This window comes from Somniosus microcephalus, chromosome 1 (assembly GCF_052327205.1).
Source record: "Somniosus microcephalus isolate GS21.2 chromosome 1, FLI_Smic_1.0, whole genome shotgun sequence".
In the NCBI taxonomy this organism is placed as follows: Eukaryota; Metazoa; Chordata; class Chondrichthyes; order Squaliformes; family Somniosidae; genus Somniosus; species Somniosus microcephalus.
Genome location: NC_140987.1, coordinates 69405115 through 69549293, shown reverse-complemented (window position 1 = coordinate 69549293; position 144179 = coordinate 69405115). Strand labels below are relative to the sequence as shown.

General features: G+C 48.0%; 1 protein-coding gene across 1 annotated transcript; it reads right to left on the bottom strand.

Moving 5' to 3' along the window:
- Positions 1–27527: 27527 nt before the first annotated feature.
- Positions 27528–99629, bottom strand: LOC147124149 (neuropeptide FF receptor 2-like). Its single transcript, XM_085998116.1, has 3 exons — positions 99301–99629; positions 34417–34516; positions 27528–28466 (listed from the first exon to the last, which is right to left on the bottom strand). The coding sequence occupies exons 1-3, from the start codon at positions 99626–99628 to the stop codon at positions 27608–27610; spliced, it is 1287 nt and encodes a 428-aa protein (XP_085854242.1). The 5' UTR covers position 99629; the 3' UTR covers positions 27528–27607.
- Positions 99630–144179: the final 44550 nt, after the last annotated feature.

The window sequence follows — 144179 nt, the reverse complement described above, 5'->3', positions numbered from 1 at the left end:
CCGTGCCCCCCCTATGCCACCGTGTTTTTTTCTCCAAATCGGAAATGTGGAAATTTACAAGTTGGTACTGCTGACTCAGAGCCTTGCATGACAGGACAGTATATCAGGGATGGATGATAAATCCCGTGGCCCATGTTGACCTCCGCATCCAAATTCTCATCCTGTACTTCTGTCATATAAAGCTAGGAGTGCTAACTTGTAACATCTACCTCAGTATTTACTTTACATAAAAAAGTAGAATCTGACATTTTGCAAACCAATTATTAAATAACAGAAGTTATTAATCACAGAACAAGATAACTGAGTGCGGCCATGGATTGGAACTCTGACATTGCATCTCTGAGGCCAGGGGCAGGATTTTCATTCAGGAGTCGGGTAGGAGGCGGGACTACAACTTTCGGGGTTGTAGTCCCACCTCCATCGAGATGCGGCCAATCCACGCGATTTTAACTTGATTGACCTTGTTGAGCCCGCCCAGCAGGCTCAGCAGGCCAATTAAGGGCCACACGGCAACAGGTGACGTCACAGACTGAAATTTCATCTGTCAAGAGGTTTTGACAGATGAAATATCAGTGTTTGAAAGCTCTTTGAAGCTGTCAAACACTGACAGTCTTACTTCTAACATGAGTCCTTCTCCACAGACTCAGTTAGAAATCTCTCCTGCACAGAAAGCTGCAGGCTGTCACTTTTGACAGTTCGCAGCCATTCTGCATTCTGTGCCGATGAGATGAGGGACTCCCGGGACCTAAAGGAAGGAAGGCTGAAAAGGTAAGAGAAGGTAATTTAAACTTCTTTAATCTCGACCACTCCAAGTCCTTCAACCTGATGGCCCGACTCCTCTAACTTGGCGTGGTTTGGAGCCATCGGGAATCCCACACTTCAACATTGAAAATAGAGATAAGGCTAAAAACTGCCTGTTAACTACCTGTTAACAGGCAGTTAATTGGCACTAATCCCTTCCCGCCTTGGGTAGGCGGGTCCCAATGTGGGGCTGGTACCCGCCTCCTTTGAAACTGGCATGGAGGCGGGTTTGGGTGCGGGATGGGGTCGGGACCCCTGATTTCGGGATTTTAACACCCCCCCCACACCTCCAATCCCGACTTCACAGCCCAATGAAAATCCTCCCCAAATATCCATCCCAAGGACACACATGATGGTCTGTTTCATATTACTTTGTAAATGCTCTAACGTGAACTTGCCTTGAGTAGGCTTCAATCCAGGCCCCAAAGAATACTAATTCCTTCACAAAACCAGTACACAGTTTGACCACAGGAAGGAATATTGTAAATATATTAGAGCCAATACCACAATCTGTAGTCCCAGCAGGGAGCCATTCTCACACAGTGTGTTGGTCAGAGAATTTGGACTGTAATGTTGTAGTCCTATCTTTGACTCATGTGCCTTTGATTATACCTTCTATGCTGGTATGATAATGGAAATATAGCTGTGATTTTAACTTTAATTTTGGTAGCACAGGAAATATGAGAGCATTTGGGATGAGGTTAAGAATAAGTACAAAGGGAGAGCAATCTATAACAGTAAGCTTAAGGAGGAGGGAATATGGAAAGATGTATCTTAAGGCAGATAGAAAAAAGGTTAAGATGAAGGATTGTGAGAGAAAATTATAAAGAAAAGCAAATTGAGGGGTAGGATTGTGTCAGGGTTCAGTGATTATAGTGTTAATGCTGTGATCATGATAAACTGAGATAATCAGTGATACTGTGGCAGAACCACAGAATGACTCTGGCTAACTGTATATAATTCTCTTTAACGATGTTCTAACACCAGCCTAAACCTGTACCATTGTGTTAGGCATTACTGTATTTTGTATATAGAGTTTGCATGTACGGGGCATGGCCCCTTTAAGAGCGCGGGAAAACGCAGGCAAACACGACGCCCAGGCAGTCCTCATGGCATCTCCATTGAGTAAAGACCTGTTTGATTGTTCTCTTGTGTCGATCTCCGTTATTCGTAGGAATTCGTTAATTCCTACATTGGTGACCCCGTTTTTGTGAACGTTTTCACAAAAGAAGAGCACAGCATGGAAGCAAATGCCGTTTTGCTGAAGCTACCGCAGTTCTGGGAGCAGCAAGCGCCCTCATGGTTTATTCAGGTCGAGGCCCAGTTCGCCCTGAGGAACATCGGTGCGGATCAGACCAAGTATCTTTATGTGGTCTCTGCAATCGACAGCTCTACCACCTCTCGGATCGTCAGCCTCCTCGAAAACCCCCCAACGGAGCGCAAGTATGAAACCCTCAAAGCGTGGTTACTGCAGGTTTTCGGGCTCACGAAATCGGAGTGCGCCCGTCGATTACTCGCTATGCCCGGGCTCGGGGACTCCAAGCCTTCAGAGTTGATGAGCCAAATGCTCACACTCCTGGGCTCAGACCGGGAATGTTTCCTATTCCGCAAGATTTTCCTCAGCCAACTGCCTGAACAGGTACAAGCTGCCCTGGCCAGATCTGAAGTTGAAGACTGCGCAACACTCGCTGCGGAGGCTGACAAAATTTTCGCTGTAACTCGGCAGCCCTGCGCCGCCACGAGGCACCCATCCCCCGTAGATGCCACCCCAGCTCGTCAGCCTGCTGGACTGTGTTTCTACCACGCGCAGTTCGGCGCGAAGGCGAAGAATTGCCACCCACCCTGCAGTTTTCCCCCCAAAAAACAACAACTGACACTGCGACCACCGAGGAACGGGTCTAACGGGCACCCCGCGGCCGCGATGGCGATCGGCAATGCGGGAAAATTGCTGTTCATCACCGATACTCTCTCCGGTTGTCGTTTTCTGTGCGACACCAGAGCGCAGTGCAGCATTTTACCCGCGTCCGCCCTCGATGTGCAGATGGGGAATCACGACCCCACCCTTGAAGCGGCCAATGGCGGAGCAATTCGGACCTTCGGCAGATGGCGAGTGGAGGTGTGCCTCGGGGGCCAACGTTTTCACTGGATTTTGTTACGGCCACAGTTTCCCAGTCCCTCCTCGGCGCGGATTTCCTGTGCGCCAACAGCCTCCTGGTCAACGTCAGGAACCAGCGGCTGATCAACGCAGCAACTTTTAATTATCTTCCATGTTACTGCAGTAACACTACATCATGCACCGTCTCCTGTGCGTTCCCGACTCCTGATGAGTTTGCTCGCCTGCTCAGCGAATTCCCCGACCTGACAAGACCCACGTTCTCCTCCACAGCCACGAAACATGGTGTGGAACACCACATCACCACCAACGGCCCCCCGGTCTATGCGTGGGCCCGGCGCCTCGAACCTGGCAAGCTGGCGGTCGCAAAGGCGGAGTTCGCAACCATGGAACGGTTAGGGATTATTCGCCGGTCGAATAGTCCCTGGTCTTCACCCCTCCATATCGTCCCGAAGCCTGGCAGCGGATGGTGGCCATGCAGTGACTATCGACGCCTAAATGACGCCACCACTCCCGATCAGTACCCTATCCCCCATATCCAGGATTTCTCTGCCCATTTGGCAGGGAACACCGTGTTCTCTAAAGTCGACCTCGTCCGGGGCTACCACCAGGTCCCAGTTCATCCACAAGACATCCAGAAGACCGCAGTCATCACCCCATTCGGCCTCTTCGAGTTTTTACGAATGCCGTTTGGGTTAAAGAACGCCGCCCAGGCTTTCCAACGCCTAATGGACTCTGTGCTGCGGGACCTCAAGTTCCTCTTCATCTACCTGGATGACATTCTAATTGCCAGTCCTACTAAGGAAGAACATACCTGTCACCTACGCACCCTTTTTTGACGCCTCAGCCAACACGGCCTGATTATCAACCCGGCCAAGTGTCAGTTTGGCCCGCACCAAATTGACTTCCTGGGGCATCGCATCACCTCAGAGGGAGCGGTTCCTTTACCTTCGAAGGTAGAGGCAGTGACATCCTTTCCATGCCCGCAGAACATAAAGGCCCTGCAGGAATTCCTAGGCATGGTAAACTTTTACCACCGTTTCCTGCCTAAGACGGCACTACTCATGCAGCCCCTGTACGAGGCCCTCAAGGGCAAGACTGGCAAGAACCCGGTAGACTGGACAGATGACATGGCCCAAGTGTTCGCCGACACCAAAAGCGCCTTAGCCAATGCGACTATGCTGGCGCACCCGCTGCCAGGAGCCACCATCGCCCTCACCACCAATGCGTCGGACTACGCAGTCGGTGCCGTGCAACAGCAATGGGTGAAAGGGACGTGGCAGCCATTGGCATTCTTCAGCTGTCAACTATGGCAGAACAAGAGAGCATACAGCACGTTTGACCGGGAGTTGCTCGCCCTTTTTCTGGCCATCCGCCATTTTCGGTTCCTTCTGGAAGGACGTCCTTTCACCGCCTTTGTGGACCATAAGCCGCTGACCTTTGCAATGTCCAAGACCGCCGAACCGTGGTCAGCCCGACAGCAGTGTCAACTGACCTACATATCCGAATTCACCACAGATATACGGCACGTGGTCGGTAAGGACAACCTGGTGGCAGACTGCCTCTCCCGCGCGTTCGTCAATACGGTTCATTTGGGCATCGACTACGCCCTCATGGCAGCGGACCAAGCCTCAGACCCGGAAGTCGAAGCTTACAGAAAGGCCATCACTGGCCTCCAGTTGGCTGACATCAAGTTCCATTCGGCAGGTACCACGCCGTTGTGTGACGTCTCCGTATAGGATCCTCGCCCTGTCGTGCCGGTCGTCTGGCGCCGCAAAGTGTTCGACGCCATACATGGGTTGTCACACCCTGGAAAGAAGGCCTCTCAGAAACTGATGTCAGCGAAATTTGTATGGCATGGCATGCATAAAGATGTCCGCGACTGGGCCAACACCTGCGTGGTCTGCCAAAAGGCCAAGGTACAGCGCCACATCAAAGCTCCGTTGGCCACCTTCACAGTTCCGGAGCGACGTTTTGACCATGTCAATGTGGACCTGGTAGGATCACTCCCACCCTCCCATGGTTTTTCATACATCCTGACCATGGTTGACCGCACCACCAGATGGCCAGAGGCGGTCCCCCTGTCATCCACTACTTTGGCGGACGTTGCCAGGGCATTCATTTCCTCCTGGATCGCCCGTTTCGGAGTGCCCGCAGATATTTCATCGGACAGGGGACCGCAGTTTTCCTCCGAACTCTGGAATGCAGTGGCCCAAGGACTCGGTGTCAAATTACACCGCACCACAGCCTACCACCCACAGACGAATGGTCTCTGCGAATGCTTCCACCGCTCAATGAAAGCCGCCCTGAGGGCCAGCCTCCAGGACGCTGGATGGGCAGACAAGCTACCGTGGGTCCTGTTGGGCCTTCGCACGGCCCCCAAAGAAGACCTTCACGCTTCATCAGCGGAACTCGTGTATGGTCAGCTGCTGCAAGTCCCAGGGGACTTCCTACCAACATCGACGGAGCCCTGGTCCGCGTCTGCCCAGCTTGCTAGTCACCAAGAGGCGGCCAGATGTTTCGCACCGGTGCCCACTTCGCACCACGGGCTGCAGAGGTCAGACGTTCCCACGGAGCTTCACAAGGCTGAATACGTTTTTATTCACCATGACGCACATAGGGATCCACTCAAGGCCCCATATACCGGTCCCTTCCATGTGTTGGAAGCAGGGGACAAAAGCTTCATGGTAGATGTCGGTGGTAAACCGGACCACATTTCGGTCGACCGCTTAAAGCCAGCACATTTGGACCTCGACCGCCCCGTCGAGACAGCACAACCACCGAGACAGGGTCGGCCACCCATCGTCGTTACGGCAGACCAAGTGCGACCGCCCGCCAGACCATCAGACCGCCAGCCACCCTGCAACCTCCGCCTCGAGAGTACAGGAGTCGTTCTGACAGGCTCGTCAGACCCCCTCACCGTTTGATTTTGTCTGTTAAAGCGAATTCTGGGGGGGCGCATGTGGCAGAACCACTGAATGACTCTGGCTAACTGTATATAATTCTCTTTAACAATGTTCTAACACCAGCCTAAACCTGTACCATTGTGTTAGGCATTACTGTGTTTTGTATATAGAGTTTGCATGTACGGGGCGTGACCCCTTTAAGAGCGCGGGAAAACGCGGGCAAACGCGATGACGTCACGTCGCAAACCATGGGACTGCCCAGGCAGTCCTCATGGCATCTCCGTTGAGTAAAGACCTGTTTGATTGTTCTCTTGTGTCGATCTCCGTTATTCGTAGGAATTCGTTAATTCCTACAATACATTGTTATAGTCCTATCTGTAATCTGCACTCCAAGTGAGTACAGCTTCCCTGCTGGGAGTACAAGAATTTTTTTTATTATTCATTGATGGGATGTGGGCGTCGCTGGCTAGGCCTGCATTTAGTGCCCATCCCTAATTGCCCTTGAGAAGATGGTGGTGAGCCGCCTTCTTGAACCGCTGCAGTCCATATGGTGTAGGTACACCCACAATGCTGTTAGGAAGGGAGTTCCAGGATTTTGGCCCAGCGACAGTGAAGGAACGGCGATACAGGTCCAAGTCAGGATGGTGTGTGGCTTGGAGAGGAACTTGTAGGTGGTGATGTTCCCATGCGTCTGCTGCCCTTGTCCTTCTAAGTGGTAGAGGTCGCGGGTTTGGAAGGTGCTGTTGAAGGAGCTTTGGCGAGTTGCTGCAGTGCATCTTGTAGATGGTACACACTGCAGCCACAGTACGCCGGTGGTGGAGGGAGTGAATGTTGAAGGTGGTGGATGGAGTGCCAATCAAGCAGGCTGCTTTATCCTGAATGGTGTCAAGCTTCTTGAGTGTTGTTGGAGCTGCACTCATCCAGGCAAGTGGAGAGTATTCCATCACACTCCAGACTTGTGCCTTGTAGATGGTGGAAAGGCTTTGGGGAGTCAGGAGGTGAGACACTCGCCGCAGAATTCCCAGCCTCTGGCCTGCTCTTGTAGCCACAGTATTTATATGGCTGGTCCAGTTCAGTTTCTGATCAATGGTAACCCCCAGGATGTTGCTAGTGGGGGATTCAGCGATGGTAATGCCATTGAATGTCAAGGGGAGATGGTTAGAGTCTTGCTTGTTGGAGATGGTCATTGCCTGGCACTTGTGTGGTGCGAATGTTACTTGCCACTTGTCAGCCCAAGTCTGAATGTTGTCCAGGTCTTGCTGCATATGGACACGGACTGCGTCAGTATCTGACGAGTCTCGAATGGTGCTGAACAGTGTGCAATCATCAGCGAACATCCCCACTTCTGACCTTATGATGGAGGGAAGGTCATTGATGAAACAGCTGAAGATGGTTGGGCCTAGGACACTGCCCTGAGGGACTCCTGCAGTGATGTCATGTGATTGAGATGAATGACCTCCAACAACCACAGCCAACTTCCTTTGTGTTAGGTATGATTCCAACCAATGGAGAGTTTTCCCCTCGATTCCCATTGACTTCAGTTTTGCTAGGGCTCCTTGATGCCACACTCGATCAAATGCTGCCTTGATGTCAGAATTAACCTTTTTTATGCAAAGGTGGAAAACATTAAAAATAAGTTTGAGGAACTAGAGGCACTAACTGGAATGGAGGGACATGGGTCTGGAGTTTCCGCTATGTTGTGCTTTTTTTTTCAGCGCAATTTGCCCAAAATCGGCCAAACCAGAGCAAAAGATTGGGAATTTCAAGTGCAAAATACGTCCAGCGCAAATTAAGTTTCCACGATCGTTTGTGCTAAAAAACATTACTCTGGAAGCTGGCCCTGCCCATAAAACTGGCCCACCTCGAGAATTAATCATCAAGGCAAGTTTCTGCTGATTGCATCTGTTTGTGGGCTTTCAAGGAGGCTCTTAACATTAAGTTTTATTTTTGGGCGCAAGGGCACTAATAGGCACATTTTAAAAGCTTTTAAATATTAAAACATATTTAATTTACTAAGAAACTGACTAGTGTACATCAATGAAACTAGTAAATTTTTCTGTATACTGTAGTTTTTTTAAAGTCATTTTCAATTATTTAGAATTTTGTTACTCACAGGTGGTGGACTAGGCACACTTATTAAAAATGCTTATTTTTTGTTATAAATCCATTTTCAGCTAATAAAACTGCACCAGGTTATCACTCTTAAATATATCAACAACAACAACTTGTATTTATATAGCGCCTTTAACATAGTAAAATGTCCCAAGGCGCTGCACAGGAGTATTTTAAGACAAAAAATTTGACACCGAGCCACATAAGGAGAAATTAGGGCAGGTGACCAAAAGCTTGGTCAAAGAGGTAGGTTTAAGGAGCATCTTAAAGGAGGAAAGAGAGGTAGCGAGGCGGAGAGTTTTAAGCAGGGAATTCCAGAGCTTAGGGCCTAGGCAACAGAAGGCACGGCCACCAATGGTTGAGCAATTATAGTCAGGGATGCTCAAGAAGGCAGAATTAGAGGAGCGCAGATATCTTGGGGGGTTGTGGGGCTGAAGGAGATTACAGAGATAGGGAGGGGCGAGGCCACGGAGGGATTTGAAAACAGGGATGAGAATTTTGAAATCAAGGTGCTGCTTAACCGGGAGCCAATGTAGGTCAGCGAGCACAGGGGTGATGGGTGAACGGGATTTGGTGAGAGTTAGGAAACTGGCAGCCGAGTTTTGGATGACCTCAAGTTTACGTAGGGTAGAATGTAGGAGTCTAGCCATGAGTACGTTGGAATAGTCAAGTCTAGAGGTAACAAAGGCATGGATGAGGGTTTCAGCAGTGGATGAGCTGAGGCAAGGGCGGAGACGGGTGATATTATGGAGGTGGAAATAGGCGGTCTTTGTTATGCTGTGGATATGTGGTCGGAAGCTCATTTCAGGGTCAAATATGACACCAAGGTTGCAAACAGTGTGGTTCAGCCTCAGACAGATGTTAGGGAGAGGGCTGAAGTCACTGGCTAGAGAACGGAGTTTGTGGCGGGGACCGAAAACAATGACTTCGGTCTTCCCAAAATTTAATTGGAGAAAATTTCTGCTCATCCAGAACTGTATGTCGGACAAGCAGTCTGACAACTTAGAGACCGTTGAGGGGTTGAGAGATGAGGTAGTGAGGTAGAGCTGGCTGTCGTCAGTGTACATGTGGAAACTGACACTGTGTTTTCGGATGATGTCGCCAAGGGGCAACGTGTAGATAAGAAATAAGAGGGGGCCAAGGATAGATCCATGGGGGACACCAGAGGTAACGATGCGGGAGCGGGAAGAGAAGCCATTGCAGGTGATTCTCTGACTACGATTAGATAGATAAGAACATCAAGGAATATTTTTTAACGCAAGAAAAAACATAATTATGTTCTAAAACACTGCCTGATTGCGCTAGTTCATTGAAGATTTTACGTTCGGCGATGTGCAAATGAGTTTAAGCAGAAACCTGAGCAAAAAATGCAATTCGGAAAGCTAACGCAATTTTTAACACAATTTGCGCCTGGATTGTCGATTGTGCCCAATGCGGAAATTCTACCCCAATATGTTGTAACCTTTTAGCGCAGAATGATACCGGGACTTAAAGGGCTAAATTATGAGGATAGGTTACATATACTTGTCTTGTATTCCTTTGTGTTTAGAGTATTGAAATGTGATCTGATCGTGATGTTTAAAGTGATAAAAGGATTCGATAAGGTAGATAAAGAGAAACAATTTCCTCTGGTGGGGAAATCCACAGCAAGGGGGCATCATTTTAAAATTAGAGCTGGACCTTTCATGAGTGAAATCAGAAAACATTTTTTTCACATAAAGAGCAGTGGAAATCTGGCATTCTCTCATCCAATGCCAGTGGATGATAAATAAATTAAAATCTTCAAGATTGAGATTGATAGATTTTTGTTAAGTAAAGGGTTCAAGGGATATGGAGAAAAGGTGGGTAAATGGAATTGAGGTACAGATCAGCTACCATCTAACAGAATGGCAGAACAGGCTCGAGGGGCTGAAAGGTCCATTCATGTTCCTATGTTGACAGAAACTTTGGGGGTGATTTTGCCAATGGGGGCGCGTTGGAGGCGAGACTGCTGCTTGTCAGGTTTTAGTCCCACCTCCAACGACTTGTGGCCAACCCACACTATTTTCCTTTGCTTGACCTTGTTAAGCCCGCCCTGCAGGCTTAGCAGGCCAATTAAGGGGAAGCCGGTTACAGAGAACGTCAGCGTATGACATTTCATCTGTCAAAAATGTTTGACAGACAGCTTTGAGAAGCTGTCAAACACTGACATTCTCTGTTGTTTGGTGAGTTCTTGTACTCAAGGCTCACCAAACCTGTTTTGTGAGCAGAAAGCAGATGGCTGTTGCATCGGAGAATGCAGCGGGCATTCTGTCATCTCTGCCATGGAGATGCTGGAGCCTCCGCATCCCCAATGATTGAAGCCTGCAGGAAGAAACAAAGGTAAGGAAACTTTTTCTGTCACTTTTCATTCACCTCACATGCTTACTGCTCCACACTTGCACCCATCACTCACCTACACAGCGCACTTTTGGACCCATCCGACCCCCGCAAACCCACTGCTCGCCTCGCTGACCCTGGCAGGATTTCCCAATGTCGGAAAGCCCGCAACTCTGCGTGAAAAATGAAGATAATCCTTTTAACTGCCTGTTAACTACCTGTTTACAGGCAGTTAAAGCGGCTGTAATCCTCTTCCCGGCTCCAGGAGATGTGACCCGGCGCGGGTTGGGTACCCGTCTCCTGGGAAGATGACACGGAGGCGGGTTTTTTTTTTTTTTTTAGAAACCCCACAGTGCAGATAGAGGCCATTTCGGCCCATCGAGCCTGCACCGACACATATCCCACCCAATCCCCGTAATCCCTACACCAACACATATCCCACCCTATCCCCGTAACCCCACGTATTTAATCCCCCTAGCACTAAGGGTCAATATTATCATAGCCAATCAACCTAACCCGCACATCTTTGGACTGTGGGAGGAAACCGGAGCACCCGGAGGAAACCCACGCAAACACGGGGAGAATGTGCAAACTCCACACAGACAGTCACCCGAGGCCGGATTCGAACGCGGGTCCCTAGTGCTGTGAGGCAACAGTGCTAACCACTATGCCACCGTGCCACCCGCCCCAGATTCTGCCATTTTCCCGGCAGACCCACCTCCCCAGGGCTGGCAAAATCGCCTCCTTTGCTTCAGTTCGGGCAAGATTGTGAACAAAATATTCCCAGCTCTAAAATTTTCAGGAGAGATAGACAAAAAAAAAGGAGAAAGGTTGGCCTCATTAATTAAAGATACAATTACAGCCACATAAGGAAGGGTTTCATTGATGGTGATGCTCAGATGGAGTCTGTCTAGGTTAAGAAATAATAAAGGATTTGTTACCATTTTGAGACTCTTTTATAGACCAAACAGTAGGAAAAACAAAGCCGGGAGTGAGGCAATTTAGAGAGGTCTATATTAGTAATTATGTGAGATTTTAATTACCTTATGGTAGACTGGAATAAAAAAAATGTCTGCGGCAGAGATTCTTAGAATACATCTGGGACTTAAATTTGCATTTCTAACAGGAATCATGCAGTGCCAGATCTGATAAAGAAGCAGGATGAGAACAAACCCAATAAACATGGATAATGATGATCATAAACTAATTAAAATCACATTGAAAATAGATAATGAAAAATGAGCCCAAGATAACTGTGTTGGACTGGAAATTAGCGAATTTCAGTCAGATAAAAAGGGGCCTAGCCCAGATGAATTGGTTGGAATAAATGGCAGATCATCCATGGGAGATTTTAGATATGAGACAGATAAAGTACAGGTTAAATACATTCCCACTAGAAGTAAAATGGAGCGGTGGGGCAATTAAAGGTCGTGATTCCATGAATAGTAAGAAAATGTTGAGGCCTTAAGAAAAGAGGCGCAGGATGAATATAAAAAAATCAAAAAATAAACTGAAACATGTAAAAAGTATAAAAGGGAAGCGAAAGAGATTGAGAAAGCCAAGAGTGAGCATGGAAATGAGTATGAAAGTGTGGCAGTCAACTTAAAGGAGAGAAGCAAAGGTTTTTATATACACATAAGCAGCAGAAAATAGTCAAAGAAGGGGTGGAACCACTTAGAGATGAAGGAGGCGACCTTGTACTTGAGAATGGCAGAGAGGCTTGATTAGTATTTTGGCTCAATTGTTTAACAGATTAAGGTGAAAGTGAAACTGTAAGAGTACCTGAGGAGGATATAGAAGAGCCTCGACTGGAGATAAATATTCAAAGGAAACTGAATTAAAATAAAGTTAAGAGGATTCAAAGTTTAGAAAGGTCATCAGGCCCAGATGGCATGTATAACAAAATATTGAAGGACATGTTGGGGTTAGATGTCCAATAGTGGAGGCACTAACTGTAATGTATGTACCTTTAAGGGGAAGAACTACTTTTAACAGCTCCTGTATCCTGTAGTACCGGCAGTGACCACACCTGTATATAAACCCTGAGTAGTGCTCTGTACAGTTAGTTGCAGTTTGAACCCTCATTCAGTAAACACCTGTTGATCGTTCCCTGCAGTCTTTTGTCTGATTATTGAAGGACACAACATTAAAATACCCGGATCTAACATTGGCGACGACAAAGATTCGAACTTACCTGCAACTCTGCATCACCTCCCAGGGATTCGCTCCTGGAGAACAGTGGAAGGAGGCCGAGTCCAGAGCACGGGCATCGCAGGGGAGGCTGTCGACAGCCAGGCTTGGCTTTCCAGTCATGGTGGTCCAGAGAAACGGGCTGGCAACAGGTACTGCGCAGTCCTTTCCCGGACAACGGTGGCTAGAGCCGACCGAGCGGCACAGAAAAAGGCCGAGCAGCGTCGACGGGGAGAGAGAGAGGGCAGAGCGCACAGGGCGCAGCCGGTGTTCAAGGGCCGAGCAGCGTCAATGGGGGAGAGAGGTGAGAGAGAGCAGAGCGCAGCCGGTGTTCAAGGGACGAGCAGCGTCAATGGGGGAGAGAGGCGCGCAGGAAAACGCGAGGTGCTGTCATTGCCACGAGGACCGCAGAGAGCGGCATTGGCAGCAGCGCAGGAGCAGTGCACGAAACCCACAGGGCGTCGCCATTTGCCACGAGGGCCGCAGAGAGCGGCGTTGGCAGCAGCGCGGGAGACGCCATTTTAAGCCGCAGCGGGGAAGAAAGGAAAGCGCGGGAGACGCCGTTTTAAGCCGCAGCGGGGAAGAAAGGAAAGCGCAGGAGGCGCCATTTTAAGCCAGTCTAACCACACCCAAAAATGCCGAAGAGTGGCCGTATCACAGCGTTCGACAATGAAGTTGAAGATTGGACGACATATGTCGAACGCATAGAAGTATACTGCAAGGCGAATGAAGTGCCAGATGACAAGAAAGCGCTGGTATTGTTGAATTCAATGGGTGCAAAAACATATGGCCTAGTAACCCCAGAGAAGCCAGTACAAAAGGATTTTGAAAACATAGTGTCAATCCTACAGGACCACTTAAACCCCACACCGCTGCTGATAGCAGAAAGATTTAAGTTTCACAAAAGGAACCAGTATAAAGATGAAAGTAATGCTGAGTATTTAACGGAACTGCGCAAGCTATCGAAACACTGCCAGTTTGGAACGGGACTAGCAGATACTTTAAGGGACAAGTTTGTGTGTGGGCTTCAAAGTGAAGGAACCCAGAAACGGCTTCTATCAGAAAAGGATCTTACGCTGGACAAGGCTTTCAGAATTGCAGTATCACACGAAGCAGCCGCACGGGGCGCTGCAGAGATACAACGGAGACCGCAAGAATATGGCACAAATGAAATGTCATACGGAACAGTGAAGTGCTATCGCTGCGGCAGAACAACACACGACCATAATGATTGCTGGTTCAAGGACAAAGTGTGCAGACAGTGTGGAAAAGTAGGACACATAGCAAGAGTCTGCAAGTCGGGAAAGAAAACCAGCAGCAAGAAATCTCCACAGGAGAAGTACAAGAAGGTACATAAGGTGATGGAGAGTAGTTCAGATGAACAGAAGAGTGATACAGACTCCGGAAGCAAGGAGCTGGGTTGTCTGAAACTACATAATGTGATCAAAACGGAGGATCACCAAACTATCTGGGTCACGCTCAAGATAGCAGGAGTCCAACTGAAAATGGAATTGGACACAGGATCAGCCCTAACAGTCATAAACCGAAGGGACTACAAGCGGCTATTCTCACATATATCCTTGAGAGATACAAAGATTGTCTTGAAGACGTACACGGGGCAAAAAGTCTACCCCAAAGGAAAAATAAGGGTGAACGTTATATATAATGGCAAGGAAGCACCAAAAATGGACCTATATGTATTGCCAGATGGAGGACCACCACTACTAGGACGTGAATGGATCCGGAAGATACAGCTAGATTGGCATTCCATACAAGCACTGACTGTAGATGCCAAAAAGGATGACGACGTCACACCTGGACGACTGTCAAAAATGCTAACTGATGCACAAGAAGTGTTCCAGCAGGGACTCGGAACACTAAAAGGCATAACAGCGATGATCAAAATCGAGGAAAATGCAAGCCCAAAGTTTTTAAGGCCAGACCGGTACCTTATGCGATCCGCCCAGCCGTCGAAGCAGAGCTGGAAGGTTTGGAACATTCAGGAGTACTGTCCAAAGTGGACTGGAGCGAGTGGGCTACACCCATCGTTCCTGGAATGAAGAGGTCGTTGAGTAATACGCCTGGGGAACCAAAGAAGGTTCGCATCTGTGGGGACTTTAAGGTGATAGTGAACCCAGTCCTTCACACTGTACAATATCCGCTTCCGCGGATTGAAGATATTTTCGCCTCGCTATCTGGAGGGAAACGCTTCACTAAGATACCTGCAAATGGAGGTAGAAGAAGCCTCGAAACAGTACCTCACGATCAACACTCATAAAGGTCTCTACCAATACAACCGGCTGGTGTTCGGGGTAGCATCAGCTCCGGCTATTTGGCAAAGGGCAATGGAACAAGTCCTGCAAGGGATTCCAGGGACCCAGTGTTATTTGGACGACATCCTGGTCATGGGCGAAAATGACAGTGATCACCTCGCCAACCTGGAGCAGGTGCTCACTAGATTGAAGGAATAATGGGTTCCGAGCTAATCGCCACAAATGCGAGTTTTTCCAGGAGCAGATCTCGTATTGTGGCCACGTTATTGATAAAGAGGGGTTACATAAGTCCCCTGAAAAGATTGAGGCAGTAGTCAAGGCTCCAGCACCGGAAAATGTGTCACAACTGAGGTTGTTCCTCGGGCTGGTGAACTACTACCATAAGTTCTTGCCGAATTTGTCTACCGTACTACACCCACTGAACACCTTACTGCAAATGGGGGTGCCATGGAAGTGGAGTGACGAATGTAAACGAGCTTTCCAGAAGAGCAAAGCATTGATCACATCAAAAGAGGTGTTGGCTCATTTCAACCCAGCACTACCAATTCGGTTCGCGTGTGATGCATCAACCTATGGCATTGGAGCGGTGCTGTCACACAAATTCCCGGACGGCTCGGAGAGGCCAGTAGCCTTTGCGTCTCGGTCACTAACCTCAGCCGAGCGTAACTACGCCCAGATTGACAGGGAGGCCCTCAGCCTAGTGTGGGGAATGAAAAAGTTCAATCACTATCTGCATGGGCAGAAGTTCACCTTCCTGACTGACCACCAACCACTTGTCTCCATCTTTAATCCAAAGAAGGGCGTTCCGGTGATGAATGCGCAACGGCTACAAAGATGGTCCCTTTTTCTAGGGGCGCACCAATATGATATCGAGTATAAGGGCACGAAACAGCATGGAAATGCTGATGGGCTATCACGCCTGCCACTGCCTACTGCGGAGGAAGCACCAGCAGTGGATCCTGTCGAAATATTTCATTCGACTATAATTGAATGCTTGCCAGTAACTAACGCTGGTATAGAGAAGGAGACCCAAAATGACCCGACACTGTCTCGGGTATATGATTTGACGGTGAAGGGATGGCCAGCACATGGCGACTCACTGTTGCCAGCATTCTCATCCAGAAGAGAACAGCTGTCAGTATGCCAGGGTACCTTGATGTGTGGATCCCGAGTGGTAATTCCACCCAAGTTAAGGGAGAGAGTGCTCAATGAGCTTCATGAAGGTCACCTGGGAGGGGTGAAAATGAAAAGCCTTGCTAGGGCTTATGTGTGGTGGCCGGGGATCGATCAGCAAATCGAGGACCTGACAAAGAGCTGCTCAGGATGCCAGAAGGTCCAAAATGCACCACCACATGCCCCTCTACACCCATGGGAGTGGCCCTCATCTCCATGGCAACGGGTGCATATTGATTTTGCTGGTCCATTCATGGACTCAATGTTCTTAATAGCAGTGGATGCGCACTCGAAATGGCCTGAGGTGATCAAAATGTCCTCCACCACCACGGAGAAAACGATTGCAGTCCTACGGACCATTTTTGCCAGGAACGGCTTGCCAGAGCAGATTTGCTCTGATAACGGACCACAGTTTGTGTCCGAAGAGTTTCGAAGATTTATGAAAAGCAATGGGGTAAGGCATTACACATCCGCCCTGTATCATCCAGCCACAAATGGATTGGCTGAGAGGTTCATACAAACCTTTAAAAAAACAGTAAAGGCCATGTGTGATGACGACATTCCACTGCAGCATAAGGTGGACAATTTCCTATTAGCCTACAGAAATGCGACACATGCAGTCACCAACCAGGCCCCGGCCATGATGTTCTTTAACCGAAGGTTGAGATCTCGTCTGGATTTGCTCAGACCAAATGTACGAAGAGATGTTGAGAATAAGCAATTCCAGCACATCAATGAGAAGCCGACAAGGAGCTTCAATGTCGGGCAACCAGTCTTGGCCCGCGACTACCGAACAGAGAAATGGCAACCAGGAACGATATGCACACGGCAGGGGCCACTAATGTACACAGTGGATGTTGGGGAGAACATTGTGAGATGCCATGCTGACCAGATCCTAGAGTCACAGGAACGAGTCAACCCCATGTCTTGGCCACACGTACCTGGTGAGGAACCCGACGTACAGGTCGCATCTACCTCAGAAACAATAGCATTGGAAGCTGATGAATCAACTGATGACAGGGTGTTAGAATCGCCTCCGCACCAAGAGCAAGACACTCGGGAAAGGCGTTATCCAGAAAGAATCAGGAAGCCTCCCCAAAGACTGAATTTATAAATGGACTATTTCCAGTTAATGTTGCATGTTAAAAGTGTTAATTGTAATTAGTTTGATATTTAATTGTTAAATGAGTGTTATGGTACTGTTAATCTAAAAGGGGAGGAATTGTAATGTATGTACCTTTAAGGGGGAGAACTACTTTTTACAGCTCCTGTATCCTGTAGTACCGGCAGTGACCACACCTGTATATAAACCCTGAGTAGTGCTCTGTACAGTTAGTTGCAGTTTGAACCCTCATTCAGTAAACACCTGTTCATCGTTCCCTGCAGTCTTTTGTCTGATTATTGAAGGACACAACATTAAGATACACGGATCTAACACTAACCGTGGAATGGAAGCTGGCAAATATTCTGCCATTGTTCAAGAAAGGAGAAAGATAATCCAGGAAATATTTGGTCAGCTAGTCTTAATTATTTAGCATTTGGTTGGAAAGCATCACCTCAGTAGAGCATAAAGAGGAAAATCAGGGAGGGAGGATCACACACTTATGACGCAGCTCACACAAATTTCCACTGGGGGCGTGCGCATTCCACCCTCCCAATTTTTTCTTTGCATTCCACTCATGCATTGCATTATGCCCAACTGATATAGAGGAGAATCTGCCCCTAGACGCCATTATACAGGATGGAATTAGTGAACATTTGGAAAGACAGGAGGTAATCAAGGACAGTCAGCTTTGTAAAACGCAGGTTGTGCATGAAGCATTTAATTGATTTTTCTGAGGAAATTCTGTGTATAATACAATGCATATCTAAAGGGAATGTGGCAGATGTTGCACATGTGTTTTTTCAGAAAGTGTTTGATGAGATACTACTTAAGAGTTTTATTATGAACATTAAGGTGCATGGTTTTCAGGGGATGTAGACACGAGTGTTGGGGACTATTATGTCCATGTGTAATTGAGACACGGACTGCAGGAGTTGGTTACAACAGGTCTTTACTGAGTGGAGACAAACTGGAACTAACTATGCAAAGTTACTACACAGGCTTATATACAGGGGTGGTCACTACTAGTACTGCAGTATACAGGGGCTGCAGAATATAGTTCCTTCTGCAAAGTACATACACTACAATTCCTCTCCTTTTAGCTAAACAGTACATAACATTCGATTAATAATTAAATAACATATTTACAATTACAGATGCTAGATACATTAGCTGAAGTTAAGCAATTATAAGTTCAGTCTTTGAGGAGGCTTCCTGATTCTGTCTGGATAACGCCTCTTTGGGGTATCAGGTTCTTCTGGCAAAGTTGATTCGGGATCAACGTCGTTGTTTGGTTCGTCTGCTTCCAATATCACCGATTCTGAGGTAGATGCAATTGGTACTTCGGTTTCATCACCAGGTGTATCGGATCGTGGTGTGGAATTGACATTTTCCAGTGACTCTAGAATCTGGTCAGCATGGCATCTTACAAAGCTCTCTCCAACATCCACGGTATACATTAGGGGTCCTTGCCGTGTGCAGATCGTTCCTGGCTGCCATTTCTCTGTGCGGTAGTCCCGGGCCAAAACTGGTTGACCTATCTTAAAACTCCTGGTCGGCCTTTCATTCATATTCTGAAACTGGCTGTTCTCCACATCTCTTCTGATGTTTGGCTTAACCAAATCCAAGCGGCATCGTAGTCTTCGATTGAAGAACATCATGGCTGGAGTTTGGTTGGTAACCACATGTGTCGCATTCCGGTAGGCAAACAAGGAGTTATCCACCTTGTGTTGTAGGGGTATGTCTTCATTACACATTGCCTTGATAGCCTTCTTGAATGTTTGAATGACCCTCTCAGCCAATCCATTGGTGGCTGGATGATATGGGGCGGATGTGTAATGCTTAACACCATTGTTCTTTAAGAACCTCCGGAACTCTTCAGACACAAACTGTGGTCCATTGTCGGAGCAAATCTGTTCAGGCAGCCCATTTCTGGCGAATATGGTTCATAAGACTGTGATAGTTTTTTCTGTGGTGGTTGAGGACATTTTTATTACCTCTGGCCACTTTGAATGTGCATCCACCGCAATTAAAAACATCGAGTCCATAAATGGACCAGCAAAATCAATGTGCGCCCTTTGCCATGGAGATGAGGGCCACTCCCATGGATGTAGAGGGGCTTGTGGTGGGGTGTTTTGGACCATCTGTCATCCTGTACAGCTCTTGGTCGTCTCTTCGATTTCTCTATCGATTCCCGGCCACCACACAAACGCTCTGGCTAAGTTCTTCATTTTTACCCCTCCCAGATGACCCTCATGAAGCTCATTGAGCACTCTATCCTTCAATTTGGGTGGAATTACTACTCTGGATCCACACATCAAGGTTCATCTGCACACTGACAGCTGTTCTCTTCTCAGCAAGAATGCTGGCAACAGTGGTTCGCCATGTGCTGGCCATCCCTTCACTGTTAAATCATAGACCCAGGAGAGTGTCGGGTCATTTCGTGTTTCCTTTTCTATGTTTGCATTCGTCACAGGTAGACATTCGACTATGGTCGAGTGGAATATCTCCACAGGATCCACTGCAGGTGCTTCTTCCACCGTCGGCAACAGTAGGCGCGACAATCCATCAGCATTCCCATGCTGTTTAGTTCCTTTGTACTCGATGTCATATTGGTGTGCCCCTAGGAAAAGGGGCCACCTCTGTAGCCGTTGTGCTGTCATTATTGGGACGCCCTTCTGAGGGTTGAAAATGGAGACAAGAGGTTGATGATCAGTTAGTAGAGTAAATTTCTGACCGTGCAGGTAGTGATTGAACTTCTTCACCCCCCACACCAGGCTGAGGGCCTCTCTGTCAATCTGGGCGTAGTTACGCTTGGCTGAAGTTAACGAGCGTGACGCAAAAGCTATCGGCCTCTCTGAACCATCAAGGAATTTATGTGACAGTACCGCTCCAATGCTGTAGGGAGACGCATCACACGCCAGTCTTATCGGTAGTGATGGGTTGTAGTGAGACAATACCTCTCTTGAAGTGATTAGGTCTTTACTCTTCTGAAAGGCCCACTTACATTCATCGCTCCATTTCCATGCTACTCCAGTTTGTAGTAGGGCGTTCAGTGGGTGCAGAATTGTGGACAAATTCGGCAAAAACTTATGGTAGTAATTCACCAATCCGAGGAATGACCTCAGTTGCGAGACATTTTCAGGCGCTGGAGCCTTAACCACCGCTTCAATTTTGTCAGGGGACTTATGTAACCCCTCTTCATCAATCACGTGGCCACAATACGATATCTGTTTCTTAAAAAACTCACACTTGGGGCGACTGGCTCATAGCCCATGTTCTCTTAGTTTAGTGAGCACCTGCTCTAGGTTGGCAAGGTGTCCACTGTCATCTTCACCTGTCACTAGGATATCGTCCAAGTAACACTGAGTCCCCGGAATCCCTTGCAGGACTTGTTCCATCGTTCTTTGCCATATCGCCAGAGCTGATGCAACTCCGAATACCAGTCGATTATACTGGTAAAGACCTTTGTGAGTGTTTATCGTGAGATACTTCCTCGAGGATTCTTCAACCTCCATCTGCAAATATGCTTGTGCTAGGTCAATTTTTGTAAAACGCTTCCCTCCAGATAGTGAGGTGAAAATATCTTCTGTCCTCGGGAGAGGATATTGTACTGTGTGAAGGACTGGGTTCACCGTCACCTTGAAGTCCCCACAGATGCGAACCTTCCTTGGCTCCTCAGACTTATTGTTTAACGTTTTCTTCATGACAGGAATGATGGGTGTCGCCCACTCGCTCCAGTCTACCTTAGATAACACGCCTGCATTCTCCAGATTCTCCAGCTCTCCCTCGACGGCTGGGCGAATTGCATACGGTACCGGTCTTGCTTTGAAAAACTTGGGAATTGCATTCTCTTCTATTTTTATTGAGGTGGTTACGCCTTTAAGAGTTCCCAGTTCTTGTTGAAATACCTCTTTGGCGTTAGCTAAGATTTTTGACAATCGTCCAGGTGTGACGTCGTCATCCTTTTTACCAGGCACCGTCAGTGCCTGAATGGAATGCCAGTCTAAACTTATCTTTCTGCTCCATTCACGTCCCAATAACAGTGGTCCACCATGTTGCAGTATGTACAGATACAATTTCGGTATTTCCTTGCAGTTGTATTCGACAGGCACCCTTATTTTCCCTCTGTGGTATACTTTCTGCCCCGTATACGTCTTCAAGACAATGGATGTCTCTTTCAAGGGTATGTGTGAGAATAGCCACTCGTAGTCTCGTTGATTCATGACGGTCAGGGCTGATCCTGTATCCAATTCCATTTTGACTTGGGACCCTGCTATCGTGAGGGTGACCCAAATGGTTCGGTGATCCTCTTTTTCGATTACGTTGTGAAGTTTGAGACAGCTTAGTCTCTTGTTCCCGGATTCACTATCGCTCTTCTGGTCTTCAGAACTACTGTCCGTCATCTTTTGTACTTTCCTGTACTGTTCCTTAGTAGCCTTTTTGTTGTCATTAGTCTTCTTCCCAGACCTGCAAACTCATGCAATGTGTCCCATCTTTCCGCATTGCCTACATATTTTGTCCTTGGACCAGCAGTCCTTCTGGTCATGGGTTGTTCTGCCGCAGCGATAACATTTTTCAAATCCCCGTGTCATTTCGTGGGTGCCGTATTCCTGTGGCTTTTGCTGTATTTCCACAGCTCCCCTTGCTGCTGCTTCATACAATACTGCCACGCTGAAAGCCTTATCTAGCGCCAGCTCTTTCTCTGAGAGTAACCTCTTCTGGGTTCCTTCACTCAGGAGTCCACAGACAAATTTGTCCCGTAGAGTATCTGTCAGTCCTGCTCCGAACTGGCAGTGCTTTGATAGCTTGCGTAGTTCCGTAAGGTAATCAGCATTGCTCTCATCTTTATGCTGATTTCTCCTGTGGAATTTAAATCTTTCTGCTATCAGCAGCGGTGTAGGATTTAGGTGTTCCTGTAGGATATCAACAATTTCGTTAAAACTCTTCGCCATCGGTTTGGCTGGAGTGATCAGGTTCCGTAATAGGCCGTACGTTCTTGCGCCCATTAAGTTTAGTAGTACCGATGCCATTTTCTCATCGGCTACTTCGTTTGCCTTGCAATATACTTCGACTCTTTCCACATACGTGATCCAGTCTTCTATTGCATTATCGAAGGCAGTGATATTGCCAGTCTTCGGCATCTTTGAAATCTTTGCCTTCTTCCCCGATTTACCAAAATGGCGCCTCCCGCGCTTTGCCTTCTTCCCCGCTGGATTAAGATGGCGCCTCCCACGCTTTCCTTCTTCTCCGCTGCTGCTAGCGCTGTTGCTGGCGTTTTATGCCTTGATGGCGACGCCCTATGGTCTTTGCGCACTTCCCCCCCGCGCTGCTGCTAACACTGCTCTCCGCGGTTCCCGTGGCAAACTGCAGCTCCTCGCGGCTTTCTGCGCTTCTAATTTCTTTTATTTTCCAGTCGTCAGAGCAACCCTACAGGACACTTTCCTCCCTCTTCTCGGGTCTGTACACTGCCCGGCTTCGTAGCACCGGCCGCGCCCTGTGTGCTCCACCCTCTCTCTCTCTCTCCTCTTCCCGACAACGCTGCTCGGCCCCGTTGAAAAGCCACCCGATCGAGCTCTAGCCCGCCGCAGCCCAGGAAGAATCAATGTACTACCTGCCACCAGCCCGATTAGCTGGAACACCATAGACAGGATAACCAAGCCCCGCTCTCGACAGCCTCTCCTGCAAATCTTCAACTCCAGTGAATCAGGGGCGGTTGCCCACGGTCGACGCCCGTTTCTTCTGTTTGTTTGGTTTTTTTTCTCCTTCTGGCCTCGACCTCTAACAACTTCGCTTCAGGGATGGATCCCCATGAGGTGGTGCAGAACTGTAGGTAAGTTCGGATCCGCTCGTCGCCAGTATTATGTCCGTGTGTAATTGAGACACGGACTGCAGGAGTTGGTTACAACAGGTCTTTACTGAGTGGAGACAAACTGGAACTAACTATGCAAAGTTACTACACAGGCTTATATACAGGGGTGGTCACTACTGGTACTGCAGTATACAGGGGCTGCAGAATATAGTTCCTTCTGCAAAGTACATACACTACAGGGACAGAAAACAAAATGCAGGTGTAAAGGGATGAATTTTTGGATTGTTGCAATGTTCATCGCAAGACTGCGCTGAAACTGCTTTTGTTTTCTATTTATATAAATAATTTGGGCATCAGCACAAGTCAATGAGACTGAAGTTTGTCAAAGATGCAAATGAGGGCATGGCCAACGTGTGGAAGAATGCAAGAGGAGCAGATGGATGTAGACAGCTTGGTGGCGATGGCAGATGCAGTTTAATGTGGAGAAATCTGAAGTAGTACATTGTCAGAATAGGACTAAGTAAACAATGTTCTGCCTAACTTTTTTGGGGGTGCTTTAACGGGCTGCACGGCCCATTCAAAATTTCTCCCATTGAGAAGCCGGCAAGTGGCCTGCGTGGGACCTTCAGACAGCTGTGCGGCCGCGCAGCTCAGCGGGAGTGTTGCGAGTAAATGGTAGGATTCTTAACAGAGTGGAGGAACTTGAGATCTAAGGATGCAAACACATTGGGAGTCAATCTGACTTTGGGCATTATTGTAATGGGCAATATTGTAAAACAGGTGATATTGGGTCAACTGCCCGTTATACATCTCTCCAATGTTCCCTGTAATTTTGTTTTGGTGCGCGGGCCCTTTAGCTGGCTGCACGGCCCATTCGATTCTTCCCGGTTATTTACATTGAAAAGCCCATGAGTGGCCTGCGTGAGACCGCTGTGCAGCCGCGCAGCTTAGTGGGAACACTGCATCTCTCCTGACTTTCATTTCCATTGAACATAAGAGCATAGGAACAGCTAGACAAAAAACAGATCACCTTCGGCCATCCTGGTAGTCACATGATACGATAATGGAGTTGTTGACTCATCACATCAATCAATCTCTATCAATTAGTTTACAACAGAGCCAGACACGAGGAAAGGAAAACCCCAGTGGTTTGGGAGCTTTGGGAACCAAAGTCAATGAAAATGAAAATTGAGAGAGATGTATAACGGGCGGCTGATCCAATATCATCCATTTTGCACTCTCGCCCAAAGTCAAAATTACCCCCATAGATCTTTAAATAGAGGAGTATGGGTAGAAAAGACCACAGGAGCATTGAATATAAAATAAATTAGTCATATTGAATTTGTACAAGGCATGGATTTGGCCGCAGCTGACATACTATGGCAGTTCTGGGCACCCCATTATAACACAGATATTAGAACCATGGAAAGGTATAGCAAAGATTTTCTGAAATTTTACCAGGGATGAAAGGTTCTAATCAGGAAGAAAGACTTGATAAAGGTGGAGCTTTTTTCTCTGGAACATAGAGGTTAACAACAACAACAACAACAACTTGTATTTATATAGCACCTTTAACGTAGTAAAACGTCCCAAGGCGCTGCACAGGAGTATTTTAAGACAAAAAATTTGACACCGATCCACATAAGGATAAATTAGGGCAGGTGACCAAAAGCTTGGTCAAAGAAGTAGGTTTTAAGGAGTGTCTTAAAGGAGGAAAGAGAGGTAGCGAGGCGGAGAGGTTTAGGCAGGGAATTCCAGAGTTTAGGGCCTAGGCAATAGAAGGCACAGCCACCAATGGGTGATTAATAGAGGTTATCAAAATAGGAAAGGTTTCAAGGCAGCAAATAGTGAAAGATGTTTATGCTGATTAGCAAATTGGTAATATTGGGAAAAAACTGAGGTTAATAACTCAAAAATGAAAGGGGAAGTTGAAAGATTTTTTTTCATACAGAAGCTTATTAGAACATGAATTACTTTACCACAAGTGCGTACTGAGGCAAAGAGTACAACATAATTTAAAAGGCAATTGAATAAGTATTTGAAAAAGAATAATTGAAAAGAATATGGGACATGTGGAGAGAAACAGGATTAGGTAAAAAGCTCCAGCTGGAGAACTGACACTAGCAGAAGTGAGATGAGCTGAACGGTCTCCTTCTGTGCTATAATTTCTATGACTTGATAAATAAGTTTGAGTGTAAATTGAGTAGAAAAATACATTCAGGACTGAACCATAGAGTGAGAGACATACAGAAAGGGAGAACGAGATACAGAGAAAATGTGTGTAAGAGAAAGGCAGATGCAATGTGCCATGTGGTAAGTGTAGCATGCTTGGGAGGAACAGGTGACTTTGGCCGATAGTTCTCATAGCTTTCCACCACTGGGGTTTTCCTCACACGTCAGGTTTAGGTCTGTTGTAGAATAATTGATAGAGATTGATTGCTATGATTAGTCAATAACTCATGTGATTACCTGGATGGTAGAAGGTGAACTAGATGGATCTTGGTCTTATTTCATCTAGCAATTCCTGTACTCCTGGATGTACAGAAGAGACAAAGGAAAGGAAAAACGTACAAAAAGGAATGAAAAAAAGTTTGAGACTGACACAGAAAGGACAATAGAAAGTGTATGAGAGTTATACTGAAAAACGGAGAATAAAAGAGGGAGACAGGAAGACAAAGAGATAAAAAGAAAGAGGCTGGAATTTTTTGGGGGGTCAGTGGCGGGTCGGCTGGGAAAATGTTTTTTTTTGACAGCAGGTAGGGAACCCGCTGTCATCCCGCCGCCACGCTAGTCTCCCAGATGTCGGGTCTGTCATCGCTGAACAGACCCGACAACAAGCGGCAGGGGAGGCAATTTACGTCATTAGAGAGATTGTTAAGAGGCAATTAAATAGTATTTTAAGCTCACCTTTAGATTTTTGGAGTTCGCCAATGGCTTCCCCGCTGCTCGGGGATCACGTTAGGTAAGGAGGTCAGGTGTTGTGTCAGCATGTGATGATTTCTTTACTTGACAGCTGCAAATGGTCTATAAAAGCTCCCATTTCATAGGTGTTCACTTTCCAAGGTTAGAAACTGTTACTGCATTTGGAAGACAGATTGAGCTTTATGCAGCTTGCAAGTGTTTGGAGCTAACTTTGTATCCAGTGTCACCTCATTGGAACAACCTCTCTCACCCTTGACACATCGCTTCTGTCATCTCAACCTCACCTGCCATCTATTCCATCAGCATCGATATCCTTGAAAAAATCTCACCTTGGTCCTCAGAATCCCACCACGATCAGCCCCAATGCCAGCAGCACCAGGCACACCAGCAGCACCAACAACAACACCAAACTTCTCCGCAATCAGCTGGTGCTACACAGGGCATCAGCACCTGACCACATTGCTGCCCGGGAGGCTGTATACCCTGGCTGCCACATGATGCGCCAGGTTGGCACCACCCCACACCAATACCATAAAGCACCCCTACAATGCCCAAGCCATTCCTTTCACACTCATGACCATTGCAGAAGGTACCATTATGTCTCATTATTCACTGCAACTCACTAAGCCACTTCCAAAGGTGCACACAAATCTGACCAAGAATGCAAAGTGTTGAAAATAATGATTTCAATGTTTGACAGCACATTAACAGAATCTTCACATGGACATTGGCTAAAACACCCAAGTGCCCACCCTTATGTGCTGTTAATTGGTATGATTGGACTAGGATGAGGGTGAGTGTGAGGGGTGGCAAGTGAGATGGGGATGTGATAACATAGATAGATAGGGATGGGTGGAGATGCAAGGTAAGTTGGTGTGAGTAAGGATGTGCAGGAGTAGGGTAGGGAAGGCAGAGTGATGGGGATGTGATGAGTGGCACAGCAGGATGAGGTTGAGTGTGGCTTTGCAATAACGTTTCGTGATCTACTGAGATCATTGAAAGGTTTGCGCCGCTGCAGCCTGGTCCTCCAGATGACATCCCTGCTTGTGCCCTCCTCTGCAATATGGAACCAGGCTGTGCTGATCTCTGGGGAGGTCTCTTCCGCCCATGGGTAGGGAAGTGAACCTCCCTGCGTGCTGTGACTCCCTCCATAAGCATATGGCGGGATGGAGCCAGCAACGGGGTCGCACCCCGCCACCGACCCCGGCCACCCCGGATCCGCCTCGGAAGGCAAAATTGCGGCTAGAGAGTAGGAGGCAAGTATAGGAAAAGAGAAGTATTTTGTTAACGCCTATGTGCAACGTTGGAAGAGATCAACTATCAGTTTCTAAATCATTGTCCAAATATTCTTCACAATCTCTGAATGTACTTTTCCTCACAAAAGGCACTACAAAGACAATTAATAAAAACATTATAGTGGCACTTTATCCATATTCAGTTCTATCTTCTCTCAATTTACTCCCTCACGATTAAAACTGTTTAGCTTTGTTGCACTGCTGGGGTGGGAGAGGAGGTCAAGAGGATGGCGAACAACAAGGGCGGTCAGGCAGGCGTGAACGGGGAAGACAAATGACTGCAGTCTTACTACGTAAGTGAATGACAGCATCTAGATCAGCAAAGCCTCAAACTGATGAATTTCTAATGATTAACCTTTTATCAGCAAATTGGAATAAACAAATCCCCATGAATCCAATAATGAAATAAATTAAAGTATGGCTATTTACTTATGCTTAATTCATTTACATATTTACAAGTTGTGCTTTTTTGCCTAGTAGGGCTTTGTTGAAAATGGTGCAAAAAGCATTATCTACTCTTAGTAATGATTCTCAACTTTGAACAATTGCTTCAGAGCGAAACTTTATGAACACCGTTGTTTATGCTTTTGTCCAGCTCTTCAAGAACAAGGTTTTCACTCTGCTTACAGGCATTTTTGTCTGCTCGACTTGTGCTGCAATCGTCTATAGCCTCCGAATTGCTAGTTACAGGCTCTTGTCCAATTTTGTTCTGTGCTGTTAAAATGAATTTGTTCGACATCCGCTGAGAATAGGTCTCTCTGTGCTTGACTTCAGAAGAGCAGAGCTGAAACTTGAAGGCAGCCTGAAACCCTCGCCGAAAATTCTCATTGAAATAGCCATAGATGATGGGGTTGACACTGCTGTTGCAGAAGGCTAACCAATGGGCAAAGGGGTAGATGTAGAAATTGATTATTCTCAACTGATTGTGCGAGAGGCTTGCGTAGTCAGACAGCATCATCAGAGTCCAGAGCGGGAGCCACGACAAGGTGAACAGCAGCGCTACAATGGCCAACATCTTGATCACGCGTCGCTTCTTTTTAGACACGGTATTGCGATTTTGCTGGCGAGACATTTCGTCAACAGGCATGCTGGTTTTAAACAGCGTAATTCCTATCCTCGCATACATGATGACTATGAGTGACAGAGGGGCCAAGTAAATGTTGGAAAATAAAACTGTGGTGTAAATCTTTTTCATTTTCGGGGTTGGCCACGCCTCGTAACACTGACAGTAAGGATACGTTTTCATATTACTTCGGACAATCCTTACATTGTCAGGCAGCTCGGTCACTTGCAGCATGATTGCAGAAGGACACATTATGAAGACAGCAAGAAGCCATATGACAGCGATGATGATGGTTGCAGCAGTCATGTTAAGCTTTTGTTTCAAAGGGTAGACGATGCATCTGAACCTGCAGAATAAATAATAAAAAGGAGACATTTGTTTAATGTCCAAATAATTTCCACAATTTGTATATTCGGGGTATACATTTACATCTAGATCTAAGTTAGATGTCAGGAGGTGGATCTTTTCCCAGAGAATAGTGGATCTCTGGAACAGGCTGCCCTCCCGTGTGGTGGACGCGGACTTGCTGAATTTCTTCAAGCGACAGTTGGACCTGTTTCTGGCTGGGGCGGAGATCACCTCTTACGGAAGAAAGGTACTGCAGGGAATTCAGGACCAGAGTGATCTCCTGGACTAGTTTTCCCAGATTTTTTTTCCCAAATTGGCCTGGGTTTTTTATCTGTTTTTTTTGCCTCTCCCAGGAGACCACTTGGTTTTGGGCGGGGTGGAGAGTATATATTGTGCTACTCTGCTCGATGGACCAGATGGTCTTCACCTGTCTGTCATTTTTCGTATGTTCATATAGGAATTTATAGGACTGGCAAGGAAATCCATCTGGCTGATCCCAGGGGTGGACTGGGAAGAGTGAGGGATTCTCACACGATAATACAGTGCTATGGAACCATTCACTTGCATATGGCCAGTCCACCCCTGGCTGATCGCAAAAACTAACATCTTGGCCAGCTCCCTGATACAAAGGATCTGTAGGCTTTGCTGCCCCACAAGTGGCTTCTTAACCTAGAGATGTTGCTGGAATTCTTACTCTCGGTATTTTTCAGGAGTAGGGTCCATTTTTTGAACAACTTTCTAACTCATTATTTAAAAAGAAATACTGTGGTAAAAATGAAATGCATGATCTGATTCCAAAATAATTTCAGAGAGCAGGCAGGACAATGAGCTCGATTAAAAATTAAACTGAAAGCAAAACTTTCCCAAGTTTTCAGAATTCATGCTCCAGTTTCGAATGCCTGGAGTGCTTATCGGGAGTCTGAGCATGGCGGTCATCCAACTTATAACATAGATAACCCCACAGGAGGGGGTCGCTTGATCCGACTGCCTGCCTCTGTTCCATGGCTACGTTTGCGCCCGGGTGTCCCTGGAGATGGAGTACACGTTGTCTACTGGGGCGCTTGAGGCCTTCCGCCACCGAGGGATTGGACTGCTTCATCACCCACCAGAACCAAATTTTAATTTGATTTTGTTAAATTTCCTTTAAAAGTTTTTTTTTGGGATTAATTTACAGGTTATGGGTTGTGCCCCTTTAAGAAGGGGAGGGGGCACTTGCTACCTCCTAATTTGTGATGACATGTTATCAATTAAAGTAATTAACATTCAACATAGAAGATAGGAGCAGGAGTAGGCCATTCAGTCCCTCGAGCCTGCTCCGCCATTCAATGAGATCATGGCTGATCATCCAAATTCAGTACCCTGTCCCTGCAGCACCTCCCAAACCCGCGACCTCTTCCACCTAGAAGAGGTAGATATGCCCACAGGACCCTGCTGACCACTGCGCCTGAATTCCCCACACACGCCTATGTGAAGCACAGCACCAAGAGCACAGATTGGGAGAATCTGACTATCTCCAACAAGTGAGAGTCTAACCACCTCCCCTTGACATTCAATGGCATTACCATCGCCGAATCCCCCACTTTCAAAATCCTGGGGGTCACCATTAGCCACAAACTTAACTGGACCAGCCACATAAATACTGTGGCAACAAGAGCAGGTCAGAGGCTAGGTATTCTGTGGCGAGTCTCTCACCTCCTGACTCCCCAAAGCCTTTCCACCATCTACAAGGCACAAGTAAGGAGTGTGATGGAATATTCTAAACTTGCCTGGATGAGTGCAGCTCCAATAATACTTAAGAAGCTCGACACCATCCAGGACAAAGCAGCCCACTTGATTGGCACCCCATCCACCACTTTAAACATTCACTCCCTCCACCACTGGCGTACCGTGGCTGCAGTGTGCACCAACTACAAGATGCACTGCAGCAACTCACCAAGGCTCCTTCGGCAGCACCTCCAAAACCCGCGACCTCTTCCACCTAGAAGGACAAGAGCAGCAGGTGCATGGGAACACCACCATCTCCAAGTTCCCCTCCAAGTCACACACCATCCTGACTTAGAAGTATATCGCTGATCCTTCATCGTCGCTGGGTCAAAATCCTGGAACTCCCTACCTAACAGCACTGTGGGAGTATATTCACCACACGGACAGCAGCGGTTCAAGAAGGCAGCTCACCACCACCTTCTCAAGGGCAACTAGGGATGGGCAATAAATGCTGGCCTTGCCAGCCCTGATCCCATAAATGATTTTTTTTTAAAAATCTGCCCTTCACTGCCCTGAACCTGAAATGATCAAGACTAGAATGGTTCGACTCCATTTTTGCTATCAATTAGGATGATTAAATCATCAATCTGAATTACTTAAACCAGAAGCCCCCTTTTTAAAAGGGCAGAAACAATAAATTTCAAATTTTAATAAAAACTATCATAAAAATTTATCAAATGATAATGTTGCTTCCTGTATTCACTATGCACTCCAGTCCCTCTGGCACCACTGGAATGATGGTTGCCATGGAGACAACTCTTAAAAAGAATTGTATAAGCTGTGGTGCAAAAATGCTATATTTCTGTAAAGCTGTACAGACCAGCAATCACAGGGCACTTTGAGCTAGCTGAAAGAATTGGAATAGACATAGCGTGTAATGAAGTCTTAAATAGAGTTGTATGGAAGAACGATAATAGATTAGCATTGGAAGCACAGCTCTGTTATTCTGCTTTTCACGGTTGAAGGCTAACCTACCCAATTTAAAAACCTGATTATTGAGAGATAAAAGACACTGGGGGAAAAATTCAGTATCGCCCCGTTTGGGGCGCGATTATGGGCCGTGCGCAAAGTTTAGCGCCTGGCGTTAATTACCACCTCCAACTGCAAACTTGGCTTTTATCGCCGCTGGAGTTGATTGGAGCGCTAAATCAGGCGCTATACACCTCTCTTAAGGTGCAAAGGTCGAGGAGCGAGTCGCTACCTCAGAGCGCTGGCGAAGCTCATGTGATGTCAGTCAGCAATGGAACACAGACACAATGGCGCCGGCCAGTTCTTAAAGGGGAGGGTTGATCTTGCTCTCCATCCACATCCTACTCATTGCAGCCTTGAATCTTGGCCTGGAGAGACCTGTACATCAAATCTGCTGGAAAGAACAATGGAGAGGCCCAGGGAAAGAGCTCAGAGTGCAGCCGCCACAGTCTCTTTTAAATCGATACAAGGAAGGGCAAATCAAAATGAACCTGCAAAGTGCTGCTCAGTACCCAAAACTCCTTCACACAGCGTTGAATCTCTCCAGAAGTCTCTCTCTCTCTCTCAGAATGCGTGGTGCAAAAATGTCACCAACAAAAAAAGGCAGGAAGCAGTCACCTTTAAATAGCACTCCCCCAGTCCCTTCCTGACTGCAAAACGCTCCCCTCAACCTGTCGTTGCTAGCGGCAGGCGGTAAGGCAGGGGGCGCCACTCAATATCCGGTCCGGGGCGCTACCGGGGCATTGCACACTCGACTGATGTCCCCAACAAGCTGGCCACCAAACTCCACACTCTTGGCCTGAACACTTCCCTCTGCAACTGGACCCTGGACTTCCTAACAAACAGACCCCAGTCTGTCAAATTAGGTAACCACACCTCCCCCCCCGCTGACCCTGAACACGGGGGCCCCACAAGGATGTGTGCTAAGCCCCCTCCTCTACTCCCTCTTCACCCACGACTGTGTGGCTGTTCATGGTTCCAACACCATCATCAAGTTTGCGGATGATACCACGGTAGTAGGCCAGATCACCAACAACGATGAGTCAGCCTACAGGGAGGAGGTCCAGCATCTCGTGAAGTGGTGCGCCGATAACAACCTGGCCCTTAACATCAAGAAAACCAAAGAAATCATTGTGGGCTTCAGGAAGTCTAAAGGCGGAAGTCACACCCCCATCCACATCCATGGGGCTATGGTGGAAAGGGTGGACAGCTTTAAGTTCCTCGGAGTCCACATCACGGAAGACCTCTCCTGGTCCCTCAATAACTCCTCTCTGGTGAAGAAGGCCCAGCAGCACCTATATTTCCTAAGGAGGCTGAAGGGATGTAACTTGTCACCCCTGATCCTCTCTAACTTTTACCGCTGCACAATAGAGAGCATCCTGACGAACTGTATCACAGTATGGTATGGCAGCTGTAGCTACTATGACCGGAAAGCCCTGCAGCGGGTAGTCAAAACTGCCCAACGCATTACCGGCACCCGGCTACCGACCATAGAGCACATATACCAGAAACGCTGTTTACGGAGGTCACGGACCATCATCAAAGACCCTACCCACCCCAGCCACAGTCTGTTCACCCTCCTGCCATCTGGGAGACGCTACAGATGCATTCGCACCCGAACGACCAGATTTAGGAACAGCTTCTTTCCCAGGGCTGTCATCCTACTGAACTCCACAAATAAACTCTAAAGCCTGCACATCTGCCAATGCACTTTATTATGGTTATGTTTATGTTAATGTATTACAAGCCAAATGAATGTTGAATGTTTAAATGTCTTAATCTAAATGTACACTCTCGGGAGCCGCAAGCCTACATTTCGTTGTACTGCACTTGTGCACTAACAATGACAATAAAAGTTGATTATGATTATGATTATGATTATGATTATGATCTGCCAGCGCAGGAGATCATGGCAGTAGTGTTTAGCGCCACCGCAAAATGTCTAGTTAATTTTGCGAGCGGCGCAAACATCGCCGTGCACAGGCGCTAGTTGCTTAGTGCCCCATTAGCACCCTCTTAAGGCGCTAATGGGAGGCGCAAACCAACTGAATTTTTCCCCTACTGTGTTATGCTCCATTTATCTTACAGAACTGCCATTAACAGTGGGCCCGACTACAGCGGTAGGTCGATGAGGCGGTGCTGTTTTTTCTGAAGCTGCTTTTGTATTGCGCTAGCGCCTTGCAGGTGCTGCTGTGCCGGACAGTGGCCAGCAAGGCTCATTAGAAAAAGAGAAACCGGAGTCTTTGGGTGAATCTTTGGCTCGAAATCTTTCCTAGCACGGACCCATGTTGGGGCCAGTTTCTAGGATGTTTTACTAGAGTTGATTCTGCAATGCTGGTTTAAGAGCTCCTATGACTGCCTCATATCTTATGAATATTATTTACATTAGCTCCCTGTGCAATTGGTGCTTTCCACATGGAGTGTGAACTCATGCGAGTTTACAGGCGCTAATCAAAATTAAAAGGATGCATTCACTGAAAGGAGCATGGATATAAAGGGGCATATAAAGGGGCATATGGGGAGAAAAATGGTGGCGCATTCTAGGCATGTCAGAGCACGGGGGGAATAAGGGAACGTGTACTCTCCCCCCGAAACTCACACCTATTACCATCCTGCTCTTATGTTTTGTTTCTTAACTCGTCCCATTACCATCTCCTTTTGACTTGCACCATCTCTTAATCTCTCTTAATGTCTCTTAATCTCTCCTGCCTTCCATCCTATCACAGACCTTCCCTTTTGTTCTTTCCTCCCCTCCCCCCTATCCCTGCCCCTACACTTGCTTAAAAACCTGTTCCATCTCCAGCTTTTTCCAGTTCTGACAAAGGGTCATCGACCTGAAATGTTAACTCTGTTTCTCTCTCCACAGATGCTGCCTGACCCGCTGAGTATTTCTAGCATTTTCTGTTTTTATTAAAACAGATGATCTGGTCATTATCACATTACTGTGTGTGGAACCTTGCTGTGTGCAAATTGTCTGCCACATTTCCTACATTACAACAGTGACTACACTTCATAAGTACTTAATTGGGTGTAAAACACATTGGGACATCCTGAGGTTGTGAAAAGTGCTAAATTAATGCAAGTCTTTCTTTCTTCTTTAGGATCCAGTCCTACATTGTGCATTCTATTCTCAATGACACCACAATACTAATACTGGTGATGGGTCATGGAAGTCAAGTGAGCTGTGCGCACCAAATTCTCCCAGTTCACCTTACCTGTCCACTGCAATTGCAACTAGGGTAAAAACTGAGGCTGAAACAGAGATTCCTTGAACCAAGCCACTCATCTTGCAAACAAAGTTTCCGAAGGGCCAGCCTGTAAAACAGAGTACACTTCCTGTCATTCAGTCCAGGGAGGAAAAAATAGCAGAAATATTTGATGTGGGATTGATTTTGTACAGAAATAATAACAGCTGCAAATGTATTTTTCACCCCCAACCTTATCACATTTTGGAGACATACATTGCACTAGTTCATTAAAATACTAGATTCTAATTTGAGACGGGTAACTCCCAGACGGTCCAGCCCAGTACAGGTAAGTGATCCCAGTTAAGGAGATGACACCCAGTGTTCCAGATGGGCATGGGATACAAAGCCTTTAAATTGTTCTTCTGAGGTGAACAATATGCACAATCTCTTCCTAAGTGACATTTTTCATGTCCCCTCCATCCCAATATTTCAGTTGCATTTGCTCATGTATTTCCAATGCCCTCCTTCTCTCAATTCCATGAATAGTATCAATCAAGCTGCACCGTAACTACCTGTTAAACTAATATTGAGGCGATTTAATTGGCATTTATGTTGGACATTTCAGCTGAGAACTAAGAAATATTGCTTCCCAATGGCAGGCACTACAAAAATTACAAGAGATACTAATTGGAGGAAACCTTCCAGCCACTTGTAACAGCTGTATGGATCCCAGAATTAATATATAAGGGGCTCTTCACTTGCACCAAACATTGCAAACTGCTCTGGATAGTGCAGAAGAATCTGCCTCTTAGAACTGGGCAACCATAAACAATGCAAGTGGCGCCGAGAAATATCGATTTTCTGCCCTGAACACCATCATTGATCATCTCAGTTATTTGGCATTACAGGAGATACCTTTTGAACAGCATCTCCCATTAATGCTGCATCTGCTGCTTACGGTGCGCTGGAGGACACTCCAAGACATGTAGTGGCCGGTTTAGTGAGCTTGGAAAAAAAATTGTAGGCAACTATTATCCAGGAATACAGAAACCTCGTGCAAGTGCTTGTATAGAACATGGGGGACTTGGGATTGGGCAGTGCCAAGTGTGCAGCAGCACAAGAACCAATATCTATCTCCCTTGTCAATGTGAGGCCTATATTACGCTTTAAATAAGTGAGCAAAGTGCTCCTGGGCTAACAGAAAAATTCTGGCATATTTTCTGGGACTTTAATGGCAGAAGATAGAGCTTCAATGCCAGAAGAATCCTAATGCCATACACAGGTCAGGTTCCAATCAACCTCTATACTTACTCCTCAGAAGGGTATATTGAAAAGTAGCCCATTACCCAGAACAGTTGATAGACCATCACATCACAAATGGCAATCACAGTACTGCATCACAGTTATACACACTGGAGACACTCACCATTAATGCCAGTAAACACTCATGACTTTACCAAATCCTTTTAGTAGTATCTTTATTTAAGACTTTCATGTACATTGTGAGTGTCTGCACAGGTGGCTATGCTATGGTGGAAATAGAAAGGCCAATAGAAGATTATTTACAGACTCTGAAGCTGGACCACTGGTGCAGCCCTGTGATGGTCTACAGCGAAAAAGTGAATGAGTTCATGACAAACACGTCTCCCACATGGCAGTAGATGCTGAGCTGCTGCTTTATTGAATGAACATTTCTTCTCTTGCTCCTGCTGCTCTTCATTCAAGTCCATGTGTAAGGCCTAGAGTATCATTAGGTGAAACATGCAGCAGACCCCATTGATTTTGCTAACTTCTACTGTCAGCCCCTAAGCTGAGTGGACTAAACATTAATATCCCACAGTTCTGCTCGATGATACTCCAGTCCTCGAGTGTGCCTTATTTGTAGCTGGTCACTGCTGAGTTCTAGGGATTGTACTGAGGTGTCACCACTACTGACCGAGCTGGCCGAGTCCTGAAGGACATAGCTGCCAGTCTGGGCCTGCGACAGGTGGTGAGAGAACCAACATGAGGGAAAAACCTACTTGACCTCGTCCTCACCAATCTACCTGTCGCAGATGCATCTGTCCATGACAGCATTGGCAGCAGTGACCACCGCACAGTCATTGTGGAGATGAAGTCCCGTCTTCACACTGAGAACGTGCTGTGTGGCACTACCACCGTGCTAAATGGGATAGATTCAGAACAGATCAAGCAACTCAAAACTGGGCATCCATGAGGCACTGTGGGCGATCAGCAGCAGCAGAATTGTATTCCACCACAATCTGTAACCTCACGGCCCAGCACATCCCTCACTCTACCATCACCACCAAGCCAGGGGACCAACCCTGGTTCAACAACGAGTGTAGAAGAGCATGCCAGGAGCAGCACCAGGCATACAGGAAACTTTGAGTTATCCGGAGGCGAACCATCCGGCAAGCTCGAGCCACCGGCAAAAATCAGGAGCCGTTTTTTATTCTTTTCGTTTCTTTTCTTTTCTTTTTTTTTCCCAGTCAAGCACTGCAAGGTCTGTAGCTATAGCAACAGCTTCAGCTATAGATGCTTGCAGCTGCAGCCGACTGTTTAGAAGCTGTTGCTAAGCAACAGTGTTTGTTGTCAGATACGGAGATGAAAATCTCCGTATCTTTCAACATTAACTCTGGAGTGTCCGGCAGTTTTGAGGGAACGGCAGCAGCTCGGTCCCGTCGGTGCCGGATAGCACAAAGTTTCCTGTACTTAAAAATGAGGTGCCAACCTGGGGAAGCTGCAACACAGGACTACATGCATGCTAAAAAGCGGAAGCAGCATGCTATAGACAGAGCTAAGCGATCCCACAATCAACGGATCAGATCAAAGCTCTGCAGTCCTGCCACATCCAGTCGTGAATGGTGGTAGACCATTGAACAACTAACAGGAGGAGGAGGCTCCAAAAATATACCCATTCTCAATGATGGTGGAGCCCAGCATGTGAGTGCAAAAGACAAGGCTGAAGCATTTGCAACAAACTTCAGCCAGAAGTGCCGAGTGGATGATCCATAGCGACCTACTCCCGAGGTTCCCACCATCGCAGAAGCCAGTCTTCAGCCAATTCGATTCACTCCACGTGATATCAAGAAATGTCTGAGCGCACTGGATACAGCAAAGCCTATGGGCCCTGACAACATCCCGGCTATCGTGCTGAAGACTTGTGCTCCAGAACTAGCCGCGCCTCTAGCCAAGCTGTTCCAGTACAGCTACAACACTGGCATCTATCCGACAATGTGGAAAACTGCCCAGGTATGTCCTGTCCCCAAAAAGCAGGACAAATCCAACCCAGCCAATTACCGCCCCATCAATCTACTCTCAATCATCAGCAAAGTGATGAAAGGTGTCATCAACAGTGCTATCAAGTGGCACTTACTCACCAATAACCTGCTCACTGGTGCCCAGTTTGGGTTCCGCCAAGACCACTTGGCTCCTGACCTCATTACAGCCTTGGTCCAAACATGGACAAAGGATCTGAATTCCAGAGGTGAGGTGAGAGTGACTGCACTTGACATCAAGGCAGCATTTGACCAAGCCTGGCATCAAGGAGCCCTAGTAAAACTGAAGTCAATGGGAATCAGGGGGAAAACTCTCCACTGGCTGGAGTTCTACCGAGCACAAAGGATTATAGTTGTGGTGGTTGAAGGTCAATCGTCACAGCCCCAGGACATTGCTGCAGGTGTAACTTGGGGCAGTGTCCTAGGTCCAACCATCTTCAGCTGCTTCATCAATGACCTTCCCTCCAACATAAGGTCAGAAATGGGGATGTTCGCTGATGACGGCACAATATTCAGCGTCATTCACAACTCCACAGATAATGAAGCAATCCATGCCCGCATGCAACAAGACCTGGACGACGTTCAGGCTTGGGCTGATAAGTGGCAGGTAACATGGTAACATTCGCGCCACAGAAGTGCCAGGCAATGACTATCTCCAACAAGCGAGAGCCTAACCACCTCCCCTTGACATTCAATGGCATTACTATCGCCGAATTCCCCACTATCAACATACTGGGTGTCACCATTAACCAGAAACTTAACTGGACCAGCCACATAAATACTGTGACAACAAGAGCAGGTCAGAGGCTAGGTATTCTGCAGCGAGTGTCTCACCTCCTGACTCCCATCTACAAGGCACAAGTAAGGATTGCGATGGAATACTCTCCACTTGCCTGGATGAGTGCAGCTCCAACAACACTCAAGAAGCTCGACACCACCCAGGACAAAGCAGCCCGCTTGATTGGCACCCCATTCACCACTTTAAACATTCACTCCCTCCACCACCGGCGTACCGTGGCTGCAGTGTGTACCATCTACAAGATGCACTGCAGCAACTCGCCAAGGCTTCTTCGGCAGCACCTCCCAAACCTGCGACCTCTTCCACCTAGAAGGACAAGGGCAGCAGGCGCATGGGAACACCACCACCTCCAAGTTCCCCTCCAAGTCACACACCATCCTGACTTAGAAGTATATCGCCGATCCTTCATCGTCGCTGGGTCAAAATCCTGGAACTCCCTACCTAACAGCATTGTGGGAGTGCCATCACCACACGGACTGCAGCGGTTCAAGAAGGTGGCTCCACCACCTTCTCAAGGGCAACTAGAGATAGGCAATAAATGCTGGCATTGCCAGCGATGCCTTGATCCCATAAACGAATAAGTAATCATGTTGCAGCAGGTAAACCAGCCAGCCCACTGCTCTCAGAGTCCTATCATACATAGTAATTAGAAGGATAAATACATCATGTTCCTATTCATGCACATGATTTTCACATGAACATTGCAAACAATTTGATCGTTTAACGAAAAGTATCCCCTTCTCTTCATGTATCCCATTACTACATGGGCGGGCACATGAGTCATAGAGTAATAGAGTTTTACAGCACAGAAAGAGGCCCTTCGGCCCATCGTGTCTGCGCCATCCATCAATCCCTGTCCAGTCTAATCCCATTTTCCAGCATTTGGTCCATAGCCTTGTATGCAATGGCATTTCAAGTGCTCATCCAAATGCTTCTTGAATGTTGTGAGGGTTCCTGCCTCTACCACCCTTTCAGGCAGTGAGTTCCAGATTCCAACCACCCTCTGGGTGAAAAAGTTCCTCCTCAAATCCCCTCTAAATCACCTGCCCCTTACCCTGAATCTATGCCCCCTTGTTATTGACCCCCCTACTAAGGGGAAAAGATCCTCTTTATCCACCCTATCGATGCCCCTCAACATTTTGTACACCTCAATCAGGTCCCCCCTCAGCCTTCTTTGCTCCAAGGAAAACAACCCCAGCCTGTTTAGCCTTTCTTCATAGCTGAAGCGCTCCATCCCAGGTAACATCCTGGTGAATCTTCTCTGCACCCTCTCCAAAGCAATCACATCCTTTCTATAGTGAGGCGACCAGAATTGCACACAGTACTCCAGCTGTGGCCTCACCAGCGTTTTGTACAGCTCCATCATAACCTCCCTGCTCTTATATTCTATGCCTCGGCTAATGAAGGCAAGTATCCCATATGCCTTTTTAACCACCTTATCTACCTGTTCCGCTGCCTTCAGGGATCTATGTACATGTACACCAAGGTCCCTCTGACCCTCTGTACTTCCTAGGGTCCTACCACTCATTGTGTATTCCCTTGCCTTATTTGTCCGTCCAAAATGCATCACCTCACACTTTTCAGGGTTAAATTCCATTTGCCACTTTTCCGCCCATCTGACCAACCCGTTTATATCGTCCTGTAGCCTGAGGCTTTCCTCCTCGCAATTTACCACCCCACCAATTTTCGTGTCATCTGCGAACTTACTGATCATACCTTTTACATTCTCATCCAAATAATTTATGTAGATCACAAACAGCAAGGGACCCAGCACCGATCCCTGAGGTACCCCACTGGACACAGGCTTCCAGTCACAAAAGCAACCTTCGACCATCACCGTCTGCCTCCTGCCACTCAGCCAGTTTAGGATCCAACGCGCCAAGGCACCCTGGATCCCGTGGGCTCTTACCTTCTTGACCAGTCTCTTATGCGGGATTTTGTCAAAAGCTTTACTGAAATCCATGTAAACCACATCCACAGCATTTCCCTCATCCACACACCTAGTCACCCCCTCGAAAAATTCAATCAGATTGGTCAGACATGATTTACCCTTGACAAAGCCATGCTGACTATCCCCGATTAATCCTTGCCTCTCCAAGTGGTGACTAATTTTGTCCCTCAGAATTTTTTCCAATAATTTCCCTACCACAGATGTTAGGCTCACTGGCCTGTAATTCCCTAGTTTATCCCTGCTACCCTTCTTGAATAATGGTACTACGTTAGCTGTTCTCCAGTCCTCTGGTACATCCCCTGTGGCCAGAGAGGTTCTGAAAATTTGTGTCAGAGCCCCTGCAATCTCCTCCTTTGCCTCACACAACAGCCTGGGATACATCTCTTCCGGGCCTGGGGATTTATCCACTTTTTGGCCTGCTAAAACCACTAGTACCTCCTCCCTCTCGATGCTAATATGTTCAAGTATGTCACAGTCCCCTTGCCCGATTTCTATGTCTACATTGTCTTTCTCCATAGTGAACACAGATGCAAAAAATTCATTTAAAACCCCGCCTACATCATCTGGCTCTACACACAGATTGCCACTTTGGTCCCTAATGGGCCCAACCCTTTCCCTGGTTATCCTCTTGCCCTTAATATACTTATAAAACATCTTAGGATTTTCCTTTGTTTTGCTCGCCAGTGTTATTTCATGGCCCCTCCTTGCCCTCCTAATTTCTCTTTTAAGTATGCCCCTGCACTTTTTATACTCCTCTAGGGCTTCCTCCGTCTTTAGTCTTTTGTAATTGCCAAAAGCCCCCCTTTTTTTCCTAATGCATTTTTGTATATCCCTTGTCATCCAAGGTTCCCTTTGCTTGTTGGTCCCACCCTTGACCTTTACAGGAACATGTTGGCGCTGTACTCTCTCTATTTCCCTTCTGAAAGTCTCCCACTGTTTTGATGTGGATTTTCCTATAAGTAGCTGCTCCCAGTCCACTTTGGCCAGATCCTGCCTTATCATATTAAAATCGGCCTTCCCCCAATTTAGAACCCTTATTTCCGGGCCGTCTTTGTCTTTTTCCATGACCACCTTAAATCTCACCGAATTATGGTCACTGTCGCCAAAATGCTCTCCTATTGACACTTCCACCACTTGCCCGGCTACATTCCCTAGAATTAGGTCCAGTACCGCCCCCTCTCTTGTAGGACTTTCTACATGTTGGCTCAAAAAGCTCTCTTGGATGCACTTTAAGAATTCTGCACCCTCTAAGCCTTTCACACTCTGACTATCCCAATTAATATTGGGGAAGTTGAAATCCCCCACTATTATTACCCTATTATTTTCGCACTTCTCTGAGATTTGCCTACATATCTGTTCCTCTATCTCCCCCTGACTGTTTGGGGGCCTATAGTACACTCCCAGCAAAGTGCTTGCCCCCTTTTTGTTTTTAAGTTCTACCCATATGGCCTCATTAGAGGAACCCGCTAATATATCGTCCCTCCTTACAGCAGTAATTGACTCCTTAATTAATATTGCAACACCCCCTCCCCTTTTACACCCCCCTCTGTCTCATCTGAAGATTCTATACCCTGGAATATTGAGCTGCCAGTCCTGACCCTCCCTCAACCATGTCTCCGTGATAGCAACAATATCGTACTCCCATGTGTTCAACAACAACTTCAGTTCATCCACCTTATTTGCAAGACTCCTTGCATTAAAATAAATGCCTTCCAGCCCTGCCATATTCCCTTTTGCCTTCACATATTTGCTCTGCCTTCCCAGCTGACTTGCTTTTTCCTCCGTATTTGGCTGTAAATCACCCCCTACTATAGCTCCACTCTGTATCCCATCCCCCTGCCAAGTTAGTTTAAACCCCCCCCAACAGTGCTAGCAAACCTCCCCGCAAGGATATTGGTCCCCCTCTGGTTCAGGTGTAAACCGTCCAACTTGTACAAGTCCCACCTTTCCCAGAAGCAGACCCAGTGATCCAGGAAACTAAAGCCCTCCCCCCTGCACCATCCCTTTAGCCACGCATTCATCTGTTCTATCTTCCTATTCCTATACTCACTAGCACGTGGCACTGGGAGTAATCCAGAGATTACAACCTTTGAGGTCCTGCTCTTTAATCCTTCACCTAGCTCCCTAAATTCTTGCTGCAGGACCTCATCCCTCTTTTTACCTATGTCGTTGGTACCAATGTGGACCACGACCTCTGGCTGTTCACCCTCCCCCTCCAGAATGCCCTGCAGCCGCTCAGTGACATCCTTGACCCTGGCACCAGGGAGGCAACAAACCATCCTGGATTCACGTCTACGGCCACAGAAACGCCTATCTGTTCCCCTTACTATAGAATCCCCTACCACTATTGCTCTCCCACTCTTTTTCCTCCCTTCCTGGGCAGCAGGAGCACCCCCAGTGCCAGGAAGTTGGCTGCTGCTGCCTTCCCCTGGTGAGTCATCCCCCTCAACAGTATCCAAAGCGATATACCTGTTTGAGAGGGGAATGGTCACAGGGGTCTCCTGCACTACCTGCCTGCTTCTATTGCTCCGCCTGGTGGTCACCCATTTCCTTTCTTCCTGTGCAGCCCTACCCTGCGGTGTGACCAACTCACTAAACGTGTTATCCACGACCCTCTCAGCATCGTGAATGCTCAAGAACCCATCCACCCGCAGCTCCAGCACCTCAACGCCGTCTGCTAGTAGCTGCAGATGGATGCATCTCCGGCACACGTGGTCATCAGGGTCATCGGCAGTGTCCCTGAATTCCCACATAGAGCAAGAGGAGCATATCACGGGGCTGGGCTCTCCTGGCATGACCTTCCCTTTAATTAATTTAAATTAATTTACTATCACCAATTAAAGATATCACTAAGGCGCTTGTATAGTCTACCAGCAGTCCCTGCTATATCAGAAAAGACCCTAGTAACAATAAACTACAGAGTTAAAGTTTAAAAAAAGAGAAATACTCACCAACCAATCACTTACTTGCTCCCTGGTGACGTCACACTCTGATTACTTTTTACCTCTCTCCTCTGCTGTTGATTTGGTGTGCCTCGCTGCTCCCTCTGGTCGGGCCTCGTTGGTGGAGCCGGTTTTTATACCGGGCTCCGCCTCACCTCGCCTCGCTGCTCCCTCTGGTCGGGCCTCGTTGGTGGAGCCGGTTTTTATGCCGGGCTCCGCCTCACCTCGCCTCGCTGCTCCCTCTGGTCGGGCCTCGTTGGTGGAGCTGGTTTTTAAGCCGGGCTCCGCCTCACCTCGCCTCGCTGCTCCCTCTGGTCGGGCCTCGTTGGTGGAGCCGGTTTTTAAGCCGGGCTCCGCCTCACCTCGCCTCGCTGCTCCCTCTGGTCGGGCCTCGTTGGTGGAGCCGGTTTTTAAGCCGGGCTCCGCCTCACCTCGCCTCGCTGCTCCCTCTGGAGCATGGAGGGCAACACGGGTGCAGTTGGTCACATATTGTACCCTGGGGAAGCTGCCAAAGGGAAGACTGACTTTACTGCTATCACCTCTGCTGCTGCTGCCACTGTTGTAGTAATAGTAAAGGAAATTGGGTGTAGGTGACTGCATGTTTAAAAAAGAGCATCTGTTACATTCTCAATGGCACAGTGCACTGCAAATTGGCACAAGACAGATCGATCATGAAAGAAAGGACTTGCAATTATATAGTGTCTTCCATGACCTTAAGATGTCTCAAAGCACTGATACACTATCAATTCCTCATAAAAGACAGAGAGGTTGAAACAGAAATGCATTTCCTCCTAAAATGCGAAAAATTCAACACATCAAGAAACATATTATTCAACAAGCTAAGCCAAACAACCCCAGATTTCAAGGAATTGGATGACCTGTCAAAATTGAGATTAGTCCTGGGAGAAGGAGACAGACCATACCTTGGGGCCAAATATGTAACAACATGTCACAACCTGAGGACTGTTTAAAATTAAGACTGTTTAAAATTAATATTGAACGTACCAAATGAAGTACAAAGACTGTTTAAAATTAATATTGTTTAAAAGTAATATTGTATGTACCCAACAAATGTCAAATCGATTGACACCTACAGAATGTTTGAAAATGTACCTTTTTGCTATGTAAGCTTTGGCAATATGGTTCTCTGTAAACTTTCATGCCAATAAAGCATTTGAATTTGAATTTGAATTTGAGTTAATTAATAGGCTTTTATTAGCAAAGAACAGAGCATGCCTCTCGTGGTAGCCTGGTATCCAAAAGGGCAGGGGACTGCAGAGCAGTCACCTTTATACCCGGGCATGTGGGCGGAGTCAGCTGAGGCATGCAAAGACACAACAGTGTGCAACAAGAGCAACTACAACAACAACAATAACAACAGTGTTTTACCACATTCACCCCTTGTTTAAAATTGAGTCCGGCGGGGTGAAGTGTACTAAAAGTTCGTGTAAACTAAAAGTTCGTGTAATTAAGTCTATCAGGTGGCCTTGTATGCTGTCCTGATCGTCGTAGCAGCGGCGGTAATGGTGCAGCATCCAACGCCGAACCTGGCGTCTCGTTGAGAGGTTGTGTAGTCAATGGCGGGTCCTGGGGCTGCGGCATGCCGTCTACAGGGGTCGGGGTGTGGGTAGTGGTGGGTGGCGATGGTGGTGTCTCAGGGGCACCCGAAGGTGCGAGGTCTCGTGTGGAGACTGTGTCCTCCCGCCCGTCCGGGTACGCTACATAAGCAACCTGGGGGTAGGCGTGGGTAGTGGTGGGTGGCGAAGGAAGTGTTTCGGGAGCACCCAAAGGTGCGAGGTCTCGTTTGGAGACTGTGTCCTCCCGCCCGTCCGGGTACACCACGTAAGCGTACTGAGGGTTGGCGTGGAGGAGGCTCACCCTCTCGAACAGGGGGTCCGTCTTATGGGACCTCACGTGCTTCCGCAGTAGGACGGGTCCTGGAGAAGTCAGCCATGTCGGTAACGAGATCCCCGGTGTGGACTTCCTGGGGAAGGGGAACATTCTCTCGTGAGGGGTGGCATTGGTGGCTGTACAAAGCAGTGACCGAATGGAATGGGGCGCCGCAGGGAGGACCTCCTGCCAGCGAGAGGTCGGAAGGCCCTTAGATTTCAAGTTTAGAAGGACTGCCTTCCAGACCGTCGCATTCTCTCGTTCCACCTGGCCATTCCCCCGGGGGTTGTAGCTGGTGGTCCTGCTTGTAGCAATACCTCTCGCGAGCAGGTACTGATGAAGTTCGTCGCTCATAAAGGATAAGCCCCTGTCGCTATGAATATAGCTAGGGAAACCGAACAAGGCGAAGAGGTCATTCAGACATTTAATGACCGTGGTACTGGTCATGTCTGAGCAAGGGATGGCAAACGGGAAACGGGAGTACTCGTCAATTATATTGAGGAAGTACACATTGCGGTCGGAGGAGGGGAGGGGCCCTTTAAAATCGCCACTCAGCCGCTCAAAGGGGCGCGTGGCTTTGATCAGGCTTGCCCTGTCTGGCCTATAAAAATGCGGTTTGCATTCGGCACAGATTTGGCAGTTCCTGGTCAAGGTCCTGACCTCCTCGATGGAGTAGGGCAGGTTACGGGATTTGATGAAGTGAAAAAACCTGGTGACCCCCGGGTGGCAGAGGTCATTGTGGAGGGTCTTCAGTCTATCAACCTGCGCGTTGGCTCATGTACCACGTGATAGGGCATCTGGGGGCTCATTGAGTTTCCCGGGCCGGTACAAGATATCGTAATTGTAGGTGGAGAGTTCGATTCTCCACCTCAAGATCTTGTCATTCTTGATTTTGCCCCTCTGCTTATTATTAAACATACAAGCTACTGAACGCTGGTCAGTGAGCAGGGTAAATCGTTTTCCGGCCAGGTCATGCCTCCAATGTCGCACCGCTTCCACAATGGCCTGGGCCTCCTTTTCGACAGAGGAGTGTCGAATCTCGGGGCCCTGGAGGGTCCTTGAGAAAAAGGCCACGGGTCTCCCCGCCTGGTTAAGGGTTGCAGCTAGGGCGAAGTCGGATGCGTCGCTCTCCACTTGGAAAGGGATGGACTCATCCACTGCGTGCATTGTGGCCTTCGCAATATCTCTTTTTATGAGAGTGAAGGCTGCACATGCCTCTGCTGTCAGAGGGAAGGAGGCGGACTTGATGAGGGGTCTGGCTTTGTCCGCATAGTTGGGCACCCACTGAACATAGTACGAGAAAAACCCTAGGCATCTCTTCAGTGCTTTTTGGCAGTGGGGGAGGGGGAGCTCCATAAGGGGGCGCATCCTGTCGGGGTCGGGGCCGATGACTCCGTTCTCCACTACACAGCCAAGAATGGCAAGGCGCGTGGTACGAAACATACATTTGTCCTGTTGTATGTTAGATTCAGCCACTGGGCCGTATGGAGGAATTTCTCTAGATTAACATCATGGTCCTGCTGGTCGTGGCCGCAGATGGTGACGTTGTCTAGATAGGGGAAAGTGGCCTGGAGCGCGTTCTGGTCAACCATCCGGTCCATCTCCCGTTGGAAGACTGAAACCCCATTGGTGACGCCGAAGGGAACTCTGAGGAAGTGGTAGAGACGACCGTCAGCTTCAAAAGCCGTGTACTGGCGGTCCTCAGCCCTGATGGGGAGCTGGTGGTATGCCGACTTCAGATCAATCGTCGAGAACACCCGATATTGTGCTATCTGATTGACCATGTCAGATGTGCGGGGGAGTGGGTATGCATCCAACTGGGTGTAGCGATTGATCGTCTGGCTGTAGTCAATAACTAGGCGCTGTTTTCCGCCAGTCTTCACTACCACCACTTGTGTTCGCCATGGGCTGGTGCTACTCTCAATAATCCCTTCCTTCAGGAGTCTCGCTACCTCGGATTTAATGAAGCTCCTATCCCCGGCACTGTAACGCCTGCTTTTGGTAGCGATGGGCTTACAGTCGTGGGTGAGGTTAGCGAACAAGGAGGGGGGGGGGGCTTTAAGGGTGGAGAGGCTGCAAATGGTGCGCGGCGGGCGATTTAAAAACTGCTGGCTGCAGACTGTGAGTGGGGGGAGGGGTCCGTCGTACGCCAATGTGACACTCTTAAGGTGGCACTGGAAATCCAACCCCAGTAGAACGGCAGCGCAGAGATGGGGCAGGACCAGAAGTTTAAAATTTTTGTATTCTGTGCCCCGTACTGAAAGGGTCACTACACAGTAGCCACCGACGTCCGCTGACTGGGCTTTGGAAGCCATAGAGATCCGATGGCGCGTCGGCAGGACCGGGAGAGAGTAACTGCGCACCGTGTCGGGGTGGATAAAGCTCTCCGTGCTCCCGCTGTCAAAAAGGCAGGTAGTGGCGTGGCCGTTTACCGTAATGTCCATCATGGACCTGGACAGTTGATGAGGGAGAGATTGGTCCAGCGTCACGGAGGCCAGCGTATGGTCAAGCGAGTCGACGTGATCGTCAGATGAGGCGGTGGTTGAGTCCGGGTCCCCCGCGATTGAGGTTGGCGACGTCCAAGATGGCGGACAAAATGGCGGCGCCCATGATCCCGATCCCCACGCGGCTGGGGGAGCCCAAGATGGCGGACAAGATGGCTGCCCCCACGGTTCGCACGTGGCGCTGCTGGCGTTAGCGGTTTTACCTTTGCAGGCGCTGACATAGTGTCCTTTCTTCCCGCAGCCGGAGCAGGTAGCGTTTCTCGCCGGGCAGCGTGCTCTGGGGTGTTTTGCCTGGCCACAAAAATAACATTTCTGTGCCTTGGACATCGCAGCAGCAGTTGGAGGTGGCGGTCCCATGACCCAAAGTTGCGGCGTCCACGGTGCGGAGCGGTTAGGGGAGAAGGCGTCCATATTCCTGTGGGCCGCGTCGAGCGAGAGCGCGAGGGACACTGCCTTTCTCAGGTCCATTTCTCCCTTTTCCAACAGTCTCTGCCGGGAGTAGTCGGACCTTAGACCCGCAACGAAAGCATCTCGGATCAGTCCCTCCGTGTGTGCTGCGGCTGATACTTCTTTGCAATCGCAGCCTCGGCCGAGTATCCGTAGTGCCCGTAGGAAGGCCTCCACCGATTCCCCGGGCTGCTGTCTGCGGGATCTTAAGAGGTGCCTGGCATAGACCGTATTTACCGGGCGTGCGTATTGCCCTTTAAGCAGATCGATAGCCGCCGCGTAGGTCGTCGCATCCTGGATTATTGTATAAACTTGGTGGCTCACCTTTGAGGCCAGGATTTCCAGCTTGTTTTCATCCAGGGTCACAGTTGAGGCTTGCAGGTAAGCCTCGAAGCAACGCAGCCAATGTGCGAATTTGATAGCTGAACCCACTTCTTGGGGGTCTAGGTCCAGGCATGTTGGTCTGAGGGCTCGCAGCAGCTCCTGCTGCTCAGCGTTTGGCGCCGTGTGATGCAGCTCCTGCTGTTCAGTATTCGGACCGAGATTCGACATTTTGTTTTGCTAATAAAATTGATACACTATCAATTCCTCATAAAAGACAGAGAGTTAATTAATAGGCTTTTATTAGCAAAGAACAGAGCATGCCTCTCGTGGTAGCCTGGTATCCAAAAGGGCAGGGGACTGCAGAGCAGTCACCTTTATATCCGGGCATGTGGGCGGAGTCAGCTGAGGCATGCAAAGACACAACAGTGTGCAACAAGAGCAACTACAACAACAACAATAACAACAGTGGTTTACCACAAGCACTCCACAGCCTATAAAGTACTGTTGTAATGAAGGGAAACATGGTGGCCATTTTACATACAGCAAGGTCCTGCAAATACAATGAAATGAATAGTAAATCATCTCTTTTTAGTGATGTTGGTTGAGGTATAGATTCTGATCAGGACATTAGGGGAGCTCCCCTGCTCTTCTTGAAATAGTGTCATGGGATCTATTATGACCACAAGATTTTCTGTAACTTTTAAGAATACAGATTAATTAAATTATTTTTTTGAGGGTGTGGGGGGGGGGGGCAGCAATTTTTATTTACTTTATTTGATGTGAGTTTGGTTTCCAATGTTCAAAAAAAAGTACTACATTATTTCTCACAAAATAGCCAGAGAATAGACTGTAAGTGCATTAGTTTACAGGACTTCACAACAGAAACAGATGAAAGAAAGAAGGGACACAATTATCATGGGAGCTCAAAGAGGCACATAGCATTAAGGTAGTGAGTTGGTTTAGATGGAGCTCAAATACATTATAAAATTGTTGAAATAAAACAAGAAGAAAAAAGTGTTTCTCTCTCCATGGATGCTGCCCTGGCCTGCTGAGTTTTTCCAGCGTTTTCTGTTGTTATTTTGGATTTCCAGCATCCGCAGTATTTTGCTATCGTCATGAAAGAAGGCATGCTTGAGAGGTCAGCAAGTACCTAAAATGCACAGATTGTGCCTGTCTTTATCCCACCAACAATATCCACAGTCCTTGTGGCAGGTCTTACCAGTGACCTCGGGCAACTGCCTCCACAGACTTTAGGTCAGTAGGGAGCCAACTGCAGATCTTTGCCATCACAAGCAAGGACAAATTAAGTTATCACTAGTGTCAACGTTAATGCCTCCAACTTATTTAAGGCTAGCATTATTGCATCAGCTTACACGTGGGTCATACAAATATCAATCAGGTGCCTGATGCATAGATCAGCATGGTCAGAGCCTTCATTTCCTTTCCAATTGAGCTGCCTGATGTCCCCCCAGTGCTCGGTTTGAGGAAGTACAGGGGTTATTGATGGAAGCTACTTGGCCATCTGGCCAGCAGTTTTCTGCTCCTCTGCCACCACTACTTGCTTCTCCTGATCTATGTACTGTGGCCCACTCAATGCTACCTCCTCAAACTCACTCACTACAACCTCCATGTTGTGTATAGTCCTGCTGGTACTGGCAAAGGTACTCAGGATGTTAGGAGCTCCTTCCTCGTCCTGGACCACAGGCCCACCATGACATAAAAGTAACCAAAGTTACAGTGGTGGCTCCAAAGGGCACCTACTAACAGAGTTCACATTACAAGACACTAAGGCCTAGAAATTCAGTATCGCCACGTTTGGGGCGCTACAGTCGAGCGTACGCTAAATTTAGCGTCCGGTGCAACTTAGCGCCACCTTCACCGAAATTGAGTTGCATCGTCCCAAGAGGTTGCTGCTGCGCTAAAGCAGGCGGTGCACGACTATCCTAAGGCGCTAAGCCGGCGAGCCGAGGCGCTACCACCGAGGGCGGGCGCAGCACAGGTGCGGCAAGTTAGCGATTGCAGGCAGACATGCTGGCGCCGGTCACCTCTTAAAGGGGGAGGGTCGATTTGGCTTGCAGCCACGCCCTGCACATTGGAGCCCTGATTCTAGGCCTGGACAGACCTGCTGCGACATCGTTACGCCTACGACCATGGAGAAGGCCAGGGAGCGAGCGCAACGCTTCAGTGAGGGGGCCCTGAAGGTTCTGGTTGGCGCAGTGGAGCGCAGGCAACATATCCTCTTTCCTGACAGTGGCAGGAGGCCGCTGCCCAGCGAATATAGAAAAGCTTGGAGGGAGGTGGCACACAGAGTGACCTCCAGCAGCATGGTCCCTAGGACCCCAACGCAATGCAGGAAGAAGTTCAACGACCTCACTCGGGTTGTCAGGGTGAGTACCCTTTCCAGTATCCTCTTCATCCCTGCATGTGCACCTCACTTTATGGCCAAAGGGTCCTGAAAGCCCCAATGCCCAGCCCTCATCCAACACCTGTGGGAATCTCATGAAAATCACATGCACATTCGCCACTTTACACACTGTCAGGGCTATTCGACCATGGGAGGCAGTGCAGGCAAGATCGGGGCTTCACACTGTCAGGGCTATTCCACCATGGGAGGCAGTGCAGGCAAGATCAGGGCTTCACACTGTCAGGGCTATTCCACCATGGGAGGCAGTGCAGGCAAGGTCAGGGCTTCAAACTGCACTCAGAGCCCGTCCTTTCTCTTGCAGGGCAAGCTGGCCCACAATAGGAGACAGCAGCAATGGACCGGGGGAGGCCGTCCTGAACTTAAAGACCTCAGCGATCTGGAGCAGCGAGTGGAACGGATTATGGCAGGCCGGCTGATTGGCCCCGTCACCACTGGAGATGCCGACCCCGTTCTGGACAGCAATGGTAAGGTCATCACCTTTTTGACCTCGCTCTTTCCACTTGTGCCTCACACCAGCATCCTTTGCCACTCTCGAACCAATGCAGTGCATTGCAGCAGTCATGCCTCCCTCGCTGCCGCCCTGTCCTCACACTAAAGTAACTCTTGTACCTCCCTGCTTTCAGATGCTGATTCGCCAGGTGAGGAGGCGGGCCATCAAGCTGGCACTGTGACGGAAGGCGAGGAGGAGGAAGAGGAAGCCGGAACATCAGTGCCACCCTCAGCCGAGGCAGCCCATGGCCATGATGGGGACACGTCTTCCCTGGAGGGGAGCAGGGGGGAAGGGTCTGAGGAGGGTGACACTCCGGGCCCAGCGGGCTGCAGCAACGCGGGGGGGGGTAGGGAAGTTCGGCGGCCTTCTCTCCGGAGGGTGAGTGTGGCCTCCAGTCCTGCTACAGTGAGCGCAGAGGAGGTGCGGCTCCTTGGTGAAATGGGCGTCCAGGCGAAGCGCAGGCGCACTGAGCTCATGGCTGCAGTGGCGAGGATGCCTGACTCCATAGAGTCACTGGCAAGGAGTGTACAGGAATTTGGGGCAGCACAGGCAAGGAGTCTGCAGGACTTTGGGGCAGCACAGGCAAGCAGTCAGCAGGACGTCGGTGCAGCACAGGCAAGGAGTCTGCAGGACTTCGGTGCAGCACACGCGGCTTCCAGCCAAGTGCTTAGTCATGCCATGCAGTCACTGGCTGGTCTGATGCAGACACAAATCAGGGCCACACGAGCACTAACTGCTGCCACCCTCGCTAGATCGGCCAGGATTCGCCGGGGCCTTCGCCGCGCTGCAGCAGGCCAGCAGTCTGTGCTTCAGCAGATTGCTGCACATGCTTCAGTGCTGCTCCGTGCGAGTGCCAGTGTCTCGTCCGACCAGGGAGTGCCTGTGCTCTGTCAGTTTGGCAGCATTCCTGCTGCCAACACTGTCACTCCTCCACTGCAGCCGCCACCACCCATAGGACAGACTGCTGCCGCCCAAGCAGAGTTGGAACAGTCAGCAGCCGGGTGTAGTGTCCGTGTGTAGAGAAAGACACTGAAGACAGGAGTTGGTTCATAGGTATTTACTAAGCAAGTCTGGGGGGGGGGTTTCTAAAGGATATACACAATACACAGGCTTATATAGCCCAAGTGGCAATTACTGGCATTACGCACACCTGGGGCTCTTAAAGGCACATACACCACAATTCCTCCCCTTCTAGCTAACTAGTACATCATATTTTAAGTAATTATTAATTACATGTTATATGCAAAATAATATACATTGCTGTATTAATTAGTTATAAGTTAGTCTCTCAGGAGGCTTCCTGACTCGGTCCGGATAACGCCTCGGGGTGTAGTAGTTTCTGGTGGTGTAGTAGGTTCTTCTGGCAAGGCTGATTCGGCTTGAAGGCCAGTGTCGGGTTCATCGGGCTCCAGTATCACCGGATCGGAGGTAGATATGGGTATCTCTACTTCATCGTTAGATGTATAGAGTGGTGGTGTAGGTTGTCCCTTTTCGGATGACTTGATGATTTGGTCAGCATGGCGCGTTATTATGCTGTCTCCGATGTCCACGGTATACATCAGTGGTCCTAATCGTGTGCAGATAGTTCCAGGCTGCCATTTCTCGGTACGATAGTCCCGGGTCAAAACCGGTTGGCCTATCTGGAAGGCCCTAGTTGGCCTTTCATTCATGCCCTGAAACTGCCGGTTCTCCACGTCCCTTCGGATGTTGGGCTTGACCAAATCCAGCCGGCATCTTAGGTTTCTATTGTAGAACATCATGGCGGGAGTTTGGTTAGCAACCATATGCGTTGCATTCCTATATGCAAATAAGAAGTTATCCACCTTGTGCTGAAGTTTTATGTCTTCATTGCCCATGGCCTTGATGGCCTTCTTGAAGGTCTGGACAAACCTTTCAGCCAATCCATTGGTGGCGGGATGGTATGGGGCGGACGTGCAGTGCTTTACCCCATTGTTCTTTAAGAACTTTCTGAATTCTTCGGACACAAATTGCGGTCCATTATCAGAACATATCTGTTCCGGCAGCCCATTCCTGGCAAATATGGTCCTTAATACTGTGATGGTTTTTTCCGTGGTGGTGGAGGACATCTTTATTACCTCCGGCCACTTGGAGTGTGCATCAACTGCGATTAAGAACATTGAGTCCATAAATGGACCAGCAAAGTCGATGTGCACCCTTTGCCAGGGAGATGAGGGCCACTCCCATGGATGTAGAGGGGCCTGTGGCGGAGCATTTTGGACCTTCTGGCATCCTAGGCAGCTCTTTGTCATGTCTTCGATGTCTCCATCGATACCTGGCCACCATACAAACGCCCTAGCTAGGTTCTTCATTTTCACTCCACCCAGATGCCCCTCGTGAAGCTCCTTTAGCACTTTATCCTGGAGTTTGGGTGGAATCACCACTCTGGATCCACACATCAAGGTTCCTCGGCACACTGACAGCTGTTCTCTTCTTTGCGAGAATGCTGGCAACAGTGGTTCGCCATGTGCTGGCCATCCCTTCACTGTTAAATCGTAGACCCGTGAGAGAGTAGGGTCATTTCTTGTCTCCCTTTCAATGGCAGAATTTGTCACCGGTAGACATTCCACTATGGTAGAGTGGAATATCTCTACTGGGTCTACTGTAGGTGCCTCTTCTATCGTTGGCAACGGTAGGCGCGATAAACCGTCAGCATTCCCATGCTGTTTTGACCCTTTGTATTCAATGTTGTATTGGTGTGCCCCTAGAAAAAGGGACCACCTCTGTAGTCTTTGTGCCGTCATAATGGGGACACCTTTTTTAGGGTTGAATATGGAGATGAGGGGTTGATGGTCAGTCAGCAAGGTAAATTTTTGTCCGTGTAGGTAATGGTTGAATTTCTTCACTCCCCATACCAGGCTGAGTGCTTCCCTGTCTATCTGGGCATAGTTACGCTCAGCTGAGTTCAATGAGCGTGACGCAAAAGCTATCGGCTGTTCCGAGCCATCAGGGAATCTATGGGACAATACCGCTCCTATGCCGTAAGGGGATGCATTGCACGCCAGTCTGATTGGTAGTGATGGGTTGTAATGAGCCAAAATTTTCTCGGATGTGATTAAGTCTTTACATTTATGGAAGGCATGTTTACAGTCTTCGTTCCATTTCCAAATCACTCCTGTCTGTAGAAGATCACTGTAGAAGGCCTTTGTGTGTGTTTATTGTGAGATACTTTTAGAGGTCTCCTCAACCTCCATCTGTAGATATGCCTGTGCCAAGTCAATTTTTGTGAAACGTTTCCCTCCGGATAGTGAGGCGAAAATATCTTCTATCCTCGGAAGAGGATACTGTACCGTGTGAAGGACCGGGTTTACAGTCACCTTTATGTCCCCACAGATGCGAATTTTTTTCTGTTCCTCAGAGTTATTTTTCAATGTTTTTTTCATGACTGAAACGATGGGTGTTGCCCATTCGCTCCAATCTATTTTGGATAATACGCCTGCCTTTTCCAAATTCTCCAGCTCTGCCTCGACTGCCGGACGTATTGCGTATGGCACCGGTCTTGCCTTAAAAATTTTTGGAATTGCTGTATCTTCCACTTTTATTGAGGCGGTGATGCCTTTCAAGGTTCCTAGTTTCTCTTGAAACACTTCTTTGGCGTTGGCCAAGATGTCTTTTAATCGTTCAGGTATGATGTCATCATTGTTTTTTTCCTTACTGGTCACCGTCAGTGCCTGAATGGAGTGCCAGTCTAAACGTATCTTCCTTATCCATTCACGCCCCAACAACGGTGGACCACCATCTTGTAGAATGTATAAATACAACTTTTGTATTTCTTTGCCGTTGTATACCACAGGCACCCTTATTTTTCCTTTGGGGTAGACTTTCTGCCCCGTATATGTTTTTAAGATAATGGATGTGTCTTTTAGAGGTATATGCGAAAATAGCCTCTCGTAATCTCGTCGATTTATTACGGTTAGAGCTGATCCTGTATCTAGCTCCATTTTAACTGGGGACCCTGCTATTGTGAGGGTAACCCAAATGGTTTGGTAATCCTCTTTGGCAAGTACATTATGTAATTTGAGACAGCTTAGTCTCTTGTTTCCGGAGTCGCTATCGCTATTCTGGTCTTCGGAGCTATTGTCCGTCATCATTTGTACCTTCCTGTACTTTTCTTTATTGATTTTTTGTTTTCTGTCAGTGGATTTATTTTGTCCAGATTGGCATACCCGTGCAATGTGTCCAATCTTACCACATTGCCTGCATGCTTTGCCCTTGAACCAGCAGTCCCTCTGGTTATGGGTGGATCTGCCGCAGCGATAACATCTTTCGAACTCCTGTGTCATTTTATGGGTGCCGAAGTCCTGTGTCTCTTGTTGTATCTCTGCAGCTCCTTTTGCTGCTGCTTCGTATGATACAGCCATACTGAAAGCTTTGTCCAATGTTAAATCTTTTTCAGAAAGCAGTCTTTTTTGTGTTCCTTCACTTAAGAGACCGCAAACAAATTTGTCTCGAAGATAATCCGATAGTCCTGCTCCGAATTGGCAGTACTTTGATAGCTTTCTTAGTTCGGTTAGGTAATCAGCGTTACTTTCATTCTTGTGTTGATTTCTCTTGAAGAACTTGAATCGTTCCGCTATCAGCAGCGGTGTTGGGTTTAAATGCTCCTGCAGGGTATGAACAATTTCTTTAAAAGTCTTGTCCTTTGGTTTGGCTGGAGTGATTAAATTTCGTAACAGCCCGTATGTCTTTGCGCCCATTAAGTTCAGAAGTACTGAAGCTTTTTTTTCATCTGCTATTCCATTTGCAGTGCAATAAACCTCTACTCTTTCCACGTATGTGGTCCAATCTTCTATTTCGCCATCAAAAGCCTCAATATTACCAGATTTAGGCATTTCAGAAAAGATATGGTGCTGCCCGCGCTTTTTTATTTCTCTGTAGCAACGATATGGCGCTTCCCGCGCTTTCCCGCCGCTGCTACCGATAACAACGCTGTTTTACTGTGGTTTCCGTTTATTCACTGTTGGAGACTCGTTCCCGACGGAGGTCTAAACGCTGACCTGCTTGCCGCGCTGGCCGTCTCTCGAGTGCACCCTCCCAGTCCGTTATTGCTTGCCTCCGATTTCGCTGCCTGTCTCAGCTGTAGAGCCCGCCGCTGGAGCTCCAGCCTGACGCCCAGGAAGGATTAGCGCAGTACCTGTCACCAGCTTGGCCAGCTGGTGAAACCACAGCTTCTCTTACTTCCTTGAGTCTTCTGGACGCTGGAGGAATCGATGTCCTTGAGGTGCTGCCGAATTGCAGGTAAGTCCGTTTCCACTTCGTCGCCACTGTAGTGTCCGTGTGTAGAGAAAGACACTGAAGACAGGAGTTGGTTCATAGGTATTTACTAAACAAGTCTGGGGGGGTGGTTCTAAAGGATATACACAATACACAGGCTTATATAGCCCAAGTGGCAATTACCGGCATTACACACACCTGGGGCTCTTAAAGGCACATACACCATAATTGCTCTTAAAGGCACATACACCACACCGGGCCCTCCAGGCCCAGAGCTGGTCCAGGCCGTCCCCCAAGGGCATCTGCCGACTCACTATCTGACCCTCAGCAGCCTTCCCCCAGCCTTGCTGCAGCCACTGGGGTCCCATTGTGGAGGAGCTGCAGGGCGGGAAGGGGCCAATCTCGCAAGCGAGGCAGATCACCCTCGCAGGCCAAAAAGTAGGAGGTGTGGCAAAATGTGTTTCTTTTTTGTGAAGGCCGAGGATCATGGTCATTTTTGTTTAACTCTTTTGTTCATTGTCTCCAGGTTGTGACAGCCAGTTATGTGTCTGACTGTTTTTTTTGGGGTTTCTCTGTATTTCTTTGTCATGCGGGAAGGGCACAGAGTTTGTTAAATAAATAATTGTCTTTATTCAGATTGTGCATGTTTGCACTTTGAACTATTTGTTGCCTTGACTGGCTCAGGGTTTGCGGAGCGGGTCCATTCATGTTCTTTCAATGGCACAAGCCATTCCCTGAGAGGGGGCCTAGGACCGACTTGCAATAAGCCACTGATGGATGGCCCTTGCACTTTGTGCCTCCCTCCCGTCTTGGTGCTCCTCCTCCTCCTCCTCCTCTGGTGGTCCTCCTGGCAGTGGCTGAGTCCTGAGGATAGCCAGGTTGTGCAGCATGCAGCACACTACAACGAAATGGGAGACTCGCTCAAGCGAGTACTGTAGGGCTCCCCTGGAATGGTCCAGACAGCAGACCCGTTGCTTTAGCACGCGATTGTGTGCTCAATGATGTTCCTGGTCGCTTGATGGCTGTCATTGTATCGCTCTTCAGCAGGGGTGGTGGGCGCATGGAGCAGGGTCATCAGCCAGGTGCACAAAGGATAGCCCTTGTCCCCGAGAAGCCAGCCTCCTGGGTGAGCCGGGGCTTTGAAAATGTCTGCCACAGAAGTCTGGCGCAGGATGAAGGCGTTGTGGCTGCTGCCTGGAAAGCGGGCATTGACAGCTAATATCAGCTGCCTGTGGTCACACACCAACTGGACGTTCAGCGAATGGTAGCCCTTCCAGTTGCGGTAATCCTCGGCATTCTCTAGAGGCGCCCGCAAAGCCACATGCGTGCAGTCAATGGCACCCTGGACCATGGGGAAGCCCGCTAATCTTGCAAATCCCATTGCACGCTCTTGCTGCGTGTCCAGGGTCATGGGAAAGGAAATGTACTGACGTCTCCTTTTGAAGAGGGCATTCGTGATCTGGCGGATGCAGCAATGCACCGCGAACTGGGAAACATTGGCAATGTCCCCAGGAGCAGATTGGAAGGAGCCGGTGGCATAGAAGTTAAGAGCCACTGTCACCTTCACTGCCACCGACAGAGACGTCCTGCTCCTCAGCTGAGGCTGCAGATCTCTCTGAAGCAGGTGGCAGATCTCAGTGACCACCTCCCTTCTGAATCGAAGCCTCCGAACGCACTGATCCTCAGACATGCTGAGGTAGGAGAAGTGCTGGCGGTATACCCTGGGAGGGTAAGGCCTCCTGTGCCGACGCCTGTTGGCCCTCCTCCGTCTGGCCATGTTTGGCACTCTCTCTCGGCTTCTCTGAGCCCTCTCAATGCAATGGAGAAACCCAACGTTTCCACCCATTGCAGCCCCCATTATATGTGGCCACTCAAGGCTATGGCACTGAAAAATCAATCCAACTGCAAAGTTCTGGGCTGAAGCCAGAAGTACCTGTGCGAGCGCTGACTCAAAGCAGAAAGCTCTCTCCCTTTGTCTCTCTGCAAATCTCTCTCTCTCTCACACAGAAGGAGTGGTCCAAAAATGGCTACCACAAAGAATGCAGGAAGAGTCCCCTTTAAATAGCGCCCCCCCCAGCCCCACAGCGACTGGGAACCGTTCCACTCAACCAGTCGCTGTGAGCGCCAGGCGGAAAGAAGGGGGGCGCCACTGAAGTTCCAGTTCGGGGCGCCCAAGGGCGTTGCACCATGAAATGACGTCAGGATCTGCGCGCGCAGCTGAGTGGGCGTTGTGGTTTTGCGCCACCGCTAAATCTTCACTCAAGTTCGCGAGAGGCGCAGATCGTGTCGCACCCGGGCGCTAGCCGCTTCGCGCCCCACTTATCGCCCTCTTAAGGCGCTAGCGGCTGGCGCTACCAACTGAATTTCTAGGCCTAATTGTGCACACTGCTTGTGTGTATGCCTAGTGGGAGTGAATGAGAAAGGCACAAGACATAAGATGGAGAATAAGGGATAATCCCTCTTCTCCCTATTCCGCACCTGAACAGCACTGCACCTGAAATTCCTCTGTGGCTTTATGCACACCTGACTGCACCCGAAGGAAGTGCAACAATGTAAGTTGTATGCAAATGGCTGTCAGATGGCACTGCACTCAGATTTCCTCGGAGATTGCCAGGCGTAGCTCAGAGGGAAGGTGCCCTGATAAAAAACTCGCCCTACCACATTCTAATCTGCGATGTAGGTACTTGTGCACTTAACAATTACGCTGGTCTTCTCAAAAAAGGGGCTTTGTCTTTGGCTTTTTGTATAAAAAATGGCTATGCTGCATCAGAATTTGTTGCTGAAAATGGCTACAGTTAATGTTGGAGGCTGTGTTCAGTATAGTGCTGAGCCACCCCGTCCCAACAACGATGAGTCAGCCTACAGGGAGGAGGTCCAGCATCTCGTGAAGTGGTGCGCCGACAACAACCTGGCCCTTAACATCAAGAAAACCAAAGAAATCATTGTGGACTTCAGGAAGTCTAAAGGCGGAAGTCACACCCCCATCCACATCCATGGGGCTGTGGTAGAAAGGGTGGACAGCTTTAAGTTCCTCGGAGTCCACATCACGGAAGACCTCTCCTGGTCCCTCAATACCTCCTCTCTGGTGAAGAAGGCCCAGCAGCGCCTATATTTCCTAAGGAGGCTGAAGGGATGTAACCTGTCACCTCTGATCCTCTCTAACTTTTACCGCTGCACAATAGAGAGCATCCTGACGAACTGTATCACAGTAAGGTATGGCAGCTGTAGCTACTATGACCGGAAAGCCCTGCAGCGGGTAGTCAAAACTGCCCAACGCATTACCGGCACCCGGCTACCGACCATAGAGCAGATGTACCAGAAACGCTGTTTACGGAGGTCACGGACCATCATCAAAGACCCTACCTACCCCAGCCACAGTCTGTTCACCCTCCTGCCATCTGGGAGACGCTACAGATGCATTCGCACCCGAACGACCAGATTTAGGAACAGCTTCTTTCCCAGGGCTGTCATCCTACTGAACTCCACAAATAAACTCTAAAGCCTGCAGTAGTGTATGTACCTTTAAGAGCCCCTGTGTACTGTAATACCGGTAGTGACCACTCGGGTATATAAGCCTGTATAGCGTCTTGTATCTTTTAGTTCACCTCCAGACTTTGTTCAGTAAACACCTGTTAAACCAACTCCTGCATTCCGTGTCTCCATTAACACACGGATACAACAGTGGCGACAAATTGGAAATGGACTTACCTGCAATTCGGCAGCACCTCAAGGAGATCGATTCCTCAGACGAAGGTCAAAGAAAAAAAACCCAAAAAAAGTGGTTTCACCAGCTAGCCGGGCTGGTGGAAGGTACTGCACTAATCCTTCCTGGGCGGCGGGCTGGGGCTCGATCGGGTGGCTCTGCAGCGGGGCCGAGCAGCGAGTCAGAAGGCAGAGGCAAACAGAGATGGAGGGTGGAGCACTCGGGAGACGGCCGGCGCTGCAAAGCAGGTCGGCGTTCGGACCAAGCAGAGGGAGGGAAATGTCCCAGAGAGTCTGGCGGGAACGAATCTCCAACTATTAAAAATATCTGTGTAAATAAAAACCGCGGAGAACAGCGTTGTCAGCAGCAGCAACGGCGGGAAAGCGCGGGAGGCGCCATTTTTTCTCGGCAGGGAAGAAAGGAAAGCGCGGGAGGCGCCATTTTTGATTTTCAGGATGCCTAAGACTGGCAATATTACTGCTTTCGATAGTAATGTAGAGGATTGGACCACATATGTGGAAAGAGTGGAGGTATATTGCACAGCGAATGAAGTAGAGGATGATAAAAAGGCATCGGTACTTCTAAATCTGATGGGCGCAAGGACATACGGGCTGTTACGAAACTTAATCACTCCAGCCAAACTGATGGACAAGAATTTTAAGGAGATTGTTGATACCCTACAGGAGCACTTAAACCCAACACCGCTGCTGATAGCGGAACGATTCAAATTCTTCAGGAGGAATCAGCACAAGAATGAAAGTAACGCTGATTACCTCACTGAATTAAGAAAGCTGTCAAAGCACTGCCAATTCAGGGCAGGACTGGCAGATTCTCTACGAGACAAATTCGTCTGCGGTCTCCTAAGTGAAGGAACACAGAAAAGGCTACTTTCTGAGAAAGATTTGACACTAGACAAGGCTTTCAGTGTGGCTGTATCATACGAAGCAGCAGCAAGAGGAGCTGCAGAGATACAGCAAAAGCCACAGGACTTCGGCACCCATGAAATGACACGGGGTTTCGAGAGATGTTATCGCTGCGGCAGATCCACCCATGACCAGAGGGACTGCTGGTTCAAGGACAAAGCATGCAGGCAATGCGGAAAGATGGGACACATTGCACGTGTATGCTGATCTGGAAACAAAAAATCCACTGACAGAAAAAAAATCAATAAGGAAAAGTACAGAAAGGTACAAATGATGACGGACAGTAGCTCCGAAGACCAGAAGAGCGATAGTGACTCCGGAAACAAGAGACTAAGCTGTCTCAAATTACATAATGTAATTGCCAAAGAAGATTACCAGACCATTTGGGTTACCCTCACGATAGCGGGGTCCCCAGTTAAAATGGAGCTAGATACAGGATCAGCTCTGACTGACATAAGTCGACGGGATTACGAGCGGCTATTTCCGCATATACCTTTGAAAGACACATCCATTATCTTGAAGACACATACAGGGCAGAAAGTATACCCCAGAGGGAAAATAAGGGTGCCTGTTGTATACAACGGCAAGGAAATACAGAAGTTGTATTTATACGTTCTGCAAGATGGTGGTCCACCGCTGTTGGGACGTGAATGGATCAGGAAGATACGTTTAGACTGGCACTCCATTCAGGCACTGACGGTGACCAGTAAGAAAAAAAATGATGATGACGTCATACCTGAACGATTAAAAGACATCTTGGCCAACGCCAAAGAAGTGTTTCAACAGGAACTAGGAATCTTGAAAGGCGTCACCGCCTCAATAAAAGTGGAAGATGCGGCAATTCCCAAGTTTTTTAAGGCAAGGCCGGTGCCATACGCAATTCGTCCAGCAGTCGAGGCAGAGCTGGAGAATTTGGAAAAGGCAGGCGTATTATCCAAGGTAGATTGGAGCAAGTGGGCAACACCCATCATCCCGGTCATGAAGAAAACGTTGAATAATGATAAATCTGAAGAACAAAGAAAAATTCGCATCTGTGGGGGCTTCAAGGTGACTGTAAACCCAATCCTTCACATGGTACAGTATCCTTCCGAGGATAGAAGATATTTTTGCCTCACTATCCGGAGGGAAACGTTTCACCAAAATTGACTTGGCACAGGCATATCTACAGATGGAGGTTGAGGAGGCCTCTAAAAAGTATCTCACGATAAACACACACAAAGGCCTGTACCAGTACAATCGACTGGTTTTCAGAGTAGCATCAGCTCCAGCTATCTGGCAAAGAGCTATGGAGCAAGTCCTGCAAGGGATTCCGGGGACTCAATGCTACCTAGACGACATCCTAGTAACAGGAGAAAACGACAACGAGCACCTTGCCAATTTGGAGCAGGTGCTCACTAGGCTGAGAGAACGGGGCCTACAAGCAAATCGCCCCAAGTGCGAATTTTTCCAGAAAGAAATATCATATTGTGGCCATATAATTAACGAAGAAGGGTTGCATAAGTCACCTGAAAAAATTGAAGCGGTCATAAAAGCCCCAGCACCTGAAAATGTCTCACAATTAAGGTCGTTCCTGGGATTGATAAATTACTATCATAAATTTTTACCGAACTTGTCAACTGTTCTGCACCCTCTTAACGCACTGTTACAAACGGGAGTAATTTGGAAATGGAGCGAAGACTGTAAACGTGCCTTCCATAAATGCAAAGGCTTGATCACGTCCAAGGAAGTGTTGGCTCATTACAACCCATCACTGCCAATCAGACTGGCGTGCGATGCATCCCCTTACGGCGTAGGAGCGGTATTATCGCATAGATTCCCTGATGGCTTGGAGCGGCCGATAGCTTTTGCGTCACGCTCGTTGAACTCAGCTGAGCGTAACTATGCCCAGATCGACAGGGAAGCACTCAGCCTGGTGTGGGGAGTGAAGAAATTCAACCATTACCTACACGGACAAAAATTTACCTTGTTGACTGACCATCAACCCCTCGTCTCCATATTCAACCCTAAAAAGGGCGTTCCCATTATGACAGCGCAAAGGCTACAGAGTTGGTCCCTTTTCCTAGGAGCACACCAATATGACATAGAATACAATGGATCAAAACAGCATGGGAATGCTGACGGTTTATCGCGCCTACCATTGCCAACGGTAGAAGAGGCACCTACAGTGGACCCAGTGGAGATGTTCCACTGAACCATAGTGGAATGTCTACCAGTAACAAATTCTACCATTGAAAAGGAAACGAGAAATGACCCGACTCTCTCACGAGTCTACGATTTAACGGTGAAGGGATGGCCAGCACATGGCGAATCACTGTTGCCAGCATTCTCGCAAAGAAGAGAACAGCTGTCAGTGTGCCGAGGAACCTTGATGTGTGGATCCAGAGTGGTGATTCCACCCAAACTTCAGGATAAAGTGCTAAAGGAGCTTCACGAGGGGCATCTGGGTCGAGTGAAAATGAAGAACCTAGCCAGAGCGTTTGTGTGGTGGCCAGGTATCGATGGAGACATCGAAGAAATGACCAAGAGCTGTCTAGGATGCCAGAAGGTCCAAAACGCCCCACCACAAGCCCCTCTACATCCATGGGAGTGGCCCTCATCTCCATGGCAAAGGGTACATATCGACTTTGCTGGTCCATTTATGGACTCAATGTTCTTAACCGCGGTGGATGCACACTCCAAGTGGCCGAAGGTAATAAAGATGTCCTCCACCACCATGGAAAAAACCATCACAATATTAAGGACCATATTTGCCAGGAATGGGCTGCCTGAACAGATCTGTTCTGATGATGGACCACAATTTGTGTCCGAAGAATTCAGGAAGTTCTTAAAAAACAATGGGGTTAAGCACTGCACGTCCGCCCCATACCACCCTGCCACCAATGGATTAGCTGAAAGGTTTGTCCAGACCTTCAAGAAGGCCATAAAGGCCATGGGTAATGAAGACATAAATCTACAACATAAGGTGGATAACTTCTTGTTTGCGTACAGGAATGCAACACATGTGGTTACAAACCAAACTCCCGCCATGATGTTTTTCAATAGAAGACTAAGATGCCGGCTGGATTTGATCAAGCCAAACATCAGAAGGGACGTAGAGAACCGACAATTTCAAGGCATGAATGAAAGGCCAACTAGAACCTTCCAGATAGGTCAACAAGTTTTGGCCCGGGACTACCGTACCGAGAAATGGCAGCCTGGAACTATTTGCACACGACTAGGACCGCTGATGTATACCGTGGACATTGGAGAAAGCATAATAAGGCGCCATGCTGACCAGATCATAGAGTCATCCGAAAAGGGACAACCTACACCACAACTCTATATGCCTAATGATGAAGCAGAGATACCCATAGTATCTACCTCCGATCCGGTGATACTGGAACCAGATGAACCCGACACTGGCATTCAAGCCGAATCGACCTTGCCAAAAGAACCTACTACACCACCGAAAACTACTACACCACCGAGGCGTTATCCAGACCAAGTCAGGGGGCACGGTGGCATAGTGGTTAGCACTGTTGCCTCACAGCGCCAGGGACCCGGGTTCAAATCTGGCCTCGGGCGACTGTCTGTGTGGAGTTTGCACATTCTCCCTGTGTCTGCGTGGGTTTCCTCCGGGTGCTCCGGTTTCCTCCCACAGTCCAAAGATGTGCAGGTTAGGTTGATTTGGCTATGTTAAATTGACCCTTAATGTTAGGGGATTAAATACGTGGGGTTACAGGGATAGGGTGGGATATGTGTCGGTGCAGGCTCGATGGGCCGAAATGGCCTCTATCTGCACTGTGGGGATACTGTGTGTATACTGTGTGTAAGAAGCCTCCAGAGAGACTGACTTATAATTGATTAACTGCAGCAAATGTGTAGATTATTGTTCTTGTAAACATGTTAATTAATGATTACTTAAAATGTTATGTACTAATTATCTAAAAGGGGAGGAATTGTAGTGTATGTACCTTTAAGAGCCCCTGTGTACTGTAATACCGGTAGTGACCACTCGGGCTATATAGTGTCTTGTATCTTTTAGTTCACCTCCAGACTTTGTTCAGTAAACACCTGTTAAACCAACTCCTGCATTCCGTGTCTCCATTAACACATGGATACAACAAGGTGGGTGAGCAGCAGGTTGGCGCTCCTGTTGTTGGTCATGCTGTTGGTGCAGCTGTTGTTCTGGGTGCTGCTGCTGCTGCAGCTGGTCTTCATCCGAATCTGAGGTCCAGGAGGAAAGGAACTAAATGGTTCCCATGCTTCTGGTAATTACCTCAGTTGAAGAAGCGCTCAGTCAAGGTGGGGAGAGGGGTTTCCCAGGAGATCACACTGGAGATGGATCTCAGCCTCAAAACTTCCCCAATGAGTAGGCCTGCTAAAAGTTCTCCCAGACCTGAGAAAAGAAAGTTCTGCCACCTGCAAATGGTCATTGTTGAAAAATCCTTTTAAATGGTGGAGCTGCAGCTTTTAGTAAGCCATCCACTTGTGAGCCCGCCAGGATTAACTGGCATGTTCCAGAGGAGTCATGCAGCATGGGGGATATGTGTTCAAGTTAGAAAGGCCTCTCAAAATGGCATTATAGAGGCACTTAAGTGCTTGTTAAGGGCCTTAAGGGCCTGTCCCACCTCTTGGAAACGGGATGGAAACGGGGTCTGAAAGGCCGCTTTTTGGAAAATTGCTCAGAGGTGGGCTGGAGGCAGGATTGGATCTGCCCACCATTTTTTCGATTTTAACACCTCACACGCCTCCAATCCCACCTCCTCGGGCCTGGCAAAATCCAGCCCTGAGTGTCTCCGCTTCCACCACTTCCATCGGCAGCGAGTTCTAATATCTCCTTACATGACTCGGTGTCAACGTTTGTCTGGTAATGTACTGTGAAGCACCTTGGAACCTTTTATGGCGTAAAAGGTGCTATGTAAATTCAAGTTGTTGCTGTTGTTAATAATTAGAATGGATCCACTCCAACCTCTGTTACCGAGGGCTGGACCCTGAGAAGCAGGGGTGACATGAATCTTGGCATTCATGTGAAAATGACTTATGTAATAATACTGGGCAGCCTGCTGGTGGCGCTGTCCAGGGAGAGTATAAATACTCGGGCATGGGCCCAGCTTGTGCAGGACATTCTTTAACAGGAACTAGTGAAGGACACAACTAGATCTCCATGTTGAAAAATAGTTGATTAAAGCTTTGTTTAATACTCAGACCAAGTACCTAGCAGTTTTCTTACGTCAATTTAATCAACTGCAACCCACTCCACGCTCTGAGTGATTTGGGAACAGACAGCTATGATTCAAACTATAGAAGGGAACTCGGACGTAGTAATCAATCCATCATGGAGAAACTACTCAGACCCGCCCATCTCGACCTGGACCCGAATTCACTTGCAGCTGCTAAGGTCTGGAAACACTGGTATCGTACCTTCAGCAACTTCCTCGAGGAGGGTGGTGAGAATGTTCCTAATAAGTTACGAATGCTTGCCAATTATGATCCTCTCGTCGACGAAGTGGAACTGACAGATGTCAATCCCACGTATGTGCACATGCGGTACCCTAATGGCCGGGAATCCACAGTGTCACTTTGGGATCTGGCTCCCGGCCCAGTCGGTCCCACGGGCCCAATCGATAGTGGGATCCGTATTAATGACGCCGATACCCTGCGCTCCTCTGAGGATGAAAAAAGCAAGCCTGAAGGCTTTGTATCTTAATGCTAGAAGCATTAGGAACAAGGTGGATGAATTAGTTGTGGAAATAGAGGTAAACAAGTATGATTTGATTGGGATTACAGAAACGTGGCTGCAGGGTGGGCAAGGCTGGGAACTTAACATCCAGGGATATACAATATTTAGGAAGGATCGGCAAAAAGGTAGGGGAGGTGGGGTAGCATTGCTGGTAAAGGAGGGGATTAATGCAATGGAAAGGAAGGATATTAACTCGGATGAAACGGAATCTGTATGGGTAGAAATGAGAAATAGCAAGGGGAGGAAAACGTTAGTGGGTGTGATATATAGGCCTCCAAATAGTAATATGGAGGTGAGGGAAGGCATAAAAAGGGAAATTAGAGAAGCGTGCGATAAGAGCACAGCTGTCATCATGGGTGACTTTAATTTACATATTGATTGGACTACCCAAATTAGTAAAAATTCTGAGGAGGAGGAATTCCTGGAATGTTTTCGGGACGGTTATCTGGACCAATATGTCGAGGAGCCGACTCGAGATCAGGCCATTTTAGACTGGGTATTGTGCAATGAGAAGGGACTTATCAGCAATCTTCTTGTACGAGGCCCCTTGGGTCAGAGCGATCATAATATGATCGAGCTCTCAGTCGAGATGGAGAGTGAGGAAATTGAATCAGAGACTAAGGTCCAGAACTTAAATAAAGGGAATTACGAGGGTATGAGACGGGAATTGGGTAAGATTGATTGGGTGGTGTTTCTGGGGGGATTGACAGTGGATAGACAATGGCAAGCATTCAAAGATAGAATGGAAGAATTCCAGAACATGTTTATACCGGTTTGGCATAAAAATAAACCTAAAAAGGTGACTCAACCGTGGATAACGAGGGAAATTAGGGACAGCATAAAATAAAAAAAAAGGGCATATCAACTGGCAAAAAAAAGCACCAGACCGGAAGATTGGGGGCAGTACAGGATACAGCAAAAGAGGACAAAGGGATTAATCAGGAAGGGGAAAATAGAATACGAAAGTAAACTTGCAGCAAACATAAAGGCAGACTGCAAAAGCTTTTATCGGTATATCAGGAGGAAAAGACTGGTAAAATCCCAAGTCGGTCCCTTGCAGTCCGATTCGGGAGAATATATAATGGAGAATAAGGAAATGGCAGACCAATTAAACTCATACTTTGGTTCTGTATTCACAAAGGAGGACACAAATAACCTCCCAGGAATATCGGCAAACATAGGGACTAATGAGAGGGAGGAGCTGACAGAAATTAGTATCTCTAGGGATATGGTGTTGGGTAAGTTGAGGGGACTGAAGGCCGACAAATCCCCGGGGCCTGATAAACTACATCCTAGGGTACTTAAGGAGGTGGCCCTGGAGATAGCAGATGCTCTAAGGATCATCTTCCGGAACTCCATTGACTCGGGAACAGTACCCGTGGATTGGAGGGTAGCTAATGTTACCCCAATATTTAAAAAGGGGGGTAGAGAGAAAGCAGGGAATTATAGACCAGTAAGCCTTACATCGGTTGTGGGCAAAATGCTAGAGTCCATTATTAAGGATAAAATAGCGGAGCACTTGACAAATGGGGAAAGGATCGGACAGAGTCAACATGGATTTACAAAGGGTAAATCGTGTTTGACTAATCTGCTGGAATTTTTTGAGGAAGTAACTGGTAAAATAGATGGGGGAGAGCTAGTGGATGTGGTGTACCTTGACTTCCAGAAAGCCTTCGATAAGGTTCCACACAAAAGATTATCATGCAAAATTAAGGCTCATGGGATTGGGGGCAAAGTATTAACGTGGATAGAGAACTGGCTGGCGGATAGAAAACAGAGAGTTGGAATAAACGGCTCGTTTTCGGAGTGGCAGGCAGTGACCAGCGGGGTGCCGCAAGGATCTGTCCTGGGACCCCAGCTGTTCACAATATATATAAATGATCTGGATCAGGGAATTGGATGCAATATTTCCAAATTCGCTGACGACACTAAACTAGGAGGAGGGGTGGGCTCTGATGAGGATGTCAGGAGGCTACAGTGCGATTTGGACAGGTTGGGGGAATGGGCGGATACGTGGCAGATGCACTATAATGTGGATAAATGCGAGGTTATCCACTTTGGGGGTAAAAACAGGAGGGTGGATTATTATCTAAATGGCAATAGATTGGGAGATGGGGAAGTGCAGAGGGACCTGGGTGTTCTTGTGCACCAGTCACTGAAGGAGAGCATGCAGGTGCAACAGGCGATTAAGAAGGCAAATGGTATGTTGGCCTTCATATCAAGGGGGTTCGAGTATAGGAATAGGGATACCTTACTACAGCTGTACAAGGTGCTGGTGAGACCGCATCTGGAGTATTGTGTACAGTTTTGGTCGCCCCATCTGCGGAAGGATGTTCTTGCCATGGAAAGAGTGCAGCGGCGATTCACCAGGCTGATACCTGGAATGGCGGGAATGACCTACGAGGAGAGATTGAATAGTTTGGGCTTGTACTCACTGGAGTTTAGAAGATTGAGAGGGGATCTCATCGAAACATATAAAATTATGGCAGGCCTGGACAGGCTGAATTCAGAGAGAATGTTTCCAATGGCAGGGGAGCACAGAACCAGGGGCCACAGTCTAAAAATAGCGGGCAAATCATTTAAAACAGAGATGAGGAAGAATTTCTTCACTCAAAGAGTGGTGAGCCTGTGGAATTCCCTGCCACAGAGGGCTGTGAAGGCTAATTCAATAAATATTTTCAAGAGAGAATTGGATATATTTCTGAAGGCTAAGGGGATTAAGGGTTACGGAGAAAAGGCGGGGACGGGGTACTGAACTGGTAAGATCAGCTATGATCTCAGACGAAGATCAGCCATGATCTCATTGAATGGCGGAGCAGGCTCGAAGGGCCGAATGGCCTACTCCTGTTCCTATCTCTATGTTTCTATGTTTCTATGACGCCCTACCTGGGATGTCAAGGGATCTGCCAGCTATTCCGCCGGATCAACCCGGGGAACAGAGCGCTCCCTGCGGGATGGCCACCCGAAGCCAGGACGCAGGTCAGTCACCGACTACTGAGCAGGGTGAAGCAAGCTCTGCGCCGGTGGGGGCCCGCACCTGGAGCCACGATCTCCCCAGTCCCCCTCAGGTCGATCAATGCGACACGGATTCTGCTGGCCTGCCGGTACGAACCAAGCGACCCAGGGACCAAAACACGGTCCAAGGAGACGTTCCTCCCGGCATCCAACGGAGATCTAAATGACTGCGTCTATTCTTAGTCCGATTAATTCAGTCGAAGGAAGCCGCCGCACTTCCAATCTTTCAGGCGGGAAGAATGACATGAATCTTGTCATTCATGTGAAAATGACTTATGTAATAATACTGGGCGGCCTGCTGGTGGCGCTGTCCGGGGAGAGTATAAATACTCGGGCATGGACCCAGCTTGTGCAGGACATTCTTTAACAGGAACTAGTGAAGGACACAACTAGATCTCCATGTTGAAAAACAGTTGATTAAAGCCTTGTTTAATACTCAGACCAAGTGCCGAGTAGTTTTCTTACATCAAGGAGTATTGACCTGAGGGTCCCCCAATAGGAGCAGCTGCCTCTCCTTCAAGTCTGCACCCCACCCCATCACTGCCGAGGCCAACCAGGCAGCAGAGGTGCTGATTTTCAGGGCACTTCTGCCCTTTACCTGGCCGGACGCCTCTCCTGGTGGGCCAGCTGCAGCGCCATCGGGATTCAGTAGCAGGGCACCAGCACGGTCCCTGTTGGTGGCGAGATTCGTGTCAGGAACCCACTCAGCAATGGTGATCAACCCGTATCCAGGAAACTGGACCAGGGTTGCAGTGGTGTTGGAGTGGGGGACTGACGTCTCACCTGGCTGGGAGCAGAATCTGGTAAATGTGTGAGAAAAGGAGTCTCAGACCCAAGTTACAGGACTGAACACCTGGAGCCTACTGCTCTGCACAGTTCTGTACTCAGTAGATAACCTTCTTGAGCCATCAGGGAAACACAGTCGTGTGTGTCAGAAGCTTGTGTGTTGTCCATGTGTGAGGTGTAGGCCTGAACAAAACAGGCCCTGGAAGCTTGCGCGGTTAAACTCCCAGTGTCGGCTGAGCTACTGACTTTCATTGGGTGGAAGTGGAGGGCATTATAATTGGCTCCTGGTTCTTCTGACCTGGCAGTGAGAGAAGATCAGTCATCACAACTGCTGCTGCTTGGCTTCTAGCCATTCCTGCTGAGGGGCTCTGAGCCCGAATGCCTGAGGAGGGCATTTGTCTGGTAGACTGGTGGTTCCACTTAAAAAACACACCTGCGCACACTATCCAGGTTCACTCCTGAAGGATGGATCATTGGCATGGTCACTCAGAACACTTTTGCAATCTTGACCCAGCCTGAGTCATGTTATGTACTAATTATCTAAAAGGGGAGGAATTGTAGTTTATGTACCTTTAAGAGCCCCTGTGTACTGTAATACCGGTAGTGACCACTCGGGTATATAAGCCTGTATAGCGTCTTGTATCTTTTAGTTCACCTCCAGACTTTGTTCAGTAAACACCTGTTAAACCAACTCCTGCATTCCGTGTCTCCATTAACACACGGATACAACACCTGCACATCTGCCAATGCACTTTATTATGGTTATGTTTGTGTTAATGTATTACAAGCCAAATGAATGTTGAATGTTTAAATGTCTTAATCTAAATGTACACTCTCGGGAGCCACAAACCTACCTTTCGTTGTACTGCACTTGTGCACTAACAATGACAATAAAGTTGATTATTATTATTATTTAGAGGCAGATAAGGGCAAACAAACACAAACTCCAGTGATAGCTAAAGAGATTTGCCAAGCTATCCCTTAAACCACGAACCAATATTTCCCTGCCACAGAGCAAAAATCATCCTCACCCCCAACCATACAATTACTTAATTCCACCTTGAATAAAAGGAAAAGCCTCACATTCAAAGCAGTATTCTCTTGTTGCTGCACCATCATCCTTCACACTGACACTTTCTCTCCCTGTTTCTCCACCTTCTGCTCGTCAGCACGGTGCTCCTCTTGTACCACTCACAATTCACAATTCACAATTCAAATCGCTTTATTGGCATGATAAGTTACATCTTATGTTGCCAAAGCATCAAAATACATTTATGGTTTAGCACATAAACGCAGTTCTATTCATACAGTGTATAAACAGGTATATCCCTGAGTGTATAAATATACATTCGCATTGTTTATATATATTCTTTTCTTAGTTTACTGGTTGTCCCTCTGTTCATGGCAAGCTGTAACATAGTGTGCCGCCAGTGTTATACAGCTTCTCTCCTCTCCCAGTAGGAATGGGAGTTTTTGGTTGTCATTCAGATTTCTGAAATCAGGGCATATTTGTGAGAATTTTTGGTAGAAATTCTCCCTGATGCCCTGATATTTTCCACAAGCTGTGAGGAAGTGCATCTCTGTCTCCACCACTCCCTGACTGCAGTGAGAGCATATCCTGTCCTCTCTTGGCAGCCTGGTCTGCCTGTGTCTGCCTTTTTCGATCGCTAGGCTATGTTCGCTAAGTCTGTACCTTGTCAAGGTTCTTCTCAGTTTGTTATCCTTTACCATGGTCAGGTAATCAGCTATGTTGTATTGTCTGTTTAGGGCCAAGTAGCAATTGAGTTTGCTTTGGGTTTTTGTTGTTTCTGCCCAATATGTCAGATATTTTTCCTTTTGCTTAGCGACGATTGTGTTGGGTCGAATTCTTTGTGTTACCCTGTCACTGTCCTGGGGCTGGTTATTGTTAGTATTGTTAGTAGTTACTTCACTGAGTCCCAGGACTAGTTGACTGAGGGTATTCTTCTTTATGGTCAGCTCTTGGCATTTCAGGGCATCGTAGTGATAGCATTGGGGATTGCTCATTTGTAGGTGATTCCAAAATTTGGTGGCTCTTTTTTGGATAGTGATTATTAATGAATATTGGCCTAGTTCCGCCCTGCATGCATTGTTTACTGTTTTCCTTTGAGTCCGGAGGATACTTTTACACTGACAAGACTGCAGGGGTGCCCAGACTTCACCTTTCCCTACTTAGAAACATAGAAACATAGAAGATAGGAGCAGGAGTAGGCCATTCGGCCCCTCGAGCCAGCTCCGCCATTCAATGAGATCATGGCTGATCACCCAAATTCAGTACCCGGTCCCTACTTTCTCCCCATACCCCTTGATCCCTTTAGCTTTAAGAAATATATCCAACTCCTTCTTGAATATATTTAATGAATTGGCCTCTACTGCCTTCTGTGGTAGAGAATTCCACAGGTTCACCACTCTCTGGGTGAAGAAATTCCTCCTCATTTCTGTCCTAAATGGCTTACCCCTTATCCTTAGACTGTGACCCCTGGTTCTGGACTCCCCGGCTATTGGGAACATCCTTCCTGCATCTAGTCTGTCCAGTCCTGTCAGAATTTTATAAGTTTCAATGAGATCCCCTCCCATTCTTCTAAACTCCAGTGAGTATAAGCCCAATCGACCCAATCTCTCCTCATACATCATTCCTGCCATCCCAGGTATCAGCCTGGTGAATCTTCGCTGAACTCCTTCCATGGCAAGAACATATTTCCTCAGATACGGCGACCAAAACTGCACACAATACTCAAGATGTGGTCCCACCAAGGCCCTGTACAACTGCAGGAAGACATCCTTGTTCCTGTACTCAAACCCTCTCGCTATGAAGGCCAACATACCATTTGCCTTCTTAATCGCCTGCTGCACCTGCATGCTTACCTTCAGCGACTGGTGCACAAGGACACCCAGGTCTCGTTGCACTTCTCCTTCTCCCAATCTATTGCCATTCAGCTAATAATCTGCCTTCCTGTTTTTGTCACCAAAGTGGATAACCTTGCATTTATCCATGTTATATTGCATCTGCCATGCTTCTGCCCAATCACCCAACCTGTCCAAATCATCCTAGAGTTTCTCGGCATCCTCCTCACAGCACACACGCCCACCCAGCTTTATGTCGTCTGCAAATTTGGAGATATTACATCTAGTTCCCTTGTCTAGATCATTAATATATATTGTGAATAGCTGGCGTCCAAGGACCGATCCCTGCGGTACCCCACTAGTCACTGCCTGCCACTCGGAAAAAGACCCGTTTATTCCAACTCTTTGCTTTCTGTCTGCCAACCAGTTCTCTATCCAAGTCAATACCTTGCCCCCAATCCCATGTGCCTTAACTTTACACGCTAATCTCTTATGCAGGACCTTATCGAAAGCCTTCTGAAATTCAAATACACCACATCCACTGGTTCTCCCTTATCTATTTTACCAGTTACATCCTCAAAAAATTCCAGTAGATTAGTCAAGCACGATTTACCTTTTGTAAATCCGTGCTGACTTTGTCCGATCCTGTCACTGTTTTCCAAGTGCTCTGCTACTACATCTTTTATAATGGACTCTAGCATTTTCCCCACTACCGATGTCAGGCTTACCGGTCTGTAATTCCCCATTTTCTCTCTACCACCTTTTTTGAATAGTGGGGTAACATTAGCTACCCTCCAATCCATGGGTATCACAGAATCACAGAATCACAGAAACCCCACAGTGCAGATAGAGGCCATTTCGGCCCATCGAGCCTGCACCGACACATATCCCACCCGATCCCTGTAACCCCTACACCAACACTGTTCCAGATTCCATCGAATGTTGGAAGATGATCAACAATGTGTCTACTATTTCTAGCGCCACTTCCTTAAGTACCCTAGGATGTAGATTATCAGGCCCTGGGGATTTATTGGCCTTCAATCCCATCAATTTCCCTAACACCATTTCCCTACAAATACAGATTTCTTTCAGTTCCTCCCTTTCATCAGACCCTATGTTCCCCGACATCTCTGGGAGGTTATTTGTGTCCTCCCTGAGTGCTCTTATACTCAAGGATATGTAAAATTTGTTTTGTCCCATGGAACTAAGGGCTTATAATTTCTGTATTAGGACTACCTTTCTCTGAAAGAAAATAAGTATTCTTGCAGTGTGTTGTAAGTTGAAGGAGCACATACATAGCCACAGCCCATACTGGGTGTCAGTAAATGGCCATGCATCACGCAGCTAGTTTGTGTTACAATGATTTTAGGTGTGTCAAAGTTTTCAATTGTAGGTTGCAGCTTGAATATGTGCCTGTTGGAGTGTGCATATGCATGGTAAGCAAGTAAGAATGTGTAAGGGTGCATTATATGTCGAGGAACCAACTCGGGAACAGGCTATATTGGACTGGGTACTGTGCAATGAGAAGGGACTAATCAGTAATCTTGTTGTACGGGGACCCTTGGGTCAGAGCGATCATAACATGATCGATTTCTCACTCGAAATGGAGAGCGAAGAAATTGACTCAGAGACTAAGGTCCTGAATTTAAACAAGGGGAATTATGATGCCATGAGACGGGAACTGAGTAGGTCTGATTGGACAACGTTCCTGGGAGGACTGGAGGTAGATAAACAATGGCAAACATTTAAAGATAGAATGACAAAATTGCAAAAATTGTTTATACCAATCTGGCATAAAAGGAAATCTAAAAAGGTGACTCAACCGTGGATAACAGGGGAAATTAGAGACAGCATAAAATCCAAAGATAGGGCGTATAAAATAGCCAAAAAAAGCGCCAGAGCGGAAGATTGGGAACAGTTTAAGATAGAGCAAAGGAGGGCAAAGGGCATAATCAAGAGGGGCAAAATAGCTTACGAAAACAAGCTGGCGGAAAATATAAAAACTAACTCCAAAAGCTTTTATAAATATATCAAAAGGAAAAGACTGGTGAAAACCAAAGTTGGTCCATTGCAGTCAGATACGGGGGAATATATAATGGGAAATAAGGAAATGGCAGATCAACTAAATGCATACTTTGGGTCAGTCTTTACAAAGGAAGACACAAAAAACCTCCCTGGGATATCGGGAAAAATAGGGACATTGGCAAAGGAGGAACTGACGCAAATCAATATCTCTAAGGATATGGTGTTAAGGAAGCTAAAGGGATTGAAGGTGGACAAATCCCCAGGGCCTGATAACATGCATCCTAGGGTACTGAAGGAGGTGGCCCTAGAGATAGCGGATGCACTAAGGATGATTTTTCAGAATTCATTAGACTCGGGAACAGTGCCCATGGATTGGAGGGTAGCTAACGTTACCCCACTATTCAAAAAGGGGGGTAGGGAAAAAGCAGGTAATTACAGACCTGTAAGCCTTACATCAGTTGTGGGCAAAATGCTGGAGTCCATCATTAAGGATGAAATAGCGGAGCACTTAGCAAATGGGGACAGGATAGGACAGAGTCAACATGGATTTACAAAGGGTAAATCGTGCTTGACTAATCTATTGGAATTTTTTGAGGGAGTAACTGGTAGAATAGATGGGGGAGAGCCAGTAGATGTGGTGTACCTGGACTTCCAAAAGGCCTTCGATAAGGTCCCACATAAAAGATTAGCATGGAAAATTGAGGCTCATGGGATAAAGGGGAAAGTATTGGCGTGGATAGGGAACTGGCTGTCAGATAGAAAACAGAGAGTTGGAATAAACGGCTCATTTTCTGAATGGCAGGCAGTAACAAGTGGGGTACCACAGGGATCTGTCCTGGGCCCCCAGCTGTTCACAATTTACATTAATGACCTGGATCAGGGAGTCGGATGCAGCATTTCCAAATTTGCAGACGACACTAAACTAGGAGGGGGGGTGGGCTCAGAGGAAGAGACCAGGAAGCTCCAGAGCGATTTGGACAGACTGGGCGATTGGGCGGATAAATGGCAGATGCACTATAATGTGGACAAGTGCGAAGTTATCCACCTTGGGTGCAGGAACGGGAGGGCAAATTATTATTTAAATGGCAATAGATTGGGAGAGGGGGAAGTACAGAGAGACCTGGGTGTTCTTGTACACCAGTCACTGAAGGCGAGCATGCAGGTGCAACAGGCGGTCAAGAAGGCAAACGGTATGCTGGCCTTCATAGCAAAAGGGTTAGAATACAGGAACAGGGATACCTTGCTGCAGCTGTACAGGGCACTGGTGAGACCACACCTCGAGTACTGTGTACAGTTTTGGTCGCCTCATCTGAGGAAGGATGTTCTTGCCATGGAGGGGGTGCAGCGGCGATTCACCAGGCTGATACCAGGAATGGCGGGAATGACCTATGAGGAGAGACTATGTAGTTTAGGGATGTACACACTGGAGTTTAGAAGATTGAGAGGGGACCTCATAGAAGTGTATAAAATTCTGACAGGTCTAGACAGACTGGATGCAGAAGGAATGTTTCCCTTGGCGGGTGAGAACAGAACTAGAGGACATAATTTAAGGATAAGGGCTAAACCATTTAGGACAGAGATGAGGGGGAATTTCTTCACTCAGAGAGTGGTGAACCTGTGGAACTCATTGCCACAGAGGGCAGTGTACGCCAGCTCATTAAATATATTTAAGAGGGAATTAGATATATTTCTACGGGCAAAAGGGGTTAAGGGTTACGGAGAGAAGGCGGGGACGGGATACTGAATTAAAGGATCAGCCATGATCTCATTGAATGGCGGAGCAGGCACGAAGGGCCGAATGGCCTACTCCTGCTCCTATCTTCTATGTATCTATGTATTAGGACTTGACATCGGCCAACAGTAACTGTGGAATAAACAACACTTTGTGGCATGTATACTTGGACCACCTATCAGGTAAATGACACTGTTTGGTGGTCTTACTTTGGCAGTTTCATTAAAGTGTGCCACCTTCTTCCACTTCTGTGCCCAGGTGCTGGTACTATCTCTCATGTTGACCCTCGCTACCAACTCATAGCGGGCTTCCTGCACTGCTGTCCCTTGGGAAGAGTGGCCTGGAAGGTCGATTTTGGCATCCCTCCTTGCATCCACCTCATGCAGCCTCACTTAATTTTCTCCAGCCATTACATGGAATGTGGGGTGCTGCCCTGCTCCATCACTTGCCCGCAGAATCTGCTCCCTGCCTCCATAATTGTAGTGCCTTCTCTTGATTTAACCTACTTGACCTTGTCCTCACCAATCTACCTGTCGCAGATGCATCTGTCCATGGCAGCATTGGTAGCAGCATCCTTGTGGAGACTACCACCACGTTGTGTGACACTACCACCGTGCTTAATGGGATAGATTCAGAACAGATCTAGCAGCTCAAAACTGGGCATCCATGAGGCACTGTGGGCCATCAGCAGCAGCAGAATTGTATTCTACCACAATCTGTAACCTCATGGCCCAGCATATCCCTCACTCTCCCATTACCATCAAGCCAGGGGACCAATCCTGGTTCAATGAGGAGTGTAGAAGAGCATGCCAGGAGCAGCACCAGGTGAACATAAAAATGCAGTGCCAACCTGGGGAAGTTGCAACACAGGACTACATGCATGCTAAACAACAGAAGCAGCATGCTATAGACAGAACTAAGCGATCCAACAATTAACGGATCAGATCAAAGCTCTGCAGTCCCGTCACATCCAGTTGTGAATGGTGGTGGACAATTAAACAACTAACGGGGGGAGGAGGCTCCATGAATATCCCCATCCTCAATGATGTATTTGCAACCATCTTCAGCCAGAAGTGCTGAGTGGATGATCCATATTGGCCTCCTTCTGAGGTCCTCAGCACCACAGAAGCCAGTCTTCAGCCAATTTGATTAACTCCATGTGATATCAAGAAATGGCTGAGCGCACTGGATACAGCAAAGGCTATGGGGCCCTGACAATATCCCAGCTGTCGTGCTGAAAACTTGTGCCCCAGAACTAGCCAAGCTGTTCCAGTACAGCTACAACACTGGCATTTACCGACAATGTGGAAATCTGCCCAGGTATATCCTGTCCACAAAAATCAGGACAAATCCAATCCGGCCAATTACCGCCCCATCAGTCTACACTCACTCATCAGCAAAGTGATGAAAGGTATCGTCGACAGTGCTATCAAGCGGCACTTACTCACCAATAACGTGCTCACCGATGCTCAGTTTGTGTTCCGCCAGAACCACTCAGCTCCAGAGCTCATTCCAGCCTTGGTCCAAACAGGACAAAAGAGCTGAATTCCAGAGGTGAGTTGAGAGTGACTGCCCTTGACATCAAGGCAGCATTTGACCAAGTGTGACATCAAGGAGCCGTTGTAAAATTGAAATCAATGGGAATCGGGGGGAAAACTCTCCACTGGCTGGAGTCATACCTAGCACAAAGGAAGATGGTTATGGCTGTTGGCAGTCAATCATCTCAGCCACAGGACATCGCTGCAGGAGTTCCTCAGGTCAGTGTCCTAGGCCCAACCTCCATCATAAGGTCAGAAGTGGAGATGTTTGCTGATGATCACACAGTGTTCAGTTCCATTTGAAACTCCTCAGATAATGAAGCAGTCCATGTTCGCATGCAACAAGACCTGGATGACATTCAGGCTTGGGCTGATAAGTGGCAAGTAACATTCGTGCCACACAAGTGCCAGGCAATGACTATCTCCAACAAGCGAGAGCCTAACTACTGCCCCTTGACATTCAACAGAATTCTTCCACTTGCCTGGATGAGTTGTAGGATTCACAAAATTCCGGGACCCCCTACTCAATGGACATGTGTCTGGAATTTAAAAAGGGACTGTGTTGGACCTTTTGGAGGAGAAATGTGGACAGAAATATCTCACTATTAGGCACCTTTGGACTAAACTAGGGTCTATTGGATTGAGTTTGGACATTTTAAATTGTATGCTGGGTCTGTACAGGAAAATGGGATCGTTATAGGGCTGCTAACCCACCTGGGAGGCAGGCCCCCAGGGAGACATTAGCAGTCTATCAAAAGCCCACTTACCAGGGACACAGATACATACATATTTTAATAGTTCTTAAAACGGCTATACAGAAAAACCCTGGCATCAGCAAAACACACAATGGACAGTTTCAAGACCTGATTACATTCTAACAGCACCATTCAAGAACCACATCAACACCTTTGGGAATCTTGTATCATGCTAATGCTCAATCAGCCCACCAAAATTCTCACAAAGGGATCACATCAGTGTTGATCAGCCTGCCAAAATCGCACAAAAGGGAGTCATCTAAAATCAATTGTGCACTCAAGTTTTGGCGCAAAAGTTTAAGCAGCCTCTCAGGTATAACTGGGGGCTTGCTAGTAGCTAAAGAGATCTCAACAGAGGGACTGAAGAGAGAGAGTGCCGGCGGGCAGCAGCAGCAGCACACCGGAGCAGAAGAAACGTACCTGAGAACACGCTGGAAAAGCACTTGGACTCTGGGCTCTTTGGCTCTGGCTTTGAAACGTCTAACTTGCCACACGAGGTTACAGCAACGCGACAAGAAAACCTAACAAGAAGCCTCGGAGTCACTGAAAGATCAACCATCATCCAGCGCTGACTCTAGGAAAAACTTGTTTACCATCAAAACGTCAACCAGTGCTAATACCGAAGGCACCGCAACCAGCCACGGAGTCCACAAGATTGAGGAGAGAGAAAGCAGTGTACAACTGGTCTAAACTGTGGAGGAATCCTTTGGTGAGCATAGTCCCTGTAATTTCAGAGCCTAACTTAGTTAGTGTAGTGGTGGGAGGTGGTTTTATTTTTTATTTTTCTCTCACTGCATAGCCTCTGTACCCATTGTGTATACGTTTTTATTTGGTTAATTCGTGTGGTGTGCGATTTCTAAATAAAATATTTGTTCTTGCACCAAACAGTTGTCTGCCTAAATCTATCACATCCCCTAAATAATTCCAAGCCCCAGAACCAGGGAGTGGGACGATTCGAACCGTCAAGGTCAATTTAAAAGGCCGACAAACCTACCACCCCCTATGTTATGGCGAGCCAGGTAGGAGCTTGGTACAAAGGATGTGAGGATGTAGACTCGGTTCTGGTGGAAAGAACAAAAATGGAGGAAAGAATCTCCGAATATGTATTTAAGAAAGAAAATATTACCAAAATGTGGGTCATAAGCCTGTTACGGGCTGAGCGTCCAGTGGACGCAGCTGCTAAGTGGACCGAGAGCAAGGACCATAAAAGGCCAATAGAGAAGGCTATTTGGTTGGTCTGCTACCAAAGACAGATCCAGTTGCTGGATAGGAAGGTCAAGAAATTGGTAGCAGAGCTCCGGGAATCCGAAGAGCACTCAGCCGTAAGGGCTATGGCAGGGGAGAAAATGTTTGAGGAATTAATTAAACAAAAGCATATCAGATTACAGCTAGAAGAGACCCACAGGAATAAGCAGCACTATTTCCAATGCCAAGTAACAGAGGTCAAGGGGAATGAGCTAGCGCTGCGGGGGGAAAATGCCCACCTAACAAAAGTAATAAGAGAACAGGAGGAGAGGATACGGGATGTGCAGGCAGCCTATAAAGTAGCCAGTAGCAAGGGCTTCGGGGTGCAGGATCACGGGCCCTGTGAGGCCAAGATAAAAGGTTTAACCCAGGCCCTATCTAATGCTCAGGGGATGGTATGCCTGATAAGCCCAAGCGCTCCTAAGGGAGATGTGCAGGAGCAAGGGGGAGTAGAGGGGGTTAGAGTGGCAGAAAGGGACATCCAACCACCACCTGTAGCCCTACCGAGGTTAAGCCTGGCAGTACAGAGAGAGCGCGGCACCGAGGAAACACAAGGGGTGTCAGGACCGGGGCCGATGTGACCGATCCGACAACAAAAGTATGGTGTCGGCAACGGTGGTCAGGGACAAGGGGCCCTGGAGAGCCAATTTGTAATTCCCCATGGAACCCAGCAGCTCCGGGCAATGGTAGCTCATTTAGAAAAGTTAACCCCTCAAGGGGACCCCTCGGCCCATTTTATGGACAAAGAGCAGGCAGCCGGTATAAACGGCTGCGATGAGGCTGAACAGGCTAAAATGCTGCTTTTCTCCTTGGATCGCAAGGTATACCAGGCCCTCTCTGCAGATAGCAAGAGGGGGCAGAGCACATACGCTGCGATCTAAGAAGAGGTGTTAGAGGTTCTGGGCCTAAATGATGGAAGTCCATTTTCCCGGGTCGAGAAGACCCTGCAACAGGCAAGTGAAACCCCACAGGCTTTCGCAGACAGGCTGTGGCCCGTCTACGAGAGAGCATGTGGAGGAGATCTCGACCGGGAACACCTGGACCGGGAACCAACAGCTGGCTGGCTTCACAGCCTAGTGGCCAACTGCCTGCCACGAGTAAAGGCTAAAGCCGAGCTGTGGTTCGACCCCAGAGACCCCACCGCTACCGAGGAGTCAGTGGTTAGACAGTTAGCCCTGGCTTACCGGAATGGCAGAGGGGCAGTTGAGGCCCCCCAAAAAGGAAAGGTCCACGAGATCCGGCCCAGTAATTCCAGGAGAGAATGGTACCAGGAAGGGGGGAACCCTTCCGATTCAAAGAGTACGTGCTATGGGTGCGGAAAAAGTGGACACTGGCAGATGAATTGCCGAAATCCTTGGAAAGATAGGGCAGAAAAGGAATCCTCACCCTTAAAGGATTCCCCTGCCACAAAAGGTTTAACAGCCCTGGCTCAAAGAGCCGGGCCTGTGGCACACAATCCCTCTGGCAGTTTCGATGAGATCGTGGCTGCGCTCCGAACAATGATAATGGGCTCAGGGAAGGTAGCTGTAGCCACCGGCGCAACCCCATCTGCCCCATCTAATCCTGATCCATGACTAGAGCCAGCGCAGCCTGTATACCTGTGCCCTTTACACTATGATGAGTGGAAACGGCCTTGCGTGAAGATGGAGGTGGAGAGGGTTAAAGGGACCTATCTGCTAGACACTGGTGCTTCCAGCACCATCGTCTATACGGATAACCCAACCACCTCACCTCTGTCGAACGGAGTCCCGTATTCCTTGGTAGGGTTCACAGGTAATGAGCAGGCTGGCTCATTCTCTATTCCACTATCAATTGACTTAGGAGCACTCCACGCCAAGTGGAAGTGTGTCCTAATGAAGTTGGAGAAAGAGGGAACAGGGATCCTAGGCGCAGATTTCATTATTGGCCACAAGGTCCTAGTGGACCTCAGAAATCATTGTCTATGGGGAGCAGTGTGCACGGGGGAAGAGAAAGAAGTTGTAGTGATCCCGGGGATACAAGGCAAAGGGACCCTATGCACGGTAAAGCCAAAAGAAGGCTATGACCTCGAGTTACTGGTAAGCAGTACCCCCAGAGAGTATCAGGCGTTTGTGCGGGCAAATCTCGGTGCATTCGCCACCCACAAGCATGATTGTGGAAAGGTAATAGGGGTCAAGGTTAGCATAGATGGGGATCCCATGGCCAGGCCCCAAAAACAGTATAAGTTCCCTAGGGAGGCAGAGGCAGACCTGGAGATTGCCCTGGGTTCCCTAGTCATACAGGGAGTGTTGAGGCCGATAGCCAGCCACGTGAACTCACCACTTTGGCCGGTTAGGAAACTGGACAATTCGTGGAGAGCCACTGTGGACTACCGGGTCCTCAACCGCAATATCCCAGCCTACGCGCCCACGGTCGCTGCAGTCGCCGACCTAATTGGAAGCATACCGGCATCCGCGTGCACCTTCACGGTGCTGGATATCTCAAAAGGTTTTTGGTCCATCCCGTTAAAGAGAGGGGACCAGTACAAATTTGCTTTTACCTTCAAGGGCCAGCAATACACATGGAACTGCCTTCCCCAGGGGTTTCATAACAGCCCCAGTATATTCCACCAATGCATGGCCAATTGTCTAAAACACTTCAGCAAGCCCCAGCAGTTGGTACAGTATGTGGATGACCTGCTCCTATTCACCGACAAGGGTGAGGAGCACGGCCCGCTGCTGGCTGAACTGCTGGAACTGCTAAAGGAAGAGGGTTTTAAAGTCAACCCAAAGAAGGCGCAGATCGGCCAGCTAGAAGTAAAATTCCTGGGGCTGACTGTGTGCGCAGACGAGAGGGCAATAGATAAGGCCAGGAGAGAAGCAGTGCAGGAATTGCCAGCCCCTCATTCTGTTACTGGAGTAAGATCTTTCCTAGGGCTTACCGGTTACTGCAGGGATTTCATTGAGGACTACGCAGCCACAGCAGCCCCCCTACTCCGACTCCTTCACAGAGGAGTGGAGTGGGACTGGGATAAAAGCTGCGGGGAGGCGTTCGCTCAATTTAAAAAAAATCTGCAAACCGCGCCAGTTTAAGGGGCTATTGATGGGGATGAGGAGTTTTCCTGGAAGTAGCAGCCAGTGGGGATAGCCGGAGCGCAGTGCTGCTTCAGGAGCGACATGGCCAGCTCAGACCGGTGGTCTACTCCTCCAGGGTCCTCACAGATGTGGAGAAGGCATGCTGCAACTGTGAGAGGCACCTCCTCACCACTCATTGGGTGGTAAAAAGATCCCTAATTTTAAAGGGGGGGTCTCCAATTACGCTCCTCACCCATCACACGCCCACCCAAATGCTCCTAGATGGGAGAATTAAAGACGGGACAGTGAATAGTGCCCGCATTGCTCGCTGGACCCTACTTAAGTGGACTTAAAGGTGAAAGGTCTTTGTGAGCCTAAACTAGCGGCCAACATGATCTACTCAGGGGTGGCCCATAGGTGTTCCATAGAAGGGGTATGGGGCGTCAATGTAGGATTTCGGGCTGGGATACATCTACGTTGACGGCTCCAGCACAGTGTCGGCAGGCGAGTGACTCACGGGCTGCGGGATCTATGACTCACGGGCAGGCATTGCCCTGGCGATTAAGCTCCCGAGCAGCATGAGCGCCCAGCATGCTGAACTGTCGGCGGTGGTGTACGTTGTGACCCACCCCGAGGAGTTCCCTACCCCGTACACGATTTGTTCAGATAGCATGTTTACCTGCAATTCGTGTACAGAATACTTGGCCATCTGGTCCCGTCGCGGGTATACATCTGCGGACGGGAAACCCCTAGCAAACAAACCATTGCTGGAGAGAATCATGCGGGCTATAGGCAGTGAAGGGCAGGTGTATATACATAAGGTAAAGGCCCATTCAAAGGCCGAACCACGTGGGGAGGGTAACCAGTGGGTAGACATCCTAGCTAAAGAGGGTGCTCGTACAGGCAGTTTCTGGGACCCGTACAATTTAGGACCCTTGGCAGCAAATAGGGGCAGAGACAGGACACAAGGGAGTGCAGGGGTAGCATTGGCCCCGGACCTGAAAATGGTTCAGGTGCAGGACTCCGCCCTGAGATCTGTTTTGAGTTTGCTCGCCAAGGGGGAGAAGGTAGAGGGTCCATACGGCGCGGCTAAAGTGGCCGTAAAGGAAGGCATGTTGTTCCATGGGGATCAGTGAATTGTTCTGCAGCAGCATCAAAGGGAATTCCTCCAACTGGCCCATGAGGGTCCAGGAGCCGGACACCCCGGACCTGAGACTACCTGGCAATGGGTGGAACAGGCAGGGTGGTGGCCAGGACTCAGGGAGGATGTCCGGCAGTTTTGCTTGGAGTGTTTGGTGTGTGCAGCCAACAACCCTGACCCCCAGAAAAGGAAGGTGTCCATGGGGCATATCAGAAGGGTAGAGGGACCATGGCAGTCGATTCAGATCGACTGCATTGGGCCCCTACCCACCGCCCAGGGAGGATACAAATACTGCCTGGTTTTGGTAGATGTTATCTCCAAGTGGGTGGAAGCCTTCCCGTGCCGCACAGTGACTGCACTAGGCACAGCTAGAATTTTAGTTAGGGAAGTGTTCTCCCGGTGGGGACTTCCATAGTATGTGGAGTCCGAGCAGGGAAGTCATTTTACCGGGATGGTGATGCAGGCCACCCTTAAGGTGCTCGGCATCGAGGGGAAATGGCATGTCGCCCACAACCCGCAGTCATCGGGCCCTGTGGAGCGACTGAATCGGACTATGAAGGAGAGGCTGCGAAAGAAGTTGGGAGACTCACCCAAGGCATGGGTGGAGGTGGGGGTCCGGGCCAGCCCGTCAAAAAGCACGGGGTGTTCCCCGCACGAGCTTATGACTGGCCGGACCATGCGAACTCCCACCCATGTGCTAGCCCCGGTGCTTACTGAGGGCCAACTCAGGGAAGTGAGCCGGGACAGCTTCACTAAGAATCAGTCTGAGCACCTCAAACAGATTCACTGGCAGGCTGCTGGTAACATGGGGAGGCAGCACAGGAGTAACCGATTGTTGTTGGAATCCCGTAGGCGCCATGAATGGGCAGTAGGGGATCAGGTGATGGTGAAGAACTTTGCGCGGGTAGGTGTTTTTGAAGCACTGTACATGGGGCCATACAATATTGTTGATAAAGCAAGCCCCATGGTGTACGCTGTCAAATTGCCCCGCCACACGAAATATTTCCACATCAACCAGTGCAAGCTGTACAACCCAGGGTCAGCTAAGCACAAAGGGCAGCCGGGAGGGGTGAGCCGTCCTCAGGACAAGGGCCCCCAGCCGGCAGCCTCCGACTGTGGGGGAACCGCAGGGGTAGTGGGGGCAGACTCACAGGCCGTACAAGTAGGGGCCGTGAGCTGCATTGCTGATGGGACTGACCCACCTATAGTTTGGGACTCGTACGAGCCCCAGGTACTCAGAGGCCTTAGAAGGACCTTCCGCACCCCGCAGCCCAGGTTCCCATGGTCCCCTACGCTACGATACAGACTGCTCCATCCTGAGAGGGACTCCAGGAAGCAAAGACTGCGGAAGGCGGGAGACCGCTTACGGGCAAAAGGTCCCAGGCCTGCAGTGCCCGACTGTAGGGAACTGGCAGGGGAGGCAGCAGCCCCACCGGTCGTAGCCTCTGAAGGGAATGAGCCCACAACAGAGGTAACAGTCCTACCAGGCACTGAACCCAATTATGGGAAGCCTGTGGGGGGAAGTAGCAGCCCCACCGGACATAGGTTCCGACTATGGGGAACCAACAGGGGAGATAGTAGTCCCACTAGCTTTAGGATTAGGCGCGGTTCACTGCATAGAGGGAAGGGCCATCCCGTCTATGGTATGGGACTCGAAAAAACCCCCGAGTACCGACCCCGTGAGAAGGAGTAGCCGAGTCTCACGGCCTAGGACGCCATGGTCCCTGGTACAAATGCTGCCCAGATACCGCAGAAGGCACAGGACATCCAGGATGTAACCTGGCCACCCGGAGACGGGTGGCGCTGTATATAGCTTTGGTTTAAGTTAGTATCTAAGTTAAAGGGGTTTTGAGTTTTAAGTTAGTAGTTTGGTTTGGATTTTAGAGCTTTCAAGTTTAAATTTGAATAAGATTACCTTGTAGCCAAGATCGCAGGGATTTCAATTTAAATTTAAAGTCCCAGACCACCTGCTGTACAAGGGCAGGGGTTTGGGTTAAAAGGGAAAGTGCTGTATTTTTATATTTTACAGAAGTGGTGTGTAACCTGAATGTTTGGCTAATGCGTAACTGACCTCCCAGCTGTAAGGTACGCCTAGGGGAGTGTAAGTAAAATTTAGTGATGTTTGAGTCTACTCTGAAAGTTTGTAATGTACCTTGAAGAATCTGTGTTACATATTGAATGTATAACTGGGGGGGGGTCGGATCCCTTCAGCCAATGGAACTTGTAACAGAAAAGGCATACTTGATGTACTGTATTTGTGAGGGAAATGTAATGTTTCGAGGTTTTTTTTTACAATTACTAGGTAATTGAGGGAAGGTTCGGCTCTGGGATATTAGAAATTTTGTTCACCAATGGTGACACTATAAGGGAATAGTGTCAAAGGAGGGACTGTAGGATTCACAAAATTCCGGGACCCCCTACTCAATGGACATGTGTCTGGAATTTAAAAAGGGACTGTGTTGGACCTTTTGGAGGAGAAATGTGGAAGAAATATCTCACTATTAGGCGCCTTTGGACTAAACTAGGGCCTATTGGATTGAGTTTGGACATTTTAAATTGTATGCTGGGTCTGCACAGGAAAATGGGATCCTTATAGGGCTGCTAACCCACCCGGGTGGCAAACCCCCAGGGAGACATTAGCAGTCTAACAAAAGTCCACTTACCAGGGAGCCAGATACATACATATTTTAATAGTTATAAAACGGCTATACAGAAAAACCCTGGCATCAGCAAAACACACAATGGACAGTATCAAGACCTGATTACATTCTAACAGCACCATTCAAAAACCCTATCAACACCTTTGGGAATCTTGTATTATGCTAATGCTCAATCAGCCCACCAAAATTCTCACAAAGGGATCACATCAGAGTTGATCAGCTTGCCAAAATCGCAAAAAAAGGGAATCATCTAAAATCAATTGTGCACCCGAGTTTTGGCGCAAAAGTTTAAGCAGCCTCTCAGGTATAACTGAGGGCTTGCTAGTAGCCAAAGAGATCTCAACAGACGGACTGAAGAGAGAGAGTGCTGGTGGGCAGCAGCAGCACACCGGAGCAGAAGAAACATACCCGAGAACACGCTGGAAAAGCACTTGGACTCTGGGCTCTTTGACTCTGGCTTTGAAACATCTAACTTGCCACATGAGGTTACAGCAATGCAACAAGAAAACCTAACAAGAAGCCTCGGAGTCACTGAAAGATCAACCATCATCCAGCGCTGACTCTAGGAAAAACTTGTTTACCATCAAAACGTCGACCAGTGCTAATACCGAAGACACCGCAACCAGCCACGGAGTCCACAAGGTTGAGGAGAGAGAAAGCAGTGTACAACTGGTCTAAACTGTGGAGGAATCCTTTGGTGAGCATAGTCCCTGTAATTTCAGAGCCTAACTTAGTTAGATAGTGGTGGGAGGTGGTTTTATTTATTTTTTCTCTCACTGCATAGCCTCTGTACCCATTGTGTATACGTTTTTGTTTGGTTAATTCATGTGGTGTGCGATTTCTAAATAAAATATTTGTTCTTGCACCAGCAGTTGTCTGCCTACATCTATCACATCCTCTAAATAATTCCAAGCCCCAGAACCAGGGAGTGGGACGATTCGAACCGTCAAGGTCAATTTATAAGGCCGACAAACCCACCACCCCCTACAGAGTGCAGCTCCAACAACACTCAAGAAGCTCGACACCATCCAGGACATAGCAGCCCACTTGATTGGCACCCCATCCACCACCTTAAACATTGACTCCCTCCACCACTGGTGCACCGTGGCTGCATTGTGTACCATCTACAAGATACACTGCAGCAGCTCGCCAAGGCTTCTTTGGCAGCACCTCCCAAATCTGTGACCGCTACCACCTAGAAGGACAAGGGCAGCAGGCGCATGGGAACACCACCACCTGCAAGTTCCCCTCCAAGTTACACACCATCCTGACTTGGTAATATATCGCCGTTCCTTCATCGTCGTTGGGTAAAAATCCTGGGACTCCCTCCCTTACAGCAATGTGGGAGTACCTTCATCTCATGAACTGCAGCAGTTCAAGAAGGTGGCTCACCACCACCTTCTCAAGGGCAATTAGGGATGGGCAATAAATGCTGGCCTTGCCAGAGATGCCCACGCCCACAGGAACAAATTTAGAAAAGTCACTTCTGTTCCCCTTCACCCATAACTTTTGAAAAGGCTGATAAAATCCATTTGATGTTTTTTTACAGCCTTTAGAAATACTGTACATTATGTTCCCACATGCAGCGATTTATCTTTAAGCAGACCTCATCTCTTTAATTATTCATTGCAGCTCTTTAAGGACTGCGGACACATACTATTTCTTGCCGTTCCACTGACTTTGGCAAACACCTGCCTGCAGGTCCACAGTGGGCTTGGGTGCTTGATTTACATAATTAATGATGACCAACGTGAAAACTCTCACTTGGTGACAGCCCCTTCTAATTTGTGTGACTGCAGATCTCACGGTACTGAGCTGCTGCTGCATTAGTGTCAGTTCTGGCAAATGCTCTCCGACAGTGGCAAGATTGTCCTGTCGGCATTACAGTCTCTTAAACTTCATGTTTGGTGTCAATATGATAAAAGTACCCTTAGAAAACAGAAATTTTCCCACTCAGATCCCAATATTAGGAATAGTATGGCACTATTCATAAACAGCCAGGCCACCACTGTGGTGTATGTAACCTGTTCCACCTTAAGAGAACTTAAGCCTGTTCCACCTTAAGAGATGTACTCCTTTCTCTGGCTGCTGTATACGTAATACCGGTGGTGACCACCGGTATATAAGCACTGTGTAGTAATATTGTATTTTAGTATAGTCCTGACCTCCAACCAGTAAAGACCTGTTGAACTTTAATCTTGTAGTCTGTGTTAGTAATTACAACTAGAACACACAGACTTAACAGTGGCGACGAGTCCGATTCTTACCCTGCGGCAGTTTATATCCACGGCGGCTTCGTCCACAGAACGGACGTCGAAGAGAGGCTTCCACCCTCATCACCCTGCTGGAAGACACGGCGCGCGGCAGACATCGAGAAACCAGAGTGCAGAAGACATCCTGAACTCGAAGCCTCCATCAGCGGCTGTCAGCTATCTTCTTTCTTCCTCGGTGGTGGGTAAGCCGGGCAGCGACACGACCAGAAAGTCGGCCGCATTGGCTGTACAGACGGGGAGGGAAGACGGAGGAATAAGGGCGGTGAGATCGATCGCGACCGGAGATAAGGGCCGGGCCTCATTCGGGCCGAAAGGCGCAGCGCGGGGACATCGATCGCGGCTGGTGATAAGGGCCGGGCCGCATTCGGGCTAAAAAGGCGCAGTGTCTGGGGCAACTGAAGGCGCGAGAGCCGCGGTGAAGCGGAGACAGCGTCGGGGGACGGGTGAAGACCGCCAAGCACGGGAAAACCGCCATTTTGTAGGCGGAGGACAAAGACAAGAGCGGGAAGCTGCCATCTTGGATAAAAATAAAAATAAATTAAATTGCAACGATGCCTAAACATGGGAACATTAATACCTTTGATAGCGACATCGAAGATTGGGCCATGTATGTAGAACGCATACAAAATTATTGTAAAGCAAATAAAATTCCAGATGAAGAGAAAGCACTAACATTATTAAACTTAATGGGTGCAAAGACATACGGGCAATTGAAACATCTTTTATCACCAGATGAACCGGCGGATAAGACGTTCGAGGAGATTGTTACTGTCCTGAAAAATCATCTAAACCCCACGCCGCTGATGCTAGCGGAACGATTTAAATTTTACAGCAGAAAGCAGCTGAAGGATGAAAGCAATGCTGAATATTTAATGGAATTGCGTAAGCTAGCAAAGTACTGTCAGTTTGGAACGAGACTGACAGAGGCGCTACGAGATAAATTTGTGTGTGGTTTATTAAAAGAAGATACACAAAAGTGACTGCTCGAGGAGAATGAGCTGACGCTTGAGAAAGCGGTCACTATGGCAGCAGCACACGAAGCCGCAGCGAGAGGCACGGCAGTAATGCAGCTACGGTCACCGGAACTCAGTACAAATAAATTGGGTTTGAATACTGTAAAATGTTATCGTTGTGGAAAGACAACGCACGATCAGAACCAGTGTTGGTTTAAAAACCAAGAATGCAGAACGTGTGGCAGGCTTGGCCACATAGCTAAAGTATGCCGGTCAGGAAAGAAGACCAGCAACAAAAAGTCACCGCAAGGAAAATACATAAAGGTACACAAGGTGACAAAGAACAGTTCGACCGAACAGAAGCCAGATTCAGACGCTAGCAGTAATGAACTGGGTAGCTTAAGAGTACACAACGTTGGTAAGGATGCAGATCTCCAGACAATTTGGGTCACCCTTCAGATAGCAGGAGTCCAAGTAAAGATGGAATTGGACACTGGATCGGCATTGACGGTCATGAATAAGAAAGATTACAAAAGGTTATTCCAACATATTCCCTTACGGGATACGGAGATTATATTGAAAACATACACGGGGCAAAGAGTGTACCCCATTGGAAAGATAGAGGTAAAAGTGGTCCACAAGGGCGAAGAAAGCCAAGTAATGGACTTATATGTGCTACCTGAAGGAGGTCCACCACTACTGGGACGGGAGTGGATTAGGAAAATGAATATGGACTGGCACTCCTTGAAGGCACTAACGGTAGATTCCGGGGAAACAGATGTCAAACCTAAACGATTGTCCAAAATATTGGATGATGCTAAAGAGGTGTTCCAGCAGGGATTGGGAACACTGAGAGGAATTACGGCAAACATCAAGATTGATGAACATGCACACCCAAAAATTTTTAAAGCCAGACCGGTACCCTATGCAATACGACCTACTGTAGAAGCGGAACTGGAAGCGCTAGAACGTTCAGGTGTACTGTCTAAGGTAGATTGGAGTGAGTGGGCTACGGCCATTGTTCCCGTTATGAAACATCCTTCGAGCAACAAGCCAGGAGAACCAGGGAAGGTTCGCATCTGTGGAGATTTCAAAATCACCGTTAATCCGGTGCTTCACACGGTGCAGTATCCGCTTCCGTGGATTGAGGGTATTTTTGCTTCATTGTCTGGCGGGAAACACTTCACCAAGATAGACCTGGCGCAGGCGTACTTGCAGATGGAGGTTGAAGAACAGTCACGCCAATACCTCACGATCAACACTCATCGAGGTTTGTACCGGTACAATAGGCTGGTTTTTGGAGTGGCATCGGCTCCAGCAATTTGGCAGAGGGCCATGGAGCAGGTATTACAGGGAATTCCAGGCACACAATGTTACCTGGACGATATTCTGATTACAGGAGATGGTGATGGAGAACACCTCGCAAACTTGGAACTGGTGCTCAACAGACTGAAAGAGTATGGACTTCGAGTTAATCGGCAGAAATGTGAGTTCTTTCAGAAGCGGATCTCGTACTGTGGTCATGTCATTGACCAGGAGGGGCTTCATAAGACTCCTGACAAGATAGAGGCAGTTGTAAAGGCTCCCGCTCCGGATAATGTCTCTCAGTTGAGGTCGTTTCTAGGATTGATTAACTATTACCATAAGTTTCTACCGAATCTATCCACGGTACTGCACCTGCTGAATGCTCTTTTACAGAAGGGGGTACCATGGGAATGGAGCAAAAACTGTAAGAAGACATTTCGCAAAAGCAAAGAATTGATCACCTCAGAGGAAGTGTTGGCTCACTTCAACCCGACACTGCCTATTCAGTTGGCTTGTGATGCTTCTCCATATGGTATTGGGGCAGTACTCTCACACAAGTTGCCAAATGGCACGGAAAGGCCAGTCGCGTTTGCATCCAGATCATTGACCTCCGCTGAGCGCAACTATGTGCAGATCGATAGGGAGGCTCTCTGCCTTGTATGGGGAGTGAAGAAGTTTAATCATTACCTGCAGGGCCAAAAATTCACACTTCTGACAGACCATCAGCCGTTGGTATCCATTTTTAACCCTAAGAAGGGTGTTTCAGTGATGACAGCACAGCGTCTCCAGAGATGGTCCTTTTTCCTAGGGGCACATCAATATCAAATAGAATTCAAAGGTACGAAGCAGCATGGCAATGCTGATGGGCTGTCGCGCCTGCCACTACCTGAAGAAGAAGAGACGATGAAAGTTGACCCTGTTGAGTTATTTCATTCGACCATCATCGAGTGTTTACCAGTCACCAATGCAAGTATTGAAAGAGAAACCAGGAACGACCCGACACTGTCCAGAGTCTACGAGGTGACAGTGAAAGGATGGCCAACACATGGTGATCCTCTGTTACCGGCATTCTCGGCAAGGCGAGACCAGCTGTCCGTCTGCCATGGTACTTTGCTGTATGGGACAAGAGTGATTATTCCTCCCAAGTTAAGGGAAAGAGTTCTAAAAGAACTGCATGAAGGTCATCTGGGGGGAGTTAAGATGAAAAGTCTTGCTAGGGCTTATGTATGGTGGCCGGGTATTGACCAACAGATAGAGGAGTTGACGAAAAGCTGCGCTGGGTGCCAAAAAGTGCAAAATGCACCTCCGATCGCACCGCTACACCCATGGGAATGGCCTTCAGCCCCATGGCAATGCGTACATATTGACTTTGCTGGTCCATTCATGGACTCCATGTTCCTAATTGCGGTGGACGCACATTCCAAATGGCCAGAAGTGATCAAGATGAATACCACTACTTCAGAAAAGACAATTGCGGTGTTAAGAACAATATTCGCAAGGAACGGATTGCCAGAACAGATCTGTTCGGACAACGGACCACAGTTCGTGTCGGAAGAATTCCAAAAATTCTTAAAGAAGAATGGGGTGAAACATTATACCTCTGCCCCATATCATCCGGCGACAAACGGGTTGGCCGAGAGATTTGTCCAAACATTCAAAAAGGCAATAAAGGCCATGAACGATGATCAGATTCCGCTACAGCACAAGGTGGACAATTTCCTAATGGCATATCGAAACGCCGCTCATGCAGTGACTAACCAAAGTCCTGCCATGATGTTTTATAACAGGAGGTTGCGGTCCAGGTTGGACTTGTTAAAACCAAATGTGCAGAGGGAAGTGGAAAACAAACAGTTCCGGCATATTAATAACAAGACCACTCGAAGTTTCGACGTAGGACAACCAGTGTTGGCAAGGGGCTATGGAAACGAAAAATGGCAGTCCGGAATAATTCGGGCCAGACAAGGACCTCTAATGTACACAGTAGATATTGGTAACAATGTGATAAGGCGTCATGCGGATCAACTGGTAGAATCGAGAGCAAGTGTCGAACCCATGGTTGCGACAGAGACAACTGTGGAAGACGTTAATGAACCTGAAGCATCTACCTTGGCAGGGAATGTACCTGAGGATGATAACACCCAATGCATGGGAGGCCAACTAGAGGAGTCACCTCAGCAACAGGAATCAGAGACCACTGAAAGGCGTTATCCAAACCGAATCAGAAGGCCTCCTGAGAGACTGAACCTTTGAACTGTTTATACCTGAAGTTATATATGTTATTATGTTATGTTAAATGGGGATATGACTGTTAAGCTAAAAAGGGAGGATTGTGGTGTATGTAACCTGTTCCACCTTAAGAGAACTTAAGCCTGTTCCACCTTAAGAGATGTACTACTTTCTCTGGCTGCTGTATACGTAATACCGGTGGTGACCACCGGTATATAAGCACTGTGTAGTAATATTGTATTTTAGTATAGTCCTGACCTCCAACCAGTAAAGACCTGTTGAACTTTAATCTTGTAGTCTGTGTTAGTAATTACAACTAGAACACACAGACTTAACAACCACCATAGTGATCTCCACTCTTCGGCTTTCCTGGGGACTGGAGAAATTCCTGACCACACCCTCTCTCATTTAGCAGCAACTGCTGAGTTACTTAGAATAATGAAAGGGGGCAGCTCTGTAATTTGTTAAACCACATAGTGAAAAAACATTTCTGATCAGTAAGCATTTTTATTCCTCCTTGTAGGTTATCTCTGCATTAGTTCTTTGGTTTTGAGTGAGTCATAACCACTGTGTACTCATACAATCCAGAAATAACTCTCACATAGAATCAAAGAGTAATACAGCACAAAAGGAGACCATTCGAGTTTGCGCTGGCTATTTCAAAGAGCAATCCAATTAGTCCCACTCCCCCGCTCTTTCCCGATATCCCTGCAATATTTTCTCCTTGAAGTATTTATCCAATTCCCTTTTGAAGGCAACTATTCAATCTGTATCCACCACCCTAGCAGGCAGTACATTCCAAATCCTAACGACTCGTGTAAAAATATTTTTCCTCATGTCGCCTCTGGTTCTTTTGCCAATCACCTTAAATCTGTGCTCTCTCTTTATCAACCCTTCAGCCACTGGAAACAATTTCTCTTTATTTACTCTATTTAAACCCTTCATGATTTTAAACACTTCTCTTAAATCTCTTCTTAGCCCTCTCTGCTTCAGGGAGAACAACCCCAGCTTCTCTAGTCTATCCACGTAACTGTATTCCCTCATCCCAGGAACCATTCCAGTAAATCTCTTCTGTACCCTCCCTAAAGCCATCACATCCTTCCTAAAGTGTGGTGCGCAGAATTGGACATAATATTCCAGCTGGGGCTGAACTAGTGTTTTATATAGGTTTAGCATAACTTCCTTGCTTTTGTACTCTATGGGCTGGATTTTAATACTGGAGGCGTGTAGGAGGCAGGACTACAACCCTGAAAGTTGTAGTCCCGCCTCCATCGAGTTGTGGCCAACCCATTCGATTTTCACTTGATTGACCTTGTTGAGCCCAGCGGGCTCAGCAGGCCAATTAAGGGCCACCCGGCAACAGGTGATGTCACAGATTGACATTTCATCTGTCAAGAGCTTTTGGCAGATGAAATATCAGCGTTTGACAGCTCTTTGAAGCTGTCAAACACTGACAATCTGTACTCCCAGTTAATTCCTTCCTCTCAGGCTGATTTAGAGATCTCTCCAGAACAGAAAGCTGAATGCTGCAACTTTTGGCAGCTCGCGGCCATTCTGCTTTCTGTGCCGGTGAGATGAGGGACTCCCGAGACCTGAAGAAAGGAAGGCTGTAAAGGTAAGAAAAGGTAAGTAAAACTTCTTTAAACACTTTACACACACCAAACACACTTACCTCTGCACTCATACACCCATCACTCACCTGAACAACGGACATCTCGATCCCTCCAAGCCCTTCAGCCCGACGGCCCACCTCGCTAACTTGGCGTGGTTTGGAGCCGTCAGGAATCCCACACTTCAGCAATAAAAATAGGGATTAGGCTAAAAACTGCCTGTTAACTACCTGTTAACAGGCAGTTAATTGGCACTAATCCCCTTCCCGCCTCGGGGAGGCGGCTCCCTGCACAGGTTGGGTATCCGCCTCCTTTGAAACTGGCATGGAGGTGGGTTGGGGTGGGATGGGTTCGTGCCCCCCGATTTCGCGATTTTAACCCCCCACACGCCTCCAATCCCGCCTCCACGGCCCAATGAAAATCCTGCCCTATGCCCCTATTTATAAAGCCCAGGATCCCACATGCTTTATTAACTGCTGTGTTAACCTGTCCTGCCACTTCAAAGATTTGTGCACAAGCACCCCCCAGGCCTCTCTGTTCTCGCAGCCCCTTTAAAATTGTACCATTTAGTGTGTATGGTCTCTCCTCATTCTTCCTACCAAAATGTATCACCTCAGACTGCTCTGCATTGAATTTCATCTGCCTTGTGTCCGCCCACTCCACCTGCCTGTCTATGTCCTCTTGAAGTCTATTACTATCCTGCTCACTGTTTACTGCACTTCCAAGTTCTGTGTCATCTGAAAATTTTGAAATTGTGCCCTGTACCCCCAAGTCTAAGTCACTAATGTGTATCAAGAACAGCAGCTGTCCTAGTACTGAACCTCTGATTCAGAAGGTTGTGGGTTCAAAGACCCCCTCAAGAGACTTACGCACATAATCTAGGCTGGCAATTCAGTGCAGTACTGAGGGAGCGATGCACTGTTGGTGGTCTTTCAGATGAGCTGTTAAATCAAGGACCCGTTTGTCTTCTCAGGTGAACATTAAAGATCACACAGCACTATTTGAAAAAGAGCAGGAGAGCTCTCTCCGGATCTGGTCAGTATCACATTGCTGTGCATGAATTGGCTGCTGTGTTTCTCTACATTACAGCAGTGTTTACACTTCAAAAGTACTTCATTGATTGTAGACCAATTTGGGGCATCCTGAGATTGTTAAAGTCACTATATAAATGCAAGTCTTTTTTTTTAACTGCCTGATCATCCTACCAGAAACGTGCAGTACCCAAAAGAATTATTGCTGAAATTTGTTCAGAAAACTTACTGATCTTAGCAGTTCTGTGGTGGACACATATTTACCTTTGTAAATTTAGCTCCAGTTTGGTACTGCTCTGGTGTACTCATGGCTTTGGAGCAGCATATTAAAGAGAGGGGACTAGTTGAGAGCACAGTTCCAACATCTCTGGGATTTGAGCTTGTATCCATCCCAGAATGAGGCACTGAAGTCTTCCCTTCTCCAATGGCTGTAAATGATAAGTGCAATGAATTTGGCCAGTTACAACACTATAGTTAGGTACTAAAATTGTCAGTTTCGGATAGCTTACACAGATTACTGGTGTGGAAAATAAAAAAATCGGAATGCAAATAAAGTGTGCTCCAGTTGGGGTTGAGATTCATATGAGTAGATCTTTTTTTGTATTCGTTCATGGAATGTGGGCGTCGCTGGCAAGGCCAGCATTTATTGCTCATCCCTAATTGCCCTTGAGAAGGTGGTGGTGAGCCCCTTTCTTCAACCGCTGCAGTCCATGTGGTGAAGGTACTCTCACAGTGCTGTTAGGGAGGATATATTTCCAAGTCAGGATGGTGTGTGACTTGGAGGGGAACTTGGAGGTGGTGGTGTTCCCATGCGCCTGCTGCCCTTGTCCTTCTAGGTGGTAGAGGTTGCTGGTTTGGGAGGTGCTGCCAAAGAAGCCTTGGCGAGTTGCTGCAGTGCATCTTGTAGATGGTACACACTGCAGCCACGGTACACCGGTGGTGGAGGGAGTGAATGTTTAAGGTGGTGAATGGGTTGCCAATTAAGCGAGCTGCTTTGTCCTGGGTGGTGTTGAGGTTCTTTAGTGTTGTTGGAGCTGCACTCATCCAGGCAAGTGGAGAGTATTCCATCACACTACTTACTTGTGCGTTGTAGATGGTGGAAAGGTTTTGGGGAGTCAGGAGATGAGACACTCACCGCAGAATACCCAGCCTCTGACCTGCTCTTGTTGCCACAGTATTTATGTGGCTGGTCCAGTTAAGTTTCTGGTCAATGGTGACCCCCCAGGATGTTGATGGTGGGGGATTCGATGATGGTAATGCCATTGACTGTCAAGGGGCGGTGGTTAGACTCTCGCTTGTTGGAGATAGACATTACCTGGCACTTGTGTGGCATGATATTACTTGCCACTTATCAGCCCAAGCCTGAATGTCATCCAGTTCTTGCTCATGCAGGCATGGACTGCTTCACCATCTGAGGAGTTTCGAATGGAACTGAACACTGTGCAATCATCAGTGAACATCCCCACTTCTGACCTTATGATGGAAGGAAGGTCATTGATGAAGCAGCTGACAATGGTTGGGACTAGGACACTGCCCTGAGGAACTCCTGCAGCGATGTCCTGGGGCTGAGATGATTGACCTCCAACATCCACAATCACCTTCCTTTATGTTAGGTATGGCTCCAGCCAGTGGGAGAGATTTCCTCTTGACTTTAATCTTGACTTTGGGCGATAGTGTAAAATGGGTGACAGTGAATCAGCAGCCCGTTTCACATCTTTCCCAATTGACTTCAATGGAGATAAAAATTGGGAGAGACGTAAAACGGGCTGCCAACTCGCTATCACCATTTTATACTATCGCCCAAAGTCAAGACCTATCCCATTGTGGGGGCAAAGCACAGGAAGTCGTACATTACATTACAATATTTTTTTAAAAGTTTCCTACAACATCTTTCCCTCATTTTGTGGGACACAATATTTTTCTTTCAAACAGAAATTGTGAAGTTTTCTTCCAAAGCTGGAATTTATTGCCCGAGTAATAGTGGAGAGGCCAGTTCTGACTCATAACACAATCACACTCTCTTCCCTGGAATGTTCAGAACGATGCTCACAATTACTTTATTGAATAAAATGACCATCATCCGTGCACTTACCTGTCCAGATATTGTCCACGAGAGTGGTAGGCATACAGAATATCCCAACAAGGAGGTCGCTAATGGCAAGGTTAAGAATGAAGAAGTTGGTGACTGTCCGCATGTGTCGGTTCCTCACCACAATAAAACAAACCAATCCATTACCCAGCATGCAGAGCAGGAAGATTAGAAGGTATGAGGTTATGAAGACTGTGGCAACAGAAGATGTCTGCTGGTAAAAGGGAAGATACGTAACATTGCTCTGAATGTGAAAATATGAAGTCGATCCATTTAAAAAGAGTGAGCCATATTCTTGGGTTGAAACATTCTGATCCAATTCTTCATTCATTGTTGTGATTCTAGATTAAGTAGGAAGGCAACATAGTTAGGGACATTAATTATCACATCACAGCTGCATTAATACATCAATAATAATTTCAGCATTCTCGCTCCATTATTGATATGTATATAGTACAAGTTGTGCGCATTTCTTGTTTGCCATGTCACACTTCTTATGTCACAACTTGGCATCGTAGTTGAGTATATGCAAATTTCTTATGAGTCGATTGACTCAAATTTCACAACAACTGCAGCAAATTGGAACTGAGCAGTGAGAACAATCTACCAATAAAAGCAGAAATGAAAACAATTCAAAAGATTTATTCATTTTTTTTTGGTCACTGTTCTTCGTCTAGTCCCCTCGGAAAAAATGTTGAAAGTAACATCCATAAGGATAAAAATGAGATATCTCACAATAATATTGCACACGTATATCACCGAGCGGGCGTAGGACTTTCTGCGAAGGGAAGGGGAACAGCCAAAATTTATGGTCCATAATGGAACCAATGACATAGGTAGAAAAAGTGCTGTGGTCCTTCAGGCAGAGTTGCAGGCGCTAGGAAAAAGATTAAAAAACAGGACCTCAAAAGGTAGTAATCGCAGGGTTACTCCCAGTGTCACGTGCTAGTGAGTATAGAAACAGGAAACTAATGCAGGTAAATGCGTGGCTATAGAAGTGGTGCAGGAGGGAGGGTTTCAGATTCTTGGGGCATTGGGACTGGTTCTGGGGGAAGGGGCACCTGTACAAGATGGGCGGGTTGTACCTGAACAGAGCATAGACCAATGTTCTCACTAATAGGTTAACTAGTACTGTTGGGGAGGGCTTAAGCTAATTTGGCTGGGGGAGGAGAACCAGAAAATAGCAGAAATGAGCAGCAATGAGATCAGAGGACAGAGAGATATTCAAACAGCAGTAAAATTAGAAATATCCTAAAAATTGCAGGGGCCAGATTGAGGAAAATAGCAAAAGTGAGAAAGGAGCTATTAAATTGTACGTACGTCAATGGCCATAGTGTAACTAATAAGGTTGGTGAGCGGCAGGCACAAATTGCCACATGGGATTGTGACGTGGTTCCATTAATTGGGAAGAACATAGTGCTAAGGGTAGGGAAGAAAAGGAATTTTTGCTATGTGTACAGGAGAACTTTCTTATCAATATGTCTCCAGTCCAACAAGGGGGGAAGCAGTGTTGGATCTGGTTTTGGGAAATGAAGTAGGACAAGTGGAGTGTGTTACAGTAGGAGATCATCTAGCTAATATTGACCACAACATAATTCAGTTGAGAGTAATTATAGAAAGAGATCAGAAAATATCAAAGGTAAAAATGCTCAACTGGGGAAGAGCTAATTTTAGTGATTTAAGAAGGGACCTAGCACAGGTAGATTGGAAAAGGATATTGTAGGGTAAAGTAGTAAAGGAGCAATGGAAGGCATTCAGCGATAGGTACAAACTAGGCATATTCTTTTGAAGGGAAAAGGTAGTGCAACCAAAACTAATGTGCCCTGGATAACAAAGGAAACAAAAGTTAAAATAAAATAGCAAAAGGAAATGTCAGGAGCAAAATTCAGTATTATGGAAAGTACAGAAGGGAATTGAAAAAGTTAATTCAGGAGGCAAAGAGAGGTTACGAGAAAAGATTAGCAGGCAATATTAATTGAACCCTAAAACATTTTTATAAACGTATAAAGTGTAAGAGGTTAGCTAGGGAAAAGGTTTGGTCTATTAAGGACCCAAAGGCAGAGGACATGACTAAAGTATCTAATGAGCACTTTGCATCTGTCTTCACAAAGGAAACGGATGATGTGAAGGTTACACTAAAAGAGGAGAGGGAAGTTATTGAAAGGATAGTAATAGATAGAGAAGACATACTAAAAAGATTAGCATTACTGAAAGTTGGACCTGGTCCGAATGGAATGCATCTTAGATTGCTAAAAGAAGCAAAGGTAGAAATAGCAGAGGTATTGGTCACAGTCTTTAAGTCCTCATTGGATATAGGAGTAGTGCTGGCGGACTGGAGGGCTGCTAATGTTATACCGCTATTCAAGAAAGGGGAGAGGGATAAATTAGGAAACTTCAGACCAATCAGCCTAACATCAGTGGTGGGGAAGTTATTGGAAACAATTTATTTTGGATTGGAAAATTGCACATGCCACTTGGCTACTTAAGAATGGTGAGAGAGGGAAACCAGGAAATTATAAACCAGTTAGCCTAACATCTGTTGTCAGGAAATGAATAGAGTCTATAATTAAGGATAGGGTGACTGAATACCTTGAAAATTTTCAGTTGATCAGAGAGAATCAGCATGGGTTTGTGAAAGGTAGGTCATGCCTGACAAACCTGAGTGAATTTTTTGAAGAGGTGACTAAAGTAGTAGACAGGCAATGTCTATGGATATTATATATATGGACTTCCAGAAGGCATTTGATAAAGTCCCTTATAGAGATGGTTAATTAAAGTTGAAGCCCATGGAATTGAAGGCAAATTATTGACCTGGTTAGGAAATTGGCTGAGCGGCAGAAGACAGAGAGTAGGGATAATGGGCAGATACTCTAATTGGCAGGATGTGACGAGTGGTGTCCTGCAGGGATCTGTGTTGGGGCCTCAACTATTCACAGTATTTATTAACGACTCAGATGATGGCATAGAAAGTCATGTATCCAAATTTGCCAATGACACAAAGATAGGCAGCATTGTAGGCAGTGTAGATGAAAGCATAAAATTACAAAGAGATATCGACAGATTAAGTGAATGGGCAAAACTGTGGCAAAGGGACTTCAGTGTAGGCAAATGTGAGGTCATCCACTTTGGACTTAAAAAGGATAGCACAGGGTACTTTCTAAATGGTGAAAAGCTAAAAACAGTGGAGGTCCAAAGAGACTTGGGGGGTTCAGGTACATAGATCATTAAAATGACATGAACAGATACAGAAAATAATCAAAAAGGCTAGTGGAATGCTGGCCTTTATATCTAGAGGACTAGAATACAAGGGGGTAGAAGTTATGCTACAGCTATACAAAGCCCTGGCTGGACTACACCTGGAGTACTGTGAGCAGTTCTGGGCACCACACATTAGGAAGGATTTAAAAAAAATTGTTTCTGGGATGTGGGCATCGCTGGCAAGGCCAGCATTTATTGTTCACCCCTAATTGCCCTTGAGAAGGTGGTGGTGAGCCGCTTTCTTGAACCGCTGAAGTCCGCATGGTGAAGGTACTCCATAGTGTTGTTAGGGAGGGAGTTCCAGGATTTTGACCCAGCCATGACGAAGGAATGGCAATATATTTCCAAGTCAGGATGGTGTGTGACTTGAAGGGAAACTTGGAAGTGGTGCTGTTCCCATGCATCTTTGATTAACCCATGCCTTTCCAAATGAAAGTTTATTTTGTCCCTGATAATAGGAACATAGGAACAGGAGTCGGCCATTTAGCCCCTTGAGCCTGTTCCACCATTCAATTAGATCATGGCTGATCTGTCTCTTAATTCCATCTACCAGCCTTGGTTCCATACCCTTTAATAGCCTTGCCTAACAAAAATCTAGCAATCTTAATTTTGAAATTTCACTTGACCTAGTCTCAACAACCTTTTGGGGAGAGAGTTCCAGATTTCCACTACTTTTTGTGTGAAGAAGTGCTTTCTGGCATCACTCCTGAATTTCCTAGTTCTAATTTTAAGGTTTTGCCCCCTTGTTCTGGACTCCTCTGCCAGAAGAAATAGTTTCTCTCCATGTACCTATCAAATCCTTTAAGCCTCTTAAAGACTATCTACTCTATCAAATTGTTTAATCTTCTTAAAAACCTCAATTGAATCACGTCTTAATCTTCTATACTTGAGGAAATACAAGCCTAATCTCTGCAACCTTTCTTCATAATTTAACCGTTTTAGCCCCGGTATCATTCTGGTGAGTCTGCACTCCACCCCCTCCAAGGCCAGTATATCCTTCCTGAGGTGCAGTGCCCACAACTGGACACTATAATCCAGATGTGGTCTAACCAGAGTTTTATACATCTGTAGCATAACTTCCACCCTTTTGTATTCCAGCCACCATGAGATAAAGGCCAACATTCCATTAGCCGGTTTAATTTTTTTTACCTGCCAAACTAGTTGTTAGTGATTTCTGTACATGGACCCCTAAATCTCTCTGCTCCTCACACAGTTCCTAGCTGCTTACCATTCAGAAAATACTCTGATCTATCTTTCTTAGGTCCAAAGTCGATGACCTCGCACTTTCCTATGCTGAACTCAATCTGCCACAGTTTTGTCCAGTACACTTGTGCACACTAAAGAGTCTCTGAGCCTTGGCTCTCTCAACCGGCACCTAAGTTCTTTGGACTTAGATGTCATTGTGGGTTCAAGTCCCACTCCAGAGACATGAGCACATAATCCAGGCTGACAATTCAGTGCAGTACTGAGAGAGTGCTTCACTGTTGGTGTTGGCATCTTTCGAATGAGATGTTAAGAACATAAAAACGTAAGAAATAGGAGCAGGAGTAGTCCATTTGTCCCCTCAAGCCTGTGCCGCCATTTAATGAGATCATGGCTGATCTGATCTTGGGCTCAGCTCCATTTCCCTGCCTGCTCCCCATAACCCATCACTCCCTTATTGTTCAAAAATCTGCCTATCTCCACCTTAAATATATTCAATGACCCAGCCTCCACAGCTCTCTGGGGCAGAGAATTCCACAGATTTACGACCCTCTGAGAGAAGAAATTCCTCCTCATCTCAGTTTTAAATGGGCAACCCCTTATTCTGAAACTATGTCCCCGAGTTCTAGATTTCCCCATGAGGGGAAACATCTTCTCTACGTCTACCTTGTCGAACCCCCTCAGTATCTTATATGTTTTAATAAGATCACATCTCATTCTTCTAAACTCCAATGAGTATAGGCCCAACCTGCTCAACCTTTCTTCATAAGTCAACCCCTTCATCTCAGGAATTAACCTAGTGAACCTACTCATTACATCCTCAAAGAACTCCAGCAAATTTGTCAAACATGATTTCCCTTTCATAAAACTATGCTGACTCTGTTGACAGTATTATGATTTTCTAAATGTCCTGCTACTGCTTCCTTAATAATGGACTTCAGCATTTTCACAATGACAGATGTTAGGCTAACTGGTCTATAGTTTATGCTTTCTGTCTCCCTCCCTTCTTAAATAGGCATGTTACATTTGCAGTTTTCCAATCCGCTGGGACCTCTCCAGAATCCAGGGAATTTTGGTTGATTGCAACCAATGCATCCACTATCTCTGCAGCCACTTCTTTTAAGACCCTAGGATGCAGGCCATCAGGTCCAGGGGACTTGTCCACCTTTAGTCCCATTATTTTATCGAGTATTTTTTTTTAGTGATAGTCATTGTTTTAAGTTCCGCCCTTCCTATAGCCCCTTGATTATGTATTATTGGGATGGTTTTAGTGTCTTCTACTGTGAAGACTGATACAAAATATTTGTTCAACGTCTCTGCCATTTCCCTGTTCCCCATTATTAATTCCCCAGTCTCATCCTCTAAGGGACCAACTTTTACTTAAACTGATACTCCCTCTGCCTTCTCAGTTGGACGTAAAAGTTTTCATGGCAGTATTCGAAGAAGAGCATTGGAGTTCTCTCCGGTGTCTCCACCAGTACTAAAACAGATTATCTAGTTATTTATCTCATTGCTGTTTGTGGGACCTTGCTGTGCACCAATTGGCTGCCATGTTTCCTACAATTACAACATTGACTGCACTTCAGAAATATTTAATTGGCTGTGAAGTGCTTTGGGATGTCCTGAGGGATGTCCGGAGGTAATGGGATAATAAATGCAAGTTCATTCTTTCTTTCCTTCTTTATCTATGGTGTTTTGAACCTTGTAGCATTAAGTGCTTGCTAGCTGCATCAGAAGAGTGTAAGGATCATTACTGGATGTGGTACTTGCACATTAGCATTTCTCACAGTCGCCACTGAAATGTAGAGCATCAAATGGAGATTTGAGAATCCATTAAACATTAGAAAATCTTGTTTCTCTTATTTTTTGAGCTGAGAAATGTTAGCATTTTAACCTTGGCGACAGATTGGCATTTCGTATATCAATCTGAGCAAAAACCATACATAAAACCATGGGGAGGGGGTTGGGCTTTGGCCCACTTTTCACTGTAGAATGTAATGCCTCTGGTTAGATGTAGAATCCAGCTCCTTTGCTTTTCCATGACAATGTTCTCTTACACCAAACTTCACACCAGCAAGCATACTGTGCCATTGTGACACTACTTTCCATTCTGCACAGGTCTTAGGACAAATGAAAAGGTCTTAACATGCTCTTAAAGGCCATAAACTCCAATAATTGGGTCACAAACAAAACCTTATTGAGGTAAAGCATATCCTGAATTCCTGCTCTGTACGAATCTACTGGAAAAGAACTTTGTGACACTATGCCAGTCAAATCTTTATTATTTGAGACTTTGGGCAGGATTTTCATTGGGCCGTAGAGTCGGGATTGGAGGCGTGTGGGGGGTTAAAATCCCGAAATCAGGGGCCCCGACCCCAGCCCGCACCCAACCTGCCTCCATGCCAGTTTCAAAGGAGGCGGGTACCCACCCCGCGCTGGGACCCGCCTACCCGAGACGGGAAGGGATTAGTGCCAATTAACTGCCTGTTAACAGGTAGTTAACAGGCAGTTTTTAGCCTAATCCCTATTTTTAATGCTGAAGTGTGGGATTCCCGATGGCTCCAAACCACGCCAAGTTTGCGAGGCAGGCCGTTGGGTTGAAGGACTTGGAGGGGTCGAGATGTCGGTGTTCAGGTGAGTGATGTGTGCATGAGTGCAAAGGTAAGTGTGTTTGGTGTGTCTAAAGTGTTTAAAGAAGTTTAAATTACCTTTTCTTACCTTTTCAGCCTTCCTTTCTTTCAGTCTCGAGAGTCCCTCATCTCACTGGCACAGAAAGCAGAATAGCTGCGAACTGTCAAAAGTGACAGCCTGCAGCTTTCTGTGCAGGAGAGATTTCAAACTGAGTCTGTGGAGAAGGACTCAGGTTAGAAGTAAGGCTGTCAGTGTTTGACAGCTTCAAACAGCTATGAAACACTGATATTTCATCTGTCAAAACCTCTTGACAGATGACATTTCAGTCTGTGACGTCACCTGTTGCCAGGTGGCCCTTAATTGGCCTGCTGAGCCCGCTGGGCAGGCTGAACAAGGTCAATCAAGTTAAAATCGCGTGGATTGGCCACATCTCGATGGAGGCGGGACTACAACCCTGAAAGTTGTAGTCCTGCTTCCTACCCGACTCCTGAATGAAAATCCAGCTCTTTGTGTTCAACAAAGTTACGGCTTTATTCCACATGCAAACCATTTTTAATTGGTATCGTATTAAAACTTAATTTCAATAACACAGTTAGCTAAGTATGAAACTTATTTCAGGTAATTATTGGGACTTTCTCAACCTGAGGGCTAGAAATTTGGATTACTCTGGCTACTGGTCTGGAAATGAGGATAGGAATGTGATAAATGGCAAAACTTAATTGGAATAGTTACTTTTTATCATTCACATTTCTTAAATACATGCCTAGAGTCTCAAATCTGAAAACTCATGCATTACCTCCACAGTTACAGTTACTTAAAGATACTATACAGGTAGACTATCCTTTATCCGAAAACCTTGGGACCAGCTGTGTTTCGGTTTTTGGAATTTTTCGGATTTCAGAAGGTTTTCATCTCCGTATCTGACAACAAACACTGTTGCTTAGCAACAGCTTGTAAACACTCGGGCCCTGCCTTGGAAGCATCTCTGAAGCTGTTGCTAAGCTGCAGAGACTCTTTCCACAGCCTGACTGTTTAAAAAAATGCTAGGGGAAGAAAAAAAATGCTAGGGGAAGAAAAAAAACCTAACAAAACGGCTGCTGATTTCTGCCGTTAGATCGAGGTTTCCGGCTCCCCCTGCTCCGTATCTGAATTCCTTGACTTAGCGGGGGTCTGGAGCTCGACTGCCACCGCCAGTTGTGGGAAAGCCGGATATCGGCTGACTCCTACACTAAGCTGGCCTGCAAATCAGGTCGGGGTGGGGGGGAAGAAAAGACTATCAGACGGGCCGCTCTATTGTTGGGTTCACTCTCCCGGTACCTCCTTCACACTGCCCGACTCGGCCTGCAATCTCCTACCCAGGAGGGAACTCTGTGACCCTCTGCCCTGCTCACAGGGAAAGGCAGAGCTCCCGGACCACTCCTGTCATGTTTGGCGCCACTCGGGTCATGTCGTGCGCACGACTTACGCTCCACGAAAAAACTTTCGGTTTTTAGAGGTTTTCGGTTTTCGGAAGTGCGGATAAAGGATAGTCTACCTGTACTGCAGAAAAATTGAGTTTTGGGGCACGGTCACTAACTGAAGAAGCAAAACAAATTTTAAAACACCCTGCTCCAACTCGACTGTTACAATACCATGTTGGCTGAGTCGGCACTATACAAGGGCAGCACGGTGGCATAGTGGTTAGCACTGTTGCCTCACAGCGCCAGGGACCCAGGTTCGAATCCGGCCTCGGGTGACTGTCTGTGTGGAGTTTGCACATTCTCCCCGTGTTTGCGTGGGTTTCCTCCGGGTGCTCCGGTTTCCTCCCACAGTCCAAAGGTGTGCAGGTTAGGTTGATTGGCTATGATAAATTGACCCTTAGTGTTAGGGGGATTAAAATGTGTGGGGTTACGGAGATAGGGTGGGATATGTGTTGGTGTAGGGGTTACGGGGATCGGGTGGGATATGTGTCGGTGCAGGCTCGATGGGCCGAAATGGCCTCTATCTGCATTGTGGGGTTTCTGTGATTCTGTGATATATAGCCCCCACTGCAACACATACCTGTCCACTAAAGAGACAGTATATAGCCCCTACTGCAACACATACCTGTCTACTAAAGGGACAGTATATAGCCCCTGTGGTGTATGTAACCGTTCCACCTTTAAGAGAACTATTTTAAGAGATGCACTACTTTATCTTGGCTGCTGTATACTGTAATACCGGTGGTGACCACACCGGTATATAAGTGCTGTGTAATGATTTATTGGGCAGTTCAGCCTGACCTTCGACTAGTAAAGACCTGTTGAATTTATTCTTGTGGTCTGTGTGCAGTGATTCTTATTAACAATAACTAGAACACACAGACTTAACAGCCCCCACTGCAACACATACCTGTCCACTAAAGGGACAGTATATAGCCCCCACTGCAACACATACCTGTCCACTAAAGGGACAATATTTAGCCCCCACTGCAACACATACCTGTCCACTAAAGGGACAGTATATAGCCTCCACTGCAACACATACCTGTCCACTAAAGGGACAGTATATAGCCCCCACTGCAACACATACCTGTCCACTAAAGGAACAGTATATAGCCTCCACTGCAACACATACCTGTCCACTAAAGGGACAGTATATAGCCCCCACTGCAACACATACCTGTCCACTAAAGGGACAGTATATAGCCTCCACTGCAACACATACCTGTCCACTAAAGGGACAGTATATAGCCCCCACTGCAACACATACCTGTCCACTAAAGGGACAGTATATAGCCCCCACTGCAACACATACCTGTCCACTAAAGGGACAGTATATAGCATCCATAGTAACACAAACCTATCCATTAAAGGGACAGTATATAGCCCCCACTGCAACACATACCTGTCCACTAAAGGGACAGTATATAGCCTCCACTGCAACACATACCTGTCCACTAAAGGGACAGTATATAGCATCCATAGTAACACAAACCTATCCATTAAAGGGACAGTATATAGCCCCCACTGCAACACATACCTGTCCACTAAAGGAACAGTATATAGCCTCCACTGCAACACATACCTGTCCACTAAAGGGACAGTATATAGCATCCATAGTAACACAAACCTATCCATTAAAGGGACAGTATATAGCCCCCACTGCAACACAAAGCTGTCCACTAACGGGTGATATGAAGGTTGGTAAAGGAGTGTGTAAGCATCATTGTAAAAGTTGGATTTATTTTGCGAACATAAAATCATGAATACCCAAAGGCAGAGGGCTACACCTCGGTTTACAGATGCCTTGCTGCATATTCTGGTGGAGGCAGTACGAGCACGCAGGGAGGTCCTCTTCCCAACAGATGGACGCAAGAGACCTCCCCAAGAGACAAAAAGGGCCTGGCTCAAAATAGCGGAGGAGGTCAGCAGCAGGGAAGCTATGAGGAGGACCTGTATCCAGTGCAGGAAGAGATTCAATGATCTGATGAGGTCAAGAAAGGTGAGTGCCAAGCCACCCTCACCTTCCTCCTGATGTTCATGTCACCACATCCCCATCACTCTGCCTTCCCAAGCCTACTCCTTCACATCATTCCTCACACCAACATACCTTCCAGGTCCACCCATCCCCCTCTTTCTATGTACATACTCACATTCCCACCTGACTAACCACCACTCACACTCATCCTAAAGCAATCATAGCAAGTAAGACCACAGAAGGAGGCCACTTAGCATTGTCACCCCACTCCCTCATAGTCACCCTCGACAGATGTAACCCATCCATTCTTTACAGTCATTCCATCACTCTCACTCAAACTTCTCTTCTATCCCTCCATGCAGGAGAAAAGAGCCCACAGCAACATGGAGAGACAGAGAACTGAAAGTGGGCCTCCAGTCTTCAGTAATTTGACTGCAGCAGAGGGGGTGTCCCTGGAGGTGTCAAGAGTTGCAGAGCTGCTGGCAGTGGGAGGCAGCGAGATGGGGATCTCTCAGCAACCTGGTGACAGAATTACATCTCAAACAGCCAATTGGCATACAGCAGTCACTCATATGGTGACTGATGTCAGCAGCCAGTGAATGTTCATCATGTGCATAATGGTATTGTTACCCATTCTTAATATAACATTTCTAAATCATCTCTTTACTCTCCCACAGGTCCATCAAGAGACCCCCCCCCCAACTGTCCAGCCAGAGGAGGAAGACGACTCCTCAGAGGAGCCTCCAGCCTCTGAGGGTGCACCGTCAGCAGACCCAAGCGCACACAGCACCAGCGCAGATACGCATACCTTGGTGGGTCCCAAGCGAGACAGTGTTGTCACCTGGTGTCTCACACTTCACAAGTGAGCAAGAGCAGATGGTGGAGACAGGGACAGCAGTGGAGAGTCCTCACCAGAGGACACAGGACTCTCCCAGCTCTGCTCAGCTGCATGCAGATGCTGAGCCTCGGCGGCCATCCAGAAAGAGGGTGATCCTGGAGGAGCAGCAAGAAATGCAGGAGGCTCTGGCAGGTTTTGCAGCTGCAATGTATGCAAATGTGCAGAGAATGGAGGAGTCCATCTCCAACATGAGCACCACCATGTCGCAGGCGATGGTGACGATGGAAAGGATGGCCACCTGCATGGAGCAGCTAATGCGCCACTTACATGAGTGCATGGTCTCTAAAGAGAACAGATGACAGAGGCTCATAGACCTCCTATCAAGGAGGGATGTCAGCGTAGGCATGGGTCCTCATGGCCCCACTGCTCTGCAGCAAGGTGCTCTCCAGCTCCTTGCTAGCAGGGAAGTTCGGATGGCCCATGAGAGGGATGATGGTGAGAGGGGACATGGAAGTAGGGGCTCCTCTCAAAGCACTCCCACTTCTCCCCCATTGCCTCCCCCTCAGTCAGAGCCCCACCTACTTCCTTGTATCCTGATGGCCTAGTCTGCCCCTGCACAGTTGCAGGAGGAGCAGTCTTTGGCGGGGCCCTCACAGGCTCCAAAAGCCAGAGGACATCCGCCAAAAGTATCTAAGCAGTCGCACCAGGAAAGTGAGCAGCCCGCCTCTACCTCTGCTGAAGCCACAGGGGTTGCATCTCATCGAAGCACTCGGAAACGTAAAATGACACAATCCTAGATGCATAAGGGTATGCACATGGGTGGATAAAGCAAAGTTATTGTTAAGGGTCCATTAGTGTTATGACACATATAAATGTCTTTATTTTCACTACTTTCCGGTCTTGTCCATTTTTGCCTGCTACCTTGGAAGTAGCTTTGTGACTTGCAGTGAATGGTGAGACATTACGGGGTTTTGGGTGAAAGGAATGGGTTGGTCTTTGTAGGGATGCTTTATGGTGTTGTTGGGGAGGGGGGTAGTTGACTTAGCACAGCATGTGGCAGCTATATGGGTGGATTGGAGCAAGTTAAGTAAATCTGGCCATGATGATGCCATCCCTGGCCTTCCGGGCAGCAATGTGCGCCGCTGCTGGTGCCATCTCCAATTCAGGTTCCTGCTCCTCCTCCCCCTCCTCATCTTGCAGCTGTTCCTCCTCCTCGGAAGAGGCTGTGCGATGTGTGCCTTGCTCCTCCTGCAGCTCCAATCCTTGCTGCTGCTATATTTTGTGCAGCACGCAGCATACGACGATGATTTTGGAGACCCTGGCTGGTGCGTATTGAAGGGCTCCTCCAGATCTGTCAAGGCATCTGAAGCGCATCTTGAGCATGCCGATTGTCTGCTCTATGACACATCTGGTGGAAATGTGGCTTTCATTATATCGCTCCTGGACCTCAGTACTTGGCCTCCTCAAGGGAGTCATGAGCCACGTCTTTAGTGGATAGCCCTTGTCTCCAAGCAGCCAGCTGGTAAGTGTGTTTGTAGGTGTGAGGAGCTGAGGGAGGGTGGACTAGAGCACCACGAAAGAGTCATGACAGCTGCCAGGGAATCTGGCACACAAATGTAGGATCATCTTCCTATGGTTGCAGACGAGCTGCACATTGAGGGAGTGGAATCTCTTGCGGTTCACAAACACTCCTGGGTGATGTGGGCCAATGTCTTTTTAGCACTAATTTACTTATTAATTTATTGATTTTATTTAAAATATTTTTGGAATTTATTTATGCTCACCAAGGTGAGAGCCAACTTGGAAAATGAAGCTTTTTTTTCACTTGCTTATAAGACTCTTATCAAACTCACAAATGACATCCTATGTGACTGTGACCGTGGTAAGCTATCCCTCATCATCCTTCTCGATGTGTCTGCAGTCTTTGACGCGGTTGACCACACCATTCATTCATAAGGGTTTTTTGGATGAAAAATTACTGACATCTGTGCCTGAATTCCCACTATGTGCTCTTGACTCACAAACTATGCATTGGGAGCATGAATTCATGGAAATCTGCCCTGTAATGTCAGCAGACACTACAAGGTCAGTACAGTGTAGCTTAACCTCAGCCTCAGAACAACACTACATTTTTGTGACATATTTTAATTGTGGTACAACACCCATCCCTGTCCCTTTACCAGTGAAGTGCCAATTAGAGATTAGATTACTGGTAGTTTTTATAGTGTGATCTATGCCAGTTAGTATGCTGCTTGGGACTGGTATGTTGGTTGGGACTGGTATGTTGGTTGAGGATGGTATGTTGTTTGAGGCTGTTATGTTGCTTAGGACTGGCATGTTGATTGAGACTGGCATGTTGGCTGGGTATCAAGACTCATTTGAAATAGGTCAGCAGAGAGGAGGCATTCATAACATAATAACCAAACCCAATGCTGAAAAAGCAGTTGGGTACAATTTCCAACCAACAGGAAAGATCCCACGATTCACCCAAGGAAATGGTGAGATATCCAAATTCACCAGCTTCCCATTGGATTACTGGATGTGTGATTTTTTGGATTGACAAGACTGGTGTATAGTGCCCTAGCTAAAAATGTACAAGACCTGCATTAACATAGGCAACTCAAAGATAGAAACATCACGTTAAAAGCTGGTCCCAAAAAATAATACCTCTCAATCACCCACTCTTACTATCTGAATGGCAATAGACTGGGAAAAGGGGAAGTGCAACGAGACCTGGGTGTCCTTGTGCACCAGTCGCTGAAGGTAAGCATGCAGGTGCAGCAGGCGGTTAAGAAGGCAAATGGTATGTTGGCCTTCGTAGTGAGAGGGTTTGAGTACAGGAACAAGGATGTCTTGCTGCAGTTGTACAGGGCCTTGGTGAGACCACATCTTGAGTATTGTGTGCAGTTTTGGTCGCCTTATCTGAGGAAGGATGTTTTTGCCATGGAAGGAGTTCAGCGAAGATTCACCAGGCTGATACCTGGGATGGCAGGAATGACATATGAGGAGAGATTGGGACAATTAGGCTTGTACTCGCTGGAGTTTAGAAGAATGAGAGGGGATCTCATTGAAAATTATAAAATTCTGACAGGACTGGACAGACTAGATGCAGGAAGGATGTTCCTGATGGTTGGGGAGTCGAGAACCAGGGGTCACAGTCTAAGGATAAGGGGTAGGCCATTTAGGACAGAAATGAGGAGGAATTTCTTCACCCAGAGAGTGGTGAACCTGTGGAATTCTCTACCACAGAAGGCAGTAGAGGCCAATACATTAAATATATTCAAGAAGGAGTTGGATATATTTCTTAAGGCTAAAGGGATCAAGGGGTATGGGGAGAAAGCAGGGACCGGGTACTGAAATTGGATGATCAGCCATGATCGCATTGAATGGCGGAGCAGGCTCGAGGGGCCGAATGGCCTACTCCTGCTCCTATCTTCTATGTTTCACTCCCTCAAATACCTTTCCAATTCTCCCTTCAATTTTTCCACAGTATTTGCTTCCACCGTTACCCTAGTTGGCCCATTCCACATATTCACCAATGTGGGAAGTCACACAACACCAGGTTATAGTCCAACAGCTTTATTTGAAATAACAAGCTTTCAGAGCGCTGCTCCTTCGTCAGGTGACGTGAAGAGATGCATATAGGCACAATATATATGGTCAGAGAACACTGCCAGATGATTACAGGTAATCTTTCTAACTGCCCTTTATCATACCTCGGCAGAGAGATAATCACAGCAATCAAAGGTGTGAATGGTGTCCAAACAGGTCAGTCAGGAAAACATTACATCAAAGAACAATGAGGTGGGGTCACAAGGGTCAAATGTTGCAGATGCTGGGGTCTGTATGAAAAACAGAAAAAAAAACGTTGCTGGAAATCACAGCAGGTCCGGCCGCATCTGTGCAGAGATAACAAGCCAACGACGACTCGAGTCTGGATGACTCTACGTCAGGTGGGGTTACATGTAGCGTGACATGAACCCAAGATCCCGGTTGAGGCCGTCCTCACATGTGCGGAACTTGGCTATCAGTTTCTGCTCGATGATTTTGCGTTGTCGTGTGTCTCAAAGTTCCATCCCACCATCAAACTCGCCATGGACTACTCCTCAGAATCGGTTTCATTCTTGGACACACGAATCTCCATCAAAGACGAACACCTCAGCACGTCACTCCACCGCAAGCCCATGGACAACCTCACGATGCTCCACTTCTCCAGCTTCCACCCTAACCACGTTAAAGAAGCCATCCCCTATGGACAAGCCCTGCAAATACACAGGACCTGCTCAGACGAGGAGGAACGCGATCAACACCTACAGACGCTGAAAGACGCCCTCATAAAAACGGGATATGACGCTCGACGGGCCACAGCGAAAAATTGCATAGACCTCCTCAGAAGACAAACACGGGACACAACCAACAGAGTACCCTTCGTCGTCCAGTACTTCCCCGGAGCGGAGAAACTACGCCATGTTCTCCGCAGCCTTCAACATGTCATCGACGATGACGAACACCTCACTAAGGCCATCCCCACGCCTCCACTACTCGCCTTCAAACAGCCGCCTAACCTCAAACAGACCCCAGCATCTCCACATCATGGCACATATTCACCACCCTCTGAATAAAGTAGTTAAATCAAAACTATCTGTACAATTCCCTCTTTTAACTTTGAGCCCTAGTTTCCTGGTCTTAGAGTTTGTAGAAATGTTGAACCTATTGTTAAGGTTCAATTTATCAATTCTCTTAAGGATTTTCTATACTAATAAAAGCCCTTCTCTTCACCCTCTCCTCATAGCTCAGCTGCCTTAAGTTTGGCTGCCCATTCTGCAGTGCCTCCAGTGCCTGGGTATTCTTGCTGTAGCACAGTGACCAGAATTGCAAACAGGTGTGGCATAACAGAGCCATGCACAGATTCATCACTGCCTGGGATTTGTCCTCTATTCATAGATCCGGTTTGCTTTCCTTACTGCTGCTGCACTGTTGGATATTCATCAATGTCTCCAGATTCCCCTGCTGCATTGCAGCGTAGAGCCATTTAGTTTATGTTCTCACTGTTTCCTCTCCGTAGTCTCATTACCTTGCATTTGTCTACATTAGATGGTTTATGAGACCCCAGTTATTTACCTCCCAATAAATGGCACTTCTCTCTCATCAGCAAACTTTCCCAACCTATCCAAATTCCACTGTATGTTTTTTATCTGTTTATAGGATGTGGGTGTTACTGGCAAAATGAATATATATTGCCCATTCCTAGTCCTAGTTGATGGTAGTCCACCTCGTGATTGTTTTTACAATCAAATCGCTTGCTAGGCTACTTCACCTACATTAAAAGTCAACTACGTGGTGAGGGACCAGAGTCACTTGTACTCAAACTCGAAAGGGGTGGCAAATTTCCCCTGTTTGAAAGACATTAGTGAACCAGTTGGGTTCTCGTGATAATCCAGCCACTTGCAAATCTTTGGTTTGTCTGTCCTCTGTTGTGCAACCTTCAATTTGATGTTATATGCAAGCTTAGCTTTATTTATGTCCACATCTCCAAATGATACATGTATTGGTTATCTATTATCTATTAATTATCTATAAATTACAATGATCCCATCTGTGGCAATCCAATAGGTGACACCTCGCCATGTCAATTCAGCTCTCTTCAAAACCTGCCTTTGCTTTCTCTGGTTTAGCTCATTTTCAGTCCATTGATAATTAGTCCAGGCCTCTGGATTAATAGTCCAGTAACATAATCACTATGCTACCATACCCCATATTGTAGTGGTGTAAACTCATGGGATATATTGCGCCCAGTTTACACACCAAAAAATGGGGAAACGCATACCAATTTCTAACTTTGTGTCAAAGTAACTTTTGCTGAAATAACAACAGAAAATGCTGGAAAAACTCAGCAGGCCAGGCAACATCCGTGGAGAGAAATTAGAGTCGACGTTTCGGGTCTAACCCTTTTTCAAAACTGCAAAAGGAAATGAAATAGATCGAAAGGCAGGGCTGGAAGAGAACAAAAGAAGTGAAGAGACATTAAGAGGTATTCAAAACGAGACGAGATGGTGATAGGACTAGTGGAGACAAAAGACGGCTCAGATTAGGTGTGAAATGTCCTGGCAGAATGGGAGACAGCTGCCATGTGGGAGAGAGAAAAAAAAGGAAAGGGGGGGGGAGGGAAAAACCAAAACAAAGGTGTGGATAAAAAATATAAGTAAAAATGTAATAGGGGCCGAGGTTATGATCTGAAATTGTTGAACTCGATATTGAGTTCAACAATTTCAGATCATAACCTCGGCCCCTATTACATTTTTACTTATATTTTTTATCCACCCCTTTGTTTTGGTTTTTCCCTCCCCCCCACTTTCCTTTTTTTTCTCTCTCCCACATGGCAGCTGTCTCTCATTCTGCCAGGACATTTCACACCTAATCTGAGCCGTCTTTTGTCTCCACTAGTCCTATCACCATCTCGTCTCGTTTTGAATACCTCTTAATGTCTCTTCACTTCTTTTGTTCTCTCCCAGCCCTGCCTTTCGATCTATTTCATTTCATTTCCAGTTTTGAAAAAGGGTTAGACCCGAAACGTCGACTCTAATTTCTTTCCACGGATGTTGCCTGGCCTGCTGAGTTTTTCCAGCATTTTCTGTTGTTATTTCGGATTTCCAGCATCCGCAGTATTTTGCTATCGTAACTTTTGCTGAATGTGACCCACGCGAGGTGTCAGGTTTTCGGATCAGGCCTACCATATAATATTAGTTTGACACCCTTGATCTAGAGGCAGTTGTAATGTATATACCTTTAAGGGGGGAACTACTTTTTACAGCTCATGTATACTGTAGTACCGGCAGTGACCACACCTGTATATAGCACTGAGTAGTAATCTGTACAGGCAATTCCAGTGTGAGCCACGTTTAGTAAACACCTGTTGTACCATTTCTCCTGCAGTCTGTGTCTTATTATACACAGACACAACAATGGCGACGAGACAAGTTCGAACCTACCTGCAACTCTGCATCACCTCCCGAGGATTCGTTCCTGGAGATCAGTGGAGTGGAGGTCAAGGCCAGAGACTCGGGCGTCGACCACGGGCACCCGCCCAGTCATCCAGCAGAGACTCGAGAATTGCGGGGGAGGCTGTCGAGAGCCAGGCTTGGCTTTCCAGTCGAGGTGGTCCAGCGAAACGGGCTTGCAACAGGTAGCGCGCAGACCCTTCCCGGACAGCGGCGGGCTAGAGCCCGACCGAGCGGCACAGCAAACGGCCGAGCAGCGTCGATGAGGGAGAGAGAAAGAGGGCAGAGCACACAGGGCGCAGCCGGTGTTCAGGGGCCGAGCAGCGTCGAAGAGAGGGAGAGAGAGACGCGCAGAAACCCGCGAGGCGCCGCCATTACCACGAGGACCACCGAGAGCGGCATTGGCAGCAGCGCAGGAGAAGCACGAGAAACCTACAGGGTGCCGCCATTGTCATGAGAACCACTGGGAGCGGCGTTGGCAGCAGCGGGGGAGTAAGGAAAGCGCGGGAGACGCCATTTTAAGCCATTGGGAAACGCCATTTTAAACTACACTCAAAATGCCGAAGAGTGGCAGTATCACCGCATTTGGCAATGAAGTCGAAGATTGGACTACATATGTCGAACGAATAGAGGTGTACTGCAAGGCAAATGAGGTGTCAGATGACAAGAAAGCGGTATTGTTAAATTTAATGGGTGCAAAAAGACGTATGGTTTATTACAAAATCTAGTAACCCCAACGAAGCCAATGGAAAAGAGTTTTGAAGACATAGTAACGATACTACAGGAATATTTAAACCCCACACCGCTGCTGGTAGCAGAAAGATTCAAGTTTCACAAACGGAACCAGCATAAGGATGAAAGCAATGCTGATTATTTAACAGAGCTGCGCAAACTATCGAAACACTGCCAGTTTGGAGCGGGACTGGCAGATACCTTAAGGGACAGGTTTGTGTGTGGGCTTCAAAGTGAAGGAACCCAGAAACGGCTTTTATCTGAAAAGGACCCTGCGCTGAAAAAGGCTTTCAGCATTGCAGTATCATATGAAGCAGCAGCACGGGGCGCTGCAGAGATACAACAGAGACCGCAAGAATATGACACAAACGAAATGTCATATGGAACAGAGAAGTGCTATCGCTGCGGCAGAACAACACACGACCAGAATGATTGCTGGTTCAAAGACAAAGTGTGCAGACAGTGTGGAAAAGTAGGACACATAGCACGAGTCTGCAGGTCGGGAAAGAAAACCAGCAATAAGAAACCTACCAAAGGAAAGTACAAGAAGGTACAGAAGATGACAGAGAATAGTTCAGACGAACAAAAGAGTGATAACGACTCCAAAAGCAAGGAACTGAGTTGTCTGAAACTACATAATGTGATCACAACGGAGGATCACCGAACCATTTGGGTCACTCTCAAGATAGCAAGAGTCCAGGTAAAGATGATTTTGGACATAGGATCAGCCCTAACAGTCATAAACCGATGGGACTACGAGCGGCTATTCTCACACATACCCTTGAGAGACACAAAAATTATTTTGAAGACGTACACGGGGCAAAAAGTCTACCCCAAAGGAAAAATAAGGGTGACCGTTATATATAACGGTAAGGAAACACCAAAACTAGACCTGTATGTATTGCAAGATGGAGGACCACCATTACTGGGACGTGAATGGATCCGGAAAATACAACTGGATTGGCATTCCATACAGGCACTGACTGTGGCTGACAAAAAGGATGACGACGTCACACCTGGGCGACTGTCAAAGATCCTAACTGATGTGAAAGAAGTGTTCCAGCAAGGACTCGGAACACTAAAAGGCATGACAGCGATGATTAAAATTGAAGAAAACGCAAGCCCAAAATTTTTTAAGGCCAGACCGATACCTTATGCAATCCGCCCAGCCGTCGAAGCAGAGCTGGAGAGTCTGGAACATTCAGGTGTACTGTCCAAGGTAGACTGGAGCGAGTGGGTTACACCCATTGTCCCTGTGATGAAAATGTCGTTGAGCAGCATGCCTGGGGAACCAAGGAAGGTTCGCATCGATGGGGACTTGAAGGTAACAGTGAACCCGATCCTTCACACCGTACAATATCCACTTCTGCGGATTGAAGATATTTTCACCTCGCTATCTGGAGGGAAACGCTTCACTAAGATTGATCTGGCCCAGGCGTATCTGCAAATGGAGGTAGAAGAAGCATCAAAAAAATACCTCACAATCAACACCCATAAAGGTCTCTACCAATGCAACCGGCTGGTATTCGGGGTAGCATCAGCTTCGGCTATTTGGCAGAGGGCAATGGAACAAGTCTTGCAAGGGATCCCAGGGACCCAGTGTTATTTGGACGACATCCTGGTCACGGGCGAAAATGACAGTGATCACCTTGCCAACCTGGAGCAGGTGCTCACTAGATTGCAGGAATATGGGCTCCGAGCTAAAGGCCCCAAATGCGAGTTTTTTAGAAAACAGATCTTGTATTGTGGCCACGTTATCGATAAAGAGGGGTTACATAAGTCCCCAGAGAAGATTGAGGCAGTAGTCAAGGCTCCAGCACCGGAAAATGTGTCACAACTGAGTTCGTTCCTCGGGCTGGTAAATTACTACCATAACTTCTTGCCAAATTTGTCTACAATACTACACCCACTGAACACCCTACTGCAAACTGGGGTGCCATGGAAGTGGAATGGCGAATGTAGACGAGCTTTCCAGAAGAGCAAAACAATAATCACATCGAAAGAGGTATTGGCCCATTACAACCCAGCATTGCCAATTCGGTTGGCATGTGATGCGTCACCCTACGGCATTGGAGCAGTGCTGTCGCACAAATTCTCAGATGGCTCAGAGAGGCCAATAGCCTTTGCGTCACGATCACTAACCTCAGCCGAGCGTAACTATGCCCAGATTGACAGGGAGGCCCTCAGCCTAGTGTGGGGAGTGAAAAAGTTCAATCACTATCTGCACGGGCAGAAATTCACCTTGCTGACTGATCACCAGCCTCTTGTCTCCATTTTTAATCCGAAGAAGGGCGTTCCGGTGATGACTGCGCAACGACTACAAAGATGGTCACTTTTTCTAGGGGTGCACCACTATGAGATTGAATATAAGGGCACGAAACAGCATGGAAATGCTGATCGGCTATCACGCCTGCCACTGCCTACTGCGGAGAAAGCACCAGCAGTGGATCCTGTCGAAATATTCCATTCGACTATAGTCGAATACCTACCGGTAACTAACGCTTGTATCGAAAAGGAAACCCGAAATGACCCGACACTGTCTCGGGTATATGCTTTGATGGGGGAGGGATGGCCAGCACATGGCGACTCACTGTTGCCAGCATTCTCGACAAGGAGAGAACAGCTGTCAGTGTGCCGGGGGACCTTGATGTGTGGATCCCGAGTGGTAATTCCACCCAAGTTAAGGGATAGAGTGCTCAATGAGCTTCATGAGGGTCATCTGGGAGGGATAAAAATGAAAAGCCTAGCCAGGGCTTATGTGTGGTGGCCGGGAATCGATAAACATATCGAGGGCCTGACCAAGAGCTGCTCAGGATGCCAGAAAGTCCAAAATGCACCACCACAGGCCTCTCTACAACCATGGGAGTGGCCCTCATCTCCATGGCAACGGGTGCATATTGATTTTGCTGGTCCATTCATGGACTCAATGTTTTTAATAGCCATGAATGCGCACTTGAAATGGCCTGATGTCATCAAAATGTCCTCCACCACCACGGAGAAAACTATTGCAGTCCTACGGACCATTTTTGCCAGGAATGGCTTGCCAGAACAGATTTGCTCCGACAACGGACCACAGTTTGTGTCCGAAGAGTTCCGGAGGTTCTTGAAAAAGAATGGGGTAAGGCATTACACATCCGCCCCGTATCATCCAGCCACAAATGGATTGGCTGAGAGGTTCGTACAAACCTTTAAGAAGGCAATAAAGGCTATGTACAATGACAACATTCCGCTGCAGCACAAGGTGGATAATTTCCTGTTCGCCTACCGGAATGCGACACATGCAGTCACCAACCAGGCCCCAGCCATGATGTTCTTTAACCGAAGGTTAAGATCTCGCCTGGATTTGCTCAGACCAAACGTACGAAGAGATGTTGAGGGTAAGCAATTCCAGCACATCCATGAGAAGCCAACAAGGAGCTTCAATGTAGGGCAACCAGTCTTGGCCCGCGACTACCGAACAGTAAAATGGCAGCCAGGGACGATATGCACACAGCAGGGGCCACTAATGTACACAGTGGACGTTGGGGAGAGCATCGTGAGATGCCATGCTGACCAGATCCTAGAGTCACAGGAACAAGTCAACCCCATGCCTCGCCCATACGTACCTGGTGATGAACCCAACGTACAGGTCGCATCTACCCCAGAAACAGTAGCATCGGAAGCTGATGAATCAACCGCAGACAGGGGGCCAGAATCACCTCCGCACCAAGAGCAAGACACTCGGGAAAGGCGCTATCTGTAAAGTCTGTGGGTTGTTTAGTTAATTAATACACAGACTACCAGAGTAACTTAAAACAGGACTTTACTATTCGAAGGTCAGGGCGAATCTGCCCAATAAATCCTGACACAGCACTTATATACCGGTGTGGTCACCGTCGGTATTACAGTATACAGAAGCCAACAAAGTAGTGCAACACCTAAAGTAGTTCTCTTAAAGGTGGACGGTTACATACAATAGTTCTCTTAAAGGTAGACAGGTACATACACTACACTATCCAGAAAGGATCAGGAGGCCTCCCCAAAGACTGAATATATAAATAGACTATTTTCAGCTAATGTTGCATGTTAAAAGTGTTAATTGTAATTAGTTTGATATTTAATTGTTAAATGAGTGTTATGGTACTGTTAATCTAAAAGGGGAGGAATTGTAATCTATATACCTTTAAGGGGGGGAACTACTTTTTACAGCTCAGGTATACTGTAGTACCGGCAGTGACCACACCTGTATATAGCACTGAGTAGTAATCTGTACAGGCAGTTCCAGTGTGTGCCACGTTTAGTAAACACCTGTTGTACCGTTTCTCCTGCAGTCTGTGTCTTATTATACACAGACACAACAGCAGTGATGCTGGATTATCACGAGAACCCAACTGGTTCACCAATGTCTTTCAAACAGGGGACCTTCACTTTGCGAAGCATGATGATATAGCCTTAATGCCGCAATGTCTTGGAATAACTAATCATAGAATCATAGAAAGTTACAGCACGGAAGGAGGCCATTTCGGCCCATCGTGTCCACGCCGGCCAACAAAGAGCTATTGAGCCTGATCCCACTTCCCAGCTCTTGGTCCGCAGCCCTGCAGGTGAGAGCATCTCAAGTGCACATCCAAGTACTTTTTAAATGTGGTTAGGATTCCTGCCTCTACCACCCTTTCAGGCAGTGAGTTACAGACCCCCACAACCCTCTGAGTGAAGAAATTTCCCTCAAATCCCCTCTAAACCTTCCCCTAATTACTTTAAATCTGTGCCCCCCTGGTTTTTGATCCCTCTGCTATGGGAAATAGGTCCTTTCTATCAACTTTATCTATGCCCCTCATAATTTTGTACACCTCAATAAGGTCTCCCCTCAGCCTCCTCTGTTCCAAGGAAAACAGACCCAGCCTATCCAGTCTTTCCTCATAGCTAAGATTCTCTACTCCCGGAAACATCCTTGTAAACCTTCTCTGTACCCTCTCTAGTGCAATCACATCTTTCCTGTAATGTGATGACCAGAACTGCACGCAGTACTCTAGCTGAGGCCTAACTAATGTTTTATACAGTTGAAGCATAACCCCCCTGCTCTTGCATTCTATGCCACAGCTAATAAAGGCAAGCATTCCGTATGCCTTCTTAACCACCTTATCTACTTGGCCTGTTACCTTCAGGGATCTGTGGACATGCACTCCAAGGTCCCTTTGTTCCTCTACACTACTCAGTGTTCCACCATTTAATGTGTATTCCCTTTCCTTATTGGCCCTCCCCAAATGCATTACCTCACACTTCTCCGGATTGAATTCCATTTGCCACTGTTCTGCCCACCTGACTAATTTATTGATATCTTCCTGCAGTCTACAGCTTCCTTCTTCAGTATCAACCACACAGCTGATTTTAGTATCATCTGTAAACATCTTAATCATACCCCCTATATTCAAGTCAAGATTGTTGATATATACCACAAAAAGCAAGGGACCTAGTACTGAGCCCTGCAGAACTCCACTGGAAACAGCCTTCCAGTCACAAAAACACCCATCAACCATTACCCTCTGCTTCCTGTCTCCGAGCCAGTTTTGAATCCAACTTGACACTTTGCCCTGGATCCCATGGGCTTTTAACTTCGTGACCAGTCTGCCATGTGGAACCTTATCAAAAGGCTTGCTAAAGTCCATATACACTACATCAAAGGCACTACCCTCATCTACCCTCCTTGCTGCCTACATAGAAACATAGAAACATAGAAGATAGGAGCAGAAGAAGGCCATTCGGCCCCTCGAGCCTGTTCCACCATTTAATGAGATCACGGCTGATCATCCAAATTCAGAACCCTGTCATTGCTTTCTCCCCATATCCCTTGATCCATTTAGCCTTAAGAAATATATCTAATTCCTTCTTGAATATATTTAATGAATTGGCCTCTACTGCCATGTGTGGTAGAGAATTCCACAGGTTCACCACTCTCTGGGTGAAGAAATTCCTCCTCATCTCAGCCCTTAACCGGCAGGACCTTATCAAAAGCCTTCTGAAAGTCCAAATACACCACATCCACTGGTTCTCCCTTATCTATTCTACCCCTTATCCTTAGACTGTGACCCCTGGTTCAGGACTCCCCCGACATCGGGAACATCCATCCTGAATCTAGTCTGTCTAGTCCTGTTAGAATTTTATAAGTTTCAATGAGATCCCCTCTCATTCTTCTAAACTCTAGTGAATATAAGCCTACTCGACCCAATCTCTCCTCATACGTCATTCCTGCCATCCCAGGTGATGTAACAAAAGAGTCTCACACATCAAGGAACTTTAAAGTAAGCTTTAAGTAACTTATAATTAAACTATATACAAGAGTGGTCTTCACCATGCCTCTAGGTGAAGCCCTTTTACCATACTGAGCAGTTCAGTATTTATACTAGTCCAAACACAGGAAGTGACGTATGCACAGGAAGTGATGTATGCACAGAGTTAACAGTTCACAGTTCACAGGAAGTGATGTGCACATAACTTCCTGGAAGTTATTATTATTATCACACCGGGTATCAGTCCGGTCAATCTTCGTTGCACTCTCTCCATGGCAAGAACATCCTTCCTCAGATAAGGCGACCAAAACTGCACACAATACTCAAGGTGTGGTCTCATGAAGGCCCTGTACAACTGCAGCAAGTCATCCTTGCTCCTGTACTCGAATCCTCTCGCTATGAAGGCCAACATACCATTTGCCTTCTTAACTGCCTGCTGCACCTGCATGCTTACCTTCAGCGACTGGTGCACAAGGACACTTAGGTCTTGTTGCACTTCCCTTTCTTCCAATCTATTGCCATTCAGATAATAATCTGCCTTCCTGTTTTTGCCACCAAAGTGGATAACGTCGCATTGATCCACATTATACTGCATCTGCCATGCATCTACCCAATCACCCAACCTGTCCAAATCATACTGGAGTTTCTCGGCATCCTCCTCACAGCACACACGCCCACCCAGCTTTGTGTCATCTGCAAACTTGGAGAGATTACATCTAGTTCCCTCGTCTAGATCATTTATATATATTGTGAATAGCTGGGGTCCTAGCACCGATCCCTGTGGTACCCCACTAGTCACTGCCTGCCACTCGGAAAAAGACTTGTTTATTCCAACTCTTTGCGTCCTGTCTGCCAACCAGTCCTCTATCCAAGACAGTACCTTACCCGCAATCCCATGTGCTTTAACTTTGCACGCTAATCTCTTAAGCGGGGCCTTATCGAAAGCCTTCTGAAAGTCCAAATACACCACATCCACTGGTTCTCCCTTATCTATTCTACCAGTTACATCCTCAAAAAATTCCAATAGGTTAGTCAAGCACGATTTACCTTTTGTAAATCCATGAAGACTTTGTTCGATCCTGTCACTGATTTACAAGTGCTCTGCTATTACATCTTTTATAATGGACTCTAGCATTTTCCCCACTATCGATGTCAGGCTTACCGGTCTTCTCTCTACCACCTTTTTTAAATAGTGGGGTTACATTAGCTATCCTCCAATCCATGGGAACTGTTCTAGAGTCTATAGAATTTTGGAAGATGACCAGCAATGCATCTACTATTTCGAGGGCCACTTCCTTAATTATCCTAGGATGTAGATTATCAGGCCCTGGGGATTTATCGGCCTTCAATCCTGTAAATTTCCCTAATACCATTTCCCTACAAATACTGATTTCATTCAATTCCTCCCTCTCATTAGACCCTGTGGCCTAGAAATTCAGTCGCGTTCGCGCCCACTTATTGGCTATAAAGTGGTTTGCGCCGGAAGTTTTTTAGCGCCCGAAATTCAGTTGGTCCCTAACATCGGCGTTAGACGGTAGCGCTGCGCCGGCACCAATGACGTCATCGGTGTGCGCAGCGCCCCGGTTCCAATGGTAATCCGTCCCGATGGCCAAATTCAGTTGCGGCCGCCTTGCCCGTTGCGGCCGCAAACAGCGTTTGCAAAACGGTGCCTTACAGCTCCGAGAGGCCGGCGCATAAAGGTGGAGGGGCGGCCAGCCGCTTTCCCGGCGGCCGCCTGGCCGCACCTCCCTCCCCGGACTCCTGCACCACCCCCCCCGCGGCATTGGTGTGTGACTCACGCGAGCCCGACACTTCTCCGTGGTGCCGGGCTCATTTGCCGGGGGAATCCAGCGGCGATCTCACGGCTGCAGGCAGCTCCTCCTTAAGAGAAGGAGGAGGCCTGCAGTACCCCAGCCTGCCGCACCGCATCGGGTGCCGCAGCGGCAGCTGGACGCCTGAAACTGACATGCATCGCCCCAAACGATGCGGCCAAACCCTGCAATAGCGCCCGCCTCCGTCTTGGGGCGGCGCAACTGAATTTCAGGCGGGCGCTACGGGAATCCGGGCTAGCGCAAAATTTCGGACACTAAAGACCTGGCGCGGCGATACCGAATTTCTAGGCCTATGTTCCCCGACATCTCTGGGAGGTTATTTGTGTCCTCCTTGGTGAAGGCAGAATGGCCTAGAAATTCAGTTGGGCGCGCCAGCCGTTAGCGCCTTAGGAGAAGTAGATCTCGAGCGCTAGGCGCTTAGCGCCCGGGCGCAGCGCGATCTGCGCCTCGCCCCAACTTCAGTACACATTTAGCGCCGGCGCAAAGTCTTAGCGCGCGCCCTGCTGCACGCGCAGATCATGACGTCATTTACTAGTGCAACGCCCTTTGTGCGCCCCGAACCGGAACTTCACTCGCGCCGGGCCATTGTGCGCCGGGCGGCCCTAACGACTGTGAAGTGGAACGGTACACAGCCGAGGCGGGCCGCGGGGAGCGCTAATTAAAGGGCACTTACCCTGCACTATAAAGGCCAGCCATTTTGCAGCATTCACTCTTGTGCAACGGTTTTTTGGAGAGAGACCAAGGAGGAGAGCTTACTGGTTTGGACCAACACTAGGACAGGTATTTTTGGCTCAGGCCAGAGCTTAGCAATTATCTTTGCCTTCATTGAGAGCTCAGTGTTTGCCAGCATATAATGGGGGCTGCATTGGGTGCCAACGCTGACTTTCAGCCTTATGCCAGAAGGGCTTACAGACGCCGTGAGAGAGTGGCAGCCCTGGCTAGACGCAGAGGGGGCAACAGGCGTCGCCAACTGAGGCCTTACCCACCCAGGGTATACCGCCAGCAGTCCTCCTATCTGACCATGTCTGCCGCGAAGTGTGTTAGGAGGCTGCGATTCAGAAGGGAGGTGGTTGCAGACATCTGCCAGCTGCTTCACAGAGATCTGCAGCCACAGCTGATGCGCAGGACGTCTCTGTCGGTGGCAGTGAAGGTGACGGTGGCTCTCAACTTCTATGCCACCGGCTCCTTCCAATCCGCTGCTGGGGACATCGCTAACATCTCCCAGTTCGCCGTGCATTGCTGCATCCGCCAGGTGACCTAAGCCCTTTTCAGAAGGAGACATCAATTCATCTCCTTCCCCATGACCCTGGACAAGCAACAGCAGCGTGCAGTGGGATTTGCAAGAATAGCGGGCTTCTCCATGGTGCAGGGCGCCATTGACTGCACGCATGTGGCTTTGCGGGCACCTCTGGAGCATGCCGAGGATTACCGCAACCGGAAGGGCTACCATTCCCTCAATGTACAGCTGGCGTGTGACCACAGGCAGCGCATCCTAGCTGTCAATGCCCGCTTTCCAGGCAGCAGCCACGATGCCTTTATCCTGCGACAGACAACTGTGGCTGACATGTTCCAGGCACAGCCTCACCCAAGAGGATGGCTTATCGGAGACAAAGGCTATCCTTTGTGTACCTGGCTCATGACCCCGCTCCGCGCGCCCACGACCCCTGCTGAAGAGGCATACAACGAGAGCCATCAAGCGACTAGGAACATCATAGAACAAACAATCGGCATCCTCAAGCAACGGTTCTGCTGTCTCGATCGCTCCGGGGGAGCCCTCCAGTATTCGCAGGAGCGAGTCTCCCAATTCGTCATCGTTTGCTGCATGCTGCACAACCTGGCTATCCGCAGGACTCAGGCACTGCCACCTCACGTTGGACCCCCACCTCAGGAGGAGGAGCAGGAGGAGCATGAGGAGGAGGAGGATGAGGAGTACCAGCCCAGGAGGGAGGCAGAAGGTCCAAGGGCCGCCCGTCGGCGGCTTATTGAACGTCACTTATAGGCCCCCTGTCAGGGAATGGCTTGTGCCAATGAAAGAACATGATTGCAGCCGCTCCGCAAGCCCTCAGCCGGTTAAGGCAACAAACACTTCAAAGATCAAACATGGACAATGTTAATAAATAAAATGCTTTATTGTACAAACTCAGGGCCCTTCCCACATGAAAACCAAAAACAGACGAAACCCCCAAAAAACACTCAAACACATTACTCGCTCCCACAACCTGGAGAGGATTAACAAAACAGTGCAACTAAAATGGCCGTCATCCTCGGCCTTCGTAAAAAACAAACATCACATCCTCGGCCTTCAAAAAACAAACATCCAATTCTCGGCCTCAAGAAACAATCATCCAATTCTCGGCCTCAAAAAACAAACACAACTGGCCACACATTCGACTTTTTGGCCCGCTAGGGCGATGCCTTGGCCATCTTTGTGTGGCCCCTGCCCGCCCTGCTGCTCCTCCTCAAAGTAAGGCCATTGGCTGCTGCAAGGCTGGGGGCAGGCTCCAGAGGGGCACATGTCGTGACGGCAGATGCCCTTGGGGGTCGGCCTAGTCGAGGTCTGGCCGTCGAGCGGGCGGCTGTTGAATGCTGCAGCTGTGGCTGGCCAGCATCAGTCGCTGCAGCAGCTCCTGGCAGCTCCACTGGGGGAGTGGCAGTGGCGGCTGGAGGAATGGGGGCAAGCTGGCGGATGGCAGGCGCTCGCTGGTCGCCTGAGACACTGGCACTCGCCCGGGCCAGCACTGCAGCATGCGCACCAATCTGCCGAGGGACAGACCGCTGTGCTGCTGCAGCGCGCCGGGTGCCCTGGCGATGCCTGGCTGACACAGCGAGTGTGGCAGCAGTGAGTGCCCGTGTTGACCTGTTCAGTGACCTCATCAGAGTACCCAGTGACTGCACGGCACCACTGATCAGCTGCCCACTCGCTGCCTGAGCTGCCCCGAATGCCGCCCGACTCGCTGCCTGCTCTGCCCCGAATTCCACCAAACTGATGGCCTGTGAGGCCTCGACATCAGTGACACTCCGAGAGAGGGACTCGATGGCCTCAGGCAACCGTGCCACTACCCCCATGAGCTCTGTGTGCCGGCGCTCCGAGTCCGCGGACAAGTCCTCGAGGCGTTCCATCTCCTCGGCGAAGACCATCTCCGGACTGGAGGCCGGACTCTCCCTCTGGGGAGAAGGCCACCGAGCTGGCCGACCCTTCCTGCGTTGCTGGACGCCGCTGGGCCCAGCAATTGGACTCCCCTCCGACCCTTCCCCCCTCTGGGGAGAAGGCCGCTGAGCTTCCACCCCCCTCCCGCGTTTCTGCAGGCCGCAGGTCCCATGAGCTCCCCTCCCCTCCGACACTTTCGCCACGCTCCCCTCCAGGGAAGACGTGTCCCCTACATTCGCATGGGTTGCCGCGGATGAGGGTTCCCCTGATGGGCCGCCTTCCTCTTGCTCCTACTCCTCCTCCTCTTCTGAGGGGCTGTCACTGGCAAGTTCAGGGACCTCCTCCGCACCATCTGAAAGCAGGAAGGCACAAGAGTCGCTTTAGAGTGAGGAGAGGGTGTCAGCGAGGGATGCATGAGTGGTGGCATTCAGCGCATTGGTCGGACAGTGGCAAAGGATGTAGATCTGATGCGCAAGTGGGATGAGAGAGGTCCAAACGTTGATGTCCTTACCATTGGTGCCCTGAACAGGGTCGGCATCTCCACATGCAACGGGGCCAATCACCCGGCCACCCATGATGCGCTCCACGCGATGTTGCAGCTCGGTGAGCGGCTGGATCTGGGGTCGGCCTCCCCCGGTCGCAGTCCGGCTCTTCCTATTATTGGCCAGCTTGGCCTGCAAGAGAAAGAACGGCCTCTAAGTACAGTGTGTAGCCCTGATCTTGTGTGCACTGCCTCCCATGGTGGAATAGCCTGGCCAGGGCGTGGCAGCAGACCAAGTCGACCCTTCCCCCTTAAAAGCTGGCCGGCGCCAGGGTGTCTGCTGTCAATCACGAGATGGCCGCACCTGCGCTGCGCCCGGCCTCGGCGCTCTCGCTCAGCACCTCCGGCTTAGCGCCTAAAGAGAGGCGTGCAGCGCCAGTTTTAGCGCTCGAGCAAACTCTTAGGGCGAAGCTAATGAATATCGGAGAAGTGGCCTCGATTTGGCGGCGGGCGCAAACTTTAGCGGCCGCCCGACTTTACCGCCCCAAAAGTGGCTACAATGAATTTCTAGGCCAATGTCTTTAATTGGTCCGCCATTTCTTTGTAGTTAATTTAATTGGTCCGCCATTTCTTTGTTCCCCATTATAAATTCCCCCGATTCTGACTGCAATGGACCTACGCTTAATTTCATCAATCTTTTTCTCTTCACATATCTATAGAAGCTTTTACAGTCAGTTTTCCCTGAAAGCTTACTCTCATAATTTATTTTCCCCCTCTTAATTAATCCCTTTGTCCTCCTTTGCTGAATCCTAAACTGCTCCCAATCCTCAGGTTTGCTGCTTTTTCTGGCCAAATTTTATGTCCTCTCCTTGGATCTTAAGCTATCCCTAATTTCCCTTGTTAGCAACGGTTGAGTCACCTTTTTTGTTTTATTTTTATGCCAAACTGGGATGAAAAAATTCTGTAGTTCATCCATGCGATCTTTAAATGTTTGCCATTGCCTATCCACCGTCAACCCTTTGAGTGACATTCCCCAATCCATCCTACCCAACTCGCGCCTCATAGCATCGTAGTTTCCTTTATTTAAATTCAGGACCCTAGTCTCTGAGTCAACTACTTCACTCTCCATCTTAATGAAGAATTCTATCATATTATGATCGCTCCGACCAAAGGGGCCTCGCACAACAAGATTGCTAACTAACCCTTTCTCATTGCATAATACCCAGTCTAAGATGGCCTGATCTCTAGTTGGTTCCTCGACATATTGGTCCAGGAAAGCATCCCATATACACTCCAGGAATTCCTCCTCCATAGTATTGTTACTATTTTGGTTAGCCCTATCTATATGTAGATTAATGTCACCCATGATAACTAGGAGTGGGCCTTTGGCATAGCGGTAGCATCCCCGCCGCTGGGCCAGAAGGCGTAGGGTTTCAAACCCCGCTCCAGACAGTCCCGGCAAGTGGAGTCGGAGCTCCGGCTCTAAATTCTGGGTTGACATCCAGCGGGATACTTGCGTCCATGGCTGTGGGTTGCCCCCCCACCTCGTATGGGTTGTGGGAGCCCGTAAAACCCTCCCACCATAGGACTAACCACCCTAATGGCTGGTACGAAGATGGTTACGGTCACGGAAGGAGCGTTAATCGCGGCCAGAAATCCTTCCACCACTTTATACAGTTCCCCAAAAGGGAACAGTATGAAGACACGTACAACGACGACGACCCATGATAACTGCTGTGCCCTTATTGCACGCGTCTCTAATTTCCCATTTAATGCCATCCCCAACCTCAGCATTACTGTTTGGGGATCTGTATACAACTCCCTCTAACGTTTTCTGCCCCTTGGTACTTCTCAGCTCTGACCATACAGATTCCACATCATCAGAGCTAATATCCTTCCTTACTATTGTGTTAATCTCCTCTTTAACCAGCAATGCTTCCCCACCTCCTTTACCTTTTTTCCTGTCCTTCCTGAATATTGAATACCCCTGGATGTTGAATTCCCAGACTTGGTCATCCTGGAGCCATGTCTCCATAATCCCAATTACATCATATCCGTTTACATCTTTTTGCACAGCTATTTCATCCACCTTATTATGATAATAGATGCAATTTTAGTAATTGGAGTAGATGCAATTTTAGTAATTGGAGTAGGTGCAATTTTAGTAATTGGAGTAGGTGCAATTTTAGTAATTGGACAAGATAATGCATTGTTAGAAACACCTCCCTAAGATGGAGGTCAGTAAATATTTGAATTGAAACGGACCCCTACAGCACTCGCCACTTTAATTACTTTGCTTGTGTGAACTAATCACCTAATTGAAGATTTACTTTGATGGTGTAGGTACCAAGCTTTTTAAATGGATCATATCTGTGTAAATGAATTCCCTAGTTTAGACTAGATGTACTAAAATATAGAATTAGAAAAGATTAATGGTCAGCAGATTCACATGGTTGAACAACAATTAACTGCGGCAAGAAAGTGCTATGTGATAAGATAACAGAAATAAGGAAATTGTACTGATTGCATTAGCTCAACAATAGAAACATATAATAGAGTCATCTTTTGTTTCTTAACTTGTCCAATTACCATCACTTTTTGCCTTGCACCATCATCCCTTTTGTCTCTTAATCTCTGCTACCTTCCATCCTATCACAGACCTTCCCTTTTGTTCTTTCCTCCCCTCCCCCCTTTCCCTGCCCCTGCACTTGCTTAAAAACCTGTTCCATCTCCAACTTTTTCCAGTTCTGACGAAGGGTCGTCGACCTGGAACGTTAACTCTGTTTCTCTCTCCACAGATGCTGCCTGGCCTGCTGAGTATTTCCAGCATTTTCTGTTTTTATTTTATGCTAGTTCATTAGTTAGGAATTCATCTCATTAAATAAACTCAAAGCAGAAACATGTTTGCTTTTCAGAAATTCAGCTCATTAACTGAGCTATCGATTAGGTATAGGTTACCTTCTTAGTTTCTCCTTTACTGCAGTGGCAGGAGCGCTACAACCCAGTTTCTGGAATTGTGTCAAATTCATTTGATAATTGTCAGGGTCCCAGCTACACGTTCCTCTGCTGGCCGCCAGAGGGCGGCTTAGGAGGCCTCAGCACACTGCTGCCATGTCTCTGTACCTCTCTCCTCACCTGTGTCTCATTAGAGTAATTGTCTCATCTGAGTAATCAGGCCTGTTATTTAAGCTGACTATTTCCAGCCCCAGTCACTCAGTCTTGAGTTCTCATGCCTGCAGGTCACAGGTTAGTTTCTAGTCCTTGCCCTGCGTTTTGTATACTCGCTTTTGTTTCTTTGAATTGTTACTTTGATCTTTTGTTTGAAGAATTCTCTGTACGTCCTGTATTTGAAGAGACTTCTAGTAAAGCATCTTTTGAGTTTTACTCCATCTCAAGTCTCTGGCTGTCTGTCTGCATTTGGGTCCACTACTACGCCCGTAACAGCAAGACTGAGTCATCAACATGGACCCAGCAGAAACCAGCCAACCAAGGGAGGAAATTAATCAACTGCGCTCTACCCTGATGAGCCAGGGAGCCATGGTCGGGAGGCATGACCAACTGCTGCGGGAGACTCGTGATAGCCTGCATTCCCTAACCGAGGCTGTCGGGCACGGCCAGCAGTCGGTTTCCGCACAACCTCCAGCATCTAATCCTCGACAAGTCAAGGATCCAGACCTTCCAGCTCCCGAACGATACGACGGTCACCCGGGCAAGTGTCGTGGCTTCCTCATACAGTGTTCCCTGGCATTCAAGCTCCAGCCTTCCAGATTCCCCTCCGATCGCTCTAGGGTTGCCTACATCATCTCCCTGCTGACCGGGAGAGCCCTCGCTTGGGCCACGGCCATGTGGGAGCGACAAACCACTGCCTGCTCCAACTATCCGATGTTCACCGAGGAGATGAGGCGAGTCTTCGACCATCCAGTTAGCGGGCGAGAGGCGGCCAATAGACTGCTCCATCTCCATCAGGGGAATCATAGTGTATCGGACTACGCCATAGAATTCCGTACTCTCGCCACAGAAAGTCTTTGGAATACGGAGGCACTCATCGCCACTTTTTTTCACGGATTTTCGGAGGAAGTCAAAGATGAACTGGCCTCTCGCAGATCTATCGATGATCTCGAGGCTCTTATCGATGTGGCCATTCGGATTGACAATCGACTCCGTGGGCGGCGAAGAGAACGCCGCCGTCCGTTCCTCTCACTCCCAGACCCCAATGCAGCAGCCCCGAGCCCAACGCCACCTACCACCGTGGAGGAGCCCATGCAGCTGGGCAGAACTTGACTCTCCCAATCTGAACGGGAGCGACAAATGCGCGAGAGTCGCTGCCTTTACTGTGGGGGATTCGGTCACTTCCGCGATTCCTGTCCTGAGTTGGCGGGGAAAAGCCAGGACTCGCCCAGGAGCGGGAGAATTGTGATGAGTCAAAACACCACTCCCGAATCTGCTTCTTCCGGTGTCTGTCTCTACTCTTTTCTCTCCTGGGGTAATCAGCAACACACCCTCCGTGCTTTTGTGGATTCCGGAGCGGTAGGGAATTTCATGGATATCAACTTCGCTAGACAGCTCAAGATCCCGACGGTCGACCTCGACCATCCTCTTACAATTACTGCCCTTGATGGTAGACCCCTTGGCTCTGGTAACGTCCGCTGAATTACCGCCCCCCTGTGGCTATGTGTGGAGAAGCACCACCAACAGACAATCCAGTTCCACCTCATTCATTCTCCCGAGTTTCCTCTGGTCCTGGGCTTTCCCTGGTTGGCTCTCCATAATCCACATATCAACTGGTTTATCGGGGCGCTCATGGAATGGGGTCCTACCTGCCATGCCACCTGCCTGTTCTCGGCGCCACTTCTCGAGTCTCCCGAGCTTTCAGTTTCCCCCGATCCTTCTCGAGTTCCACCTGCCTATACCGACCTTATAGAGGTCTTCAGTAAGAGATGGGCCGTCTCCCTTCCTCCTCACCGCCCGTATGACTGTGCCATTGACCTGCTACCCGGCACTTGTCCTCCTCGGGGTCGCCTCTTTTCTCTCTCCGCTCCCGAGACCGCTGCCATGGAGGAGTATATCCGTGACGCCCTCGCCACTGGTGCTATCCGTCCTTCCACCTCTCCTGCCGGGGCAGGCTTCTTCTTCGTGGGAAAAAAGGATGGGGGTCTCCGCCCATGCATTGATTACTGTGGCCTCAACCGGATCACAGCGAAGAACCGCTACCCCCTCCCTCTTATGTCCACGGCGTTCGAGCTCCTGCAGGGGGCCACGACCTTTACCAAGCTGGATCTTCGCAATGCCTACAATCTGGTCCACATAAGGGAGGGAGACGAGTGGAAAACAGCTTTCAACACCCCTACAGGCCATTATAAGTACTTAGTAATGCCATTCGGTCTGGCCAACGCACCCACGGTCTTTCAAGCCCTAATTAACGACGTTCTCCGTGATCTGCTTAACCGGTTCGTCTTTGTCTACCTCGATGACATTCTTATCTTTTCGAGCTCCCCCCAAGAACATGTTCAGCATGTCCGAGAGGTACTGCACCTGCTTCTTATAAACGACCTGTACGTCAAGCTCAAAAAATGTGAGTTCCATGTCCCCACTGTCTCCTTCCTGGGCTTCGTCATCACCAACGGCAGCATCCAGATGGACCCAGACAAGACCCAGGCCGTCCGTGAGTGGCCAACACCCACTTCAGTCAAACAGGTCCAACGCTTCCTCGGCTTCGCCAACTTCTACAGAAGGTTCATCAGAAACTTCAGCTCCATAGCGGCACCCCTCTCGGCTTTAACCAAGACAACATCCACCCGTTTTCACTGGTCACCCGTGGAGGAGAAAGCATTCAAAGAACTCCACCGGCGCTTCACCACGGCTCCCGTTCTGGTCCTCCCCGATGCCTCTCTCCCATTCATGGTCGAGGTGGATGCCTCTGACATTGGCATGGGGGCCGTCCTGTCCCAACGTTCCGTCACAGACCAGAAACTCCACCCGTGCGCCTTCGTCTCCAGGTGGCTCTTGCCTGCTGAGCGCAACTATGACATCGGGAAGAGAGAACTGCTTGCTGTCAAGTTGGCGTTGGAGCAATGAAGGCACTGACTAGAGGGGGCCAAACACCTATTCGTGCTCTGGACCGACCACAAGAACCTCGCCTACATCCAGGACGCCAAACGCCTCAATTCTTGCCAGGTCCGGTGGGCGCTCTTCTTCACTCGGCTCAACTTCATCCTCTCTTACCACCCCGGGTCCAAAAACCTGAAAGCTGACGCACTCTCCCGACAATTCGACCCCCCGGACATAAGCGAAACCCCGACACCCATCCTTCCGAGCTCCAGGATTTTGGCTCCGGTTTGCTGGGGCATCGACACCACCATTCGAGAGGCACAACGGCGGGAGGCCGATCCAGGCGGCGGACCCCCCGAACCGACTGTTTGTTCCCACGACAGCCCAATCCCAAGTCCTGCATTGGAGGCATTCGTCCCGGCTGACTGGGCATCCAGGGGTCGCCCGGACGCTCGAGTTTATCCACAGGAGATTCTGGTGGCTGTCGATTGAGAAGGATGTCCGGTTATTTGTCTTAGCTTGCAGCACCTGTGCCCAGCAGAAGAACCCCAGGACATGACCACATGGCCTCCTTCACCCACTCCCCATTCCGAACCGTCCTTGGTCCCACCTTTCCCTGGACTTTGTCACCGGTCTGCCACCGTCCCAGGGTAACACTGCCATCCTAGTTGTTGTCGACCGGTTCTCCAAAGCCTGCCGCTTCGTCCCCCTGCCCAGGCTCCCTTCCGCCCGAGAAACCGCGGAACGCATGGCGCAGCACGTCTTCCGCCTACACGGCCTCCCCCTAGACATAGTGTCAGACCGTGGTCCCCAGTTCACCTCCCAGTTCTGGAAGGCTTTCTGTCGTCTCCTGGGTGCGGTGGTCAGCCTCTCCTCGGGTTATCATCCCCAGTCCAATGGGCAGACCGAGAGGGTGAATCAGGACCTGGAGATGACTCTGCATTGCCTCGCCTGCTCCAACCCCTCTACTTGGAGCAAACACCTCATTTGGGCGGAATATGCTCACAACACATTACAGAACTCCTCCATTGGGAAGTCCCCGTTTGAGTATCAGTTTGGTTACCGGCCTCCCTTGTTCCCCGAGCAGGAGCCTGAGGTGGGGGTACCGTCGGCAGAGTTGTTCATCCAGCGCTGCCGGAGGACCTGGAGAAAGGCCCGTTCTGCACTGCAACTGGCATCACGTCGACAGAGGATCCAGGCCAACCGACGACGCAGTCCTGCCCCTTTGCTCCGGCCCGGGCAGATGGTGTGGCTCTCCACCCGGGACTTTCCCCTACGGGTTGAGTCCCGCAAACTGGCTCCTCGCTTCGTCGGTCCATTCAAGATACTCCGGAAGATAAACCCAGTTACCTACCGTCTCCTGTTGCCTCGATCCATGAGGATCCATCAATCCTTCCATGTCTCCCGTCTCAAACCTGTGCGGACCAGTCCCCTATCTCCAGCCACCAGACCACCTCCAGCCCCTCGACTAGTAGGGGGCCAGCCCAACTACACTGTCCGCCGTCTCCTTCGCTCCTGCCGGGTCCACGGGGGACTCCAGTATTTGGTGGACTGGGAGGGTTACGGCCCCGAGGAGCGCACCTGGGTTCCAGCTCGGGACATCCTGGATCCTGGGCGTATCCGGCAGTTCCACCGGCGCCAGCCAGAGGCTACTGTGGGTACGTCAGGTGCCGTCCCAAGGTGGGGGGGGTACTGTCAGGGTCCCAGCTACACGTTCCTCTGCTGGCTGCCAGAGGGCGGTTTAGGAGGCCTCAGCACACTGCTGCCATGTCTCTGTACCTCTCTCCTCACCTGTGTCTCATTAGAGTAATTGTCTCATCACAGTAATCAGGCCTGTTATTTAAGCTGACTATTTCCAGCCCCAGTCACTCAGTCTTGAGTTCTCATGCCTGCAGGTCACAGGTTAGTTTCTAGTCTTCCCCCTGCGTTTTGTATACTCGCTTTTGTTTCTTTGAATTGTTACTTTGATCTTTTGTTTGAAGAATTCTCTTTACGTCCTGTATTTGAAGAGACTTCTAGTAAAGCATCTTTTGAGTTTTACTCCATCTCAAGTCTCTGGCTGTCTGTCTGCATTTGGGTCCACTACCACACCCGTAACAGTAATCATGTAATGAATAGTCATGCCAGTGGTCACGTAGCAGTGATAAGAGAGGGTGTATAATGGGAGAGGGTTGGACCTAGGCAGGGAGTGGCTGTGAGCCTGCAGAGAAAGAAAAACATAGAAAACATAGAAGATAGGAGCAGGAGTAGGCCATTCGGCCCTTCGAGCCTGCTCTGCCATTCAATGAGATCATGGCTGATCATCCAAATTCAGTACCCTGTCCCTGCCTTCTCCCCATATCCCTTGATCCCTTTAACTTTAAGAAAGCCAGGGACCCGGGTTCGAATCCGGCCTCGGGTGACTGTCTGTGTGGAGTTTGCACATTCTCCCCGTGTTTGCGTGGGTTTCCTCCGGGTGCTCCGGTTTCCTCCCACAGTCCAAAGATGTGCAGGTTAGGTTGATTGGCTATGATAAATTGACCCTTAGTGTTAGGGGGATTAAATACGTGGGGTTACGGGGATAGGGTGGGATGTGTGTTGGTGTGGGGGTTACGGGGATCGGGTGGGATATGTGTAAGTGCAGGCTCGATGGGCCGAAGTGGCCTCTATCTGCACTGTGGGTTTTCTGTGATTCTGTGAAATATATCCAACTCCTTCTTGAATATATTTAATGAACTGGCCTCCACCGCCCTCTGTGGCAGAGAATTCCACAGGTTCACCACTCTCTGGGTGAAGAAATTCCTCCTCATTTCAGTCCTAAATGGCTTACCCCTTATCCTTAGACTATGCCCCCTGGTTCTGGACTCCCCGGCCATTGGAAACATCCTTCCTGCGTCTAGTCTATCCAGGCCTGACAGAATTTTATAGGTTTCGATGAGATCCCCTCTCAATCTTCTAAACTCCAGTGAGTATAAGCCCAATCGACACAATCTCTCCTCATACGTCATTCCTGCCATCCCAGGTATCAGCCTGGTGAATCTTCGCTGCACTCCTTCCATGGCAAGTACATCCTTCCTCAGATAAGGCGACCAAAACTGCACACAATACTCAAGGTGCGGTCTCACCAAGGCCCTGTACAACTGCAGCAAGACATCCTTGTTCCTGTACTCAAATCCTCTCACTACAAAGGCCAACATACCATTTGCCTTCTTAACCGCCTGCTGCACCTGCATGCTTACCTTCAGCGACTGGTGCACAAGAACACCCAGGTCTCTTTGCACTTCCCCTTCTCCCAATCTATTGCCATTCAAATAATAGTCTGCCTTCCTGTTTTTGCCACCAAAGTGGATAACCTGACATTTATCCACATTATAGTGCATTTGCCAAGTTTCTGCCCAATCACCCAACCTGTCCAAATCGTACTGGAGTTTCACAACATCCTTCTCACAGCATACCCTCCCACCCAGCTTTGTGTCGTCTGTAAACTTGGAGATATTACATCCAATTCCCTCGTCCAGATCATTAATATATATTGTGAATAGCTGGGGCCCAAGGACCGATCTGTGCGGTACCCCACTAGTCACTGCCTGCCACTCGGAAAATGACCCGTTTATTCCAACTCTTTGCTTTCTATGTGCCAACCAGTTCTCTATCCAAGTCAATACCTTGCCCCCAATCCCATGTGCCTTAATTTTGCACGCTAATCTCTTATGCGGGACCTTATCGAAAGCCTTCTGAAAGTCCAAATACACCACATCCACCAGTTCTCCCTTATCTATTTTACCAGTTACATCCTCAAAAAATTCCAGTAGATTAGTCAAGCATGATTTACCTTTTGCAAATCCATGTTGACTTTGTCCGATCCTGTCACTGCTTTCCAAGTGCTCTGCTATTACATCTTTTATAATGGACTCTAGCATTTTCCCCAGTACCGATGTCAGGCTTACCAGTGTATAATTCCCCGCTTTTTCTCTACCACCTTTTTTGAATAGTGGGGTAACATTAGCTACCCTCCAATCCATGGGTACTGTTCCAGAGTCTATTGAGTTCTGAAAGAGAGAGAGAGAGAGAGAGAGACTTCGGCCAACATTTCATTAGTAGTTCTGGAAGTGTGTGAGTACATGAACATGCGTCATGGCAATATTTTCAGTGATAAGTTGCAGCTGGAAATTTGAGCCTTCCTGTGGTATGGGCATGCAATGAGCTTAAGGTAATTGGATTAATTTGCATGAATGTGAAATAGGAGGCTAGGAAACAGTTTGTGAAATGCTTGAGTTGGTATAAAGGTACTGGTGGATAGATTTGCCTCGTCTGTTCTTTTTTTAAGGCCTGAAATCTTCTTCCCAATTTAGCATCACTGCCTCTAGATCAAGGGTGTCAAACTCATTTTATATGGTGGGCCTGATCCGACAACCTGGCACTTGGTGTGGGCCACATTCAGCTAAAATTACTTTGACACACCGGGGGTAGAAATTGGTATGCGTTTCCCCATTTTTTGTGGGTGTAAAATGGGCGCAATATATACCAATTTCTAGGCGTGAGATCCTGCCCCCTAATCTGTGCTGGCAGCAGGCTTGCCGCCACATTGGTCCTCACTGTTCTTAGGTGCCCCTGGTGGCTGCCTGAAATCAGCGTTGGATCAATTTACAGATGCAAAGAAGGATCCTGTACCTGTATCAAGACCCGTGTACAAAATTCATGAAAAATTAGGTGGAGCATGCGCCGGGCAACTTTTTTCAGTTCTACTGCGGTCTAACCAGCGGTCCTTAAAGGACTACTGGAGAGCTTTGAAGGAATGGTGGGGAAAGACTGCCTCTCCTAGTTCCACAGCACTACAGTGGGCTGCTGCTGGCCCATGCTTGCACCTCCTGCAGGTCGAGAATACATTTGAGAATCAGGCTAAATATAGAAAGTTCAGAGGAGAAATGAAAAAGAAAGTAAGAGGGGCAGAGAGGGTATGCAAATAGAATGGTAGCTAACATAAAAGGTAATCCAAAAGTATTCTATAGGCATATAAATAGTAAACGGGAAGTAAGAGGAGTGATGGGGCCAATTAGGGACCAAAAAGGAGGTCTACACATGGAGGCAGAGGGTATGACTGAGGTACTAAATGAGTACTTTGCATCTGGCTTCCACAAGGAAGAAGATGCTGCCATAGACATAGTGAAGGAGGAGCTAGAGGAGATACTGGGTGGGATAAGAATTGATAAAGAGGAGGTACTAGAAAGGCTGGCTGTACTTAAAGTAGATAAGTCACCAGGAACAGATGGGATGCATTCTAGGATGCTGAGGGAAGTGAAGGAAGAAATCGCAGAGATACAGGCCATAATCTTCCAATCCTCCTTAGAAACAGGGGTGGTGCCAGAGGACTGGAGAATTTCACATGTTACCCCCTTGTTCAAAAAAAGGTGTAAATATAAACCCAGCAACTATAGGCCGGTCAGTTTAACCTCGGTAGTGGGGAAGCTTTTAGAAACAATAATCAGGGACAAAATTAAAAGCCACTTGGACAAGTATGGATTAATTAAGGAAAGCCTGCATGGATTTGTTAAAGGCAAAGGGGGAAACATTCAGTTGTTTGCGCCTCCCGTTAGCGCCTTAAGAGGGCGCTAATGGGGCGCAAAGCAACTAGCGCCCGGGTGCAGCGATATTTGCGCCGCTCGCAAAATTAACTAGACATTTTGCGGCGGCGCTAAACACTACTGCCATGATCTCCTGCGCTGGCAGATCATGATGTCAGTCGAATGCGCAACGCCCCGGTAGCGCCCCGGACCAGATATTGAGTGGCGCCCCCTACTTTACTGCCTGCCGCTAGCAACGACAGGTTGAGGGGAGCGTTTTGCAGTCAGAAAGGGACTGGGGGAACGCTATTTAAAGGTGACCGCTTCCTGCCTTTTTTTGTCGGTGACATTTTTGCACCACGCATTCTGAGAGAGAGAGAAACTTCTGGAGAGATTCAACGCTGTGTGAAGGAGTTTTGAGTACTGAGCAGCACTTTGCAGGTTCATTTTGATTTGCCCTTCCTTGCTTCGCCAGCGCTCTGAGGTAGCGCCTCGCTGCTCGGCCTTTGCGCCTTAAGACAGGTGTGAAGCGCCTGATTTAGCGCTCCAATCACCTCCAGGGGCGATAAAAGCCAAGTTTGCCGTCGGAGGCAATAATTAGCGCCAGGCACTAAACTTTGCGCCCAGCCGATAATGGTGCCCCAAATGGGGTGATACTGAATTTTTCCCCCAAATTGTGTTTAACCAACTTGATCGAGTTTTTTGATGAGGTAACAGAGAGGGTTGATGAGGGCAATGCGGTTGACGTGGTGTATATGGATTTCCAAAAGGCGTTCGACAAAGTGCCACATAATAGACTTGCCAGCAAAGTTGAAGCCCATGGAATAAAAGGGACAGTGGCAGCATGGATATGAAATTGACTAAATGACAGGAAACAGCGAGTAGTGGTGAACGGTTGTTTTTCGGACTGGAGGAAGGTATACAGGGGTGTTCCCCAAGGGTTGGTACTAGGACCAATGCTTTTCTTGATATGAATTGGATGTGGGTGCGCAGGGTACAATTTCAAAATTTGCAGATGACACAATACTTGGAAGTATTGTGAACAGTGAGGAGGATATTGATAGACTTCAAGAGGACATAGACAGGGCAGATACGTGGCAGATGAAATTTAACACAGAAAAGTGCAAAGTGATACATTTTAGTAGGAAGAATGAGGAGAGGAAATATAAACTAAAGGGCACAATTCTAAAGGGGGTGCATGAACAGAGAGACCTAGGGGTATATGTGCACAAATCACTGAAAGAGGCAGGGTAGGTTGAGAAAGCAGTTAAAAAAGTTTATGGGATCCTGGGCTTCATGAATAGAGGTATAGAGTACAAAAGCATGGAAATTATGATTAACTGGTATAAAACACTGGTTCAGCCTCAACTGGAGTATTGTGCCCAATTCTGGGCACCACACTTTACAAAGGATGTGAAGGCCTTACAGAGGGAGCAGGAAAGATTCATGAGAATGATTCCAGGGATGAGGAACTTCAGTTACGTGGATAGACTGGAGAAGCTGGGATTGTTCTCCTTAGACCAGAAAAGATTAAGAGATTTGATAGAGGTGTTCAAAATCATGAGGGGTCTAGACAGAATAGATAGAGAGAAACTGTTCCCATTGAGTCAGAGTCATAACGGCACAGAAGGAGGCCATTCGGCCCATCGAGTCCGTGCCGGCTCTCTGCAGAGCAATCCAGTCAGGCCCATTCCCCCGCTCTATCCCCGTAGCCCTGCAAGTTTATTTCCCTCAAGTGCCTATCCAGGAATTGAAAACAATTCCAGTTTCTCCAACCTGTCCTTGTAGCTAAGATCCCCCATCCCCAGAACCATTCTGGTAAATCTCTGCACCCTGTCAAGGGCCTTCACATCCTTCCTAAAGTGTGGTGACCAGAACTGGACGCTTTACTCCAGTTGTGGCCTAACCAGCGCTTTATAAAGGTTCAGCATAACTTCTCTACTTTTGTACTCAATACCTCTATTTATGAAGCCCAAAATCCCGTATGCTTTGCTAACCACTTTCTCAATATGTCCTGCCACCTTCAGGGACCTATGCACATTAACTCTGTCCCCACACACCCTTTAAAACTGTGCCATTAAATATATATTGCCTCTCCCTGTTGCTTCTGCCAAAATGCATCACCTCACCTTTCTCTGTATTAAATTCCATCTGCCACTTGCCTGCCCATTCTGCTAGCTTTCCTATGTCCTGCTGCAGTCGACTGGTATCATCCTCACTGTTTACCACAACCCCAAGTTTGGTGCCATCGGCCAATTTAGAAATTTTACTCTGTATTCCAATATCCAGGTCATTTATATTTATGAAAAAAAGCAGTGGCCCCAGCATTGACCCTTGGGGAACACCACTGTCTACCATCCTCCAGTCTGCAAAACAGCTATTTACCACAACTTGCTGTTTTCTATCCTTAAGCCAATTCCTTATCCAAGCTGCCACTGACCCACCTATTCCATGAGCCTCAATTTTGTT

Excerpts from the sequence above, each read along its gene's own strand:
- LOC147124149 (XM_085998116.1), bottom strand. The coding sequence starts at position 99,628 with ATGAATGAAGAATTGGATCAGAATGTTTCAACCCAAGAATATGGCTCA. Across the intron at positions 34,517-99,300 it reads CGTGGACAATATCTGGACAG|GCTGGCCCTTCGGAAACTTT; the intron begins GTAAGTGCACGG and ends TCTGTTTTACAG. Across the intron at positions 28,467-34,416 it reads GTTGCAATTGCAGTGGACAG|GTTCAGATGCATCGTCTACC; the intron begins GTAAGGTGAACT and ends TTTATTCTGCAG.